The following is a 142,795-nucleotide window of genomic DNA, read 5'->3' on the forward strand; positions in this document are numbered from 1 at the left end:
GTTTTCCGCTGGGAGCGGAAAACCTTACTATTATTCTGAAAAATTTTCAAATTTCTTATTATTTTTTTTTTCTTCTAGACGCCAACTTTGATCCTTAATATCTCGCTCGTTTGTTCACCGATTGTTTTGAAATTTTCAGGACTGATAACATGCCGCGTGATGTTGTCGTTGCATATTTTAGTTGAGGAAAATCCCTCTCCGGTTTTGAGTTATTCCCCTTTTAGTAAAATTTAACGACTTCTTTTGTCCAGGGGGTTTAGCTTTAACGATGACTTGTAGAGTCTCAAAGATGGGCTGGTTTGGAAGCTAATACATTGAATTTGTGCGAAATATATTTTATCTATTATTTAAATGCAAATAAAAGGGGTGGTATAGATGTTGAAACAAAGGTAAGAAAAAAAATCAAAAAAATTCGCGTATTTTCCGTGTTAGTTTTCTACCTGATAAAAATTTGTTATAACATGTATTTTAAAAGTTCTTGGTCTTACTCAGACCTTTCATTCGGTATGCCGAAAAAAGGGCTGGCCCCTATAATTAGGGAGTTAGAGGCGTCCAAAGTTTCTTGTCAATAACTTAAAAAGGAATAAAAATTTCTAATGCATTATTGAAGCAAAGTTGTAAAGAAACTAATTTTGAATCCTTCTATAGTATTCAAATTAATGTTTTCGTAATTTATAGTCAGTATTTGAAGAAACAATTGTTGTCAGTTCGGTCCATTTTTGTGGGGGTGCGCACGTTTATGAGGTTATGAAAGGGCTTCTTGTAATGAACTAACTGATACATGTAGTGCGCAAAAATAATTCCACATAAAATTCCCAAATGTTTTTATTCATATGTACATTTTCATTTCATATAGATGAGCCTCTTTGACCTTATTTTTGTTGTTTGTTTCATAACTATGCCCCTGTCTATATTTAGATGCATTACGAGACTCAGGTAACCGATCGATAGGAGAGTCGCTAGCTGTATTCAGGCCGTCGCATAGACGACAGTGCATTTGCTTGTAGAGCTGGACGCACACATGTTTAACGCCCCACTGTTTTACTGTAGCGGAGACATTATGAATTGTTTCAGTACTGGGAGATGTGTTAATAAAATGGTTCCAATGCATGGTAATTAAACTCAACTTTTCTACATTACGTATACACGGCCGTCTTACAAAGCACAATGTGTATTACTGACATGACAAATGTACGCTGGCAATTTAAACGAATGCGGGATTGCTCTCGATAGAACAATTCTTTTAAAGCAAAAAAAAAAATACTGATTTGCGATGGATATAATATAATTATCATCGTGGAGATGATTTTAAAAAGTGAACTTAATATTCGTATACGATAATATTTGAATCCAAAGCCACTCGTTTGAAGTTACGGTTATTAGGGATATTAATTATGACTTGCCCCGCGTTTCAGGTTTTTTACTTGCAAAACATCTACAAACGAAAATACCAAACAACCTTCAGCAGCAACTTATAAATTATTTATTCCATACACAATTCTAAAGAGGTAATTAAATAAATTTTATAAATGCTTTATACTTGTATACATTCGCTATCTTCCATGGAAAAAAGTGGCATGGAAAAAATGTTGTTCAATGTTCATCAAATACGCTGTAGCCTTAGCAATCGAAAATAATTAACAAACTGTATATTGATAGATTGACATATCAACAAACATTCAGACCCGCAATGTGTTTTTTTTTTACAAGTTCTATAAAATGTAGACTCAATGACTTAATTCTTAACCGTTTTCCGTGTTGGTTATTTTGAATCACGTGTGTACGTTATGTGTAGCCATATAGATGAACACTTTAAGTGTTTAATTTTTAAAAGAAATTGTGTACATGCAGAGCAATGCAATGCTAGGACAATTAAATTCCAACAATGTATATGGCGAGGCCGGTCAGACTGATACTGGTTCTGCTTGTTCTACAAATAGCGAATGTAAGACGAAGTATTTGGGTGTTATATTTTAAACAAATATAAGTATTGCTTTCTACACATTCATCCTTCATCCACAATATTGCCTTTTCGATATTTGTCATCGTTGTAGACCCGTGTAACAATCTGTTACATTATATATGTAAGTAGGTGCTTGCACGACAAAGAACCCCTTGCTGATCTACATTTTTATTAACGCATACAAAGAAAAAATATATTTTGATTTATTTTTGAATTTCTTTTGATGTAAAAAAAAAAAGAGAGAAGAAATTGGTTCTCAGTCTCTCTTTATGCCTGTTTGTAAGCGGTTAATCCAAGTTCATTTTGAATATCCTTTTGTAATTTAAAAAATGCGATGTAATTTTTTTTTCATGCAATATTTCGGATAAAGCAATGAAGAGTTGTTTCTTGAAATTTTATTAGACCATAAAATTGTAAAATGCTAACATTGAAAATTGTGCCCGATTTCTTTCTTTTTTTTAAGGTAAAACTTTATTGATTTAAAAAATGATTCTTTGAGACAAACAAATTGACATAATCAATAAGAGTTTGACAATCTCTAACTGCAGGTTTGTAGCTTTTGGTCAGAAAAAGAATCGGATGGACGACCTAGGACACAGATCGTCCATCCGAATTTCTTGAAAATTGCCATTATTTTCGTACGCGGACGCAATACTCACCGAGACTAAATGATTCGTATCTTAAGTTTTAACTGCTTTGAAAGGTAAAATTGGTTTTTATGATAATTATGAACATGAATAATTAAAAATGGTTAAAATTATAGTAAAATTACCGGCATCGGTCTTCTCCGTGCGCGGATCTAGAAGAGGGAAGGGTTCCAGACCCCCCCCCCCCCCCCCCAGCGAAATTTCTTTCAATTACGTGTACATTACAAACTTACCAAATATGCCTCGGACATCCCTTGGCAAACTCAAATAACCGTCTGACTTTTCAACCCCCACCCGGAAAAATTTTCTGATCCGCGCATGTTCCCCCTCCTCGAAATACAAAATTATTCTTCAAAACCCCTTTTAAAATTTCCAAAATCTCCGCATATATACTAAGAGATTCATTGGCGCTTGCGTTAGATAAAAATGCGTGTAAAACGTTTGCCAATGGTCTTTTTACCTTTGTACCGGGCATAACCACAGTCCCACTCTGTGAATAAAATGCGGCGAGTCAAACTAGAGACAACGTGTTAAGATCTGTATTTGCTTATAAACATGTAGTATCATCGTGCAAAATGCAGTGTTCAATTATAAATTTTTTTTTGACTTTACTTGTAAAATTCGTAATTTTCTCTCACAGTTTATTTCTTACAAAGTTACTTTTTTATTTAGTGATTGACACTTTTCAGACTTTATATGTGATTTCAAAGAGACAGAGTGTCATGTCTCAAGGACTGTTAATCTCTTAAAACAACATTGTGCAATTATCAGATTTTCATTTCTTGGACATCAAAGACTCATTGAGTTTATTTAATTATTTTATATCTGTGAACCTTTCACTCAGCTTACTTATATCATTACCTGTCAATTTATACTCATTGTTAAGATTCTTATAAATAGATATGTACAATTGTCAATGCGCAGTCTGGAATACGGCGGCCAGCCCCGGCCACGTCCGACTCTCCCAGAGTCTTGAGTCCGGAGGCCACTACTGGCCATATCCGAATTGTTTGTAACATGTCTGTCTGTTAAATTGTTATAATGTTGCCATCGTTGAGTCTCGTCCAATAATGTGGAATCCTGCATCAATTGCCTGTTTATTTCTCTGGAACTGTATACTGGTGGACCTTCGGGAATACGGCAAACCTACCCTTCGTTTTAGCTTACGGCCCACAGCGCGCCACAACCTTATACCTTATACACTTTACGCCAACATTCCCTCACCCCGTTCGTACTGCACACGACCGATGCAGATCCAGACGAATTCTCTATCACCGTAAAATCTACGCGGTCACAGAAATATAATACTTTGTTTCTCAGTGTTTACACATCTAATATTGTACTATGGTCAGCTATAATTTTTTTGGGAAGAATATGACAAGTATGACGCAGCTACGACGGAAAACCTAATCGTTGCTTGCAACGAGCTCGTCTCTAGTGTTAACCTTACTTTTCTGTTTAAGGTCACATTAAACGATACCTAGAGTATGTTGACAAGTAAAAAATAAACCAAAAAAAAAAAACCCAACAAAAAAGCAAAAATGGAGGTAGGTGGTTTGGGGTGCAGGGGGAGAGGGGGGGGGGGGGGGCAGAGCATATCTTTAACTTTATATAACAACAATGTTTTTTGCGTGCTTGTTTCGGTTTATTTCCGTCTTTTAAATGTTGTAATATAAAAAAATTGCTCTCGTTGAATACACTGATTCAATATATGTACTGTTATTAACTCCCTTGTAAAATACGTGTAAGAAGATGGAACCAAATCGCCAAATATCATAATAATAGAATTTTTAACTGCTTATTAAATATAAAGATATATATAAAATATATGCTGTGCCCCCCCCCCTTCCACCACCCCCAACCCCCCCCCCCCCCCCCCCGGATGATTTTATTACCAAGCCAAAAAAACCCCACTTAAACGGATTTGATTAAATGTCTTACTTAAAGAATCTTGGCAAATAATTGAAACTGTGTTTATATAGTGATTAAAAGAGGAAAATACGCACTGCTGTTAGTAATTAACGGTGAAATAATGTAACTTTTAATTTGTGTTATGACAGTATGAACTATGTTTTGATGCATTTTGTTTGTTCTAAATGACAACATTCGTAGAACAGTAAAATGCTTTTTATTTACATGTAATAGACGTTTGAAATATAAATTTTTAAACAGTTCTGTCACAAATTGTTATTTCGTATATTTTCTAGTTATGACTGAAGCAGATTCTCTCTCTCTCTCTCTCTCTCTCTCTCTCTCTCTCTCCTCTCTCTCTCTCTCTCTCTCTATTAAAACAACTAACAGTTATTATGAATTAATGATTGAAAAATTAGCGAAGACATTTATTCAGCACAATTATTGAACGTTAGATTTTTATCGATATCTAAGTGCGGGTACGTTAATGAACAATATGCACAAATCATAATTAACTAGACAAGATATGAATTTCATTATTTCTATTTAATTGATAATAACATTCTTTTGATTCCTACTACGCTTAGTAATTTGAAAACCTACGTGTAAATGTATCAGGAGTCATTTCAAGTGCAAATTTATTAAACTTCATAAAACAGAATACTAAGGACGTGTTATTACATGTTTATCTACATCGAACAGACGGAAACAATTGTATGAGAAGAAATTTATTTCCGCTAAAACCTGCATTGTTCATCGTTTACTTCCGAGGGTTCACTTGAAAATACTATCTACTCTCGACGCTTTTCTGTGTTTGTTAGTAAATTGAATTTGATTCTTTAAAAAAAAATGCACTTAAAAGGAATATCTTTCATAAGTGTTTGAAAGAAAGAATGCTTGACAAATAATTGGGACGTTGTGTATTAGGTACATGTATACTAGTTATGTGTTTAAAAGAAAGAATGCTTGACAACTTATTGGGACGGTGTCAGACGCGTAGGATCGTTTTTGAAAGTGGGGGGGGGGGGGGGAACTCATCCAAAAACATCTTGACAAGCAAAACAAAAAAAACAAAGAATCTGAATCGAGGGGGGGGGGGGGTGTTAGTATACCTTCAACTTCAATTTTACTGATTATTTTCAATTCAATTTTTTACATTGTCCTATAAAAGTGTTTTTTTTTGGGAGGGGGGGGGGCAACTCCATATACAAATTTCAGAAAAATCTTTGCTGCGCAATAAAGTGGGGTGGGGGGGGGGGGGCAGGCCCCCCTGCCCATCCCTCTCAGCCCCGCTGATGCTACGTGCCTGGTTGTGTATAAGGTACATGTGTACTAATTACTGTTCTCAGTAAAGTCAATTCCACGGAGGTACTTGTAACTTGTTTCTCTCTTAAGATATGTATAACAATTTTATCCAGTGGTTTTTATTTTTAAAATAAATTTCAAGTCCTAAGATAATAAAATAAAATTTTAGATACAGGATGAATGGCAATTTTGTTCCTACTTCGCCCACTCTCATGTATTCAACGTAGAAGTCAACATATGTTTGTAATTATCAAACTCCACACGAAAAATTGGTTTGAAAAACAACATTTGAAAGACGTGAGGAAAATTTTTTTTCGCTAAAAATGATGAAAACACAAATAAAACGGACATTTACTATCATCATTTGTTCTTTCCAAGATAACATCACTGTCCGGTGTTTACTCCCGAGGCTTCATTAAAAATATTTCCTCTTTCAACACCTTTCATTTTTTATAAGTATAATATATTGATTTAAAAACACTAACAAAGATACATTTAAACGATAGTTTTATATAGATAACATGAGGAAGGGATCGTGAGAAATGATTGAGAACGTGAATGTTAAAGCTGCATAGTCCGATTTCTATTTGGTATGACAGTATCAAATAATTTTCCATACAAACCAATTATCTCCGAAAGTTTGACACGTTCGCCTGTTTACTGTAGCAGAAACGAAATTCTTTACGTTATTCATCTTCTTGATGATCACGAAATGTTAGTAAAGATGAATAACCCTCTCTAGGTTCTCCTAAAAGAAAGCTTAAAGGTAGCTTAAAGACTATCTTTAAGCCACCTTTATGCCACCTTTAATGACATCTTATGTCGTGCTACGCACTCGTTAACCACAATATTTGTATTAAACATAAGAACCTGTCTCGCTCTCAAAAAATACATAACAAGTTATCAAAAATACGTAAATTATCATTTTTGTAGACCAAAACTTAACACGAAAGGACCTGCTCATAAACCCAGATATTTGACGATTGCTATAATACATGTACATGTATCTGGAACTACTTGGAAATCTGGTCGTAGGGTCAGTCCGTTTAAGTCGGGCGCCTGTAAAGTGCGAAACAAAATCGAAACAAAACGAAACGAAACGAAATTGAACGAAACGAAACGAAAAAAAAACAATCGAAACTAAACGAAACCAATCGACTTTGACTACATAAAAATGGAAATAAATTCATTGAAATAAAGTTTTGAACTATAAAATATAACTACCTGTATGTTTCAGATTGCTGTTGTAAATTTGTAAGCCGATTATTCGAAATTTGCAAAAGTTATATTTATATGCAAATAAGTGATGTACATTCCTATACCTTTCCATGTTTCTAATGTGTTTCATTAAATGATATTCAGACGTTTAGAGAGAGAGAGAGAGGGGGGGGGGGCTTAAAACTTATCAGCGACATCACATAGCAAAATATACATGTATACGCAAGATTGGGAGAGAGAGAGAAAAAGAAAGAGAGAGAGATAGAGATATGATGATGATGATGATACTGAAGAGGACATTCTAACAACAATTTTCTTTCTATCGATTTGAATTATTGTAAAAATGAAACGATCGAATACAATGTGATTTAGAGCATACTAGTTGGTTACCAGTTCTAACATATAATAAGAATTGTTTTAATATGTATAGCATGAATTTGGACGTCGTTATTTGATAAAATGAACTTGCAATATAAAGAGGTCTTTACCTGTGTATGACCTTAAATCAAACATAATCCCCTCTTTTTTTCTCTTTCCAAAATTTGCGTATATACTTTGCTATGTGATGTCGATGATAAGTTGTTTTAAGATCTCTCTCTCTCTCTCTCTCTCTCTCAACTTCTGAATATCATTTAATGAAACAAATTAGAAAGTTATTAAAGGTATTGGTATTGGTATTAAATAAATATTGGTATTTATTATAAAAGGTATTGTTGCGGGCTGGCCGACAGGCTTCAAAACATCTCCAGAATTGATAAAGAAAAACACTAAAAGTAACGTTTTCACAATTTATATAACACGAAATTTGAAAACAATTTCATGAGCTGATATTCGTCGTCAGGAGACTGGTGTTATATAGTGCCTTTTCCCCCTAGCCATCTTTCCCCCCCCCCCCCCCCCGGAAAAATGGATATATAGCAGTTCTTCCCCCCGGAAAAATGGCTATATAGCAGTTTTTCCCCCACGGAAAGCTGACTATATAGTGGGTTTTCCCCCTTTTTATAGCCAGATTACCCCCACGGAAAACCTACTATATAGTGGATTTTCCCCCATTTTTACCTTCCGGCCATGTTTATTGCGGACAATTCCTGACAATAATTTGCAATAACTTATATGATATTAATTTCTCACAATAAAGGATAATTATGGCATTTATTAATACATAAAATAAAATACATGGTTTTTCAACCCCAAATATGAACTTAGGCATGCGCCTTCATAACATGCATGTGTCATCATCGTTTATTTCACCTGTTCTCACCCCTTTTTGAAACACCTTTTACACGGATTTCGGAATACCTCGAATCTTTTTCATCTAATCGATGCTTATCTACAGTTTTGACTTCGACGTTATGAACACTTGAGAACACGATTGAGTGAAAATACGCCGGTGTGGAAATTTAATTTTCCAATGTATTACCATCAATGTATAAGCTTCTCCAAGGGAACTAACTGACCAATCTTGACTTAATTTTGTAGAGGAAGGGAATAATCAATTTTAAATTAATCACGTTAGAATTGACGATCTTAAAAACCATTGTATATTTCTTCTTCTAAATATCAAACGGGAGACAGGATGCAATGATATGATGAGAAACTGAAATGTTTTAGTTGGGGTACTAAATCGTGGGTAAGGGGTATTTTGATTATGTATTAAAAGCATGTGTAAAGTTAGTGTTTACCATTTCGTTTTCAAGTTACGCATATTCATAATTTTAAGAATATTTCTACGAAACGCGAGATATTATGATGTAAACATTTTAAAAAACAATGAAATTTCTTCATAACCAGAACAATGTCGGTATCTTTACTGGTTACTTTGGAAAATGTGAAATGGAGCCTGAACTAATTTTATGTTTATATTGTCACTCACTATTTGCTAATTGATTCACTTATAAGTTTGCAACGTGATTTATAAATATACAATTTTGAAAACGATGCCATATAAATCAAGATATACGATTCAGTTACCTAAAATAAGTTATACTATTTGTTTCATATTTTTGCAATAAAGACTTACTTGTGTACCATATTATTTCTTCGAACAATTGAACAAGGGTAATTAAAAAAACAAAACAACCCCCCCCCCAAAAAAAAAAAACGATACGAGGATTGTTCGGAAATTATAACAACTTATAATATAAGCTTGTTCTTCTAATCAACTAACTAGTAAAAAAAGTCGTATATGAGCTTAGGTTGGTTATTAGTTTTGATTTTCGGCTTCTCCTTTTATGAATAAAAGTTCATTGATTTATTTATCTAATTATTTATTATATCATTAGTCATCTTATGAATTGAGTGAATGTTTTTAAGAATAATGAATTTTGCCCGCGTACCTTTTAAAAAAATTTTGTTCGTAAATTAAAAAAAAAAGCAGAATAAAACGTAATTTTCAATCATTTTGATAAAGAAATATATGAGTGATTGTGTATTTTTAAATGATGTTTTTACTTTAAAAAAATACATATTCTTTATAATTTGATTTCAAACATCGGGCTCGAAAACAACAAAGGCTCCTATCCTGCATGGGGGCTTAAATTTTCGGTGTCATCTACTAGTGGTATACCACTATCCCTGTGAAAATATGGTTAATTGGTCATCTCTAGAATTTGAGATTCGAGTTCCCACCTCGGGCCCTGAAACATCAAGTGCCCCTGCACTGAGTGCTGAACTTTTCAGAGTCATCTTCAAGTGGTAAACCACTGCCACTATAAAAATATGGTGATATGGTCATCTTTAGTTTATGAGACATTGGACCCTAAAAAATATGCACTATAATTATTATAATAGGATTTTAAAAATCGGGCTCTGAAATATCTGAGCCAAATTTCTCTAAAACAGAGGTTTAGCCTGGATGAAATTTTCACAAACAGACAAACAGTCTGATAGATTTATCAAGAAATTCGTAAAACATTCTCGTTTAATACAATTTTAGAACACAGAATTATGCATATAAGTGTATATCTTGTAAAACTTTTTTCCAATAAATTACCTAAATTAAGTTCTATGTGTAATTCAATTACACACATGTTCAACTTTCAGCATTGTCTATAAAAAAAATAAATCGGCAAATCGAAACTTAACTTGTACAGATGAATGCAGATATACATGTATGCAACCTGGAAGTGTAGAAACATTGATTTTAATCCTTACTGGATTTCCATAAATATTTTTTAATAAAAACTGAACCAAAAACGTTAGGGAGAAATCCTACTATGGGAGAAAAGCTACTATATAGTAGCTCCCCCCCCCGGGGGGAAAGGCTACTATATAGTAGGTTTTCCGGGGGGAAAAGCTACTATGGGGGAAAAACTGCTATACAGGTCACTCCACTCCTGTACACTAACACTACTCAGTATTCGATATTCGGGACCTGCGTACACAGAACATACACATTAAGTTACATATAAACATAAAGTTCCATACAAGTAATGACCCACATGACCCACCATACATAACAGTGAGACAACGTGGTACACGTGGCAGCGCTGCATTACATTCACTTGCATTTCACGATACATAATAATAAACCAAATTACTTTACTCGTAACTTAAAATACTGTAACGACATTTACTTGCCAATTACACTGTTAGAGTCATTTAACACGACATACACATTACTACTCATATTACGGCAGCCCTATGGATATACTCTACTCAGGACAATGGATAACTAAAGAAATACTAGTATTGAACTATATAACGAACATAACAAACGAATAACTTACGAAAGGGACATTCAAACAATACAAATTAAAAAATAAAACACATTGAAACAACAACGTTATCCCAGGACCATTTAATAAACAAATAGAATGATAATGAATAAGTAAATTGGTTTACTCACCTCAGAAGCCGTGTCTGTATTATAAAATTAGACTATTGAACTACAGAAACTGATAATATCAGGTGATTTTACCCGGTCCAAAGAGAGCCAAAACCCTAAACTCAGGTGGATATATACACGTATCTAGGGGTACCAGAAAGGGTAATAGAATAAGAGGTCCAGTACAGGATAACTAAAAAAAGAAGACAAATTAAAACAGCATTGTAAATATAACAGGTATAGGAATGAATCACTTACTTACATAATTATATAACTTTTGCAAATTTCGGATAATCGGCTTTAAATTTACAGCGGCAATCTGAAACATACAGTTAGTTATTTTTTATGGTTCAAAAATTCATTTCAATGAATTCATTTTCAGCTTATTAATTTCTCTAAAAGAAGATTTTGAAAGTAAAAACGAATGCGTGTACTCATATGCGATTTTTCGGTCACGTATATTTCTAGGTTGTCAGTTCGAAATTGAATGAACTACCATCAATTTTCTTAAGAAATAAAGAAGGGGATACTTTAAAAAATGGGTTATTAGCGAAACTACTTTAAGAACATTTTAATTGTCCGCATGTTTACTCTCAAAAATAAATACTGAATGCTGAAGGAGATCAATATTCTACAACCAAATCTAGATAGGGTTCCCACCCTCGCCCCCCCCTCCCAAATTTCTGGAACAGCTAATGTTAAAGTGACAATATCTATGAATCTACACAGAACTAATAATAAAATCTTCAAGATTTTGGAAAATACACTTTCGTTTTCAAAACTTCTTTTTTTAGACTCGCAAAAAAGCCTTTAATTTCAAAGGAGAGGGGGTATTTCATTTCATAAAATATTATCATTTTTAAACTTTTAGGAAGAAGTCGGAGTCTTGGATGTATTTTTGCTCAAATTGTAAGAACTGTACGATAGGTGTTAAATATTCTTGTCTCTTTCTATGAGCTGCACATGTAATTCTATTAAATCAACCCCTTTCTCAGTCCTGTACTTATTTCCGTCCCTATGAGCTAGGCGCTCCTCTCTATCACGAGCTTAGCTTACTATCGTAAGTTTCTGTTCATCTTTTTTCTCTGTTTTCACTGCCTTTACTTAAGTCTTAGCAGCATATCTCTCAGTCATTACTATGAGCCTAGTTAACTATTGTAAGTTTTGTTTATCTTTTTTCTCTGTTCTCACTGCCTTTCTTTAAGTCATAGTAGCGTCTCTAAAACAAGCATGTTGAGCACGCAGGTTTTCTTTTATATTGTACAAAAGCTTAAAAAGTGGACATTCACGGACAAATACTTTGTTGGCAAGTTACAGAGACCCTAGGAGATATTATTGCTGAATATCAGTATAGAACAGCGGTGTAATGGACACTGCTTATGAAAAAACTTTAAAACAACTGCCAAAAAAGCTATGATGTGGTTTGTTTTCGTGTTTTACTTCCGCAAAAAATAATTTCAATAAAAATTAATATAAGAAAATAATTAATGATCTAAACGATTCTCCGGGTAGAAAATATTAGTAAAGGATGTTCCATTTTTAATCATATAGGTAAGTGAAAAACTTACTCGTCATATTTGACAAAGTCATATTAATATATATTAATTTGATTTTACTACAGGATATTTGTTCATACAACGAATTCAGAAACTGCTTTCAAATAATTAACAAAAAAAGTAAAACTGTTCAATTTCTACAGAAAGCTGTCTTGATAGGATACGTTTATTGTACAGTAAACTGTTTGCACTTTTTTTTAAAAATTGACAATGATTTTTAACACTGTGTGTTAACATCAAATCACCAAAACATGTATTATTTGATACTGTTCTTATCAAAATAAAAAAAAATTTCTCTTTTGTTTTTCATTAGAGGTATTTTATTCTTTTGACAACTGTGATTACTTATAGCAGATAGTCCGTCAATCTATTTCATTTACACCATAAAGGTATGTTAATAAATATTTTACTTCAATATTTCCATTTATTACATATAATAATCTTAATGACATATTACAATATCTAAAGTGTATTAAAATGATGAAATATCGTAAACTATTCATTTATTGCTTAGTTGATGTTGTCAAATGTACCCACGTATTTGGCATTGTGTGTGTTGTTTTCTAGGACTGTTAAAATAACCCCTTATACGTATTATTGTGTAAATATAAACAATCGTGCCGCTTATTTTGATAAATGTTCCATTTTTTAAAGATTCTTTGTTTCTGTCTAGAATTACATTTTCACACAAAGAATCTAGCTATGCTTTATCACTTATTGATGGTATGTTTAAGTCAAATGTACTACCGTTTCTACATAACTTTTAAGCGTACATAAATCTAATTCTAAAACAAATCCTTCTGAAAATGCAGTTTTTTATTGACTGTGATTACTTATAGCAGAACGTCCGTCAATCTATTTCATTTACACCATAAAGGTATGTTAATAAATATGTAAAATATTTTATTTTACATGTTCACACAAAGAATCTAGCTATGTTTTATCACTTGGTGATGGTATGCTTAAATCAAATGTACTACCGTTTCTACATAGCTTTTAAGCGTACATAAATTTAATTCTAAATCAAATCCTTCTTAAAATGCAGTTTTTTATTGAGCCCAATGTTTGTATTTGCTATACATATTACCCTGTCCACACCTATACACGTAAGGAATTACAACGTATAAAACTGTATAAAATTCAACCGAAATGCTTAAAAGGTTTTAAGTGGTTTACAAACGTACTTTTTTTTCTCAAATAGCATTTTCAACAACTAATGAATTTTTAAGGTATCCGGCCCATAATAGCAAAAATTTTAATGAAATCAGGTGCAAAAAAGATATGTATGGACTTAATACATAGTATACTGGGGCATAACGTCTATGTTAAGTATCATTATGTATCACTATGTAAAAGCCGAACGTGTCTTAATCAGTTAACTTGTTCTGTTCTTGAAGAGTTGTCCCCGACCCCTTTTGCTTTTAATCTATAAAACCATTTATAAAAACAAGTATTCCATTTAAAGGAATAATCGTCATATGATATTAGTTGTGAGCACGAACTGTTTCTACAGTCAGTTAGAGCTGCTATTTTATAACATAAAAAATAGCATATTAAAGCAATGGAATCTCATGGCATAGCATTGAAATCTCATTACATCGCATACAATGTCATAGATTCTCATTCCTCATATCATTCCATAACATAACATATAATAGCATACAGCATGATTTTCACTCGGTGTAAAATGCTTTTATTTAAAAGAATAAATGTAGTGGAAAACTTTGGCTTCTTATCAGTTTACTTCGAAATGTTTGAAACTGTGTAAGGAGACGTTTTTGTTTAAATCTCATAGCATATCATAACAAAGCATACCATATCATTAAGCGCTTTATTTCAATTTCTCATAGCACAGCATACAAATCTCATAGCATGGTATTGAAATCTCTAAGCATATGATAAAAATTGCATGCCATTGCATAGCATAAAATTGTAACAGATATGCATCAAATGACTGTATGTTATGCCAAAAGTACAACATGCATTAAAAAGGATAAATCGCGCTTTTTTTATTGCTTTTCGAAATAGTAAGGGACGAATTACTTTTACGTTTAGAAGTGTACACCAAACAAAATTTTGTACGCATGTGAAGATAAACAAAACATAATTTAAATCATCATGTAACTGTATAAATGTTTAAGTCTTAAATACATCAAAATAATGTTCCTTAGTTATAATACTATTAATTGAAGATTTACATAGTAGTAGTGCGAAGCGTTATATGTGCGCAAATAGTAAAATCTGCCGGATGCCTCATACGGACACAACTGAGATCGCCCAAAACCAAAATATATATACGGTATAGAGTTTATTTTCATTGATTTTTGTATTCATGATGATTAAATACTTCTTTCCATTTTTACTGATATTTGTAGTATTCACTTTTTTATTTTATAAATGTGTTCGTTCCTTTAGACCTTTATGCAATCTTCATTATTAAATAACTGCTAATAAATACTTTTTTAAATAAAATATCTCGGAAAATCCTTTTTCACTCTGATTCCCCCCCCCCCCCCCCCCCAATTTATATCTATTTAGTACATGATAGATAAATGTATTAAAGTTAGAGAATTTGGTTCTGATATGGATCGAATGCCATAATCAAAAAGGTAAATCTTCAAAGGCGAGATAAAACAAGCTGTCTCGATAAAAGAGCATTCATTGTGAAAAAAAGACTTTTGTTAGTAGTTTTTTTAAAAAATGACAATGATCCCGTATGAAGTTATTTCATTTTCACTTTCTTTTCTCATGAAATGCTTTTAATTTAATTGAATACATGTAACCGGAATACTAATCAGAGATTAAACAAATAAGTATAATAACGTGTTTCTATCTAAGTGACATTTACTTTCACTTTAGTTTCTTATGAAAACACATTTTTTAAATTAGATAGATGTAACTGGGGTAATTGACAACATATAGTCCGTATACGTTTTCATTTCATCTAAATCAAAAAGGTATGTTGATGATTTTTTTTATTTCAAGATTTACATTTATTGTTTTAATGACATATTTGGGTAATTAAGGTATATGGAATTCATGAAATATTATAAAGTATCGATTGATTTCAAGGTTTTAAAATGTAAGGCAATGTTGATCATTTATAACGAGAATCACAAAATTCGAAAATGTTTTACTGTAATTATGATTTAAAACAATCTGTTGTTTTGTGTACATATTGATTTGTTTAATGACAATGTTGGATATAAATAAGATATTGCTGCAGTGGTTTTCAGAAAATGCGCTCTTTAAATAGCTGTGATTGCACAACTACGTATATAAATGGAAACTTTCTTCCTGATATCATTTCTTGGCTGGTGATATTCAATACTGGGTAACATGAATTGTTGATTCTAGAGATTAGCACACAAACGCTGAAAACATTTTAGGATCAAGTGTTATATTGTATGTTCTTGTACCACCATAAACATCAGCTAAACTTTATTATCGGATTTTATGTAATGCTCTTTAGGAATGTGGAATTACCTTTAATTCGGTAAATAATTTACTGTGCATACATTCAATTTCCGTGGCTCTGATGTATTTTCTATATTTTAAAGGTTATTCGGTATGTTATTTTTCATACTTACATTTTCACATTAAGAATAAAGGTTAAGTTAAGTAGTTTCATGTTTATGTATCATTTTCGGTTTTTAAGCCGGTGAAACGTTTTAGGTTAATGTTAGATGTATGTTTTATGGAATATTAAGATGTAAACTTTAAATAAATACAATTCAAGACAGAGATAAATGATCTGTAATCTTTTATGAGATTGTACTAAAATAAGATTAAAACAGTTGCATTTATTTTTAATTTATAATCTTTCTACATATGTAAAACAAGCCCAAATAATAAATATGCTACAGTTTTTACTACAAATTATTTCATATTTGTTTTTTTTTTTCAAAATGCGGGTTTTTAAAATATAAACTGCATTTAGTTTATAGTACAAGAGTGTTATTGATTTAAAAAAAAAAGCTGTGTTGCGGAATAGCTTTATTCTTTGTATCGATTAAACTTATGCCTTGTATTTGGTTAATCTGTTCTATAAATAACTGGGTTTTTAAACTTCCCGATGGTTTTCAGAAAATGCGCCCGTTAAACCTATACTATGCCCTTTTTTTTTCACGTGCAAAATGAAACCTATTTATTTGTTATAAAGATACGGTTATCATTTGATATTTATTAGTTTGATAAAATATTGGCACTTCTGATTGGTCGAAAATTTGTTTAGATACCTGCATCAATAAATTTTAGGCCAGATCTACTTTTCTCAGCTGATATTGTTTAATACTATTTATAAAACGGGAATTTCCAAAAATAAATTTGTCGACAAAATGTTACGTTGTGTCTGTTTAATTGTCTGCAAACAAAATACAACTTTATAAATATAACACAAATTAAAAGTTTAACCTTTAAATATAATCAATACACATTATTTAATTCACTCAATAGAAAATAAATCGTCTTCTCACGATTTCTTTTCCTTGTGATCAATCAACATTTACTGCTATGCTGGCTGTTTCAATTCCATGAATGATTATAACGGACATATAGGCCTATACACTTTCACGGTGACACTGCTTTTCAAATATGGTAACGATGAGTTTTAAATTACACACGTACATGATCGGTCATCAGAATAATCATCGTAAAGCAAAGCTATGAGTAGTGCATCAACTCCTTCGGCGCATTCCAAGCGGCAGATATACCATTTAAATATACCTCACTGGTTATCTAGTTACTACAACGTTTACAATAGACGCTTATACATACTACATGTATTTTTGTCGACATATCAACTTGTAGTTTGGTCCACGATCGCGTCTTCTTGCATGGTTATTTAACACATGTATATACATTTTTGATCAATGCCACTTTGAATTTTATGATTTGAAATGATAAGAAATGAATATAATAATTTTCTTTTGATCGACGTATCAATGAAAAAATTGACCTTAAAACTTTTTCATCAGTGTGCTACGCATTGTACTTTGGTTTAAAAATTTGTATAACCTTTGGATTTCCTACTAGTTGTCAACAGTTGACTTGTTTAAAAATCTATAAACGTGTCCTTTAATTTACTTAAACGCGAAGAAAAGAATTGTTCCCACCTGAAATGCGCTGGTTTTAAATGAATGTACAAATTCATTTTAAATTTCAGGATTTAAGGCATTTCGACAACGATGGAGCAGGAGGATGGAACTAAGTGTGTTGACTTTGAAAGACTATCTAGCAGAAAGCGGAGAGGTAAGTTTAGTAATTAATTTTCAAATTACAAAACCTTTTTCCAGCATATTTATGCTATATGTTTTTTTTATAAAAATGGTATGTCATTAAAAAAAAAATTGCGGCAAATTTTATAGTTTAAAAAAAGAATTAAAAAAAAGATAGAACTTATACCGGAAATCATAAATAATGTCGTTAATTCAACAGTTCTACAAAATATCGTAACAGCTATCAAAAGATTAATGAATTAAAAAGAATTATCAAAACATTTATACCGAAACAGTTCTTAATAACATAAATGTATATCTACAGGACACATGCATAACACTTTCTGTAATTGGATGGTGTCTTTATTATTAATAAAATATTGAGCTTTAATACATATGTTATAGGATCTGATGATGAAGTTGATGAACCTAACAGTAAACATAAGAAGCTGCGATCAAGTTCTCCAAATGCAGATGACAGTGGAAAAGAGAAGAAACCAGAGACAAATGAAACAGAATTAAGCTCTGAAATTAGAGAAGAGGAATCTTCATGCGAATTAACTTCTCTTAAAGAAGAAAGCAATGAAGTGGAAAACTATATTCGACTTAGTACAGGTAATGGTTTTCTACTAAAATTGTTCATCAGACAGATTGCAATGAAAACGAAGATTTTTGTTTTTCAAAAACAAATGAAGAAAGGAAATCGTTGATATAAAATAACTTTAATTGAACAGTGTAGCGGAATGACGCAACCAAATACAAAAAAAGACATCTAAAAGGCAAAGATGTATAAACTTTAAGATCAATTCTATGTAAGAATCAAAGATTTATAAAAGGGTCTGGCCACGCATAGTCACCAATTTTTCTTATATTTCATACATGGACACATCTAGGTGTAAAACGCAAAAAACCACTTAAAGTTGGTTGCTAGGGGTAACCGTTGTCATAGTAATTGAGGCTTAAGATGGAAAAGTAGCAAAACTTGCCTACTTTGAAGCTATATTAGAAGGTTTTGCGCACTAATTTAAACTATCAAAGACATAAAGCCTTTGTCCTATTTTCAATTATTTAATTCTTTCAGAAAATTGATGGAGAAACAATTACTTTTAAAATGTTACCATGGAAACCGTTACAAATTTTTGAAATCAGTTTTTTGCGGTTTTTATATCAATGTACATATGTCTATGTTACTGGAACAAAATAAGGATATCGAAGCGGTTAGTTTTCATCCAATCATACATCAATAAGATTGAACCAATAAGGATCATTGAATAATGCTATTAAAAAGTAGTAAATAAATTATAACAGTTACAGTTGTACATTATCTATTAATGCTATCAGAAAATCGCACAATATTCAAACATATGCTATGAAATATAATATGTCCGACATACGCGAAGTACTTTATTGAAGGCATACAATGTACATACGTGTATACTCATAAAATTTTTATCTGAAACAAAGCCTGTTACATGGTGTGTCTGCAAGATTTAAGGAATAAGGAATCATTCTTTGAGTATTATGAGGTGATAATTGGGTCGGGGCGTGATCAAATATATCATAAAGCCTTCGCGCTATATGATAAACTTGATCACGCCTCGACCGAAATTGTCGGGCTTTATGATAGATTTGATCACGCCCCGACCGAAATTATCACCTCATAATATTCAAAGAAGATTCCTTATTACTTATATATATATAAATTTAAGCCATCGTACCATTAAATATTTATATATAAATAAGAAAACTCCACTGGCGCCTCAATTTGGTGTCATTTGTAGTTATGAGTTTTATAGTACAAAACCGATACGTAGTGTTATCACAGGCAAAGACACTGGAAAATCTAAATATACTTTCATAAAACGTGTGTGTCTATTGATAACATTATTAGTGATATAAGCAAGTTTAAATACACTTTTTAAGGTTCAGATGATGAACCTGAGGGAAAACATAAGAAGATGGTATCTAGTTCTCCAGACGTAGATAACAGTCAAAACGACAACAAAAAAGATGCAAATGAGATAGAAGCCGTCTCTCAAGTTACAGAGGAAGAATCTACTTTTGATTTAACTTCTGTCACAGAAGAAAGCAATGACGCGGAAGTGTCTAATCAAATCAGCACCTTTGAAAAGGAAATTGGTGTGTCTGCAAATTTTAAAAGTACATCTCTTCATGATGACAATGAAGATGAATATTTTTCCAACAACGAAGAGGAAGATGGTATCGTATTATATGAGAGGTCTACTGAATATAACTTTGAAAGAACGGAATCAGAATCAGGCGCAAGCACAAGATCCGAAAATGATGAAATGCTGAGAAATGAATACGTTTATAGGTTGCTACGCTTCAATGAACCGCACAATGAAGGTCTTCGTCCAAAACTTATTTCTTCAAGAATAACCCTAGAAGAACACGTTAAAAACGGAAGCAAGGGCACTTGCTCTCGGTTCATTTCCTGCTGTGAAACCATGAATGGTTTGAATCGATTGATTGGTCTCACAAATGAATCTTCGCGCGTGCGTGAAGTGGTGCGCATCAATATTACGAAACTAAAAGATTTTGAAGATGTCACAATCATAAAATTGACTGACGAAAATGTAAGGAAGGAGCACATTGAGCGAAACTCCAAACCGTGGGAATATGCCGAGAAATTTGAGGAAGTCGTGTTGGCCCCAAGATCGCATGTCCCTGCAGACTGTGTCGAAAGAATTGGATTTGTTCAACACAGAACATTTACTAAAGATGAACACATTACTCTTTAACTGTTTTTTTTGTCACTTTATCATTTTATATATTTTTACATTTTTTTTTATTTGAGATTGTGTATTAAAAAGTGTTACACATTAGATATCAAATCTAATTTTTAATTTGATTGGTTTTTTTATTTGATCTTCGATTTCCTAAGCATTAGGGCATATAGGTTATGACTGATATAGAATAATCTAACTAGCACATAATATGATCAGAATAGATGAAAATTAGCATGGCAGATATTAAATAAAACACTTGAGTTGTTGTAATCATATACAGGTGTGATTCTGAAAGATAATCCATAACAGTTAAATAATTTGAATGATATGTAGAAACAAAGAGCTTGTGATAGATTTTTTTTTATTCAAACGAGCCTACTTTCACTTTCCTTTCTTAAAAAGATGATGTGTAATTTTGCAGTTTCATTTTGAATTCCCAGAACGTCTTGCAGTTTCATTTTGAATTCCCAGAACTTGAGATGAAATAGTTTTTTCACTGTTATTGTGTCTTTTAACGAGGAACTTTATCAGTAAGTGTGTGGATATAGTCTATTCCGTTTTCTCTGCAAGTCGTGAGTATATGTTTAATTCAAATGTGTAAAATCTATTTATAATAAACGTTTTGTTTTGCTTGCTTTCACTTGTCAACGTTTTGTACTTTCTTCTTTATTTATCAATATCATATCATATTTAATGTTTAAATTTCAACGGTTCCTTCTTTTAAAATGATGATTGACAGAAGTAATATTGTAAGCATAGTATAGGTACGTAAGAATAGAAAAAATATCATAGCTTACTACAAAATATTCTATCTCAACTCGCGTGCGACTTAGTATTCATTAGTTAAAACTTTAGCATATTTGTTCATCATTGATATTTTGAACATTCTTTTGTTCGATTTGTATTGCCACATTTAGCATTCTTCAACCCCCCCCCCCCCCCTTAGCTCGCTATGTTCATTCCTCGGCACCGTATTTTAATCAAAGTACTGAAGAACTGGCGGGAGTTGATTTTGTCGATGTTTATTTATTTTAAAATCAATGATATGTTATTTTGCATGACAAGTACATGTATACGTAGTTTCTAATTTGAATTACGCATATTTTTTATAAAATGAATTTTTGAACTTTTTCGATTAGAATGTCGAGAAACCTCCATGTGAATCATGTTAAATAATATTTAAAGATAAAATTAATTCAATCAAACTATGTATCAGTGGTAGAAATATTTCTCGAAAATTGTATGGATCCAAGCAATATTGAACTCTAGTCTCGTTCAACCAAACGCTCGGCTGACACCGTAAATCTCCGACAAGGGTTTACGGAGACAGCCGAGCGTCGAGTTGGACGACACTATATTGAACTCTGGCGTAGGAATATATACGACTACAAAAAATATTTAAATTGTTCGTAACATTTAAAATCTGACTATTTTTAAGGTATTTGTAAATAAGTTTCCTTGAAAAACAATGCTTTAGCATACATTACATCGAATTAATCAATTATTTTCAAGAACTAAGTCTTGTCAGGAGCAATGATTTGTGCTGAGGTCCAAACACTGTTTCACTCTCGGTTTGTCCGAGTGACTGCATAGGAGAGTTGATTAAAAATCAACTCCCAAAAATGATTTTTCAGAACGGCTTTCAGAAAATGCACACTTAATCATATATTCGATAAATAAGAAAGGCCGTTTACATCGTGTCTGCTTTGCCTTTATTAAAATATTTAGAATTAAGCGATGTTATGCTGGATACTCGTCTATTTTTAAGATCATGTTTACATTACAACTAAAGTCTGTAAAGGCAAGAAATTTCGTATTTTCTATCCTTTAACAATATATTCTGATCATGTAACGCATAAAAATTAAAAGACATTTGCATCGTCTGTGTTTCAAAAAATGAAAAAGCAAAAGATAAGGATGTATGCATTTATTTAAAAACATCTTAAAAATATAGATTTCGGTAAAAAGTATGAGATCTTTAGGTGAACATAAAACATTGACCGTTTTGCATAAATCGCGATTTGATAAGTTGCCATTATATTAAAATATCAATTGATTAAAAAAACCGATATTGTATATTCAGCTATTTTTCAATTGAACTTCTAAAATTTCGACTAAATAACCATGCTACCTGTCACCTATCATTGAAACAAATCTATTGGAGTATTTAACGAGTGGCATATTTCCAGTACCGACTTCCAACACATCTTTGAGGGGAAAAAAGAAAGTGTGCAAAAAATAAAGGTTATAATGGATGACATTTTTCAGCTATCTTAATTCATATATTTCTTTCTTCAGTTAGTTACAGTTTAAAATGTCCCACGTGCCCAAGTGGATCGCCGAGTTTACCATAAAAGATTGCAATGAATGTGCAGATAAAAAGCAAGAACAGAAAGCAAAGAGGGCTGAGAGATATAAGGCTAGAACTGATCGGGCCACCGCTATTGCGAAAAACCAAGAAAAAAGGTAAGAGAGAGAGAGAGAGAAAGAGAGAGAGAGAGAAAGAAAGAGAGAGAGACAGAGAGAAAGAGAGAGAGAGAGAAAGACAGAGAGAAGAGTTAGTTACTTAGTTTGTTAGTTAGTTAATTAGTTACCTTTGTTGGGAGCTTGAGATAGAAAGAGTTAGAGAAAGAGAGAGAAAGAGAGAGAAAAAGAGAGAGAGAGAAGCGAGATTAGTGTGGTTAGTTTTATTTCAAAAAATCATCTAAACGATATTTTTCCGACCAACCTTATTATCAGCTATTGTCACACTTGTACTATTCCTGGATTTATGATAATTTTAGATTGCTTGGACTTTTTTCTACGACAGCACAGAACGACAAACATAATTCTATTCCACTAACGAGAAAGCGGAAAGGTCTGTATCACAAATATCAGGATAAAAAAAGACCAAAAGAGTAACACATCAGGATATAAATTTTGTTCCGAATAAACTAAACTGATCAATAGTTGTTTACAATATATGTTAAAACTATATTTAGATGATGTCATAGCAGGTTCAATCAGTTATTGCATTCCTTCCAGAGTTTTATATATATATATATATATATATATATATATATATATATATATATATATATATATATATATATATATATATATATATATATAAAATGTTATTCTAGTAGCATTCTCATCAAATTTAAGCTAAAAGATTGTCAGTTATTTGTTTTAGGCCCTCAACATGATGATGAACAACTTCATCAACGTAAGAAGCTAAGATCCAGTTCTCGAAAGACGAATAAAAGAGGAATTGATATCACAACAGGTTCCGCCGATTCAAGTAGTACATCTTTTTTTATTAACAAGAAGAAGGTTGGTTTATCTAGAAATCAAATTAAAGAAGATATTGTTGTACATGGAAGCGAAATTGAAAAAGCGCAAGAGATATCACAACTAGACAAAAGCCGGGAAAATGCAACAGGTTCCGCTGATTCAAGTGGTACGACGTCTTATTGTTTGAACGAGGAGGTTGTTTTATCCAGCAACCAAGTTGAAGAAGAATTTGGTTTAAATAAAAACGAAATTGGAACACCAGTAGAGGCACCACAACCAGACGAAAGTTGCGATAATGCAGATGTCGAAAAAGACGAATATGTATATAGGTTACAACGTTTTCACGAAACCCACCGGCAAGGGCTTTATCCCAAAGATATCTGGTCAAGAACAAGTCTGAGGAAGCACGTTGAAAGAGGGAGTAAGGGAGTTACATCACGGTTCATATCCTGCTGCAAAACACTTGTTGATTTACAATGCCTTGGAGGCATTACTAATGAATCTACTCGCGTTCGGGAGGTAGTGCGTATCAACATTACGAAGCTGAAAAACTATCATGACGTTACTGTGATAGATCTTACTGACGAGACTGTACGAGGGAAACACATAAATCGTTCATCAGAGGCATGGAGATTTGCATCAAGATTTAACGAAGTCATCCTAGAACCAAGAACACACGTACCAGCTGACTGCGTCGAAAAGATTGGAATTGTTCTGCACAGAAAGTTTATTAAAGACGAACACATTATTCTCTGACTTTTGAATATTATTTTTTTTATCTCGATTGAGTGTGTACATTGATTTAAGATTATTTTGATTTTTTTTAGTAAAAGAACTTTAGCTCAAAGAATGCGATGGTTAAAAACTTAACTGTTGTTCTTCTAAAAATCTGCTGCAAACAGCCAGACTGAAGTCAACATGCCTCGTTTATCGATTGGTCAAAATCTGCAGCGGCTGAAACTGACAAGAAACGGACAAAACTGAAATCTAGATGCCCTGTTTATCGATTGATTGAAACCTACAGCCATCTATGAAAAATCTCGGACTGCAAGAAATAATCATGAAAAAAACATTTTATTGTTTAAATGATCGTTTATAATTAAACCAAAGATGCATTCAATGAAAGAAAATGAGTCGTTTACTTAAATCATGACATCCTTTCTTTGGTGATTCATACGGAATATGAAGGTGGCGACATTGCAGATAAAATACATAACCCACGTTATGGTTTTTTTCTGTATTGATCACTACCTTCATAACCCGCATTGATCATCATAAAAAAACATTTTATTGTTTATATTTACATTTTTCATTTAACAAACACATAAATTCATTTCAAACAGTAAGTAACTTTCACTAGATCACTGTTAATGTATAACAGCAAGTTATACAAAAGAAAGAACCAAATGGTGTCCTACTGGAATTTGAGTCTGACATCATCTGACCAATCAATAAACGGGGGTGTACATTTTAGTCCTGTCTGTTTTAGTCGCTGTAGGTTTCGACCAATCAATAAACGGGTTGTGTAGATTTCCGTCTGACTGTTCTAAGGGAGTATGAATTAACTATAAGTTTCCATAAGAAATAGAGATTTTCACACTCGATAGCTGTAGATATAGTCTAATATTGTGCTGCTGTTGTTGCCAAAACAATTACCGCGTTCATTTTTCTTAAATATACATTTAACGAGAAATGTCAGCAAATAATAAAGGAGGATGGATTGTGAACTTATTAACCATCAGATCAACCTAATATTTTATCGTCAAGTTTTTATTGTAGATATGTTGCGTTATTTTTATGTAAGCTTTTCTTATAAAGTAAAATTAAAATGTCTCATTCTAATGTCTAATAATCGACCATAGAGCTCTTTTAACGAGAGCAGAAACATATATTAACCTCATACTAATAATGAGTCAGAGTGTATAACCTTACCAGGCACTGCGTGTTCACAGTAATAAGGGAACGTAAAAACCTATTAGTATCTTTATATTGCTAAATGTTTATGAGCCGTTTTTATCACTCTTAACCTATGCCTAAAAGTGCTTAGTAGTCAATATGTCCTTAAGGAATAACTGCACGTATACTTTGAGACGAAAAATACAAGACCCCTAATTATCATCATTTTAAAAGATGCACTATTGCTACATGTAAACAAATTAGCCTTGTAAGTGTAAGGGACAATATATATTTCTCATTCCCAGGTACAAATCTAGGTAAAATGGGAAAACATGAGTATAATCATTGTATCATTATTCATTTGACTATGAACCACTTTTTTCAGTGTAACAAAACATAAATAGACAGATATATATCTTGGAATCATTTTTCTTGCCCTTTCAAGTTTAAAGATTATTTTGCTTCACGAGTTATTCTGTGTGAAATGAGTGGTTTTTTTTTAAATGTTTTCAGAAAACGACACATGTATGCACAACTGACACATTTTGAAAGGAACTTTTTCACACGGCTTATATTGATGTTTTTACCTACTCGAGTTACCAGGGTTTGAATGAGTATCACTTTATCTGCACTTCAACCTGCTTTGTCATGGTGTAATGTATCACTCGAGTTTCAGGTTGGCATCAAAAACAACCAACGAGAAATGGTTTTCATAAGTCAATCTGAGTAATTCTTCCCATGCTCTTATGCAGGCGGGTGTAATTGAATTATCCAAGCTTGATATTTTACAAAGGAATTTGTTCTTTCACTTTAATTTCTTGCTAAGCCATACTCTTCCTTGTGCAGGATTTCGTCAACAAGGAAAACTTTTTATCCCAACATTTTAATAGCGGTAAGGTAAGTAGTAATGCATTATAATCATTTCTGATTAAAATAAAGAAATTATAAGAAATAATTTTTATACTTTTAGCCAATTCGTCATCAATGTTAAATTTACGTGAAACAGTCTAATTTTCGTAAAAAAAAAAAGCGTCGACGATATTTGTTATTTGTTTTGGTCTACTTTTTGATGTTTAAATGTTGGAATACATATTTAACAACAAAGATTTATTTTTTCACGGAATTACATGTATCTTTGATTCCATATATGTTTCTTTATCACCCTTGCTCAAGACCTGTTAGTGAAAATTTTTGGCCTAAATGATACAGATTCACTAAATGCACAGAAAAAGAAAAGCATGAAATCTTATACTAAAATAGAACAAATCTGCATGAACGTGGATGTACTAGCATTATGATTAACTGATGACAATTTTAATGTACTATGTTAGAGTTTAAGATACATTGCTGGTGATAATTGAAATTTGTGACAATACTTTGTAATCGATTTCAATGACGTTTTTAATTTATGCGACTTTGTTTCAACAGAATCAGTTGATGATTGTCAAGATTACCCGCTACGGAAATATCAGAAAAATGAAATTATACTTCATAACTTCAGTTATGTTGCGAGATCAATCAGTCAACCAAAATATTAACTAAAAGTTATGATATATCATTACGTGTTATTTCATTTATTCTCAACCCAACCAATGGCCGTTTCAATTAATGTCCAGAATTTACAACAAAACCTACTAGTAATATAAATTCAATTTTTTATTCAAAGTTCATTTGGTACTGAGAAAAATATGTATATTTCTCTATATTGAATTGCTTTTAATTATCTTAAATTACAGGCGCATGTGTATTAAAAAAAACAAACTAAATATGATAACTGTCATTGGTCAGTCTCTTTATAATATTATTTCTCGGTAAAGTTAAAGATTGATTAAACAGTCAGGCTAGTGAGTTGTATACAATTGGCCTTTCGTCATTTTTATTCATTTAGTTAATATGGCATTCAAAATTATACTTCGTCCTTGGGTATACTCTCGTCAGGTCTATAAATCATGTATTGACCGATGTTAAAACGCTATAACTCTTTTATGATAATTAACCAAAAAACTAATTCTCTTCATTCACTTTAAGCGTAAAAAAGTAAAATATTTTGTTAATAATGTATATGTATTGATTTTGCTATAATGACGTAAAAATATCGCCCGTGCCGAAACCAGTATTTTGTCGTAAAAATTTATTTTTAGTATAGTGAGGCCTTTATATCTATCTATTTTCAGTAAAGTTAGGTCTATAAAATAATTCATAGCACGATCAATGGACATCAATCCACCAATCATATGCTTATAAAAATTGGATATTTTAAAAAGAGGAATATAAATTTCGAAACACCCTAGTCACATAACTTCCTTATTGAAAAGGTAAAACGAGTTGGGGTGGTTTTCAGGTCATTTCAGGTCATTAAAGTAAGATTCTTGGTTTTCTTGCAACATTAGACGAAAGCCTTAATACTGGGAATAAATGTATCTTTCAATCATTTTAATAATAATAAAACTTCCTTTTCTACATACAATACACCTTATACATGTAACTGTTTTTCAATGTATAAAAGAAAATTATTTCAAAACAAGATTTCCTAAAGATAGTATTGGTTGTGCATTTAATTCTCTTCACAAATATCCAACATTAGGTTGTAATAAGTTTGTAAGACCATATTTTTAAATTATCATTAAAAGTAATAGAAAACGACTCTAACCTATATTGTTGGTTGCTTGGTAATTTTAATTCTATTAAAATTGTCAGGGTTCTTTTTGTATTTTGGAGGCCATGAACCCTATAGAGAAAGATATCTCTGTTACATTTAATACCGATAAAGTCAGAAGTGGGAAGCGCAAAGGTAAGACTGAAAGTCAGATGAATAAAGATACACTGATTCTAATATGTTGTAAAAAATGTGTCAGACTTCTGAAGTAAATTTTATTCTTTCATATGTGTTACTTTATCAAGATTTTATCAAACCTTCACAGATTTTTCAAATTTTTAATATATATTTAATTTAAGTCTAATTATAAAAGATATTACCTTCATTCAATTGATGAATACTATTTTAGCTTTCCAAACAAAATATTTGTTATACAATATATTGTGTGAAGTGTCCAATTAGTGTACAACGTAAAATATTGACTAACGTGTTTCATATTCAAGCCTCTTTTTGTAGCAGAAACCACTGCGGATAACAGAAGAGATGAGCATATCGACTCCCTTTTTCATCCAGCTGTTGAGGGAAAAAATGCATCCCAAATTGTTTCCACTGTTAACAAGGCTAAGAAGTCATTGAGGAAACAGACAAATACTTCGTCTGTACTCGATCTTGGTACGAAACAATATTTTTTTTTTAAACAAGCTATTATAATACAAAGTAAAAAGAATTTAATGATGACAGGGAATTTTAAGATTAGACTCGTATCTATACATTTTTAGAACTCATAAATTTGTAGTATAACTTGTAATTTAATAATGATAATAATGTATTCTAATAAAAAATATCTTATCCAGGTAAAATAAGTCATATTGGTGGAGTTTGTTCTTATTGTCTTGTATATATTCACTCTCAATTCTTAAAAATATCATTCGTTTTTTCGCCTGATTATCTCTCAACATTCCCATTTCAGGGGCATGCCCACGGTTCTTAATAGGCAACCAAAATCTTTCAAATTCGAATTTAGTTGTGAAATGTACCTGCCTTCACATTTTGCGTTTATATGATGATTTTAAAGTTGATATGTTTCATTAATTACACACCTTTAAAAAATTATAAATAAGTCATATTTGTGGAGTTTTTATTGTCTTGTAGATATTTACTTCTAAATTCTTAAAAATATCATTCGTTATTTCGCCTGATTATCTCTTAATATTTCCATTTCAGGGGCAAGGCCACGGTTTTTAATAGGCAACCAAAATCTTTCAAATTCGATAAAATTGAAAATAAGTAAATTATATTTAATTTGAAGATTAGTTATGCAATATAATATCATTATTCAATTGACGTATAATATTTTAACTTTCCAAACAAAATATTTGTTATACAATATATTTTGTGAAGTGTCCAATTAGTGTACAACATAAAATATTGACTAACTTATTTCATATTCAACCTTCTGTTTGTAGCAAAACCCACTGCGGATAACATAAGTGATGAGCATATCGATTCCTTTTGTCATCCAGCTGTTGAGGGGAAAAATGCACCCCAAATTGTTCCCACTGTTAAAAAGACTAAGAAGTCATTGAGGAAACAGACAAATACTTCGCCTGTACTAGATCTTGGTAAAACACAATATTTATTTTTTAAACAAGCTATTACAATACAAAGTAAAAAGAATTTAATGATGACAGGGAAGTTTAAGATTAGACTCGTATTTATACATTTTTAGAACTAATAAATTTGTAATAGTACTTGAAATTTAATACTCATACTGTATTAAAAATAGTATCTTATCCAGGTGAAAACACCACTGAGTTGTAAAATAGATTTCCACTAAATGATACCTCGTGCAAGCGCGTGAATTAACACTTTACACATCATTATGATATAATGCTTCATATGTTGAACTATATATTTTTTTTTCATTCTGTATATCTTATAACAAATATCATACTTTGACATTCGATCTTGACACTTTGTAATAACATCCGGTGAAAACAATATTGATAATTCTTGGTGCAAGTCTGGTGATTTTTTATTAATCGGTCATTGGTATTCAAAATGTTCAAATTTTTCAATATCTTAATCCTTTAAAATTGAAATTAAAAAAAATGCATTATTGGATATTTAGAGGAGCGGGCAGGAATGAAAAAGCTTAACTGAAATGGATAATGTACAAATGTACATGTACTTGGCCTAAATCCGGTTTGGTGTAGATTTTTAATACTTTTAATTCTACGTGTATTTATTTCAAACCAAGGAATAGGTAGTTAGTGTATCTCTCTCTTAATTTGGTTCTTTGGGTCAATTCTCAATATAATTAATATAAGTGTTGCAAATAAGAATTTCGGATAAAAGAAAAATAATTTGAAGGGGGAGGGGCATCCCTAGTAAACATTCCCGTTTTATGCATACATTATTTATCAAAACAGTTCATGTAGCAATAGCAACTTCCCGAGAAGTTGCGATTGGCAGTAAATAGACATAGAATTAAGGTGAACAACCAATCTCTCGTGGTATGAAAATGTATGAATTCAAATTAAAACGCACTAGGTTATGCATTATTATCCATTTGCATGCATATTTTAATCCGAAATTGTAAGATTCAAAGAAGCTGGTCAAAACCGATGGTTAACTCGCCCTACACTTTCAGCCATTATGTCAATTAATCAACCCGTTTCTATGCACCCCGTGCTGGAAAGTTCTTAAATCGTAGTTTTGTTGTTCCATTTTATTCATTAACTTTTTGTATTAATTCAAGTCCGATCCAAGGCATCTGTCCGCGATGCATGATGATCTCGTCCTAAACTGTTCGATAATTAGTCAATCCGCGTTCTTTGTTACACCGTTCTGGAAAGTTCTATTCCATTCTCTCACCAGAGGTCGTGCTTCGCAAGTGTATGAGTATTAAAACTAAAATCGCCCACTATACAAACGAATTGACTTATTTTATTTATTTACGATTCGTCAAATCTTAACTTTTATATACATGTATTCTCTAAATACTCACAGTAAATATATTCACTCTATACATAATCAACCAATATTATTACATTGCAAGTATCTATTTTCATCAAGACTATCCCTGACTTATATTCGCCGAAGCGTGTCCACCATATTACTCTTATTTTTGCTATTTCGGGCTTGTGTATCGAAAATGAAAGTAGGGTTTTGATTAATTTCACAATAATAACTTATCAAATAAAATTCAATTGTACCTTACGGACATCACCTCACACGTGTTAAAATACCAATATTGTAAGCGAGTGTTCTGGCGCAAGAATTTAGTAGTTTATTTGCAAATGCCTCAATTTATAAGTATACAGCATAGTGACAAAAGTGAGTAAATTTGCCGCCATTTTGAATTCTGATTGTTTTTATCGGGTTTGTAAAAAAAAGTTTTCGATACATACACAGCGTCAAAAATTGTTGTTGTCATGCATAAGAATGATTTTGGGTACGACTGTACCAGCTCTTCAGTTTTTAGAGGTACAAGCGTCTGCTTCTGCTTTCGACCGCCATTAGTTTACAATGGATACCAAACGACAGGAAATGACAGATGAAACGAAAACAATTATATTGGAGTTATTTGACAGCGGTTTCAAACAAAGTGAAATATCTAAAGTGTTGAAAATAAGTCCAGTTACTATCTGTAGATTTTTGAAGCGGTATCATGAAAGCGGCTCCATTGAAAATCGCCCCCGATCAGGACGACCTAAAAAGATGGACGATCGAAGCTGCCGGACTCTGAATCGAATCATTCGAGGGAATCGTACATCAACGCTGGTAGATATTACTAATGAATTTAACACTTTTAATCATGTATCTGTGTCAAAAAGGACAATCACGCGATCCATTCATAAATATGACCTGAGAAAGCGAGCTATCGCCAAGAAATTAGGCGTTCGACAAATAAATAGAGTCTGTCGTGTTTCGTGGGCCAGGAGTAAGTTAACATGGACAGTAGCTGAAAACTGGAGTAAAATCATATTAAGTGATGAAATGGCAGTAACTGTTAGTGGTTGTGGGGCTGTTAAAGTCTGGAGAACAGAACGAGAGAAGTGCCTTTCCGAATGCATCGGTCATTTGAAATGTCACACTGGCAGGAATTTGAAAGTAATGGTGTGGGGTTGTATTACCTATCATGGTCAGGGGTTATTGACTTTCATAGATGGAACTATGGACAGTAAGAAATACATCAACGCATTAGATGAGAACCTGTGGCCAGTCATAGCCAAATATTTTTCAAATAAGCCATACATGTTTCAGGATGACAATGCACCACCTCATGCCTCAAGGATGACTAAAGCCTGGAAAGAAAATAACAACATTCCAACTCTTACATGGCCAGCTCAGTCTCCTGATGTTAATATAATCGAAAATATCTGGTTACTTTTAAAAAATCAAGTAAAAAGACATATGATGAACATTGACACAGTTGATGATCTGAAAGCAGTACTTCAGCATGCCTGGCTCTCAATCCCTTTGATGTACATACAGAACTTGTATTCCTCAATTCCCCGTCGACTACAGTTAGTTATCAGATCAAAGGGCCATATTACAAAATATTAGGTCAAAACACAACTCAGCAGAAAGGTAAGTAGGTTTTTTATTACCCTGATTTGTTTACAATCAGAATTCAAAATGGCCGCCAATTTATTCACTTTTGTCACCACCCTGTAGATGTTTAATATAAAAATGTATCATAAGTTTAATATTATGTTTTAATTTCATCCCTTTAAATTATGTTTTACTGAATTTGTATTCAAATTTTGAGGAATTGTATTCGTTAATCAGACTTTTCTTTCTAATATTTGTCAAAATATATTTGATAGTTAAAGCATTGGAAACAAAACAAAAGATAAACAATCTTTGTTAACCTAATGCTTTTACATTGTATTTGTTCAGAATTAAATGGGTAAGATTTTCTAGTCTCACTTTAGTAATGTTCAAGTTGTTTTGTTGTGACAGATATGGATGTTAATAACTCCAGCCTTGAGCAAAAACATACGTCTTGTAGTCCAAAGGCTGCCAACAATCTACAAAACAGCTCTAAAAATCCTACCACTGCTAAGAAAGCTAAGAAACCACTGAAAAAGCAAACGAAGACGACTTTGCCGTTGAACAATGAAGGTAGAAATAAAATTGTTTTACTTCAACTAGTACATACGCTGTTAAACAAATTGTTAATAAAAATTGTATTAAAGTTCAGAAATGTACTATACATAAATACAAATGCAACATACAGGGGTCCTCGAGGTAGATGTATGGTCAAGTAATAAAATAAGATTTATATATTTAGTGAGAAGATATCTTATTGTAGCCAAAAAAGTTGTCTTGCTTGATTTGAAACAGTATGCTTAACTCGTATTGTATTGGAAAAATGTGCTATTACATGTATATAAAATTGGCAATTTCTTATTAAAATATTGTTTTTATAGATTTATATAAAATGATGTTAATATTTTTCTCTGAAGTAATGTTTAATATTGTGTTCAGTTCTGAATCATTCCTTCAACCAATCTCTTTATAGCAATGATAGATTGTGTTATACATTGAAGGGGATGCTTGTGATGAGCTTAAACAGAAACAAAACGGGCAGTCACCTTGTTCCAAAGCTGTTAACAGAGTTAGACAGGTTGATTCGACTGTTGGTCAAAAAGATTTAACGACTAGAAAAAGGAGGGCAGTAGGGTCACCGCGTGCCTCTGATCAAGGTAATACAATTATTATGTTAACGGTGTGACCGTTGGACCGAGCGCAGATTTAACACGTACAGTGCAGTTTGATTTTGTAGAACAAAATAATTTGAAACGCACACAGTAGGATCCGCTTGGTTGCCTACTCAAATCATTAGCCAAAGTTTAACTAAACGTTGCGTGCTCAGTATATATTATTAAGTCATGTTTCAGACGGAAAATGTGCATGTTTTGTCCTCGGAATAAAGCCGAAGAGAGTCTGTCATTGTTTATCACTTAAATTCATATAAACGCCGCGTTAAAAAAATTGAATACTTTATTCAGTATCTAAAATATAATTTACTTGAAGTTAATGTTTTTTTTATTGTCCATCTGATAATTTGATAAGGCATACATAAAACTAGTCGTGTTTCTTCATTGAAGCAGTATTGAAACTTACCTGGTGTCCTCTTTTACTTCTTTTAATTTAAATTACCTTCTATTAATGCACTGGAACCTTCTAATTGAGTTAAGGGACAAGAAACATCGATAAGTACTAGTCAATCAATGACAGAACTATTTTTTTAAAAGCAAAATGGCTGCCAATATGGCGGCGGCCCGGGCTGGAAGTAATTTTTTTTGGTCTTAGTACCCCTGACTCAACTTTTATTTTTCACTGATTTTCTTAGATATACGTGTTACCATTAATCATCGCTTCGCTAGGCGGGCTTCGTCCGCCTCTCGCTGCGCTCGGTATCATATAGGTTATGTCTTCTAATCCCGTTTAAACATTTTAAAAGCATAAAAGAAAGACTGACGTAAAGCCTTTGAATTTACCTGAAAATGGCGAGAAAGCTAAATTATTTTTCAACGTTACAAACGCTAAACAACATTTTATACTTTTGTTAATACAATTTAGTTGTGAAATGTACCTGCCTTCACATTTTGCACTTATTATGATTTTAAAGTTGATATGTTTCATTAATTATATACCTTTAAAAAATTATTAATAAGTCATATTTGTGGAGTTTTTTCTTATTGTCTTGTATATATTCACTCTCAATTCTTAAAAATATCATTCGTTTTTTCGCCTGATTATCTCTCAACATTCCCATTTCAGGGGCATTGCCACGGTTTTTAATAGGCAACCAAAATCTTTCAAATTCGATAAAATTGAAAATAAGTAAATTATATTTAACGAGGCCGGGTCTAATTTTCTCTGCCCTAGATTTTTGAATGAAAATTTTTACAAGAATTTCTAGTGATATAATTATTATTTTAAGATAAAAAAAATAAGACATTTACCACACCGTTTGTTTAAGGGGTCATCTCAAAGTTTGTTAATTTTTAACATAGGACCCTATGGGATTTTGCTTAAAATGTACCAAATTTGCACATTTTTTAAACTTCTGCCCTAGGGATTTCTTTTTTTCTTCTTCATATTAAAGTTATTGCTAAAAGGCATCAAATTGTCAAATAAAAAAAACCTTTTACCTCCTGGTTTGTTCCAGGGGTCTTATCAAAGTTATTTTTTGTACGCCCAATTTCCAAGTTTGTCAGATAATGGCTATTTTTTATTTGACAAAGACGGAAATGGTGACCTTTATTATGTTATTAAAACATTACGACATATTTAAGTAATAAATAAATATATAACATCACATAATAAGGGTAATTAATATAAAATACACTGTTAATATCTTGAAATAAATGAATTAAGCTATATTTAGGCGGGTTAAGAAAACGTGACAGAGGGTTAGGCTTGCTGAACCCTCTTCACGTTTTCGACCCGAGCCCAAATATAGCTTATACTTCGAGACATTTATGTTTATTCCACAATATAATATCAATTTTACACATCAAACGAGCTATTTTCAACAAATTTCGCTGAATATCTGCAGTTGAAACTATCACGCCATGGCGTCAACAAAGCAAAAAGATGACGTCACAATACAAATGAAACGCTGCGCGAAAGCGTGCGTACTCGTTCTGTATTCGGCCTCGTTAATTTGAAGATTAGTTATGCAATATAATATCATTATTCAATTGACGTATAATATTTTAACTTTCCAAACAAAATATTTGTTAAACAATATATTGTGTGAAGTGTCCAATTAGTGTACAACGTAAAATATTGACTAACTTATTTCATATTCAACCTTCTGTTTGTAGCAAAACCCACTGCGGATAACATAAGTGATGAGCATATCGATTCCCTTTGTCATCTAGCTGTTGAGGGAAAAAATGCACCCCAAATTGTTCCCACTGTTAAAAAGGCTAAGAAGTCATTGAGGAAACAGACAAATACTTCGCCTGTACTCGATCTTGGTACGACACAATATTTATTTTTTAAACAAGCTATTATAATACAAAGTAAAAAGAATTTAATGATGACAGGGAAGTTTAAGATTAGACTCGTATTTATACATTTTTAGAACTCATAAATTTGTAGTAGTACTTGTAATTTAATTATAATGATAATGTATTCTAATAAAATATTATCTTATCCAGGTAAAAAACCATTGAGTTAAAAAATAGATTTCCATGTTTAATATCAAACTGTATGATGAGTTCAATATTATGTTTTAATTTCATCCCTTTCAAACATATTTTGCTGAATTTATATTCAAGTTTTGCCAGAATTGTTTTCATCAATTGGACTTTTCTTTCTAATGTTTATCAAGATATATCTGATAGTTAAAGCATTGGAAACAAAATAAAGGATAAACAATATTTGTTAACCTAATGCTTTTACATTGTATTTGTTCAGAATTAAATGAGTAAGATTTTCTAGTCTCACTTTAGTAATGTTCAAGTTGTTTTGTTGTTGCAGATTTGGATGTTAATAACTCCAGCCGTGAGCCAAAACATACGTCTTGTAGTCCAAAGGCTGACAAAAACCTACAGAACATCTCTAAAATTTCTACCACTGTTGAAAAAGCTAAAAAAGTATTGAAAAAGGATATGGAGACGACTTTGCCTTTAGGCGATGAAGGTAGAAATAAGATTGTTTTATTTAAAACAGTATTTACGCTGTAAAACAAATTGTTAATGCAAATTGTATTAAGGTTCAGAAATATACTATACATAGTTATAAATGCAACATACAGGAATCTTTTGAGGTAGATGTATGGTCAAGTAATAAGATTTATGTATTTAGTGAGAAGATATCTAATTATAACCAAAAAAAAGTTGTCTTGCTTGATTTGAAACTGTACGCTTAATTGGTATTGTTTTGGAAAAATGTGTTATTATCTAATATTGGTAAATTCTAATTAAAAATTGTTTTTGTGGTTTTATATAAAATGATATCAATAGTTTGCTTTTTATAGATTTATATAAACTGATGTCAATATTTTTCTCTTTCGTAATGTTTTATATTTTTTCAGTTCTGAGTCATTCCGTCAACCAATCTCTCTTAAGCAATGATTGATTCTTTTATACATTGAAGGATATGGTTATGATGGGCTTAATCAGAAAAAAAACGGGCGCCATTCGATGAGTTATAAGCGAGTTACAAAGCTTATAATTCTTTGCTAAGTAAACAAATATTTTGTTTACATTTTGATTTACAAATTCAAGCTTTAAATTTAAAATGAATGTGTTAAAAGTGTTTATGTATGCTTAAAATGAATAAGTAGATAGAGAAATCAACTTGAAACTTTTTTTTCACTGGTAAATTGAACTTATGTAAACAAAAATAGGACACGAGCCCTCATTACATGTCAAAGAATTGCAAGCCCTGTATCTTACTTGAAACACTAGGACTGATTTTCAGATTTTATTTGTTTATAAGAAACGCATTTCTAAAGCGTTTTAAAAAAATATCAACACCGTGACCATTTCCCTTTAAGACATAAAGTCTCTCTTTTTTTAATTTGTAACCAAACTTTATAAAATAAGCTTTTTGTAGAATTCAGATTACGACAAATGAAATAGATTTTCCAAAGAAACGGGTTTTTTAAAAAATCGATATGCTTTTAGTTCATTGATTGAATTGATATGTGGTATTTTCAGATTCAAGCACTGCATGAAAAATCTGGTGTCAACGCTGTGGTTACCCTTAAGAAACTGTGGAAACCTGAGGTTACTTAAGGTTTCTTACAGGTTTCAGCACGAAGCAAGTTTCATTAAGTTTCCGCAGTGCTGCAAACTAGGCTGTCTACGAATATAAATGGTTTCCGCAAATGAAACTTTACGTTTCAGTAAGTTTCAGTTGCGGAAAACATTTAGATTCGTAGGTTTCCGCAGCTGAAAATTAATGAAACTTGAAGTTTTTGCAGTTTTAACCTCCATAAACCGATGAGATACATGTTGCTTACAAATGGTTTCCGCAACTGAAATTTACTGAAACACTTTTTTGGCTTAGACAAAAGCTCAGTAAGGTTTCTAATGCATGTAAAAACAACGCAATTTCAAACAGTTCCAATTTTATTTTATTAAAAAAAAAAATAAAAATAAAAAATAAATGTTTCCAATAATAAAAAAAGACAGCTAAGAAATAAAGAAGAACCATTTAAATGGCAATTCCCTCATAAATGACTTTTATATAAAAAAGTTATAAAATTGCACGACAAAAATTCTTTCAATAAGAATTTGTACTTTTATATTCATACTTGTTTTCTTCTTGCATATAAAACAACTCTAAAAATGCAGAAGATTTTATTTTTTTGGAAAAACAAAATGCAATTAACAAAATAACTTCATGTTCAAGATAAACAAAAAAAGAACCCTTTCACTCTTTTGGTATAAGAACATAATACAAATCAAGTGAAATTGTTTCAAGTTTGTCTGGAACTATAATTAATTTGTCCACCATAAGATATTTTCTTTATATGGCTATAAGTGTCCATCTTTTGTGAAAAGAGCATTCCCTACAAGATACTGACTATAGAGGGATGACTCAGATATGAATAAAATATGTATGTCTATAATTTCCAAAATAAGGCCACAATGACCTACTTACATGTATATGTTAGAACAAACTTTTTTCTCTTTGAGCTACATAATCTAATGTCATCCATAAAGAGAGGATTTGACTGCTCATTATTATATTCAGAGTGACCTCATTTTTCTCCATGATGTACCAACTAATCAACTGAAAAGTTTGAATGTACACAAATGAAAAGCTAAACAATAAGGCAGTCTTTCAAATCATGTGCAAACATAATTATCATAATGATAAACATATTAATATAATCATGCAACACACTTTATTCCTAATTAGTATTGTTATTTATACAAGGTCCAACTTCCTACCATTTACTAATTTATCTACATTGATATCTAGATTGAGATATCTGGCTCAGGACTTATACAATGATTTTTCAGAAAACAATTTTTAAGTATAAGTAAATATGACTTTTAGGTTCTCTTTCATTAAAGAGCCATCATAAAAATAACAATTTATGGGGTTGTGTTTGTATAGTTATCATCATGTACATGAATCATCTACTAGGTTACTACAACATCAATGACAATGCATGTATACTATCAAGAAGGAAGTAGTAGGGTATATGCTACATTGTACCTGATGCGTGTTTAATGGAGGGGGCACTCGCAAGCGATTGCCAAAATTCCCTATACCCGTTACATATGAATTTAGGTGATCACTCATGAGCACACGCTCTGCTGAACACGCCTTCATTTATGCATTAAACTCAAATATAAAAAAAACTTCAGAAAATGAAAGTTAATATCTAGGTACAATCAATCATTTAAAAAGTCAAAATTTAATGGTTTTCTAAGATTTTTGCAGACAGACATTGCACATTATTGGTATTGGAGATTATATAAAATGACTACTCCACAGGTTCTTTGAAAAGGGATTACTTTACAACTACCAGGGTTTTTTTTTCTGGTCACAGTGGCGTGCCCATAAGACCGAATAAGAAGTGTCATGGCTGTTGTTGATGTAACCCGAGTCGTAGTTTATGAAAATAGGCCTTACTGTGATTTTCGAGTATTCTCTAGGCTTACGGAATACTCACGAAACACTCACGTTAGATCACATCATGGTACGAAGCACTGCTAAGGCTTACTATGAATATATCCGCGGATTTAAACGTTGATAACACGATGCATCTATTATTACAAAATATTTATGTAAAATTATTTTCTCATGATATATATGTGATATTAAATAAAACAGTACAGTAATGCTACTTTGTATGACACTAAGTGTGGTACCCAGAATTGATAGCCACGTGATATGTGTTGATGATTCTCCCTTATTGAGGTCATATACAAATTTCAATATTACAAGGGCATACCCTTATTTGAATTAAGATTTTAAATGATAATTCAATTTTACTTTGACGGTAGATCCTGGAAAGTGCTGCTGCTTTGTATGGAGTTCATCTTTTATTAGAATAAATATCAAAGAAATGAGCTCCGGTTGGAATTGATTTGTCCTTCGCTTAAAATTTTACATATTTATTCATTCCAATTCATTGAAGCAGCAGCACTTACAAATAAATGTAACATGCCCTTAATTTATATCCAAAGTATCATATGATCTGTTAAGTGTATGCCCTTATAAAAAGCGTATTTAGATAGGCTTCCCATTGTCAAACACATCGAACTTGTACATTAAACACACTAGAAAAGAAATAATACACGCTACAAAAAATAATAATCAAAACAAGCATGGTAGATAGAATTTAATGGTATAAAAATTCTTTTTTGATTATGGTCTGTTCATTTATTAAATGCATTTTCTCATGATAAAAAACTGATTGATCCCCCTCTCTTTATACATAATATGCGTCAGAATTTACAATATGACGTCACATCGACAATAGCATGGCGATCACTCTGTTGTTTTTATTTATCGTTGTTGGACTTATTTGACTACAAAGTTGCACGCATGGGTAATTCTTAACGTAGTTTAATGTTTTCGTACCTATAACAATCGGAAATAATTTTATTTATTAGCATTTTTACCGACTTGTTTTATATGATGTCAAAGACATTTCCCGTACTTTCTGATTGGCCACAAAGTAAGCCTTTATTAAACATGCTGCGTACCAGACTTATATAGACGGACATCATCTAACACGTGTTGAAATACCAAAGGTGTAAGCAAGTAGTCCGGTGCAGGCATTTTGTAGCTTATTTGCAAATTGCCTTAACTTATAAGTGTAGATGATAATTATAGTTATATGCAGATAGGTTAAAGTAGTCCTAGTATCGCACTACGTCATAATACGGATTTTACCATATTGGTTCGACTTTTACACAGCGTTTTTGATACCCGGTATTGATTTCGCTGTACATCGCTGTTGTAAACAATGGCAATAATAAGCAATTAGAACGGTAATATTTGTATTCTATGAGAGATAGAAATGATTAATGTTGAAAAACTCTATTCTGTGAAAGTAAAATGAAAAACGAAGTTTCTGATTAACCAGAATCTCAGGTATACTTATATCTTCTTTGTTTTGACCCCCCCCCCCCGAATTTTTCTTTTTCTTTTACTAAAACCGGTTTAAATTTAGAGACAGAAGCTATTTCGAATTTAATCAATCGTCAATTAATTAATGTTTAAATGATATCTAACATTGTTGACAGATCTAGGCAGAAAACTGTAGCAAAATGTGATTTTTACGGATTTTTTCGTCAGGATCTACTTGGTTTAGAGCTTATAGCGTGAAAAGTAATCCGTCAACATATAATTTATTTTACCATATCTTTTTTCTAAGATGTCAATCTATAGAATAAACACCATAAATTTAAGTTTGAGTCCATAAAATAGTAAAAAAATTACCAAACGTGATACTAGCATTGCATTTTTTGTATTCTATTTTGATACATCAAGCCTATAAAGCGTACTTACTTACAAAAATTTGCGCAAAATTATTGATGAGATATAGCTTAAATAAATATTTATACTCTATTTTGTATGTTCAGTTCTAATTTTCCCAAAATTTGTAATTATTTTTATGAAAAACGGACGTCTGGCAAATTTCATAATTGTCAATAATTTTCGCAAGGGGGTACACCCGTCTGAGAGGTGATAACATACAAACTAGCATGTAAACATACATATTTTCTTTTGTATATGTATTGCTAGAATGTATATTTATCATTTAAAGCTAAGCTTTTAATGATTGAGCCCATTAAGTGCCGAGTATAGGACTACCTTAATTAAGGCAACTAAATTTTCGCGATTGTTGAAATTGTGGCGATTTGAATATTGTTAATATTAATGTGTAATGAAGTTCTTTTTGGATTTTGTGGTGGTGATAGCGAAAACGACAAACAGTAAAATAAACAAAACAAAATGAATTCATTTAACGAAAACAGAAATTGAAATAATAGAATATGAAGGTACTCACACTCACAAACATACTCTCATTAAGAGAGAAATATAACTCTAAATTGTAAATCAAATCACGCTGGCAACGAAACAACAGTGAATTAAATTTTAACAAATTCAATTGTCAGTAGCTATATGAAACAAATAAATGCCTTAAACACTGTCTAAACATAGCTATAACAGTATGCATATGAATAAACCAACAAATCAAAATTACAAATACTGTTATATGTAATTTGACAGGAAAAGTAAATTGAAATGTTATCTGTAATTGAACAATCAACTTTTATTACTAGGTTATCTTATATTTTATTTTGTCATTAGATAGAATTGAAAGTTTGGCTTCCAAAACTTGCAAAAGTCACCCTAAAATAGTCACCACTGGGCCTCTATAGCACACAAAACACGTAAACAAAATAAATCGGTTATGCTAAAAATAGCCCTAATACCGAACACTCCCGATTGGAAATATGGAACACAACTTAGTCCAAAATTATAACTATTTACACAAGCAAATACAAAACTGAAATAAACTGAATTCAACTTCATCACATAATGTAATGCTGGATATTGCTGAATATAAATGTAAGATGGCATCTTTTGATTGGTAATGTTTTTTTGGCATTGCTGCTAAAATCCTATTGTTGACCGCATAAAATGAATATTGTCATTATTTACCTCAACCCTCTCAACTCAACATAGCATAATCTTGGGTATCTGTGTTAGTTACGTCGTATTTTGATATGTCTACTCTGAATTTCGATGATATATCTCACGACACTGATATTGTCTAATAAACATACTAGTGACGTGATCCTTGACTTTGATTATTAGCACAGTATAGTTGATAACATATTCATTGAGAAGAGTCCGATTAACATTAAATTATAGAAGCTTTTATAATTTCGGCTACTTAAAATACAGTACAAAAATAAATGTTCACTTTGGTAAAATATGACGTTATGCTGCTTATAGTGACGTTATATTGATCAAATAACTTTTATTGTCAATTGATTGCCGAGAGTTGCCTTATCATTCCTGTATAAGAATAAAAAAAGAACATTGTGTCAAAAACAAACACTAAAAACAATTGAAGTAATTATCTCTTTTTTTAAGATGACAAAACAGCTTTTAATGGATTATCAACGACAAAACAAGGCAAAGAAAAAGTCGTAAATAGAAACACAGTACAGGAAAAAAATGCTGGATATCCTAATGAATCACAACAATTAATTGATGAAACAAAAGAGGATGAGTATGTGTATAGGGTTCTGCGTGATGATGAATCATATACTGATGGACTTTATCCAAAAGATATATATTCGCAAGTGAGTTTAATCGATCACGTTGAGAATGGTAGCAGAAAAGGACATGAATCAAAGTTCATCTCATGCTGCAAAACGAAAAATGGGGTCAAACGAATGGCAGGCTATATCAATTCGACAAAACCTGTTGTTCGTATCAATGTTACAAAGCTAGATTCTAAAAATGTAACAGTGATAGACCTTACCAAATGGAGAATTCGACAACAGAATTTAAAAGCTTCACAACGGGCCTGTAGGTATGCCAAAATGTATGAGGAAGTCATTCTACAACCTGTTAATCACATTCCAGCTGAATATGTTGAAAGAATAGGAAACGTTGAGGACAACAAATTCATGGAATTTTACTATAATTATGTTGGGTGTTTTAAATTACCTTGTTACAGAGAGTACAAGTAATCAGTGTCATGGTCATTAATAGCCTAAACAATAGTTTGCATCGCTTATTTTTTGGCGTAGCATAGTATACTATAGCTAATTTTTACTCGAATTTTTTTGTCTTTTTATTACATAATTAAATTCAAAAAGACAATGAACTACTGGAAAGAAACATCAAATGTGTCTCCTTATACTATGATAACTTTTTAAAAAAATATTCAACTGGTTGTATTACAAGCTTGAAATTGCATCATGTTCCAATAACGAAAACCTTACTACTCAGGATGAGGTTGTTTTATATGTATCATTAATCATGCCAAAAAGTTTCGGCAAACATATTTCAACCCGTCGTTTACATTCTAGCTAAATGAGTTAAAAAATAGAAATGATAATGAACAAACAATTCATGGATTGTTATTCGTATTGGCTTTTCAACCATTTACAAAGTTAAAGAGGTTACAATTAATTAGTGTCATTGTCATTAATAGCCAAAAAATAATTTTGATGGCTTGCATATTTTTATTGTGTAGTATTTTGCACAGCATAGTATACAGGTACTTTAGCTTTTTTGAACTTTTAACATTTTGTTTTATTACGTTTCATATTCAAAGAATCAACGAGGTATAGGAAAACTCAGTGTGTTTCCATTTGAGTTAATGTTTTATCTAATCAGATGTTACAACAGTCAATCACTGAAGATCACGTCAAAACATGGCTGAGGCAATATAATTCCCGAATTTGTATTTGATTTCGGGGCGTGTCCGCCCGGGTCAGGAGCTGGTTTTTATGAGATGAGTGCAAGGTTATTTGAATTTCTGATGCGTGTTGTTTTAGGATGGGTTAAAAGGCCCGAGCTTGATTTTCAAGCACATGTGTAACTTCGATCGGCGTAAATAAAGTCGTGCCTTGCTTAATGCATGTGTATTTTCCCTAGTAGGTTGTAAATAGAGTGTTGTTTAAAAACATGTCAAGAGGATTTCCCCCGGAAGTTTGTTTTGAATATCTAATATGTATCTAAGGTTGCGCAATTTTTGTTAGAATATATAGCAAAAATTAATACTGTAGTGACACCTGCAAATAATACTGTAATTTACCTTAAAACTACGCTTTTTTTATTTGTCATTTTAAGATGAATATTTACATTTCAATTTCTCGCCTTCTTTACAATATATTTCATCTATAGCATTTGTTATGCCTTTTTTGCTGAAGAAGGACTTTTTTACTGTGTAAAGAAATATTTAGTACATACAAATAACAGATGATGATGAAAACTACAAATTGCAATGCTGCAGATGTTTGTGCAGTGTAACAAAAGAGTCATTGTCATACATGTACCAATAAAAAAACCAAACAACCAACATTTGCTTTGCTTTCATTATTATACCTCGGATGTCATGCTCATTCTTTCTATGCATTTGTATTGTATGTGTTTGTATAAAAAAAATACGATAGATTTACTTTAATCATCACTTTTCAACTCATTACTGAATATAGATACATGTATAGACAAATTATATGGCATGTATTTTCTTAAGAGAATGATATGGGTTTTTTTTTTAATCTGTTTTATCTTTTTATAAAAAGATGCATGTAATGTTTACATTATTATCACTACATTGGACAATTCGTAAAACGTTAACAGAAATTACTTAACCACTACATTTCATATTTTTTTTAGCTCACCTGAGCTGAAAGCTCAAGTGAGCTATTCTGATCACATTTTGTCTGTCGTCCGTCTGTCCGTAAACTTTTCATATTTTCAACATCTTCTCAACTACTGGGCCAATTTCAACCAAACTTGGCACAAATCATCCTCAGGCACAGAGGATTCAAAGTTGTGAAAATTAAGAGTCACACCCGTTTTCAAGGGGAGATGATTAGAAATTAATGAAAAATTTCGAGAAATTTTCAAAAATCTTCTTCTCAAGAACCATAAAGCCAGAAACTTGTGTGGAAGCATCCTCAGGTAGTGTAGATTCAAAGTTGTGAAATTCGTGACCCCTGTGGGTAGGTGGGGGCCACAGGGGGGGGGGGGGTCGAAGTTTCACATAGGAATATATAGAATAAATCTTCAAAAATTTTCTTCTCAGAAACTAATCAGCCAAGAAAGCTAAAACTTGTGTGGAAGCATCCTCAAGAAGAGTACATTCAAAGTTTTGAAAATCGTGACCCCCAGGGGTAGGGTGGGGCCACAATGGGGGCTCGAAGTTTGACATAGGAATATATAGAGTAAATCTTTAAAAATCTTCTTCTCAAAAACTAATCAGCCAGGAAAGCTTAAACTTGTGTGGAAGCATCCTCAGGTAGTGTAGATTCAAAGTTGTGAAAATCATGATCCCTTGGGGTAGGCAGGGCCCACATTGGGGGGGGGGGGAGTGTTAAAGTTTTACATAGGAATATATAGAGTAAATCTTTAAAAATCTTCTTCTCAGAAACTAATCAGCCAGATGATTCTTTATAATTGTTAAGACTTTGTCTCCAGGACAATTCTTCGGCCTCACAAAAAGGTTCAGAGTTTGATGTAGCTTTATATCCCATATATAAACAATTGTTAAGGATCTTTTTGAAAACTGCAATACTCAACATGTGATATGACTATAAAATCATCCTGTTAGAAAAAGGGACTAATGATTATAAACATAAGAATATCCAGGGGGAAATAGATTTTATTTATACAGGATCTACATGTATTATTGTACATTGTCCAGATAGTTTGTATTATGACTCCATTAAGCTGATTTTATCATACCTATTGTTCCTCAGGTGAGCGATGTGGCCCATGGGCCTCTTGTTCAATAATATTTTGTACATTTCCATTTGTTTTTGTTTTAATTTTTTACTAACTTGTATATTTTGTTTAAACTTAAATATGGATGCTAGTTGACATATCGACTAAAGATAAAGAACAAATCTAATAAAAGTTCATTCTTTTTTTTTCTTAGATCGATTTGAGTTAATCATATTTCAATAAAAAAGAATTGCTGTCTTTATTAGAGAAAAGCAAGATTTAAAGTTTTCAGCAAATAAAATCTAAAATGTGTGCTTGTTATTTGTAATTTGAAGGAAAATGAATTCTGAAAAGACACGGACGAAACATTCGAAATAGAAATGTGTAAATTTAGCTACCTATTGTTTTTATTCCATAAAAATATTTACTATCCAATGTCATTTATCTATTGCAACTAAAAACTCTGCGTTCAATACTGTGGAGTCTTTCGATTTCTTTTTGCATTGGACTGAACTGAACCGCGGTATTATGAGTGAGTAGAGAAAAAAAAGGATACAAGAAGACCTTCCACATCATAAATCGAGGTGTCTCGTTCAACAAAGATATCAAGGAAACACAACAAAACTCCTATAAACTCTTGCAAGCTATTAGTCTAATAGCAGATCTCCATCATCAGATTTACACATACATTTTGTATGTGCATTTAAAATAATCGCAAGTTACAGAAAAAAATAAATATTGCTGTTGAATAAGATTTGAATTTTAAAGATTATTTATTTATATATAAACGTTTTGTACAAGGATAATGGTTTAACTTACATTAACCTATTTTAAGGGGTGTTTGGTTTGTTCTTTGTTTAATTACATCTATCTCATTCCAGATATTTCAGATGCATGCATTGGGCCAACGTTGGGTAAACAACGTTGGCCTTGCGTTAGACTAACGTCGGGTAATGGCTGGTCCGTTGGTGTTGGGTGCACAAGACTGGGCCAATGATCACCTGACACATTCCCATTCGATTGCCGATGTTAGTCGGGAACACAACGTTGGGCCAACGTTGAGTCAATGTTGTAATTTTTTTACCATATTTTACTTGAAATCATGACATTTGTCCAACATAGATCAACGTGTGTCAATTACTGTTTTTAAATAATCATTTAAAAGAATCTTTGGTCGATACCATATATTGCAGGTTATTCATTTATATACACAGTACATGCATTGTAAATATACTGCTGACACAACGCAAATTCCATTACATAAGACTAACGGGGTTATCGTCCTTTCGAGTGAAGTCACAATGGATTTCTTACACATTGATCCGACAGAATTGTTCGGCGTCAGTAAATTTCGACCCACAATGCAGTTCCTCAATGTCGGTCGATCTCACTAGACTGGATACCATCTCGCGAGAATAAAAGTAAAACTTTTGAGAAACAGATAAATTACATAATGTATGTAATTTCAAGAACATAATGCTTTTAAGTAAACAAAACAGTATATTTCGCGTAGTTTTTTTTTTTTCAGGGTGTTTTCAAAGAGACAGACGACACTTGACCGACGTGAACTTTGACGTCACAATAAGGGGAAATTACTCTAAGTAGTTATTGTAAATCTGCTGAAATATAAATACCAAAATCTTCTCAAAATCTTGCAGAGCTACCGAATGGGGACATTTCTTCACAGATAGGAAACAGCTGTAACTTGCTCTCATTTGGATGAATGCTCACATTTATTTTATTCACTATATTTACGGTAATTTCCAGGAATGTTTTTTAAAGGGGGCGTGGCAACACCATTCAAAAAATCTTCGCAAGCAAAAAGAAAAAGAAATTCTCAAAATCAGGAAAATTCTAATCTGGGTGAAGAATTGGGAGTTCGTAGTATGCCTTTAGCTCTTTAGCTGCTCAATAGTGTCTTTATTTTCACTTCCATTTATTACATGCTCCCAGGGGATCTATTTTCCTTATATGATCAGCAAATTTTTTTTTATAGGCTAGGTAATTTTTTTTTTTTTATACGAGGGATAAGTCAATTTTTTATGTAAGTTTAAGAAAAATGTCTCCTGCAAGAAAAGAGGAAATAAACTGTAATGTACATTATGTTAAAATCTTTATTATTCAACAATTAACATTTTATCCGAGATAAATTCTATATATAAACAGATAACAAAATCTTATGAATTATGAATAATGAAAATTTACTGGAAAAAATAGGCGTGTTTACTTTATTATGCATTCAAATTCATTTACTTTACCTCGCTACTTTTATTTTTATTGTTTTATCATAATTCATTATTTTATCACATGCTGCGCTCGCCCCAACGGTAGCACCGTAATACATATTTTTTTTTAGAGAGATTTGATATTCCATTATGAAGATTGTGCATGGGTTCAAACGGTCTAAGGGCGATACGACTATAGAAAATATTAGATCGGGTTCGACCTTCAGAAAAACTAACTCGTCTCGAGTTTCCTCGGTGAAAGAAGAAGCAGTTGTGACTTGTGGGGGAAAATTACACATACGAAGATTTGTCCATGGTGTGCAGTAAGAAGTCTGTGGGGGACACCATCAGCGTCAAACTCAGATCGCCATGTCGCTGTTATGTGACGAGAACTCTGTTGTATTATTAAGGCAGTATGTTAAGAAGTTAACGGAATTCTTATCCTTGTATACCTGGATCATAGACGCTTATGTGTCTGTAAGTAGCATATTAACAGGTGTTTGTAAAGTTGTAAGCGAGTTTTGCTTTCGAGTTTATATTCATATCTATAGTGCGTTGTGAGACCGAGAGTTGAGTTGCCGTGTTTTTAGCCACCGGGACTTCTTCATTTCTACAGTATACATGTTCATCTCTTTGGAATACTTGTGTGTTATTCCTGTGTTGAGACTTGAATGATGAGCTTCAGAGCACTTGTACCATAGTCTAACTTTATGTCATACATATAGTGCACATGTGGACCAGCATATCCTAATATTTTTGAAAGAAACTTAAAGCTGAACACCATTTGTAAATAGGCACAGTCACACAGGTACCTGGTATGTAAACCCTTCGATTTCATTACACCCAATTGTACACCTGAAACTCGAGGTCGATGTGTGGTATTCCTTTTGTTGTCTTTGTAAAACTTGATAACTTCATCGCAACCGAGTAACAAGGCGAGGTAGGATATAAGCCCACACAGGTGAGACCTCTACAGCAAAATACTTTAAACTTATAAGAGGTCTCCAGCTTATATACGGTCTCACTAAAAAGCACCTGGGAGCGCCCGAGAGCGCCGGGGATTACAAAATAGCGCCCGAGAAGCAAATATAGTCGCCCGGGATCTTAGATTCTTCTCAGATTGGTCTTAAAAACTTTTATTGTTAACATGTATGTATACACTAGAATAAAAATCTGTGGAGTTTTAATAATGCAGCAAACAAGAAAGACAACTCCAAAATAAATACTTGTCTGTGAAAGTCATTATATTACACAGTAGATACTAGTAATAAGGAAATGAAGTCAATTGATATCTATATGATTTTTTCCACTTAAAGCATCATAATATGTAAGTTTATGTTTAAGTTGTTTATAAATTCAATGTGCGTAAAATCGCGTGTCATAATCCAATTATTCACCTGACAGGTAGCGGTATCACAGCTGAGTCTGTTAGTTACCTGTGGTGCGGACTAGCAGGGTACAGGATAAAGAAATACACGAACTGTCATATAACTTCCCCTCTGCACTGTCTCATATAGCATGTCACTATATTTCAAATATTAACTGTCAACCTTGTTAGCTATAAAATTGTCAAATTTATCCCCATTGTTAATGTACGAGGATGTGTTGTCAGTTTGTTAATTTTCCAAATTTTTTCATATTAAATAATCAAGTTCACAGAAACAAAAACATTTCCTAATTGCAAATCATTCGATCAATTACGTTATCAAATTATTGACAGCAGAATGCCTGCTCTTAAGAGGCGTAAAATGAACTTAAGGCTTCTTCGAAAGCCACTTTATGTTGCCCGTGCGGAATATGCAGAAAAGATTGCCAATTGTAATGATTATATCTTTGTGTAAATGACAAAGATAACTAAACAATGAAAATCAAGGGTTTTATAACAAAGTAACAAGTTTCAATTGGGTACAAAACATGGCGTCATAATGCTCAAAGGGGTTGATATTAAGTACTGACTGTGTATGGAATATACATGGTCTCCACATGACTGCTGTTAGCCACTGATTTCCTTACAAATTAGGAGGAGGTAAGATAAATGATTCTATTGTGCATTGTTGTAGGACTTCTTTACTAAGGATCACTGGAGTGGCCTGCCTTTGTCATGGAAGGATTGTCTAACAGACACCAAACCCCCAGAGTTGGTGTGGTTACTGACCCAAGACAGGTAAGTGATGATAGAGAGAAATAAGTGACAACTAAGGGAATATAACATTAGGGGAATTAGACTGTAGAGGAGTTGACATATATTGTTTAGCGGTCATTTTAAAGCACTACTGGCACGTGACCAATTCTTTTCAAGAACCATTTCTCACCAGTGCATTGTTGTGTCATTTTTGTATATAATTTGATATGTTAATCAAATGATAACCATGCACTGGCCAGATATGCGCCTTGGCGAGAATTGGTCGCATGCCGGTATAGGTATTTAAGCAGACACTGAGGCCATGACTCAAGACTCGGTGTTAAACATTCACTATTTGGTCTTGCAATTTGGGAAAAATATGTATACAAAGGGTTTCTTGACTTTGGTGGTTAAAACAACAAAAATAGTAACTGGATGTTGCATCAGGACAATTCCAGAGATAGAAAAGTATTCTGAACCATGGGTGTTGGGGTAGAAAGTTATTGCTAATAATAATCAATTTAATTGGCCAGTGTATAATTATTATATTAATTGTCAAAGGAACTCTAACTCCCAGTAAACTACTCATTATTAAACTCGTTTTGTCGGCCCACCTCTCATGACCATGACATAAATTATTTTGCTTTCCTGAGAACTGTGAAGTCGTGTGATTTTTAAATTGTCACTTAAAGGTCCTTCAGGTTCATGTTTAGAGTACAGTGATGTACTCAATTATTGACCAAGGACAAAGTTTTCTGTTACAAATATCATGGTCAAACTTGTCTAATCAGTATATTATGAATCAGCTTTCCTGAAAAGTCTAGCCAAAGCTGCATAGACAATGGAAAATTTTGAGAGTGCCAAAACTGGATTTCTACAGGAGAACATAAAATTGAAGATTTGTATGAACAATCAATTTTTGAAATAACCTTTAAAATGCTAAACACTTATATTTGAGTACATCAAACAAACCATTTTTTCATATGGGCCTTCAAGATTTATTGTTATATCTTTGTTATTATGAACAATTATATTGTAAGGTTGTAATTAGAAATTGCAAACTGTTAGTGTTAAATGTGAATTAATGATCGTATCCTTGGTATTTTTTTGTAATTTTTGTTAGCCTGCCATCCAAGGTGTACCCCCTCTCTCTGCTGGCTTTCAAGCAATGCACTCAGACTTTTTCATTGCCAAGGTCACAAGAAGAGGTAAAAGTTCATGACCTGTTACAGTTATCTTCAGCCAGGGGGAAAAGTAAGAAATGTATAGAATTGTACAATATTACTATAATTGCACTGTAACTGTACACCAACTTTTATTCACTTTGAGAAATTAAAATTTTTGCAAGGTTCTTGACAGCCTTGTCATTGCAAATATTTCCTCAAGTCCTCAGTTGTCTCTAATACATATATTTTCCTAATAGCTTACAACTTTGATCTTTAAAATTATTCATAGCGAACCAGTTTATCTCAGTTTATCACAAAATACTGTAAACATACGACATTTGGCTGTGTATTCTATTTAGCACTTTTGGCGAAATGCAGCTTCATCAAATCAAGTACGTCGCTAAATGCCATACGTATATGTATAAACATTGTCACAATTAGGAATATGCTAATTCAAATCCATGCCAACTTGCTCAAAAACTTAATTCCCCCAAGTATCGTACACGCCAAAAATACTATGTTTACAGTAGTTGGTTTGAAAAAAGTGGGTTTAAAGTATTCAGCCATATCGAGAAGTAGCAAATCTGTTTTTTATTTAAAATCAATCTTGTTTACAGAATCAGGAAATGACCATATTCCAAGCTCTCATAAAGCCTCGGAGTCAAACCAAGGTTATACAGAATATTTAAGGAAGCACGTGAAGCCCAAAAAACTTCATGAAATCAATCATCTTGGAAAGGTGGGACATTTTTTAAAACTGTAACCATACTCATTCATGTTTACACAAACACATAATGAAGTCTTCCTTTTTTCAAGAATTAACTTTATTTTCACATAGTTTAAAGCATTCATATTGTAAATTTCGATCAATTGGTGATTGTGATATGCCCTAAATTAGTAGAACACTAATAAAGCAATTATATTCACATTCTTCATATTTTTTGCTTGTGAAGTGTGTTGAAGCTACAGCAGTTATAACTCTTTAACACACACAGGGTACTCAAAGGTTAAAGTGATGAGAATAATTGTGACGTCACAAGCGTTGGATGCTGTAGACTGCAACATTACTCAATTTGTATTCACACGCCGCTGCAGTTATGAGACTGTATATTTAAAGAAAAATAATGATTCATTGCTTAAATATTCACAGAGTAATGTACATTATAGACATTTTAATATAACTTCAGACGTTGAGAGCCCTGAGAGATGTGTGTGATTGTCAGAACATTGTGGATGTTGGAGCAGGTCAAGGTCATTTGTCGAGGTATTTGACCTTTCAGCATGGGTTCAAGGTCACCACCGTTGAAGCTGAGGGATGCCATGCCCCCAAAGCCCAGAAATATGACAGGTCAGTTAAAGATTACAAGAGCAGATACAGAGGTTTATTATATTTTTCCTTGGGATTAATAGAATCATTCATTATTACGAGTGTGGGATAGTTACATTCCACCGAGGGGACAAGATTCATGGTATAGGACGAGGCTTTGCCGAGTCCTAGACCGTGAATCTTGGCCCCGAGGTGGAATTTCACTATCCCACACGAGTATATAATGAATGATTATTTTTCTCATCGGCCCTACGTTGGTCCAACATGTTGGGCCTACGTTGGTCCAACATGTTGGGCCTACGTTGGTCCAACATGTTGGACCAACGTAGGGCCGATGAGCAAAATTACATTGGCCCAACGTAGCCTGCCAACATTGGTCCAACTTAATGAACAACTGAGGGTCAACGTTGGGCCAACGTAAAGATTACGAGGAAAATTACATCGGCCCAACGTCCTCTGTCAGCGTTGGTCCATTAAACAGGTGAGGGCTAACGTAGTGACAACGATCAAACTTTCAATAGCTAAACGTAGCATGTCGGCACTTATTCAATGTAATCCCAATTTAAATTCAACACTCTTGTTCAATTAATTCCTGTTTGCTGTTTGGCTATTAAGATGCAGGAGTTCAAATATTCTATGCAACGAAAACATAGTATACAGATTTTATTTTTTCTTAGTAAAAATTTACAATACATTTAAACACTTTTTAGAATAGAGCCTCCGTCTAAAAAGAATCTCTAGCATATTTCTTTGTCTATGTAAATTCCTTAGTAACAATCGAACTGTAGGGTCTGATCACTGTCCGGGTCACTGGCTTCAGCATGTTCAGTGGCTTGGGTTACCTCCTTGCTTTTTTTCTTTCTTCCTTTTTTTCCCTTCATCTTCACGGTCTTTGAAAAACGGAACCCGTCCTTCCCTATCTCTACATTTGTTGCAGAGGCACACAGTCTTTTTTTTCTTACTGCGGCTGAAAATGTAAATTTTAGTTGTTATTTTTATTGTGCAATATGAATTAACGTTATCTGTTATACTGTAAAGGAATGCATAATATGATTATGAATGCTTCTATATTTTTTTAATTTAACTCATTGACAATTCAAACATTATATAATATAAAGAAACATTGCACAAGCATTCGATTTCTTGAAAGAAAACTATTACTTACATAAGTTAATATTATAAATTATCATGTACTTACTTTTTGTAGCATATATATCCCCAATCTTCTAATGTATAATTCGTAGAGTAGAAAAAAACACTATTTTCTATAGGTGTACACGCACAACGGTTGCAATATATTCGAAATAAAACGTGGCAGTTTTGACCATCCTGGTTATATCAGATGACCGATATCCAAAGAAACTGGCCAGTCCCATACTGTGAGTAGCACTGACCTAGATACTTGGGCAGTAAAGGAGCTCCGTCTGCCTCTTAATTTCGACACTTTAAGATTCGTTATGCAATAGGCGCTCAAGCTACACGTGTACATACAGCTCATCAGAATTATTTAAACAATAAATATCCCTCAACAGAGCAACAATGGCCAACATCTATGACCCAACAGTTTTAAATAGTTAAGCCCAATACAATTTACAATGCTCCACTAAATTTCTCAAAAAATAAAAAATTCATTGTCGGGTTAAAAAACTAACAACGAACCAACGTTGGGCCAACGTTTGACAGTTTAAAACTTTATATATTAATAACATATATTAACTATTTTTCAACCCAAATTACTGAGATCTATATGCATACAATGTATCATGATGATGTTTTGTATTCCAAAGTAAGAGATATAGATTAAACTCAACTAGTTATACATACAAACTTTTTAATTAACATTTTCATGTGTTAAAACATAATTAAGACACTATATATTCCTTATAATTGCAATCAAAATTAACAGAGCAAATCACATTATTTACTCACCTATACCTTGTGTTTATGTTATCTGTTTGTTTGTTTTAACTCTGTCATAATTCGTAGCATGTAAAAATAATGACCCAAAGTTGGCCCAACTCCGCATTACCATCAATTAAATGAGATCAGATGTTTTACCTACGTTGGCCCACCCATGGCCCAACAATGTTACGCCAACAAACACTTAGTTAGAATTCATGGCATGTTAAGATATTGGCCCAACGTCGGGCCAACTGCGCATCACCAACAAATATAGATCATATGTTTTACTTTTGTTGGCCCAACGTTGGCTCAACATTGTTACACCAACAAACACTTAGTCGAAATTCATGGCATGTTATTATGTTGGCCCAACGTTGGGCCAACTGCGCATTACCAACAAATATAGATCATATGTTTTATTTATGTTGGCCCAACGTTGGCTCAACATTGTTACACCAACAAACACTTAGTCGAAATTCATGGCATGGTAAGATGTTGGCCCAACGTTGGGCCAACTGTGCATTACCAACAAATAGAGATCACATGTTTTACTTATGTTGGCCCAACGTTGGCCCGACGTTGTCATGCCAACAAAGCAATCAATGTGCTATGAAAGATGTGTTATAATGTTGGCCCAACGTTGGGCCAACATTGTGTGCCCAACGCCAACCATCGACCAACGGTACAACCAATTACCAACGTTGGCCCAACGTAGTCATGCTATCTGGGCAACAGTTTTTTAATCAAAAATATGATAAATTGTAATTAATTAAGAAACACAATTATTTAATGGATAATCTCAATGCACCATTTTGCATTTCCCTACAGCAGACAACGTTTGTTTACGTTTTAAAACGGCGTAGTAATACACAGTGTAAGACAGAAAAATCTCACACTGCTGTCTCACACCGGACAAACCGATCTCACACCGGTGATAATGCAAAAAAGCTTTGTTTTCAGGGGAAGAGGAGTGAGAGATGTTAATGTTAATTTTCTGAACATGTTATACGTATAAAAAGTTTAAATTTTGAAATGTTTGGAACAGCCTGACTCCCTCTCCTTGAATCGCTCTCTAGATCAAGAATGGATTATACCATTATTACCAACTGGTCAGTAGAGGTCAGTTTTAATGCATACACTGAACTTTCAACAGTCATTCTATGCATGTACAAAATAGTTAATTATAGATATAATGATAAAGGTATGTTTCAATTTTCAAAATTTTGCTAGATAATATATATTCTACATTTATGCATACAGTGCTAAATGATAATTCTATTATTTTCAATTTTAGGGATGCTCAAAGACAAATAAGAAAGGTGAATATATACTCCCATTTAGAAATCTATTTTTATTAAATTTAATTGGAAAAGAGATAGTTAATCAAACATTTGTTATCATTAGGTAAAAGAGCAGAGAGGATCTGAAAATCAAAGTGAGGCTGACCTCCCGAATCATGTGACATGTTACATCACAGCAGACACAACAGAAGGAAAATTCCTTGACATCATCCAGAGGTCATTTGACCGAACTGCGTGTTCTACATGCAGTAACCGTGACTCAGATCCAAGGGATAGTAAATCAACAACACCACAGTCAAAGTCAAAGATAAGTGATGCATCTTCAGACTTGAAACAGAAGGATGATGGGACAACATGTCATTTCAATTGTATAGACTCGGGTAAGAAAGCCAGATTAATGTGTGATACATCGTGTATAGAGACCTCCTGTAGTAAATGCTCAGTGAATCCATGTGATAAGTGTCCAAGTATTGTCTGTGATAAGTGCAAACAGAACTTGTGTTCTTCATTTTGTCAAAAGTGCCAAAGCTCATCTTTGAACATATCCACTGCACAAGACCACCAAATACTGAAAGAAAACTGTTGTGAAACCTTGATTCTAGACCAACATACTGAGAAAGCTGAGAACTGTTTACTAGGAATTGACCAAAAAGATGAATTAAGGGTAGAAAATTGTGAAAAATATAATGTAAGTGATAAAACTGGTAAAACAAATGAAGGAAAGGAAAGTAGTATTGCAGACCGAGAGTTGTCTTTCCTTGGCTTTAGTAAGAGCACCAGACTACACTTCCTGTTGACCGGTCTCCATGCTTGTGGTGACCTGACTCCCACAATGCTCAGAGTGTTCACTTCCTGTCCAGACATACAGGGTTTAGCATCTGTTGGCTGTTGCTATATGAAGTTGTCTACAGCAAAGTAAGGACTCTTTTTAAAATTGTTTTACTTGTACACTACTTTGCACAGAAAATGAATATCCTTAAAAATTTAATGTAACTCTCAGACTCTGATACATTCCTTTGCTAAATAACTTTTTACATGTACTGTGAAAATGTTTCATGCATTAAATGTATATATTTTACATGTATGAAACATTAAGTAAATCTACAACAATGCTATTGTTTACAGGCATCTGGGGACGGAGCCTGCGGGATATCCAATGAGTGAGTTTGTACAACAGCTGCCACATTCTGCTCTCAGCTATGAAGCTAGAGAAATGGCCTGTCATTTTGCTGACTCTTACATTCAAAGATTAAAAGGTACATGTAATATACTATAAAAAAACCCACCCTATTCATTTAATTTTCGTACACAAAATTTTTCAATTTAGCAAAGGCAAAAAAGTAGTATAAATGCTTTCGACAAGTTACGAATGTGTAAAATAACTGTATATTACTGATAAGCTGTCTTTTCATTTAAGACATCGTGCAATGCATATGAAATATACTTCCTATACATGCACACTACAATGTGTTGTAACTGTGTCTATTTTTATCACACAGATAATCCCCCTGCCCTGAAACTTCACTGTTACAGGGCAGCCCTACAGTGGGTTGTTCTCCAGCTACAGTCCGACTTTGTGACTGGAGCCCAGAAATTGTCCATCAGGAAGGCTGAGAATCTCTCTTTCCCTCAGTGAGTTGTTTTTTAATTTTTACATTTGTAATTCTGTTTTATTTGAATCTATAGAATAGTGAAAACGCTCATTTCTTTGTGAACTTTTTAATGATGTCACAATAATTACTGCATCGGCTTATCGTTTGGAGGTTGCGTAGTAAAATTGTTTCTCCCCCCCCCCCCACTACAAAAAACTATTAAATATGAGGAGTACCATGTATACATGTATAGCAATTTTGATTTCACCAGAATATTGAATTGGTCGGTACGTGATCAAATCTATTTTTAGCATGTGGCAACCAACTTATATTTGTATATAGCAATTCATCCATCAAACAATAAGCTCACTCAGTTATCATTGTTATGTCAAAAATATGACTTCTTGTCAAAATGTCTTTACAGAAATGATTGATTTTGCTTTTTTAGCTCACCTGAGCCGAAGGCTCAAGTGAGCTTTTCTGATCACAATTTGTCCGTTGTCTGTCGTCGTTGTCGTCGTCGTTGTTGTCGTTGTTGTCGTTGTTGTAAACTTTTCACATTTTTATCTTCTTCTCAAGAACCACTGGGCAGATTTCAACCAAAGGCACAAAGCACCACTAGGTGAAGGGGATTCAAGTTTGTTCAAATGAAGTGCCACACCCTTTTTAAAGGGGAGATAATTGAGAATTATTGAAAATTTGTTGGTATTTTTCAAAAATCTTCTTCTCAAAAACTGTTCAGCCGGAAATACTTAAACTTGTGTGGAGGCATCATTAGGTAGTGTAGATTCAAGTTTGTTCAAATCATGGTCCCCGGGGGTAGGGAGGGGCCACAAGAGGGGGATCAAGTTTTACATAGGAATATATAGAGAAATATCTTTAAGAATCTTCTTCTCAAAAACTATCAGGCCAGAAAAGCTCAAATTAAAATGGGAGCATCCTCAGGTAGTGTAGATTCAAGTTTGTACAAATCATGGTTCCCGGGGGTAGGGTGGGGCCACAATTGGGGGATCAAGTTTTACATAGGAATATATAGAGAAATTTTTTAAAAATCTTCTTCTCAAAAACTATTAGGCCAGGAAAGCTCAACTTTGAGTGGAAGCATCCTCAGATAGTGTAGATTCAAGTTTGTTCAAATCATGGTCCCTGGGGGTAGGTCGGGGCCACAATGGGGGATACATTTTTATATATAGAGAAAATCTTTAAAAGTCTTCTTCTCAAAACTATTAGGCCAGGAAAGCCCTAATTTGAGTGGAGGCATCCCCAGATCATATAGATTCAAGTTTGTTTAAATAATAGTCCAGGGGTAGGGTGAGGCCACAATGGGGGATGAATTTTTATCCTCGAGTAGTGTAAATTCAAGTTTGCAAAATCACAGTCCCTAGTGGTAGGGCGAGACCGTGATGGCGGTTTGAATTTTACTTAGGAATATATAGAGAAAATCTTTAAAAATATTCTGGGAGTGTTTTCGGTCCAAAACTCAGTACTTAGTGTGAAAGCACTGGTTATGAGATTAAAGGTAGATTTAAGTTTGATTAAACCATGATTCCCTAGAGAATAGTGGGGCCACGAAATGGGGGGGGGGGGGGTATATAAGAATAGAGAAAAATCTTCTTACAGGTACAACAACAAAAGGGGCTTGGTATTTACCAAAAAATAAGAGGTGGATAAAAATTGGCAGATTTTCATTTTTTTAGCAAGATCTACTGTACTCAGTTGTCAAGATATTTTGATACTGTAATGCTAATTTGATCAGAATTAAGGCAATTGTTGCTCAGGTGAGCGATGTGGCCCCTGGGCCTCTTGTTTTTTTTTTAAAGAAAAGACTTTTTTGCTTTTCTATTGATTCATATAACTTTGCGAATGTAAATATAACTAAATCATTACTAACAGATTTTTCTATTCCCAGATATGCAAGTCAAGGACTAAAACGATTGGGATTTAGTAGTGAGATACCAGACGACATTTTGGAGGGAGCTTCCTGTTTCCTTGAGCAATGGAGGCAGGTGGTGATCTTCTACAGCCTCCGACTCTCCGTGAGTCCTGTTGTGGAATCACTGATTTTGTTGGACAGGCAACTTTATCTTTATGAACAAGGTCTGTTTTTAAGTAATTATATTGTTGATTAAAATGCTGACTTGTCACTTATATTGACACATTTTTGTGTAGTATTTTCAGAGTTACACTTTAGTGTTGTTTTATAAATAATAATAATATTTAATAATAAATAAAATAATATTTAATAATAAATTTCTATGTTGATTTTATTGCAAATGCATACTAGTCAAAGTGTTAATTGTTACAATAACGATACTTCCATTGCAATGTATTGCTAAACAATGTTGGAAATAAGTATTTTGATATAACAGAGACATATGAAGTACATTTGTGTATTTTCTGAATTAAGATTATATTTGATGAAGTGAAAGAGTGTATATGTATATCTTACAATATTATTGAACAGACATGCACAATTTGATACTATGTTTAAATATGATGTAAAGTGTTTTGTTTTTATATTGCAGATGTTTCCTCTTATCTCGTGCCGATTTTCGATCCAATGACATCTCCTAGGAATTTTGTATTATTGGCAAGGAAATAAAGTTTTGTTTATATGCACACTTGCTATGTTTATATAATTTATTTCAGAAATATTAGGAAGCATGCACACACAGTAAATGGAAAGAAATGACTTATTTACATTTATAGTACATTTATAGTTTGCCATCAGACTGCACAAATAGAATACATAAACACATCTTTAAAAAAATGTTGTAATATCAATATACTCCCTAATATAAAAGAAAATGTTTGATGCTTTCTAACTAAGATTCTGGAGGTCATTTGCCGTGTGCCCACCTTTGTCTCTTTACACTGGTTTCATATATCAATACTAGTTGTGTAACGTATTTAATGTAATTACTTCATTTACAGATATTAATAATACATTGTACGTACTGTTGTTTCATTAATTTTTGTGGGTATCAATTTTCGTGGATTTTCTGAAGATCACAGTTTCAAGGATATGTAATTTGGTGGCCTATGATCCTATCATTACAAAATTTTAGTTGAAATTGAACTTCAATGAACATTTAATTTCGTGGATCAACTTAACAACGAAATCCACAAAAATTGGTATTCAACGAATATTGATGAAAGCACAGTATTTCCGTCAGTTCGATTTTCAAGCCATGGAATTGACAGATGCATATGCTTGTTGCTCTTCAAGTACAATTAAAAAATGCTCAAACTCTTTTTACATGAATTCTAAATATAGTATAGCTTATTCAGAGACAAGAGCATAAAACTGTTTAAACATAACAAATATCATTTTTCAATTTCAATCAACCCTTCTTAGTTAAAAAAAGAATGATTTTAACAAAATTGTGCATTGTATGACTTTTAATCTGGGTTTAGTAAATGGGAGTGGGACATTATACTAAAGCAGTATTCAAGATTACCGATCTCATTATTAATTCATCTATCTTAAATAAAAGTGACAGTGAAATATCAGTATTTATCATTCTCAAGTTATAATATGGAGTCAAAATTATTGAACACTTCAAAATACCTTATTGGTTCCTTGGCACGCCATTGATCTTGTTTATGAACGTAATATATTTATCTATTCCTGGTTTGATTTGGCCTATTAATATTGACAAATTTACTGATTTTGGTTGTAACGCATCATTTGATTCGCTGAACAAAATCATTTATATCGCATAATATAACTTGCCTACTCCACAATACGACGCGCGTCCGATAGTATTGATCCGTTGCATTAAAATTTTGGACAAATTGATAAACGTTATTTTTTTTCTCAAGTAATGCTCTTTTTCTGGCTTTAGATAAAACATAAAATTGTACGGAATATATTTAATTTCTAATATCGTTACATCAGTAAAACAAAAAGAAGTCGGTTAACCTATTTAAAACCGCTTTATTGTTTATAATAAATAAATTGCTCCTAATTGTTATATCGTATAACATTGTAAGAATTAAATTCATTCTGTTTAAAAAGAAATTGGGTTTTGCAGATATTCGACTGGGTTATATTATACTCAAGTAACCGTAAAGGCCATGAAGGCTTTCATTTTGTTAAAAATCTAATAAAAGTAAAATTACCAATATGTCAACAACTTATGTCCAATTCTTACAGATACATGTATGAGTATATTTGTTACTCGTTTTAAGCGACACAGAATATATCGTCTATTACAAGATATAATTTGCAACGAAGATTGGATTCAAGTTGATAATATCTAATTATCCTTATAAAGCAAGTTCCCCACCTGTACATTTCCTCTTCCTTTAGTACATCTAATGCGCTAATTTCCCTTTTGAAAAACCAAAGAGAGCGTTTACTGTAACATGTTTATTAACGATAAACAACATATGAAAGACTTTATACAGTTTTATAAGAAAGGTGAATACACTATTTGTATAATATTATTATCCATTATAATATATGTTATAGTAATGATCATTGTTAAATACAGTACATGTACAAGTTTATCAGCAAGCAGCAGAAATATCTTATGTACATGAGGATATCTTAGAGACAGTAAGTGATCAGACTACTTCAAATAACAAAGAAGTCCAGGAATTTGTCCTATTCCAACATCTGTTCCATTGTTGGAGTACTTACTCTTATAAAATTTGAATTTATGGTCTTTATACTCAACACATTCAGAATAATTTCCTCGGTATGATTTAGATCCGTTCATCTTTACCCATACTGTATATCTCTCGTTTGGATTTACTTTACATGGTTTGTCGAAATTAACTTGAAACATTTTGCAAGATTCCGTAATCTTCTTTGGTAGCATGTGTACCAGAACAATATCAGATAAAGAAATGATTTTTATCTCCACATCATAACTGTATTGATTATTTGAATTTCCATATAGCAGAATACCACATAAGGAAACAGGTTTGTTTACTTCGAATTCTATAGCATCCACGCTGCCAGCATATCCCCAACTGCATACAGTGGGATCGGATTGAGATCTCAAAATGTGTACATCTCTTTTACGTACAGTCGATTTGAAAACGGTATTTTGATTAGTTTTTCCAACTATAACTTGAGAAATATGAACTTTTTCATCGGGAGTCAATATTTCATCTGATGCCATATCCTTCCAAAAGGTTTCTAGAGACATGGTTGGAAATCGTACCTCGAAAATAGTATTTGCTAGCATTTTTCGAATATCTGTCAAATTTGGATTCTCTTTCCCTTCCTTAACACATTTATGTTTGGCCCAGCGTATTAATGACTGGTATATGAAATTTTCCTCAAGAGGTAATTCATCTGATTCAACGAGTGATAGCAAGATTTCTCTTTTAAGATCAAGGAAACTATCAGACTCGAATACTCTGCTAGCAACATACCCAGTGACAAAAATGAAGTCTTTGCATTTCGTTAACAAATCAGCCATGTTAAACATCCTGGCATTTTCCATGATAACACAGACGTTGTCCGCTGCAATTTTTGACTCTAGAAAAGATTGGCAAATTCCAACTAGTTCAGTAACGGCGTATTTCTCAGCAGCATAAAGTGTTGTTATAACAGTTGTATCATCGATTCCGTGGTCTTCAAAATACAAAAACCTAGAAAGTAAATCTTAAAGTAATATGATATAGTTTACAAAAAAATTAAAAAAAAAACCAAAGTATTCATTTTAATTAATTAAAAACTAGGATCCTTTTTGTTTTGATATATACCTTTTTGATTAATTTAAATGCAAAAAATTCCCAGTCAACAGTATTGCTTCAAGCCTCAGTCACAACTAGTCGTACGTAAGGATTTGTCCAACCGAATAAGCTGTTCGTTTAGACAGATAAGTAATTTGTTCAGACGAATTAGGGTTTATTTGGTAAAAGATAATTTTGTTTGCCAGGGCTCCCACGTTTTATTGACATGCAAAATTGTAATCGATTATGAAAATTAAGCTTGTATTGTCGCAGCAAAATATGTCAAATAATGTATAAATATCAGTGATAAATACGTGTATTAAATTAATGTGTATATAGCAATTTTTATTTGAACAAAAAGACGAAATTCCAGAAAAGGGGTGCTTGATAAAGAACCCCACGTTCATCTACATCATTGTCAGATCAAATAGTCTAAATTAACCGCCAACGAACTATTTTTATAAACAAATAACATATCCGTCAAAATAATTAGCTATTTTGTCATGATTCGTTCGTACAAATAACTTATCCATCCGAACTAATAGCTGATTCCCCCAACAAATAACTTACCCGTTTGAACATATTGCTAATTTGTTGAAACAACTCCTACTTCGTCTAATCAAATTATTTATCCGTCCTCACAAATTGCTTATTCGTCCAAACAGATCCTAATTCGTCCAAACAAATAACTTGTTCGTCCGAAGAAAAAACCTTATTTGTCCAAGAAAATAACTTATCCGATCGAAATATTTGCTAGTTTGTTCCAACAAATAACTTATCCATCTGAACATATAGCTAATTCGTTTAAATAATCAAAATTGGTTTGAACAAATAACTGATTCGTCCGAACAAATAACGAATTTGACCGAACAAATCCTTATTCGTCCAAACAAATCATTTATTCGCCGGAAGAAATCCGTATTTGTCTTAACAACAAATAAACTTTTATGATCGAAAAATGGCTTATTTTACTGAACAAATCCCAATTCGTCTGGAAAAATCATAATTTGTCCATACATAATCTATTTGTCTGAAGAATCCTTATTTGTTAAAAAAAACTTATCCGTCCGAAATGAAATAGCTTATTTGTCTGAAATTATCCCATTTAGTCTAATCATATTATTCGTCTGAACAAATAACGTATTCATCCGAACAAAAACTTATTCATGCAAACAAAATGGCTAATTCGTCGAGGAAATAAGATTTATTAATTTTTTTAGATGGCCCTTCCACGCTGCAGTAAAACATAGTTTATTTATAATTTTTCTTACTATTTTTTATACATCTTTTTTTGAAGAGGTGGGCTTTACGAATAATACGTGTCTGTATACCGTACGTTTACTGTGCGTGTACTGTGCGTTCAATTTATATGTTGATGGTGAGCAAAAGCGGCATTGAGGTCAAGATGTAACGTAAGGGACTAGTGAGATCTCCTTACGTCATTAGTTCATGTTATTATATACCGTTATCTAACGGGTTCCTTGAAATTTGGTTAGGCGCAAATGCCGTGTACTTTTTCAGATCTTGTAATGAAATCTTAGTGATTATTGGGCGTTTCCAACATCAACCATGCGTGCTTACAGAAGCATATATCCTTCCAAAATCGTAGTAAGCACTTGCATGTCTCACAAGGTTTTTATCAAAATCTACTTGCAGACCACCCGTAGGGGCATGTACGATTAATTGTAACTGGAGCTTCAAATGTGCTACATAAGACTATGAAAAATTGTTACATTTTTATCAGGGGGAAAAATTGCTGTCCTGTAAAAAAAAATATAGGAAATTCATTTAAAACAGATCGATAATAATGTAATTTATGATGATTTTCATTGTGTACCTCCTATTAGCTTTACCAACAAAATATATGGCTAAAAAAATGTAAAGACCTGTAGTTTTGAAATTTCTGACATTAGAAATGAAGCTCATATTTAATTAAAAACCATCGTAGCGCAATATCTTTAAAAAACTATTACACAGGTGACATCAAATGCATTATGGTGCCAACTTACTTTAAAAGAATATTAAATATTTCAGCTTCTATGTCTGGTACGGCTATGACGTCATTAGCTTCTGATAAACTTCCATAAAGCATTGCAGCAAACACTGAGCTTCTACTGGCTAGGACATACTTGTGTGCCTTCACCTCTTTTCCCGCTGTTCCGACTTTAAAAGTGACGTCACAGTATATTTGGTTGTTCAACATATATTCATTGCATCCAAGTACATTTTTTCCAGCCTGCCAATTTCCGTTGCTATTTTCACGTATCGCCATTTTGCTTTTAGAAAAAAAAATGTAAGTAGTGTGATTTTTCTTGACTGTTTTAATGTTTGCAAATGCAAGGTGAAAAGGAGATTAAAGCATTTACGAATATCAATAGATTTAAAAAAATGTCTATTCATCGACCTATCAAAGAAAAAATTGACCGGAAACCTTCATTAATGCGCGTAGCGCAATAAGGAAAAAGTTTTCCGGTCAATTTTTTCTTAGATACGTCGAATCAATAAAAAAATTATTATCTTCATTTCTTATCATTTAATAAAACATTTTCAAATCAAAAAATTGAAGTGTCATTGATTAAAAATGTGAATACTGTAAATGAAGCGGCACGCATGAATACAAAACAACAACAGCAACAATATTCAAAATGGATGCGCCTTCAGCTGATGCAGAGCTATTGAGCTGAATGTAACACACATGTAGATTTAACGAAAGGAAAATACATGCCATAGCTTGTGATATGACTCACTGTGCAGAAAAACTCGTATTAAATTTACTTTTCATGTGAGATCGCTGAAATATGCAACTGGACATAACCATCCAAGGAGAGGCGATCGACGACGAAAATAGTTGATATGTCGACAAAGAATAGTATGTATAAGCAACTTTTGTAAACGTTGTGGTGACTAGTGATGTACTTAAATCAGTAAATGGTATATCTGCCGCTTGGAATGCGCCATAGGAGTTAATGCATTACTCATAGCTTTGCTTTACGATGCTTATTCTGATGACCGATCATGTACGTGTGTAAATTTTACAAGTATTCCTTTTAAAGGAATGATCGGCATGAAATACCATTGGTCAGCTCTGTTTATATAATATACGCAACATGCAGTAAACTATATATAGCACCGTTTTATTGATTTTCAAAATGACAGGGCATGAAAACAATCGCAACTTCTCGGGCCTTTCCTGCCGGAAAAACACCTCGAATGTATTACCTAGACAATCCCCCTTTTTAAAAAAACTTGATATAAATACAACACATTTTACGATCTGTTGAGATGTAAGCTAGACTTTATTAAAGTAAATGATATACCCTAAAATATACCACAGAAGCGACTTATAAGGCTGTCTAGCCGATACTTATTTTAATGGGAAGCGACTCCATTTTGTATAAAATTCTAGCATCCGGTAATGTTAATACATTCGAAGTGTTTTTCCGAGCCTGCCGGAAAGGCCCGAGAAGTTGCGATTGGGGATGAATGAGCTTTACTTTTAGTAGGCGAATTATACTTCTGACTAATATTCCTACGCATATGTAAAATAAAAACGTGACTTAAATCATTACGAATGTTACTCTATAAATGTTTTATTTTCATGGTAAACAAATAAGATTACCGTTTTAGTAATCTACGTCTTATTCAAGATTTAAATAAGGTTGTCATTGCAAATTAAATAAAATAGTGCAAGGCGCAATGCGTGTGCAAATAGTTAAATTTGCCGGATGCCTCATATGGACACAATTGAAGCCGATCACAAAAATCAGCGTTATTAAATTTGAACAGCAGTGTTACTGTGAAAGTGCATAGACCTCTATGTTCGTTATAACTACTAGACTTTGACCCGTGCGTGCACGGGTTGACATTGCATATGATATCAGGCATTTACAAAATAGATACACCGAAACACCGTATATTGTTGACATTTGTATATGACCAAACTTCAAGCCTACAATAATGCTATAAATTTCAATGCACTCTGCCGTGTTGGATATAATCTAACTGTGTCTCAGGAAAGGCCTTCATCACAGTAAAATGCCTCCCATATACCCGTAATGTAGCAGAAAATTGCAGAATCGCTCCTAAACGATTTTGGAGAAAATTAATAAAGTTGCATTGAAAATAACAGTCAAATTGTTCACAACAAACCATTTTTAAGCTGTAAATACCTTTCTTCGAAAAGTTTAATTCTATAATCGCAGAAATGAACATATTTCAACAACGTTTTTTACACACCATGTTGACATTCGAAACTCTCGGGATTTTTTTTTTTTTTGTAAATGAGCTGTGTTAGAGTTATCTCCCGTATTTTCCTTGATGAACAGAAAAAAATTTCCAATGAAAATTAACACGCATTTGTTTTATCGTTTCCAAGTTTATCCATGCGAATGTGATATTGTGAAATCATAAATAATAAAGAGCCTCCCGCTAAAAGAGCCTCCAGTGATTTAGCGCGAATTTAATGCACATGCGCAAGATTGTAAAATCCAAAAAATTCAGATGATATCCGGAATTTTTTGAGGAATTTTAGTTGATTATTAATTAACGAAGCTTGATTGAGAAAAAATAAAAACAAATTGGTAATCTTCAAGTACCAATAATGTTTAAAATATATAAAACAAAAGACAGTACTCTTCCGATTTATCGGCATTAAAGCTAAAAAATTCGAGTCTATTATTTTAATATAGTAGTATAGATTCTGGAAAAGGAACAGCCAGCCTAGCAGTAATGTTGACTGATCTCAAGCAGACGAAGTCGTGAGAAGACGCTTAATTTTCTATTTCGTGAATCAAATAATATGTTTTGTATATCTTTGAAGGTTAAACTTTCAAGTTTTTATGTTTATAAAGTTATATTTTGTTTGCTGACAATAAAACAGACACAACTTTACATTTTGTTGACAGTGTTTATTTTGGAAATTGCCGTTCAATAAATAATGTTAGATCAGAACAGTTGAGAAAAGTAGATCCGGCAAAAAATTTATTGATGCAGGTATCAAAGAAATTTTTGGACCAATCAGAAGCACCAATATTTCATCAAACGAATAAATATTAAATGATTAATCTATTAAACTTACAAATTGCCGATGTAAAGTTAAGAAGGTAAAAAAAAAAGCTTAATCAATGCTTGTTTAGGTATAACCTTCTGGAATAGTTCGAACTTTAATCAGGTTTGAAAAAAAAGCTATCCTACTTACATTTATTGAACAAGTCTATTATCTATATTTAAAAAAAAAAAAAAAAAAAAAAAAAAAAACAGAACAAAGACAAAACGTATTAGAAATACAAACAAAAAAACCAACAATTAGGTTTAATACACGCACCGAGCGATGAAATATTTGTTTATCAGAATTATTACCCGTACAAGTATCCATATCTAAAGGACCATTCATAATTTAATACTTTCTTTAATTTGTTGAAATATGTGTTTTCGTTACATATTTTATCAGCATGAAATGTTATTTAAGCTGATGTTGTATACACACATGTATAAAGGGGTAAGACAAGATTTTAGTCACACTATATATATTTCACATTTGAAATCGAAAGTAAAACTGATTTCGCTCTGGCCAAAACACCTATTTTCAGAAAAGTCAAGATATGTTTAAGTTATAAAACATCAATTTGTATGTAACAAATAAATTCAAAGCGTACATATTAAAGACAAAAAATATATATTAAGATAGGCAAAATTGAAGTCCAATCACATACCTTTACCTTTGTGATCACGAACTTTCCTATCACGAATAAAAAATTGCTTGGTTTGTATGGTGGGTTACAGGCGTAATCATTTATAAAATGTTACGACATGCAAAGAATTAAAAAAGGACGGATGAAAGAACTATGTGACATTTTACTCCTGTGTTTCCATGGTTAATGTGTTGGTAAATGTTTAACAGAGAGAGAGAGAGAGAGAGAGAGAGAGAGAGAGAGAGAGAGAGAGAGAGAGAGAGAGATGAATTCAAGATCAAGAAAATTTCACCCAAAAAGAGGGGTCTGAAAAATAGTTTTGTTTGCGGGGGGATTTGGGGGTCCGACCACCTCCCGCTAGATCTACAAATATAGCTGCCCACTCTAGGTACAATGGGTTTTTGACATACGCTCTGAAGGAGAGTTAAAGATAGGTTATTACGTAATGACCTATATCACAATGCTACGTTCATGGCTTTTGTTTAAAAGAGACTTTGACAAACTGATCGCACATTAAACAATCCAATATACTTATCCATCGATTACAAAAGGAGTAATTATAGTTCCTTTACGAAAAAAAAATTAATATGGTACTAAATAACGAAATTCTACCAGAACGCTAAAGATCTAGAAATGACGTCGCTAGCGTGCGGCGACTATTCTTACCTCACGCTCTACAAAAAATATTATCTTTAGAAAAATTTATCACAATGCATTAAAATTTCAATTCTCCATTGAAATAGGTTGATATCACACAGCAAGAATTTTTGTCACTTTACGCCGATTTTTCATGATTTCATCGCATTTGTGACTTTTGGATGAACCGTCGTATCAGTTTATAAATGTTTTTGCTTTATTATCTCAATGTTAGAAAATACACTTTCCAGCTGATCTTTTGTTTTCTATCAATATTGTAACAATACTTTACACAACAACTTCAGTTGAGGATCCAAACATTTTCAAATCACATAGTTTCCGCATGGCTACAGTAATCAATGAAGCTGCACAGGGATTCTCCCAATTGCAAATTCAGTGTTTCATTTGTATTGTGACGTCATCTTTTTGCTTTGTTAATGCCATGGCTTGTTAGTTTCAACTGCCGATATTCAGCGAAATTTGTTGAGAATAGCTCGTTTGATGCGTAAAATTGATATTAGATTGTGGAATAAACATAAATGTCTCAAAGTATAAGCTATATGTGGGCTCTGGTCGAAAACGTGAAGAGGGTTAAGGAAGCCTAGCCCTCTGTCACGTTTACTTAACCCGCCTATATATCTTAATTCATATATTTCAAGACAGTAACTATGTTTTTATATTAATGACCCTTAATATGTGTTGTTATATATAATTATATATTTATTACTTAGATATGTCTGAATGTTTTAATAATACTATAAAGATCACCATTTCCACCTTTGTCAAATAAAAAATCGCCATTATCTGACAAATCTGAGAAATATGGCATACAAAAACAATTTTGATAAGACCCCTGAAATGAACCAGAAGGTAAAAGTTGTTTTTTTTTACCATTTGATGCCTTATAGCAACAGCTTTAATATGTAGTACAGAAAAAGAAACCCCTAGGGCAGAAGTTTTAAAAAATGTAAAAAAAAAAAAATGTGCAAAATTCATACATTTCAAGCAAAATCTCATTGAGTCCTTTGTTAAAAAAATATCAAACTCTGAGATGACCACTTAAAGCTGCTTGGTCCGATTTTATATCAAATTTTGTGCACGCTTTTAAATGATGGCTATGCTTAGTAAATGTATAATCATAGACATTGCAGTAGTTTTACCCATCAATTATGCCAAATTTCAATGAAGAGAAATACGTACAAAATCTGCTAACAAAACAAACGACATTAAAAGGTACCGCGTTATTTCGCCTTATGTTGAATTTCACCCCTGACGACGAGACGGTTAATGTTGTATTACGACATTGACATCGCTTTAAATAAAGGTCGAAATGATCAGACAAATTACAAATAAACATGTGTACGTTTTGTTCGCTAATATTTCCAAAGTCTGCTTTCTTTACAATCGATGCATAGCATGCGGGTTGAATAACCCCAATCATTCGGGGGACGAAACCAAGCGGTTTCCTTTTCTAAACATTCCCGTGATGCATTTTGGTTTGTTTTTTCGTTTGCCCAAAGAGAAATTATTTTTATTTACTTTTAATATTTCTAACTTTGAAAGGAGACTGATTCTGCTGGTGTAAATAGGAGAAAGTCCATAACTTTCTAAGATAAATGATTTGTATGGAAAAAATTTTGATACTGTAATTACAAAAAAATCGGACCAAGCAGCTTTAAACAAACGGTGTGGTAAATGCCTTTTTCTTCTTCCTTAAATGATAATTTATCAGTAGAAATTCTTGTAAAAAATTTCATTCAAAAATCTTGCGCAGAGCAAATTAGACCCGGCCTCGTTAATATGTATTTATGTATAAAGGTTTCTCTGTTTCTATTCTGTTTTTGGTACGATGCTTATACATGAAGCATATTTAATCGATTGGTCGGAATTAAAGCCAGCCGGAAACTAATGAGTCCAATTATAGTCAGGCTCATTGTCTAGGATATGGCTTTGCTTTAGTTCCGTTGCACAGTTTACTGGATGTTAACTAAACAATCGTGGAAATGGTTCATCGCCCATAATGTAGTTTGAAGTTTGTCACCGAGCCTCTGATCAGAAACAACAACAATACTATATTCAATAAAATATTTATATACAAAAATTACAAATACACAAAAAAGTCGGCAGTGTACGACGCGAGACGGTCCTTAGGTTCTAATCCTCCTGTCTCCACCCATCACCATGCTACCCTGAATCATCGTCCATTGTCTCCACTGTGTCCACCAGTTCACCACGTCACCTGCTCAAAGTAATCAACTTCCGGAAACTCTTCCGGTCGTCCACCATAGGCCGTCAGTCACCATCACCTCTCAGGCCAATACACAGAGCCTCTTCTATGCATAGAATGTGACAAACCCCGGGAACCTTTAATCATAATGCTTACATAAGTACAATGCATTAATGACCCTAACCAGTCTCCGTATAATACATTTAAACAGTGAACTCTCGACACTTAGATATATGTTTTAACACTGTAGCAAACGGCACAGGTAGTTAAACTACACTATTATTATACTAAATATCTAAACAAAACATGAAACTATTAGACTATAATGCACAAATATTGCGATATATACGTGGCATACACGTGGCACTGTTAAACATACAACGCTAAGGTAACATTCACGTGGCAACTCTTGTCCGCTATTTATAACAATATAATGTAGCACTTATAAGCTTTAAGAGTTACAAAAATGAAAATGAAATGCATAAAAGCAAACTTACCCCGTCTGGAGATTTACTTACCAGGCAATTACAATACTAAATATACGTGGTCAGATCCTTGTGGGGAAATCGTGCACTCTGTCCAGAACTGCAAAATTCAAACCTTAGAAAGCCCTAACCATGCGGGTAGAATGACACATGTTGTGTCTATTTTGCTGACCAATGCCAAACTGAAAAACATGAGGCTCCATACGAGATAAACAAAACACTGTGGTTCAGTACTGGATAAATCCACTACATACAAAAAACAACTTACACTAAAGCAATTACAAGGGTTTGATTGTGGCAAACTTAAAAGAGAAAAAAAGCAATGCACAGTATGTCAGTCGACCAGTTTATAATAAAAAAATAATAATAGAAATGAATTCTAACTGGTAATTAAGGTAATGTCCGATGTAATCTTATGTAAACTCATGTTAAAAGAGTACTTGTAAATCATTTCTTAAGGACAAAAATTGATGAAGCACTTAACGGTCTCTAAAATGACATTTTATATTTCAAACCTGAATAAAATTTAGCGGTATGATTGTCATTACTCCGAAATTATAATGTATAAAAATAATTGGGTTTTAGATTAATTAGGGTTTAAGTATATTTGACGGATATGAAAACTGATAAAGATCCTAAAGTACGTAAGCATATTTGGCTTATGACCTTTAGGCTTCCAAGAGACATGTATCGACACCAGTTTCCTTGGTCGACATTTGATTCATGAATACATTTGTGTGATGGAATTTTTTTTTCAATATTGAATAGTGTTTGACAACCGAAGCACCTAAGGAATTTTGAATTACAGATATAATTTAGGTATCATAATTGACCTTAATTCATCGCTTTTTAAACTATATAAATGTGGACGTACGTTTGAAAGATCTACACGGATAATAATTAAGCCGCATAGCATTTTTTTTGAATTCAGATACACTCTATACAGTCTATTTAGGTTTTTTGTTTATTAGAATAATAAATTTGGGTTCAATGTTATCGATAGCAAACAAGAAGATACACTTTCATTTATAATTTGGCCTGGGTATTTGTGAGCTTAAATTTGATGTCAATTAATGTGTAATATAATTATGAACAAATACATATCAAAGATTAATTAGTATAGTATTTGATTTTAAATTTAAAAAAAACTGATAAACAAAATTGTAATTCTTTTTTAACACAAAAACCCCCTAAATTAAGTTTTTATTTAAATATCTACCTAGATAAGACTTTCAGCAGGATTACTGTGACTTCAATAAAAGTGTATTTTCCCGTATTTTTCTTAAAACTTGGCAGAAGACACCAACGGACTTTGTGCGGTTTTATGCATTTTTTGCCCCCCCCCCCCCCAAATCAAAGTTTTAGAAAGAGCTTTAAAAATAAAGTGAAAGATAGTTAAAATCATATTGGAAGTAAAGGTGTAAATGGTTATTTTTTGCCCCCCAAATCAAAGTTTTAGAAAGAGCTTTAAAAATAAAGTGAAAGATAGTTAAAATCATATTGGAAGTAAAGGTGTAAATGATTATTTTTTGCCCCCCAAATCAAAGTTTTAGAAAGAGCTTTAAAAATAAAGTGAAAGATAGTTAAAATCATATTGGAAGTAAAGGTGTAAATCGTTATCACCACAGTGACGTCATATTGTAGGAATGACGTCATGAAGATTGCATTATTTTGATAAACTGGTGTTTTATAGCAAAATATGGGTGTTTTCAGATGTTTTTTCGACTGGGAAAAACCGAGCGCAGGCTTGCTCAAGTACCATTTTTTAGTATAACGTGTATAACTATCTGAAGAAAAACATATGTTAAGGTAGTCCATCTATAACTAAGGTGAATTTAACAATTTTTATTGATCTATACTACATTTAATACAAATTTTAAAGCTATTATGAGGTTGACATAAACCAAACTTGGGTGTATGTATGTAGTCAATTAAATGAATTTTTTGCACTTAAAACTTTTTTAAAGAGTTGCCTGCCCTTTAGGAAAATTTTAAAAAATAATTTTCTGACAAAATGTATGGTAAACTACATGTATGAATTATTTTAGCATATTCGAAGACGGAGAAAGCTTTTGCAACTTTTACCAAGAGAAATGTGAGAAAATTACTTGTACTAAAGAAATATATTTAAAAATGCATTTTTTCCATAGACTTCAATGTTAACTTCAACATATGATTAATTTATTGAATTTTTTTTTTTTAAGATTTCGAAGGTGAAACTTAATTATTTAATAAACTCCTTAAAATCACACTAAGATTTTAGTGATCAAACTTGCAATCTATTAGATATGAAATATGATAGTTATGGATGGACTACCTTAAATTCGCATTTGAGCAGACCTGCGCTCTATACTTCCGAATGCAAAATAAAGTGCAAAAATGAGAATATTTTCATTTGTTTGCAAATTTGCGGGAATTAGGCCATTTAGTTGACGTCATAGATAAACAGCGAATGAGCAATGACGACTAATATCGATATCAAAGTTATAGGCATCCTCTATACAATGATTTGTGAAGATTTTATTTTTATACGATACTAGCTAAAAATTGGTTGAAATCGGGGGCAGATATTTCACCATACTGCACATAGTCCTTTATAATAGTTTATTAATTAGGAAACAATGTCCACAGCCGTCGCCGCCCAGTATGAAATTCACATTTTATATTAATCCTGTGATTCAAATTACATACAATATATTCATTTTGTTGTTTTCGACAGATGTGGACACATTACACTTTTCATCCAAATAAGTATGAGAAAATGTGACAATTTTCAAAACTTTGACTGCATTTTAGGAATGTGACACATTGTTGAAGTCATCATTCCCTTTTGAAAGCAGCATATGAGTGCATTAATTGCTATTTTATACACACACGTGTTTAAGATCGTAAAAGAGTATTTTCATGAGATTTAAAAAAGAAACTTTAGAATTTTATTGCATCATTTGAAAGAAGTTGTACCATTTTCTTTGAATGTGGTAAATGCTGTAGCTTTTACAACGTGAAACACAATTTCCTAAAAGGAGTTTTATCGAATTTGGTGAACATTCAGCCGGTATGTGTTTGAGCAAAAACAAGAAAACAAAACAAAAACAAAACAAAACAACCCCCCCCCCCCCTTTCCAAAAAAAAGAACAAAGAAAAAAAAACACAAAACAAACAAACATAAAAAACACACACAGAAAAAAAAAACCAACAAAAGAAAACAAAAAAAAAACACCAAAAAAAAAAATCAAAAAAAAAATCAACTAAAACAACCCCCCCCCCCCCCCAATAAAAAAAAAACAACCCCCCCCCCCCAAAAAAAAAACCCCCAAAAATACAGCTGCTTGTAATATATCAACTTCTTAAACAATCACGTTTCAAGTGTTCACTCCGAACGACAGAAGTAGATGTAGAAACCAATGAATAGCAGGAGAACAGACATAGATGACGGATATATTGCGTATTGGTCATTTTATTTCTTTCTTTTCTAAAAATGTCCAAAGCTAAAACAAAAACAACCAAATGTAAAAGCAAAAAAGCATATATATGATTTATTGTCAAAGTCAATGTGTCCCACAGTAAAAATGGTTAGATGAATGTGGTGTTGACTTCCACTTGCAATTTGGAGGTTTACATTCCGCATGGCTTTTCGGAGTGCATTCAAAACAGTCCTGGCTGTTAAAGATACCTAGGCAGAAAGTTTCAGCCATATCAGCATATCCTGTAGTAAGAAAATAAAGTCAATGTACAAATCTATGATTCAGATGACGCAAGACCACAAAAATAAATAAAAGAAAAAAAAAGATTATTTATGCATTAACAAACAAGCAATTAAGTACTATGGGGCATCACATCGACTACGAAAACTATTACAGACATATTAATAAGATACATTTAATTACTTATATCTGCATTTACATTTACAGATATGTTTCCTTATATGAACCTATAGAATAGCGAAAACTTTCAATTCTGTATGATTTTTTTTTTCATGATGTCACAATGATCATAGCACGCGCTAATCGCTTCTCGCTTTGATTATTGTAAACTTAAAATCTCGGTAATTTTAACAGTTTTCAAACGTAAATATAAGTAGTAAACAGCAATGTTAAAAAGTTCACCGGGCTTCACAGGATTTGATCACGTGACCAACCAACTTCATATCCCGGTTAACTTTTAAAATTGCTGTTAATTTCTTAAATATTCGTACAAATCAATAAACTTTGTATCCTAATCTCATTTATAAGCATAGCTTATTTAATGAAATATATACCAAGTAATCTTGTGTAAATTTGTATTTTTAAACAATATATTATTCTTCTAAACATAAGTATATTGTTTTAGCGTTTTGATATATCTTTTTTTGCATACATAACGTTTCTTTCAATTGTTGACGTTTATTGAAAAAAACTTGTCTGTTTTTAGACTTATTAGTGGTTAATTAATGTATGAATGTGTATTTACAATGTATATACATGTTTTTACCCTTTTTATAACCAGAGAGTTGAATTTCCTTTTCGTCTATAATCGGGCTCTTTTCTGTAAAATTAAAATACTGATACATGTAGACGTTAATTTGGTACCAATACATTTAAGACAAAAATCGATTTAATAAGTAGCTGATTATTATCACGGGTTTTCATTTCGTTTCTGATAGCATATCTCGTGACTTGTTACTGGTTCATATTTGATAATGAAAAATAATGATTTCATAGAACTTTTCTTCAGTTTAAGAATAAAATTTTAAGTCTAAGTTTCTTTACCTATGTGTACCAATTGATCAAAGTGACGAACTTTTGAGCAGGTAATTTTTTTACGGAACTAATTTTGTTTAAATGAATTCAAGCAAATTACAAATATATTGATAAACCCTTATTCATTAAAATATATGTTTAATTGTATTATTATTTTTGAAAACATTAACAAACACACATTTACCAAATCAAATTTTAAAAATATTTTGTGTTATAAAGGCTATTCTATTTAATGCAAGTAAAGTTCGTCTGCATCGTGCAATAAATGTGTTTTTAAATTGTAAAACATTCACTTTACGACTGTTAATAGTATAAAACTTTATGATTTTTTAAACAATTTTGATACACAATGAAAACATAAATTTGGTGAATTTTTTAATGTAATGATGGGTATATTAGTCAAATTGATAATTTGATAAATATATATTTCATTAGAATTGATATTTTGATAAAGTGCACACCATCTCCTTTCTACACGAGTATCACAGCAATAGAAATACTAAAATGCATTTATATTTTTTATGAAGATCTTGAGAAGATGGATGCAAAGTTATACATTTGTGGTAGTATTGGTTTAGATGTAAATTAACTTTATATGCTACCGATTCAACATTTGAGAAGGACTTGTACCCTGGATCAAGAGAACCAATGCATGTACTTGGAATAAGTGTCCTTTAATAGAAGTCATTCTGGGTACGAGTTCTTTTAGAGAATACCTCTGAAAAATTGTTCCAAATGTTTTATTAACCTTGACCAAGAAGAAAAAATCTAGCATACAGTAATGCCATATATATAATTATGTTTTAACTATTATAAAACTATTATTCCATATGCAATATGGTGCACACACTAGCATCTATAGTTCATAAATTAGAGATAACTTTTATGTTTGATGCAAATTATCAATCTGTTCCTGTTTCAAAAGATTTTGAAATAAAACATGGTCTCATAAGTTCCATTTCTATTAGTGTGCAAGTAACATGCAATGAAAGCTAAAAAAAAATATTCACAGATGGATGTTTATATAAATTTAAGCCAAAAGCTCATATTAGTTAAATCATAAAGAACATGGAGTTTTTTTTATTATTTCAAGCTCATATTTTTAATGTTCATAATATATCAGATGGACTTGTAAAGTCAAATAACCAATAGTTTTCACTTATAACCGTTTTAATAGGCTTGCCTTTTTGATGGTCAGTTTTAACGTATGTTTCCTTCTTCCCAACTTCAAGTGTCTTTAAAAAAATCGTGTCAACCAATTATCTTGGTTTTTAGTCCATTATCAACGAAAAATAGCGGATTTTTGTTGTATTTAAGCGATCGGCAATAATGTATACTCGGCAATAATGGGTACTCAAACGTTAACATTTTCAGATTCCATCAAATAAAAATATTCCACCAATGGAAGTTTCAAAAGATTAATTATGGGCTATCGGTAATTAGGTGTACCTTGGGTTTTATTTCGAAGTTATAGAAATGCACGTCTTAATTTGATTTTGTTAAAAAGAGATTTAATATCAAAACAAATCACTAGTGAATACATGCATACATTAATAGATGAAGTAAAATGAATCCTAAATTTAATAAACTTTGACAACATTAACACTGGCTTCTTTTTATCTAGAGAAGATGGCCCTTAAAAAGGTTGAAGGTGTAAAATGACTGCTATTTTTATTGTATCAGTCATGTGAACTTTAAAACTATCCCTTTCATCTTTAAATAGAAATACATATTGAACTAGTTTGTAAAGATTTAAGAAATGAACTCAATGTCTACCCAAGTTATACTCGTATAACCTGGGTTGGGGCAATTTACGCTTTATAATCTGCGAAGCAGATTATAAAAAGGCGTAAATTGCTCCAACCCAGGTTATACGAGTATAACTTGGGTAGATATTGAGTTCATTCCTTATAATTTAATTTTCTGTAATTTGCTGTACAAATTGAGTCCGTTTTACTTTTAAAAATGATATTAATCTGTTCAAAATTCAAACGTAACGTCCAGCGGATTAGTACGTTTTTGACGTTGGTGCATTGTGACGTGTCTTGTGACATGCAAACCAGGTTATACAAATTTAACTTAATTTTTCTATCCAATCAAATGCCGCGTTACAACCAGAATTAAATTATTTTTCAATAACCCTTCATTATTCATAAAATACATGATATACTGAGTTCTTACCACTACAGTCGTCTCCTTCCCATCCCTTTTGACATTTACAAATGTAACCTCCACGAGTGTATCCACAAATGCCGCCGTTTTCACAGGGATTGTTCTTTTCACAAATATTTCCTTGAAATTCAAAGATGGAAAATGCATAAAGATGATCATACTATTTTCTTCTTTTTGTTATAGAAAAGAAAATCCAGAAAGAGTTAAAAACTTTCTAACTATCTTTAGAAGAAAAAAGTATAAAATACATTATTTTTTTAAAGAAAATTATGTACAATCTGAATATGCTTCTATGCAGAGAGCGGAGGGAGCGGAGTGACCAAGCTTCTTCTATATTAGTAGTGTAGCGGATAATGGATGAAATATTTCACTTAAGGAGACAAGCACCAAATTTTGCATAAAGGTTCTGGTAACATTACTTGATAATAAATATCGTTGACCATTCAAGTTTTGGTCATTTTCAAGATGGCCGCCTCTTATTATTTAAAATGGCATTTTTTTCATTAATGTTTTAATGATATTTTAAATATTTCTGTGTAATATTTTTATTTTCTGTGAAATTATGAAGAAGAATTTGTTGTATGATATAATTTGATCTTCATTTCATATATGAACACTCTGTGCATGCGTTTAAAACATGCTGCAGTTCATTTTGAATGTACATGATCTAATCGTCTGAGCACTTGCAGCTGCAAAGAACAGTGCAAAGTAATTCGGACTTGAATCATTTTCAATTCCCAGAACAACTAATATTACATCAACATTTCAGTCGTTATTGACATGAAGCCGCGATTGGTGTTAAGGATGTCTAGTGTGAAATCCGAAAACCGCAATTTTGACCCAACCCCATCTGGAAGGGGATGGTGAGGTTTGTCACTTACATAGTGACCGACCCAATGTATTTTTAGCTTGCGATACAGACCTTTTAATACACTATACAAGAGCAGCTCTTGAGGGATCGTTGGATGCCATTGTATGGACGCTGCGTACGAGCAAAGAGGTCAAGGTGCGTGTCATTTACTCTCTTTGCATTGCTGGACCGAACGTACATGATGTGTGCAAATTGATTTTATGTTCTGTCACAAGGAGAACTTAAGAATCCGAATACCTCTGTAACGCTCTCAAACACATTTCAGCATGCCATGCTGTCATTTTACCTGTCCCAACAAATGCGGACTCTGTATCCCAAATCCGTGAATGTATGACAGAATGACAGTCCTTCTGATCTTTGGCCCAGAAATCAAACATTATCATGAATTGGTATCCATCGCAAATTCCAGCCATTTCCAAATGTCACCCATAACTCATCAACTTTTAAATCATCAACAACCACACCAATAACAACAACAATCTGTACCAGAACTTACTGTTATAATTGAATTGATACTACCCAAGGCTGCATTGTTTTGCATTTGTACTGATTTGCAATTTTTTCCCCTTTACAATGTATAAAATTGGCGCTTTAAAAAGCTTATTCAATTCAATTAGCTAATATTCCGCCAAAAATATAGTCCTTGTTAGATTCTAAACACTGATTACTTATTTTATGCCAATTTTTATGTTAGCAAAAAAGAAAGAAAATTGTACTATTTAAATTTACGTTCGTCTTGATTTAATGAACTTTTGAAACCGTCGAAAACCATAAAAGACTCCTTCCTTAACATGATCCTCCTTTATTAGAATTTAAAACATTTTCACTGACTGATCAAAAGTTCTGCGCAAATCAAATATAATCTTTATTTGTTTACGACACTCTTAGCTCGCAATCGAAATTAGACGTCGTTCTGAACTTAGAGAAGTTCTAAACAATAAAAAAATCACTTTATGAAATATTTAGCGACTGCTAATTAGATTAAAAAGTGGGTGACATGTATGTTCTAAAATATATTACTGTTTATATATCAGTGAGTATAGCTGTGTTATATGAATAATAATGAACCGACATTTGGTCATACATGAATGATAAATTTTTCATCATGGAAAATGCACGGTTACGTTATAATATAAGCTCTTCGTACCGAAACGTAATCTTTTATGTCTGTATCAAATCAGAAACATCACACGCTTTGTTTATTATATGACTCGATATTTCAGAGGAATTTTATGGCTTCGGGTTTAAGAGATAGTACAGCTGAAAACATATGCATAAATGACTTCAGATTTCCTTATTGTATCATTAGGAAATAAGAAATAACGTTGTTTGTAATTGTTGAAATACATAATAATTCCTTTCAGATACTTAATTAACATAAATATGAGCTTCCGGAAATTTTCGGGTCGTACTAAATGGAATAATCTTATATCGTTATTTGTACCACATGGACTTTGATTGACAGTAATTGACACGTGCTGTAAACTACAAGATCTTCGTCCGATTACGGTCATACAGTTATACGAGGTTAAAGGGACTCTCTAACCGGAACACATCCTCACTTACTCGATAATTTATAAATGGTTTACCAATTTCGGTTCCTTTTAAAATGAACAGACATAAATATGTTACATAATCACTCAAGGGACCTCATTTACAAAAATGAATTAAAGTTGTAGCAACTCCTATGATAAACACGAAGAATACATGCCTACAAAATAATAATTGTGGTTATCTTAAAAACGTTGAACAATTATTAACTGGTAGAAGTAGAAAAGACATATTTTTATCAACAAACATGTCCAGGAGAATCTTAGCGAGCCCTGGTTGTGTTTTGTTTACAGAAAATAAGCATGTTTTATAGTATAAAAGGCTGAACCCCGTAACACGTTGCAATATAAATATGTGATAGGTTATACGTTATTATTAATTTTAATGAAATAATTAGATTTATTTTATGGAGAACTTTGTATTTTTTTTAAAGTTGATATATATATTCATGAGTAGTACAAAAATCCCGAACCCGATCAGAACATTTTTTCGAGTCGGTTTTTTGATAAGATGCGCTGTAATGTCTCTTTAAGTAAATGTTCTTTTTTATGTCATACAAGAATAGTTTTATTTTAAGCAAAATAAGATTAATGTTTGTAAACAAAACACAGTAAGAAGAATAAATTAAATTGTTATTTCAATAATTTGGGCGTACTATGTATGTAAAAAAAAAACCATATTGAAGACAATCATTTAACAATACTTTGAACATTTAAAGTTTCATCCCATGCTACAATTTTACCCAAAAGAAATTCTGAAAGGAAATGTCATAAGAAATGATAACGAACATGTTTTTGAGATTCTTACCAAAGCCATTATTCCCTTTTTCTTGATTGCTGGCTTCTGCAGTCAGTGTCAATATCAACAAAAGTATCTGCCAGTAAAAAAAAAGTCACCTACCATAAAGCCGAAATTACAGTTAAAGTCTTTTTTATGTGTTTTTAGAAATGTAAATGTCTTCCATACTAGCATAAAATGCTATTCATCCTTAAATACAATATTGCGGAACATATCATATTGTAATATATTTAAAAAAAAATTCAAAACAATGAGTCTAAAACCTTCATGATGAATAGAAGGCAAGGTACATGTAATTCTGATTTTGTTTTAATATTGTCAAACTATTTCCCAAGAGGTAATTTGAACATAAGTTATTTTACTAAATAAAAAAATATATAGAATAATAGGTAAACGTCCTTCTGTAAAGAAAGCTATCGTTTATAAAAGAAGAACAGAGACCTACTACAGATATTGTATGACAGACATTATTCGTTTTGATTGAACGCAGTGCAAATTTAATGAATACATGCCTAAACGTTTTGTTTAACTAAACATGCCGATTTGTACTTAGAAATGATCTTATCTTAAATATATGGATACCAAAATACAAAATGATTCAATTTGTTTTCAATTTCAACTTATTAGATAGTGCCAATTCAAAAAAAGATGAAGCACAACAATTGTAAAACTCCTTCATGATCAATACATTTATCACGTGTTACATACCACAAACTGCATTTCTTGTCAGATATTATACGGTCGTTGGTGCTAAACACAATTTCAGTCTTTTTCAAACAGCAATAAATACAAACTGAGGATTAATATTGGTAAAGAAAAAACCCCACTTAAATTAAAAAGCACATTCAGGAACTATATGTATATAAAGTTTCCAATTATACTCTGAATGTTATGCAGTGAACTTACCATTATCAAGGAATTCATCTTCATTGTTTTCTTTTCTCGAGAAATATGATGAAAATAATTTAATATAACGCCACTTTTATAGGGAAAAATTTACTTTTTTTAAAATGCCACATGACTCTCGCCTCTTGTTAGGAAACAGGTGTCTACTACTTGATTGTTCAAAATGAAAAAAAAATATTGATCACATGATTCGAGTTTCTCCGAAAAGAAAAAAAGTCGTTCAGGCAATGCCACTTGCCAATACCTGGTTGGTTTAAACAAGATGTTGTATTAGATAGGCTAGAACTACATTAAATCTTATTATACAAAAACACTCGATCCTTTTTAATACAATTTAACCATTAAAAAGTTAATTTTATTTTGGAAGAAGCACACAATTATGCACCTAACATTGCACCTAATATTGTTTGAAGTTTTTTGGTTTTAGGGATTTTTTTGCCTCATGTCGATCTACAATGTGTTCAATTATATAGCAGGAGTAAAATATAACGAACATTTAATTCTCAATAAGCCTTTATTATTAATAATGTTGTTTGTTGCTGTGTTTAGATCATATAATTTAAGATCTATGTATACTACACGTATAAAATATATATAGTCTGTCGGTATTTATTTGTCCAGTCATATGACCAAACAAAGACAAATTACGGTGTTATAGTTATCCGAAAAGTGGAGAATGCGCGACGTATAACTACATTTAATCTAGTTTTGCCCATAATCGACTAACACGTTAATAGAGCAGAATAATTTTAAAAGATCTAGAGCTATTACATGCATGTAATATATATCACTGGTTATCATTTTGCTATTCTGTAACCACATAAAACAACTGATACAGATATTATGCATCTGGGTATGCATAGGGGGAAGTCTGATCTATATTTTCCTAAAAAATTACACCCCAACAAAACGCCATCAAAACAAAACTATAGAAGAAAAATGAACGTTAAATAAAATGAAATGAAATACATTTAAATTGAATTGCCAAAAAACTGTGTCGGTAAAACATCTTCGCAAAAAAACGTGTTGAACCCATTAAGCAATGGTTGACTTTCTTTAATCTCACAGTTTTGACAATGCAGAGGCGGTTCAGAATAGTTCTTATCATAATGATTCTTTTATTCAAATTGTTGATGCATGCAAATCGAAGCATAAATGATCAAATGTTTGGTATTCGAAGAAATATCATCAAATTTAAAATAAAACGCTACAATACATTTTAAATGTGATGAAACGTGTCTATTTTTGGACATTTCAGATATTAAGTTATGCATTATAAAGCTGCTAATGTAAAAGTAGAAAACTTGCCAAAGAGCAAATAATTGATACGTTCATGTAGCATATATGTTTTATCTAATTTGCACAACTTATGTTCTTAGCATCATACAAGTATTTATGACTTAATCTTTCACAAACTTAACAAAGGATTTGAAAACTTATTAGAGTGAAAATTATCAAATGATTACAGCTTGCTGCATAATAGATAAATGATTTCTAGGTAGAGCAATACAAGAGTAAAAAGAAACATTATGTGCTTTATTCAGGTTTAATTTTGCTAACCTCATTTTGTTGACCCAGAGCCCGTGTTAGCTTTTATTGATCTGCATGTACAGGAAAAGCCTAAGTATATTTCTCGTATTATTTCAAAATTCTATTTTTGTTTGTGTTGTACGGTGTAATTATATACGGTTTGACTGAGATTAACAATACGAAAGCAATGTGGTTAAAAATGTTCTTAACGTGTTATTTTTGTAAATTGGTTTATTGACATTGCATAAACTATGCTTTAGAAATCTTTGGTCACTTTCATCCATCCTATCATGAAAGACGATGATAGATAGGGTAGATGTACAAGGATGCGACATTGTTTAAAAATGTTGACATTTTAAACACATGTTTTATTGAGCATTGTTGGATTGCTAACATCTCTGCTTTACAAAACCATAATTTTTACATCAATAATATACTTTTAAACCTGCAGAAGCCTGGTTAAGTTAAGCTTAATATTGGTACAACTTACTTGATGACTTTGATACGCATTCATATGACCGGTATGAACGCACTTTGAAAAATGTAAAGAACAGGGTCAAGTCAAAATTATTACGACCCTTAGATATGATAAATAATTGTTTTACACTAATTTAGCTCAAAGGGACATTGAATGAAGAACCAATGATACTTTTAGCTCTCAAAATAAAACCACTTAGGATTAACGTTCATCTTTGATTTTTCATTGATTTTTCTTCTGAATTTAAAGGCTATGTGTGTCTGGGAGAGGAAGGTTGCGCCAATGTAAATCTAGTTTAGAGTTTATAACAATAGACAAACAGGTTTTATTTACATTGATACAATTTTTTGAAAACTTTACAGGTGGGTTGTTTTCTTTTTTTCACATTTTAACAATAAGATATAATGTAAATTTTATATAGCCTGGCTTTTGTGCAATTAAACGTAGTGAAATCATGGTGCTTATCACAGTTCCGTTAACTTTCTTTAGTATGTTCAATAAACAATATTTTTTGTCTATTATGTAAAACATCCAAAATATAAAAAGTAGCAAATTTTAGTTAGTGAGAAATGTTTGCTACGATAAAGTCAATTATTTCGACAAGTGATCGGGAATTATTGAGATCAGGTCTGGGTAACATGAAAAGGTTTGTGGATTATGTATTGATTTTTTGTATAGTCACTACTGATTATGATATTCCGTAATAAAGAAAACACCATACGTATATGTTTTTTTTTAAATGTGTGATTTATTCTCATTGACTTCCTATGCATAATGGCGGGATCTTAACAAATCTTACAATTTTGACAATGCAGAGGCGGTTCACATTTGTTCCTATCATATATGATTCTTTTGTTCAAACTTTTGGTACTGGCAAATCTAAAAATAAGTAATGAAAGGTCATGTATTCGAAGAAAATATCGTCATTGCGTTACAAATTTGGCTTTAAAGCGTAACACAGCTTCTTTTTTTGATGGTTTCAAATTTAAAATGAAATTGAAAAATTCAAATTTCGAATGATTTTGAATTTTACAAAAACAAATATAGGGCCCCATTCATAGACAAATTACAGGTAAGACACGGCAATATATCTTGTGGTGAAACAGGTCTATTTAAGGACATTTCAAGCAAAAAAAAAACCTTACTAAAGCACAAATATTTGATATGTCCATGTAGCGTATATATTTTATCTAATCTGCGTTATTCATGTTTTTAGCAAGAGGCTGGTGTTAGTTACTAAATCTTTCACATTGAGAATTAAAACCTAAAACCTATAGGTCCAGTAATTTAAGTTTCACGAATATGAAATAAGTAATCAAAGTTCCTGTGATGTACTTAAAATGTGTTAACTTCTAAATTACAAACCCTCAAGAATCATTTGTCATTAATGTGATATGTGTTTCTTTATTTATTTTCAATTATTTAAGATCCGGAGGTTTAATTTATAAAGTAACTGTCGATCTGTAATAATTGTTCAGCTAGAATAAAGAAATTTGTACAAAAAAAACAAAACGATGCACATATACAACTTGAATGAGAATGAGAATTTAGAAAGAGCAAAGACATACTTTTTCCTTTATAATAAACAACCCATAACGAACGAATTGAAAACTCAGTTGAGTGAAAATTATTTAATGATAACAGCTTGCTCCATAAAGGAACGTTAATATATGGTTTCTAGGTAGAGCAGTCAAAGGTTAAAAAGAAACATTAAGTGTTTTCTTTAGGTTTAGTTTTTTTTAAACCCTTTTAGTTAATTCAGTCCGTGTCAGCTTTTATTGATCTCCATGTATAGGAAAAGCTTAATTGTAATTTGTGTATTCTTCTAACCTTTCATTCTTTAACTGTCATTTAGCAGTCAAACGGTTGGCAGTTGGTATATTGGCGTTGCATAAACCATGCTTTTCAAACTTTTGGGCATTTTGACCCATCCTATGATAAACGATGGTGATAGATAGTGTTTATGTACAGAGTTGATAAAGGTTACGAAGAAAAAATAAGCCTTGGCGTGAAGTAAATTTTGTGTACTGTCATGAGAATACAAGGAATTGGTACATTTCTATAAATGAACCTCAGATAACTATATATGATTTGTGCAAACAATGAATAGATAAATTGATTTGTGAAATAAGAGACCATCGCATTCCAGATGTTTATACGGATATGTGGCAGTCAGTATTTACATAAATAAATGCTGTTTGTAGATTTCAATTTAAATTAATATAAAAATGTAATTTCATTTTCCATGTGGGGCTTTTTTCTGATTTGTCTTTAACTTTTTTGATAGATAACATTTTGATGATATGTAGGCCGGTTCTGTTTATGCTGTCAGAAAAATAACAGGACTAAGACACTTTTTAAAAGTCAGGATCCTAAGCAATGCACCTTGTGTGCTCATTTATGTAGCACGCATAATGTTCAAACTCATAAACAAGAAATTACCGAGTGCAAGAAAAAATAGGTCACAATAACACTGATCCACGGACACTCCATTCTAGTTACATGTCACATTAACTGCTGGTGGGAGTGCATCATTCTGAGATCTAAAATCTTCCTTCATAAACACTGTTTAAGAATTACGACTCTTTACATCCATTCCAAGTTTCAATTTACATTCTAATGATGGCATCTTATCTCTGTTACTAAACCTGAGTAAAAATGCAATGTGTCTCACTGACGGCAGCATCAGTGCTGCCCTCTCTTAGATGTTAAGAGATAACCCAGCAGGAAGGTAATGATTTTAACATTATGGTAGTGCTCATGGATTGCAACAATTAGTTATTCTAAGTGGTATATCCTTTTACTGAGGAAAGCTCTGTCTAAACGGTTTTCAGATATCATTATACACATCAAACAGACAAAGGACTAAGTGCGGTTTTGGCCTTTTTCTGCCCCCTGGTTACCGCGAAAAATAAAGTGGAAGATTCAAGCTATTTTTTTATATCAAGGAAAAAAAGAGAACACATTCCTAATATTTCTAATGATTTTTTACATTTTGAACAACTATATATTGAAATTCAGAGTCCCTAAAGTATCGATGTTTTGGAAAATCTACAAATTTAATGGCTTTTTGCGTTACATTTTCACTTAATTTAATATGAGCGCAGGCTTGCTCAAGTACCAAACTTTTATAGAAGAAAGATAATTTATAAAGAAATAAACAGTGAAAAGATCTTACTTGAGCAAGACTGCGCTCACTGTTAATTTCGAATAAAACGGTCGCATTGATTCGTTGCGCCGTACCAAATTGTGACGTCGATAAAATTCGGTCGCGCTTGTATTTCTTTTATTGTTTGGCAAATAAAAAAGAAGTATGTTTAAATTATATTGAATGCATATTTTGAATAATTAAATATAAAGATAATGCAAAACTTTGTTGTTGATGTGCGTGAATAAAACTTGGCTGAGTTAACAAAAACCGAACGAAAGGAAAGTAAACAATTTCTACGATGTAGATACAGTCACTTATCATGGGTTGGATGGCTTGAAAGAGGGGCCTTTTTTAAAGTTATCCGCGCTTTATTTGATCGTCAACATGGCAGAATTACTTAGGTAAGTAAAATAAAACATAATGAAAGAAACCACACACCTATAAACATATACACATGTGCATGATTAACGTCTATCTCGGCCACTGTTCATTTGCTTTACACTTGTAAATACATTTAAAAAATAGCATTATTATTCAAGAATTAGAATGAAACAATGTGCATGTACACGATTTATTTCATTCATATAGAATTCATAAAGCGTTTAGTCTAAAATCTCGACCGTCTGCTTATACACACAATCTCGTCTGTCTGACGAAAGATTCATACATTATTCCTACATGTAACGTTATACAGTACCGCTGCAACAATCTGAAACTAACGCGTTTGTGTTCTTGAAGGAATTTAATAAGTAATGCATAATGCAAATATAATACCCTAGCTATATTATTAACTTTACTTTTGACAGCTGGATATTGTTTATTGTATCTTAGCGACATTAAAGGGAAATAATCATTGTTTGGGGCACCATGCGGGATAACTCTCTTCCTATATAAATATATCAAAACAAAAACAAAATAAAAGTTGTTCCTTTGTTATTGTAACATTTACATCACAGCTATTACTTTTATTTTTTTGGATATATTATTAAGCATAACCTCTCTCTCTCTCTCTCTCTCTCTCTCTCTCTCTCTCTCTCTCTCTCTCTCTCTCTCTCTCTCTCTCTCTCTCTCTCTCTCTCTCTCTCAACTTAATTGTTTCTGTGATAAAGTTTATTCCATAGTATAATATTAACACATGTTATTAGTATACTATAGAATGAATTTTATTACAGAAACAAGCCCATTTGTTTGTTTAAGAGAGAGAACAAGAGAGAGAGAGAGAGAGAGAGAGAGAGAGAGAGAGAGAGAGAGAGAGAGAGAGAGAGAGATATTTAATTAAAATTCAGCTGCAAACTTAAATATAGTTAAAAATATTTATCCTTTTGTTGAAAAAATATGTTTTGGATGTTAAAGCATGCAAAGATTTTTTATGAATATATTAGATATATCAAATCTTAACTGGTATATGTAAATTTGTTTAATTATTTGTTTCAGAAGCTATCTGCTTGATTATGCCTAAAGCATACTACTGCTGTTGGTGTTATACTAGAAGTTGTGGTGGATATCAGTCTAGGAGACCTATTAAAACCCCAGCATTGATACGTGCAACCGTGAAGCGAACAGGACGAAATGTCTCCGAAGAAGATGTTATTTGTCAGAGATGTTTTAGATCTTTTTCTCGATCACAGACCAAGGTTCCAAGTGTTCCATTGTGCAATGAGGTGTCCAAAGACCCAGACTTTTTACCACCTGAGGCAAGATGTGATTCCAATTCAAAAGAACTTAGTCCAAAGTCTATTAACCTACCAATAGCTTCCACACCAAAAGGTCACAGAAAATGTGTTATCTGTAGGAAGCCTCATAATGAAAGGAATCGTCTTGTAGTCGTTCCCAATGCAGGTATTACACAAGCTTTTTTAGAAACCGGCATTTTCATCAATGATGACAGCAAATGCTGTAAGACACATCTAGAGGATGGCTACCTCAGCAAAGCGGCTCTGTCATTACTTACAACAACCAAAAATGAAGAGCAGTTGTCACGATCTGATATATGCAAGCTTTTATCTGACCTAAGAGATACTATCAAATCTTCAACATACCTGAACTTTGATGTACCATCGCTTTTAAGTGAAGAGGACTATTCAAACCTCACTGGATTAAAGAAGGAACAATTTTCTGAACTGGTTAATGAATTAAAGAACTTGAATAACAACTTCAGCCGCTCAAAAAGAACATGTCTCGCTGTATTCCTCACAAAGCTTCGGACTGGCCTTCCAAATACAATTCTCTCCAGCATCTTCAATCTTTCACTTAATCAGATTCAAAGAATAACTCCATCTGTAAGAGAGGCTCTTATGGAAAACTTTGTCCCCAGACATCTTGGTTTCCAACACATTAGCCACCAGGAACTATGCTTGCACCATATTACTCCAATTGCCAGAAAGCTGTTCACCAGTGAGGATAACCAAGACCAAGCTGTACTCATCCTTGATGGTACCTACATCTACATACAAAAGAGCCATGACTATGAATTTCAGCGGCTTTCCTACAGTCTCCATAAAAACCGTCCATTAGTGAAACCAATGATGGTTGTAGCTCCTGATGGGTATATCATAAGTGTTCTGGGACCATACCTGTCAGACTACCATAACAATGATGCTAGCATAACAAAACATATGATCTCACAGAATGCTGAAGACATCAAAGGTAGGTAATTACAGTTACACAATTTTAAAAAAATTCAGAGACACTTAATCATAAGGACATGAATGCATATTTGTATATGTATAAATGCTATAAAAATTACTTAACGCTAAAATGAAAAAAAAATAAACACATGATGCATGATATGAGGTACTGATATTGAAATTCTTTTTCTTCTAGAATGGTTGAAAGAGGATGATGTGGTGATTGTCGATAGAGGATTTTGAGATGCAGTCACATTCATGGAAGAAAATGGTCTTCAGGTACATATGCCATTTTATCTACCAAGGGGAAAGAAACAACACTCCACAACTGAAGCCAACATATCTCGGATGGTTACAAAAGTAAGATGGGTTGTGGAAAGTGCCAATGGTAGGCTTAAACAGTGGAGACTCCTTGATAAAGTAGTTCCAAACAAACTTCTTCCACAAATAGGAGACTTTGTCCGCATTGTATGCGCTCTGTGCAATAAATTCAGACCCTGTCTTGGGAGCATGGATCCAGAGTCATCTGAAATTGCAACTAAAATGTTGGAAAAAGCAGATATGCCAAATACAGTCCAAACTCTGGTAGAAGAAAACAACCTTTTGACTCGTCGTGCTGTATACTCAGCCATTGAAGCCTCCTCAGACCAGCTGGATAATTTCCCTGTTCTCTCCCTTGATGATATGCGTACCATCACACTTGGAATTTATCAAATAAAGCATGCAGAAAACTACTCGAGGGAACATTTAAAAGATGGAGGCAGTTACGAAATCATGGTATGTCATGACTTTCCTTTTCTCTTAAGAGTTAAAATTCAGTCTCGACACTCAAGGAATATTCTACATACTCTGTGGATTAAGTATGACTCTGAAAAAGAAGGTGTTGATTCTATTTGTGGTTGGTACTGTACTTGCAAATGTGGAGCAATAATAGTTGGTTGCTGTGCTCATGTGTCAAGTGTGTTGTGGTTTCTTGGTTGGAAACGACATCAGAGTGATGAACCCTTTGCATCTGGATCTGGGCCCAAACGCCATTTTCTGAATGCAGCTCATCTGGAGGACTCTGACAGTGACACAGTTGAAGAGTAGTACTGCTTAATTGAATGTAAGTGTAAGATATTGTGACTTAATTCTGTGATGGCTTTCTCCTATTTATTTCATTTGAAGAAATTATGTTAGTTTTTATGATATTTGCAAAAAAGATGTCATGCAGAATTAGTTTTAATCTTTATTCAGTGATTTGAAAATGTTTCCATATTGCTAATTTAATTGCATTTGTTGGATATATATGTATACATCTGATGTATTTAGCTCAAGAAATCATTATGATTGTACAAAATGTTAAAAATAAGTTGTTACTGTCATGATAATTTTAATGAATATAGTGAATTATTTCCTTGTAACAGAATTCCAAATGTTCTTTTAAAGTGTTAGTGTTTAGAATTTGAATGAATGAACAAGTATTTATGTATAAATTATATATTTTGTTCTATCAATTCTTTAATGTCGATGAATTAAAGTATTTTTTAAAGTTCAATTATTATATGAATTTAGTTGCAATGTATGAATTGGCTGATAGGAGATTTTGGATTATTAAGTAATTTTGGGTTTTAATGTTGTCTTGAATTGTTGCTATAGAACTGTAAGGGGGTTTGAGTATTTCTTGTTTTTTGTAGATTGCTCCTAGGAGTATAGGAGTACGTACTTAAATGCATGTGTAGATGGTATGTTAATTCATAGACATGTACATGTATAATGTTATTTTACATCAATTGTTGTTTGTTCTTTAACTAACTGTTTGTCTAATATAGACATCATATGAAATTAGTTGGCATAAAGATATGCTTTTATTGCTACATTACTTTATTTTGAAGAAAAAAAATGACAATGGAAATCTGACTTTTCAATTCTTGAATTTAAAGCACACCACTGTAATAACATAATGTTTAAAAGAAGCTTTGCTTTATTTAAGTATTGTGTTTGATGCATTGTAATTAATTTGTAATGGTTCCCATGGTAACAAGTTAGCTGTTGCTAGGGAGAATTTTGATGCATATGCAGGTGATATATCAAATATATAAAAAAAACTATTGTACAATATACTTTGCTGTAGTAAGATTGATAAATTTGTTAAGATACATGTTATGAACTTGTTGCTATGGTAATATTGGTTGCTTGGATACTTTTGTTTTGTTGCTATGGTTAATTTTTCTCATTACACAAACATGTCAATTACTATTAAAACTGCAATGGAAATATTTGCCTGGATTTGTAACTTAAAAAAACAAATTTAATAAATTAGAGGATAAAAACATATGCTGAAAAGGGGTGAGTTTTCATGGACCGTTGCTAGGCAACATGACGTCAAAACAGTACAATTAAGTCATAAATTAAAAGGTTGACCCATATCCACCTTTCAGTATAAAAATTGTTGGATTCTGAGAGGGGGCATAAAATGACCCAAACCGCACTTAGTTCTTTGAGCCCTTGATAATTTTTTTCATGTTCACTTCCTTTATTTTTTTTTATTTTTTTTTTCACTTGACCATTTCTTCTTATACCTCTTAGATTAAAAATTCGTACTTTAGTTGCTTTAATTAAACCCAATCGCTAGACGGCGCTGTGCTGTTTCTGTAAACATCGGCTAGTCTACCAAGAGTTGTAGAGGAGCAGAGTGGAAAGTAAACTATTGGCTAGCGAAGATGCAATTTCATTTACTTGTATTAAAGTACAACACATCGAGGACATGATTTTTGTAGAAAAATTACAGATATATTTTCCTTGGCCAAATTGCTTTCGAATTATCCTGTTTTGCTCATCGCTCCATGCACTTCTTCCACAACACTGATGACGTTAAGATTTCGAAACGTAGTATGAAATGTACACATATGTACACACTCAACAGAACCGCAATCGAATGACACTCAAAACAAATGTCCAAAACAACTAGGTTTAATTAATTTGTCAACATGTGCAATTCCGATTGAGATTTATTTTACTTCCGTTTTCATAATCAAAAAATATTTTTTTAGTAACATACAAAAAAGAAGGTGTCAATGTTAATTCATTCTTTTTCGCCACACAGTTGCCACTTGATTTGTTTTTAATAAATTTTATTTACTGTGGAATCATATAAATTTTGACGAGGGAACAATTTTCGTAGATTTTGCGTTTTTCGCTAATTTATGGCTATGTTTTTTCACCGATGTGCTGTTTAAGTAATAGAGATAACTCTCTCTAAAGTTGTTTTGCTACACGATTTATCTTTCTCTTCACTAGTTAGGTTCATACTACAAAAATTGTCTTAATAAAATTTAGCAATTAAAACAACAGAAGACAAAATAAGCTATTTTAAGTGAGATTCTTTCTGGGACTCGTCATTTCAGTCATAGATATAATCGCTAGACAGCAAGCATATACAGAGAAACCTATAACCACACCAGCAACAGGGAAGGTCTTCTGTTAAATCGCATCAAAGAAAAGGTTATTGATTTTTTTAGTACAAGATGATTTTCCTCGCAAGCGGGAGAAATAACACATTACACATTAATATGATACAATGTTAACATGTTGAACCATACATATTGTGTCCGATTGTAAAAAAAGTAAAAAAGTAACTGCATGGCTTGATATTAAGAGGAGCGAAGAGGGGTAAAAAACTGATATGATATATGTGTATGTCGCCTTAATTCTTTTTTGTTACAGGGTTGTTTTTTTTTTAATTTAAAACCAGTGAGTACGTATTAAGTGCGCCGTATCTCTAAATTCTGTTATTTAAGATCAAATTATATTATGATTTTTATCACTGTTTCAAATAAGAATTACGAATTTCAGATAAAATATTTTTTTTTCTTCAAAAATTAGGGAGTCCCCCCCCCCTCCAACCCCGCCCCCTCTATAATTCAACTTCCCCGTTCTATGCATAACAAATTTGTTCGTTGTTTGCAAATTAATGTCTTAGGTTTCCTACCAAACTAAAAAATATATTTGTTTTAACGTATAACGTCACATGGACCTCGCGCTTTATTTCCCGCGGTAAATTTAGAGTTGGATCAAACATTTGTATGCGTGTTCTTGCAATTTTAGTATAAACTGTGATAACTGCCTCAGATTGTTTTTTGTGAGGGTTTGATGAAGAGATTTTAGGTATACAGTTAAGAACCATACTTTACTGTCATATCGATCCAGTTTTAAGCAAATTTTGCATGCATATACAGTTATATAAGTAGGGAGGAAAGAAAAGGTCATTTTGAACTAAACTAAAATAAATAAAGCGAATCAGCAGTTAAAAATTTAGGTAGATTTTGCATATTGTCAAACCATTGAATTGGAAAATGGGGAATTACACACCTACAAACAGGGACACGGATACAGCTTATGCAATTATAATGCAAAAATAAACAAACTCTTAAAAAATTCGGAACCAGGGAAAAAAGAACAGATAACGACAAGTTACAAAAGAAAAAATAATACTGAATTTACAGTATCGTTTACACTTTTGACTAATTTAAACACAAATTACGTTTCACACAGTGATCAATTTTCTCCAAAAGTAAAGAACGGTTTAAGGGGGAAGCATTTAAGTCTGTCTATTTTTTGTAAGTTGGAAATCCGTTCTTTTACCCTCGGCGTTACCAACACACTTGGCAACGGATAACACAACGTATTTTTACATGTGCGTAAATTATGCGCGTACGGTTCGCCGTTGAATTCACTTCATTTCTATGTAAAAGCAGTAAAACTTTCTTTCAAAATAAGGCATTCAGTATAATAAAATGCATAACGCCTGTTTGGGAGGGTAACTGTTGAAAATGACACCCCTCGGAAACCATTGTCAATCTCCGCTTCGTGTCGGTTGACAATGCTCCCAAACAGGCACTATTTATTTTATTATATTGAATGTCTTCATATAAGAGAAATTGTAACTGCTTTTATATAGAGATGAAGTGAATTCTAATGCGAACCGTACGCGCATAATTTACGCACATGTAACAATTCGTTGTGTTACCCGTTGCCAAGTGTGTTTCTAACGCTGAGGGTAATAGAACGGATTATCAAATGCGTCTAAGCCAATCATATATCAGTATTTAACATGAACGTATAATAATGATTAAATGTGTATTACTTTTTGCTGTTCATTATAGATATATTGAATACCTATAGTAAATACATGTACATCTGCAAAATTGGCATACATGAAGAATGAAATATATTGAGTAATTAAACAATAAAACAAATCATGAATCACTTTTCTTAGTCTGCTTAATTCAAACAACATGACTAAATGCCTCTATTAAATAAACGTTGCACCAGCTACAATGATTTTTTAAAATTTGTATTCATACAAACTAAAGAGGTAAATAACAAATGCACCCAAAACACCCTTTAGAGTCGAAAGTATTGAATGTAGATCTATCAACAAACAAAAGAATGTTTAAAATTAATTTAACAAAAGTTTCCTTTAAAGGACACAAGTTAAAAACAATATTCAAGATAACTTAAAAGTGTGCTTAGAACTTACTCAAGTTGTACATTTCAATTTTGTTTAGCTCCGGAAGTCTACAAAGGGTAAATTCCCATATCGATTTTTTACATGTCAATAAATTATGGATACACTACGGCCAACGCGGATCCCGTATTTTCCAGCGACACCGTGATGGTGTTTTTATCCTTTCCGCGACACACCGTCGCGATATTGTCATCGCGGTGATGGCGGGGCCTCGATTTTACCGTGGTGGTGTAAGACGCCGTAAAAAGTGTGTGTTCTGTCACAGTGATTAAACCGAGAAGAAGAAAAAAGCGCTGTTTTAATTATTGTTAGAATTTAGATATAGATACTATTTAAAGAAAAAATCAATATTTTCTTTGAAATTTAGAATTGAAAATTTTTATTGTTTTTAAATAAATAAGATTTTATGTACATTTATGCAAATTATCTTAAGACCGTCAGTGTTAATTGTAGTTGAGGCAACTTTATGGTCAATCATAGAACAATTATCACCTTGCAGGACAAGTGTGACCTGAATGAAAATACCGTTACACGGCTCCCGCGTCTACATGTAATGCCTTGAGCCATTTATATGACCAAGTAGGTGTTAAAATTAGGTAACGCTTTCATATACACAGCCACTTCGAGGTATCGAGAGTAAAAAACAATAGATTATGAATAACGGGACTGCAGTTTGACTTCGAGGGATCAAGGCTTTTGAGAGATGAAGAAAGTAAATTTGCTTAGTAACATGCAGGCACGTAGCATCGGGGGGGGGGGGGGGGGGGGAGGGGGGGCTGTCCCCCCTCCCCCCCCCCCCCACTTTTTCCCGCAGCAACAATTTTTTTAATGATTTATAATGGAGTTGCCCTCCCCCCCCCCACTTTTTTGGAAGTATGTAAAAAATTGATATGAAAATAAGTCAAATTGAAGTTACCTACCCCCCCCCCCCCACGGATTAGGATTTTGAAGTTTTTTGGAAACTTTCCTTTTTTTTTTTTTTGCTTGTCAAGATTTTTGGATGGGTCTGGCCACTTTCAAAAACGATGCTACGTGCCTGTACATGTATATTGGGAAAAAATTTGGACCGGAGATTCAATTCGAGCGATCAAAGTTCGAGCCATAAGAGTTGCCTGTTAAGTATTAATGCAAGTTGCCGTTTTCAGAAAGAAATAAAACATAAAAGGAGTTTGATATATGCAATAACGCATTATCATATGAAGGCGAATGTCGTCCACGCTTTAGGTAGACCGTCTTTGTTCGAACACAAAATAATGCATAATTCAGAGAGGAACACAAAATAATGCATAATTCAGACAGGTACGTTGAATATCAGTCATCCCTGTGTTTACGGATGTGTAACTTTTACAAAACACTTCCTGTTCGTGACAGCACCCGGGCTCTGACCACCTGCCGTGAGAAATCTTATCAAATATTGAGACCTCTCTCTCTCTCATTTCAAATAGTTAATATTTTATGTGAACTGGTAAAGTGGTACATGTAGCCGTAACGGCATTCTTGATTGAAACGCAGATCTCTACATCAGCGCACATGATATCAAAACGGGCGTTTCCAGAAATATTTTATATATATCATACCATAGACGTATATATTTAAGTCCCTGATCATAAGCTTCTATCTTTACCGCATGAAGATAAAATAATACATGATTCAGACAGGTATATAGAAAATCACAAGAACAGCACAATTTATAGAAAAGCTAACCCTGAGTTTACGGTTGTGTATAACTATTACATAACACTTCCAGTCTGTGACTGCATCCGTGCTCTGGCCATGTGCTGTGAGAAATATTGTCGAATGTTGAAACCTCTCTCTCTCTCTCTCTCTCTCTCTCTCTCTCTCTCTTAAACATGGCTAGAGTAATAAATAATGTATCACATATCGTGTAAAGAAGATTTTCATTTATGCACATAAAGCGATTGTTTATATGATTCCTATAATGATTCATAGTTTACATTCATTCAAACAATCGCAGTTTTACCATTCTGAAAAGTACAAATACTAGATTTTATATAAAATTTACTGTAGCTGTGTTCTCGATTACTCCTTCCTGATTAACCCTGGTTATAGTCTGTTTGTTAATTGTATTTTAATCGAGTGTAAAGTATATCATTAAGAGGTAATTTCATCGATGCATATTGTAAACATTGTGTTATTAATACGCAGAAGAAATTGCTTTAAACTTACATTGAAAAACAAATTGTCATTTGTTTGAAATTAAATTATTCTATCAAGAAAATTTCACTGTTTGTAAAAACAGACTATAAACTTCTATTTAGCGGGCCCTAAGTCACACACTAATTCCTGCAAGGCATCCACCCCGACGGCAACCACCCAAATTCTTTATACACATACTCTATACGAAATGTTACGCAATTTTCCTTCCTCGCTTGGTCAACTGACACTGCGAAATTTTAACACGAATTTCCCAGAAATATATGATATCAATCATATTTTTAAATCCCCGGTTTTGAACGACCAACATAAATATTGGGCTACCCACTGAACATCATACTTTTGCCAAATGGGATAGGAAAGTCAGCTCTTAAATACACACGATTTTAACATAAATACATTTTCTTATACTGACTGAACCTTATTGATTTTACAACGATTGATAAAACAAGTTCTACAACTCATATTTATATCTTTCGTTGGCTTAGATGCTAGTCCGAGGTGGCCATTGATGTGGGAGGAAGCCATAGTGCCCGAAAAAAAACCCGCCTGTCCAAGCTGGCGCCACCATACCCATTTACATACATGTACAGCCACTGTCGATGACGGGGATCGAACTCAGGTTGTAGTGGTGATAAACGAATGCATTTTGAAACATTTTACATCTATCTTCATGTACTTTGTAATTCATTAAACGAGTTCTTCAAACGTATTAAAGAGAAATGACAAAGTGTAAAGTACGTTTTGAACGTAGAAAATAATTATGAACAATTGTAAATGAAATGCCATCTAGTATCCCCTTTCCTGAGGCGTAATAAGATATTTTGGTGAAAAGTCTATTAATTAATCAAATTAATTGATAACCGATCATTGTTAGCGTTGAACGAGTATACAAAATAGTATACAAAATTCTGTATTAGCATAATTACACGTTCCTTTATTTCCCTCACTTTTTAAATAATATTAAATTGTAACAATTAACTCCATTATTAAATAAAGGAATATGAATTTATATGCATCAATTTCCTCAATCATATTTCCCATATGAGAAGAAATTGGGGGAGGTAACTCGCGTTAAAAAACAAGAACACTTTTCACCTGAGACTTGTTTCACGGTACCGCAACGGTGTGGATAAGGTGAGAAGCTGTACCGCGAGGATGCGCGGTTTTACCTGAGTTACCTGTGCTAAACCGCTATCAATTTCAAAACACGAGGACTCGCAGTGAATAAGCAAACCGCGTTGGCCGTAGTGTATATATTTTCATCTTTTCTTTAGAGGTCTGAGGTAACAAACAGCTTGCTTATTCAATGTATTGCCCCTTTTTCTGCTTCCCATGCGAATAAAGCTTCCTCTCTCAATCAGAGATGAGTGCCTCTTATCTTTTAATGATTGTTGAAACATCATCGTCACTGTTATAACTAGACACGTCATAAATGGTCTATTGAACCTATATAATACTAAAAATATTTGATAAAATTTAATGATTTAAACTTCCAAAGAACAAAGAATGAATATAAGATAAATTTACCATAACCCGAATATATCAAGAATGTAAAATACGTTAACAAGAGTAAATGTATGTACAAGAGGATGCATTTTTCGTTCCGTTTGAATATATTATGCACTATAGCAACGGTGCGGCCTACATGTACAAACATTTATACTCAGACTCACACACCAACACGATTGCATATTTGGATTTGCAAGTTTACAGGTTTGGATTTTTTGAACACGATTAATCTCCATATATAATATCCACAACGTGCATTCCGTGTATATGAATCAAAATTGGTGCAGCGAATTGCAACGAAAGATATCTCTAAATTTTAAGTAAAACACAATATGTTTTTCTGGATAAAATATTCATTTCGTAATGTGTCATTCCGTGTAAGTCAATCAAGGGATTGCATATTACTCCAATTATTCCTTTACTTCTTTATTAGAATATTGCGTTTTTTGGTAAAAAAAAAAATTGAATTCAAATACACTGTTTGGTAGTCAAAGTTCTCGCGTTTTGATATCGACAAAAAACCAAGTTATCAGTATTAAAAATGAACAATCATCCAAAATATAAAATAAGTATACAATGACCTTCTTTCGTCAATAGTAACAATTTTGATTTCTTTTGATTAAAACATATCTGGTGATTTAAAAGAATGTTTACTCGTATTATACTGAGAAATCATTCATAAAAATGTGAATTTATTGAAAAGTAGAGGATGCATGCTTTGTACCCTGTTGATAAGATCTAAACTTGAAAACTAACCATGCAATGCATTATTTTACAAGTACAAGTAGGAAAGCGAATTAAAATCTTGATAAGGATATGCATTAATTAGACTTATCAAGTGCAAAATGGTTCAATGCAAGTATTGATTATTTTCAATCTTTAAAAACGATCGTTGATACAATAGTTAGGTTACATTCCTGTGACGTTTGCTCGATCAGTCACATTTCCTGAAAAACTAACTGACTACACAGTGAAATGTCCACTTTCAAACCTGTTTCCGTATTTTGCATACTCTGCATTAACGTGAACATATGCCATTCAGTAATACGAACATTCGAAGTAGAACAAATCTTTTACAATAAGGTCGTGTTGGATAATATTCTAGCAGAATACCGCCATTCAACGTCTGCTCTATGTTCTGTTGTTTGTCAGCAAGAAAACTGTGAGTGTTTTGGTTTCAACTCAATATATCAAATGTGCCGAGTCCATGTCTTTTGTAGACCAGATAATACATTGGTTGAAGAATCGGGATGGAAATATTACAGATCTAAAACAAGTGCGTAATGTATATTTTGTATTCCTTTTTAACTTAAAAGAAAACATTGTTCTTGAATATCTATTGAACTGTTTGCTCTTTTAGATAATTGTTTGTTTTAAATGTTCTAATCAGTTCATCTCATTCGATACAAACAAAAGGGGATTCTCATTTTAAAAAATGTTGAAAAATCAAAGCAGTATTGACGCCATTAGATACATTTTGCTTGACACATATACTGATATATAGCTTTGCTGCTCAAAAAGTAAATTCTCTATAGAGACTAATGTGTTTCTAATACATAGCTTGCGTTGTTTGCGTTGTTGTGACATAATTATTCATAAGAAAGTAACTAAGAATTATATCACATTGATAAACATTGTTATTAAACTCAAAATAAACTTAAAAAATAAATAATGCTTCAATTTTTTTAAGTGTTCAAATGTCATTAATATATATATATATATATATATATATATATATATATATATATATATATATATATATATATATATATATATATGATACAACGTCCACTAATGGTATAATGATGTTGACCACTAATGATATAATTTTATCGTTAACGAACAACCTTACCGTCCGCTAATGATATAATTTCAAATTTATATCAGTAGCGGTCAAAAACTGAAACCTCTAATGATATGGAAAAAACTGAGAAATAAGTACTACCTTGACCACTTATGATACACATTTGCACACATTTTCAATTGCATTAGTGGATGGATTTGAAACCTTTAATGATATAACATGATAAAAGATCTCTATATATATATATATATATATATATATATATATATATATATATATATATATATATATATATATATGTGTGTGTGTGTGTGTGTGTGTGTGTGTGTGTGTGGGTTTTGTTAATTATAAATTAGAACAACGAAGAATATCAATTAAAGTTGGTTGAAATAAAACTATTTAAACAATAGGGATCATGTAGTTGTAACAAAGAATATTAGCCCGAGTTAAAAATTGACCCGCGTTTCATATTTCAACATTGAGTATTGATTGGGGAGGGGAGGGGAGGGTGGGGGGGGGGGCTTTTCTAACGTTGAAAACTGAGACCAAAAGTCGTGAAATGTGTACCCGGATTTCATTTTTCAACGTTGATTATTGATTTTGGATAGGGGGGGGGGGGGCTTTTCTAACGTTTAAACTGAGACCAAACGTCGTGAAGTTTATACCCGGGGTAATTTTTCAACAGCTTAAAAAAGTTTTTTATCTTATCTCTGATGACCTCACACGTTAAAAATTGACCAACTACAGGTTATGAACTGTCTCTGAAATGGAACTTGCTCTACGCAGTTAGTATGTATCTGATAAAAAATTTCAGCACCATATTTTAATTCCTAATATTTTCCGATATGCATGCCGATATGGATTTTTGTTTCAGTTTTTTGTTGTTTTTTTTATTTTCCTGATAGCAACAGTTTGTTATTAAGACTAAGAACTCTGTCTCTTGTTGTTAAACTGTGTAGATAGAGCTAAAAGGAATACATGTCAAACAACATCGTCTCAAGCCATGTTCCGGAGTCCGTTTATATATACCTTTCTCAATCATGATCGTTCATGTGGGCCGTGGTTTGCTAAGATTGTCAAACCAATACCGGCCGTTTATGTAATATTTCCGGTAAATCGCTTCAACTTTAATTTACTTTGAGAAGTCATGGTAATTAACTGACAGCACAATAATGAACAGTTGTCATATTTTTATCAGACAAGTCGCGATCAGTGATTATTTAATTAATATTTTTCTTAAACTTGCAAGATTAACAATATTAATTGATGAATAATAAGCTACTGATCTTGACTTGACAGGAAAAAATATTATGTTCAATACAGATACAAACTTTTTCGTGGGTGTGTTTAGGGAGTATTGGACATTTCTAACGCATTCGCTGGCTTAACGAAGAATCTTGACCCGGGTTGAAATTTGACCAGGCTGAAGCTAGCAGCCACTAATAGCAGCCATCAAGGTTGCACTATAGTATTAAATTTTACAATATATTCTTACCAATATTGCACAACTTAAAATACAGATTAAAAATTCAAAACGATTTTCTGGAAAAAATCCTCTTGACATCTTTTTAAACAACGCTTCATTTACAATTTTCTAGCAAAATACACACGTGCATCCAGCAAGGCGTGAGACTTTGTTTACCTCAAAGTTACACATGTGCTTGAAAATCAAGCCCCGGAAACAACACGCATCAAAAATTCAAATGACCTCGCATTATTACAAAACTGGGATAGTTGGACCTCTTACACATTGTTTTTCATCTCATACAAAAATCAGCTCCTGTCTCGAGCGGAAACGCACCAAATTTAAAGGAAAATTCGGGAATGATTTTGCCTCAGCCATGTTTTGAATCTTCAGTGAAATACTGTAGCGACACCTGCAGCCCGTAGAAGCTAGCAGCCAATAAGGAAATTCATCAAAGTACTGAGGGTACTTGAACAGAAAATTATTTTCTTAATTATCGACATATTTTAATAAATATCAAAATGATCAATGCTCAATAATTTGTACCAACATTGACGACTTCCGAAGCAGTAAAGCTCGCCTGGATAAGAGTTATAAAATGCGTCATTGTTGGATAGAAATGAAATACGTCTATTCGGGTAATAAGTTATGAAAATAATGTTATCCTAAGTGCAGTCTTATTGATAAAAATAGAAAAAAACTATATGCATCGTATAAAGTAATATTATGATAAAAGAGATTGATTATGATATTATGATATAAAAGACATAATAAATTAAAGTACATTTAAAGGCATAAAGCGGTACAAATACAATAAAAATCCCAAGCCAATCCAGTATGGAAAGATAATTTGTTTACATCGAAGTTGAAAATGTTTTTACTCCCCTGGAAACAACATTAATCGAAAACTAAAAAGACACCCTATTATTACTAATATGAGATAATAGCACACCCAGCATTGTGACCTTATTCTCATAAAAAAATTATCATATGTCGCAGTCAAAAAAGGCAAATCATCGGGTGAAATTGGGATTATTTTGTCTCAGCCATGTTTTTACGTGAATTTGACCCGGAAATCATTTTTCAACGTTGAAAAACTGATACCAAAAGTCGTGAAATTATACCTTGGGTCAGTTTTCAACAGCTTGAAAAATATTTATCAAACTTCTGATGACATCGAAACTTCTAATGACATGGACATTGAAAACTGACCCTGTTGAAAATTGACTATGACTTCAGAGTTTTGAACTGTCTTTGAACAGAAGTGTAACTTGCTCTTCACAGTTTAATTGTACATGTGTGTACTTTTAAAACGTTTCAGTTTCAAAACTTTAACTCTTTCAGTCTATCCGCTATATTTGCCGTCTTAGGTAATTTGACATTTCAAAGGTTGATTTTTCCGACTTCAATCATTTAATATATCATTGGACTGAAAACGTGGTATGTAGCAACCTCTAATAATACATCGTCCACTAATGATATAATGTTGCATTAGTGGTCGGGATGTTGACCACTAATGATTTAATTTTATCAAACCCGGGTCAATTTTCAACCCGGGTTAATTTTCTTTGGTACACCGACATAATCACCATTGTTGAAGTAGTTTTAATTCAGCCATCTTTAATTAATATTCTTTGTTGTTCTCATATATAATTCACAAACCAACATATTCAACTTTACAATAGATTAGTGATTCAATTGTGCTACAGACCACAATAGCAAATAGTCTAATGAATTGGACCTTTTTTATGCTAACAAAATCCCGCTAAAAGTTTAACAATAATTTTTTTAATATCGTAAAATTGCTTTTCTTCAAACTTTCTTCAACAAAAAATATTTAGCACAACTCCTCTTTGATTATTGATAATCAATTTGGATCTTTAAGTAAGCAGATGAAGTCATAAATTGTATGTATTTTGTCGGTATGCGACTATTTCAGTTCAGGTAAAAAGGCAAAATATCAGGGGCAATGTCAGAATGGTGTATTTTACAATAAAGGACTATATATATGATAAAAAAACTGCCCCCCCCCCTAAAATTTTAACCAATTCTTATCTATTATCGTATCAAAATCAAATCTTTATCCAACGTTATACAGAGGTTGTCTAATATATAAGACTCAACATTAGTCACCATTGTCCCTGTCCATCTATGACGCCACTTAAGCATTTTTTTTCCAAATGTAAATATCGTCATTTTTGCGATCGGCTTTGGCCGATCACTGTTGTGTCCATATGAGGCATCCGGCAAATGCTTCCACGTGCGCACACATTCCGCTTGCATAAGTAGTTTTTATAAAAACTTGAATTTTGTTTTAGTATTTATATAACATTGTACTCAGTTTTATTTCAATTCATTTATCTTAAGAGATGCAAACATACATAAAATGCAGTTCGACCTGTTAATTCAAGAATGCACATTTTGTCTCACGCGTAAAAATTTCGATCGAAAGATTCATTCAGTAATGCAGTTGACCTCGATGAACTGACCTCAATCATAAGAAGATGCTCCATGAACTGACCTCGATCTATTGATGTTGCATAATAGAAGCTAGGAAGACGGCTTGATTTATAAACAAGGTTACGTAATAATGCAACCTCAATAGCAAGGTATGATGGCATTCAATGTTTTTCAGTCGCATTAAATTATTTTAATACTGTAACAATTCTTTCTTTGTATATGTGTTAATGCTCTTTGGAGAGCCCTACTCAGTATTCTGAAGAAGAAGCAGAAGAATATACATTAACATTTAATAATTACGTTTAAAATATAAAACTAGACAAGGAGTTTACGAACGGTTTTCTCCAAATTTATTTCAAAATTAAATTTGTTGACGGTTTATACATGTTATAATGATGAAATTGTGGTGTACAGATTCAAAATATTCTACAGTTTGTAAAAATACATTACTTATTTAATTCGATCATGTTAATTGCTTCTAGCTATTAATATATCATTGCCGATCATTCCTTTAAAAGGAATACTGGTTCATTGATACTTTGCCTTTGTAAGTATAGAGCGCAGGTATACTCAAATACGATTTAATATTATATTAAATTATATCATATTATATCATTAAAGGTTGCAAATCCATCCACTAATGCAACTGAAAATGTATGCAGATATGTATCATTAGTGGTCAAGATAGTACTTATTTCTCGTTTTTTTTCCCATATCATATGAGGTTACAGTTTTTGACCGCTACTGATATAAATCTGAAATTATATCATTAGCGGACGGTTAGGTTGCTCGTTAATGATAAAATTATATCATTAGTGGTCAGCATCTTGACCACGAATGCAACATTAAATCATCAGTGGACGTTGTATCATTAGATGTTGCTACAATGCAATCTGCGTATTTAAAAAATATAAATTTAATTTAAAGAAACTAAACAAGTATTCCTTTGAAAGGAATGATCTGCATCAACTATCATTGGTCAGCTCTGTTTATATAATATACGCTACATGCAGTAAACTATATATATATATATATATATATATATATATATATATATATATATATATATATATATATATATATATATATATATATATATATATATATATATATATATATAAAGCACTAAAAATGGCTAACGACACGAACAATAGAAATTGTGAAGAATGTGAACAAATTGTGAAGAAAATAAACAAATGTTTATAATGTAGCTGTTCTTTTTTATAGTTTATCAAGTAGTTTAGTAGTAGCTTTAGATTTTGTTTTCTTTGTCTTGTACTCATGTAATTTATTTTTTTGGTCCTGAAGAAGGGACTGGTTGTCCCGAAAATTTGACAATTTCTATTGTTCGTGTCGTTAGCCATTTTTAGTGCTTTTTATATTCAGTTTACTGGCTTAGTATCTATATATTAGATCCGACACTTTAAAGATGCCTAGTGTTGTTGATTCTATTCAGTGCTTTATATATATATATATATATATATATATATATATATATATATATATATATATATATATATATATATATATATATATATATATATCACCGTTCTACTGATTTCCGAAATGGAAAGGCATGAATGAGCCTTACGTTTAGTAGGCGAATTATACTTCCGACTAATATTCTTACGCATTTGTGAAAAAAAAACGTGATTTGAATCACTATGTATGTAACTCTATAAATGTTTTTTTTTTAAGGGTAAACGGATAAGATTACCGTTTTTGCAATCTACGTCTAATTAAAGATTTGAATAAGGTTGCCATTGCATAGTAAATAAAATAGTGCAAGGCGGAATGCGTGCGCAAATCGTTAAATTTGCCGGATGTTTCATATGGACACAACTGTGATCGGCCGAAGCCAATCACAATAACAGGGAACATTTTAAAATCAGAAGCTAAACACAAAACATTTTGCAATTTATATTACAAGTATGTTACAGTATGTTACACGTAAATATTAAATGGCTATATTCAAACCATGTATCAAAGATGGAGCGGCCATAAAAGGTAAACATGCATACATATGTCAAGATATATAACTGAACGCGATATAGAGGTTAGGAGGGTGGTGTTTGTATAAAACTGTAAATACACGTTTTAGTTAGCAATGAATAGATGAGACTGAAGCTATCAAGTTTGAGATAAGTGCTACACAGCCATACGTAAGAGCTATACATGGCATTACCAATGCAAGCAAATTATTTAAATGACTATCACCCTTTAGGTCATTATTTCACTAACCCACGTCTTTGTAAATTCTGATTAGTCTTTCTGATCACAAATATACAAATATATTCAAGATCTTGTGTATTTTAAGCATTTTATGACAATTTTAGTACAATATGTTTACACTTTGTTTTTAATGTGTAAATGTTTTACACATTTAAACAGAGCTTTTGACGAAAATCGCCGAAAACGTCACGACGTCACAAACGGCAGATTTTGTTTTGCATTAACTTGTTCTTCATTCTTTGTTATGTCGTTTTTAATTGCTTAAAGAAAAACAAGTTAATAACTATGTACAATTGTGTGCATGTCTAACAATATCAACGAAAGTGAACAAAGCAATTCAATCCAGATATAGCGGGACTATCGGGTTGACGCGCCGTGGTCAACCCGAACTTTCCGTGGAGCTACCTTTCTGTGCCGAATCAAGGTACACTTTTGATGAATCTAAATATGAACCCAAAAGTTTGATAGATAAATAAGGATATTTAAAGCAAACAAATATCAAAATTCTCCCAAACTAAAATACATCAAAATTATTAAAGCTGCCGGGCAGCCAAAAACAAACATGTACAACAAAAAGCAAAATTGATAAAGATGCTCAAAATCGATGTCTAATTTTATACAATATAAGGTAATATTAAAATACCATACAAGTAAACCATATATATGTACAATTATACATCAATTGGTGAAGCATAAACAAATGCTGCTAACTGATCTACGTTTGTATAAATAGATGATGTATGCATAAAATGAGGAATTTGATTTGGGTCGGATAAGGCTACAGACTATCATCTAAAAATTCCCCAACATGTGACAATGCTGTTAAAATATCTCAATAGGAGTTTAAAAAAGATGTAAATCCATGTTTACATGTATCTTTCATGTATATCCGTGTTGTGTTTGTTTGTCAAATCTCTGGAATTATAAGTCTAAAAAAAGTAAGAAATGTTATTTTATTTAAATTTAACAGTGATAAAATGATAAAATAGATGTTGAAGTGGGAGGGACAATGATAGCTTCTAGTTAAGCATAAATGGTCCATTCTATTTTCATTTTATTCCTTTTTGAATTAATATTCCTTTTTTCATTTTCTTTAAAGCAAGAAAAACAGTAATTACGTGTGAGGACAATATTATGACGATAACGTGCCCAAATGGAATCATTTTTATCGAAAAGGCAATATTTGGGAGAACACAAGACGGTAGTGAATGTCCACATTCACGGATTATTGATACGTATTGTACATCTACGACGTCGGACGCAATAGTTAAAACAAGGTGTGACGGGAACTCAGAATGTAGTTTCAATGTAACAATAATGGACCTTGGCGGAGATCCTTGTCCTGGTTCCTATAAGTATCTTAAAGTGAACTTTAAATGTTATTAGATAGCAAAAAATGCATCAAAACAAGTAAAATATACGGACTCCTTTTGTGTTATCTGTGCAACTTTTTAATGTAGAATCATGGTAACATTTTTAGAACATTCATTATAGTCTGTCCCAAGATACTTATGCAGCACATTTGGACGATTTTTAATAAAAAATGCACATACATGTGAAAGAAGTGCAATTGAAATAGTTGAAAAGGATAATTTCCAAGATAATTTCATTGACACATTATCATCATTCACTCGGAAAAATTCACAAGAACGAAAAAAGTTTCCTTACGGAGATTTATAATATGAAATGTTTACATCTTTTCTCCATTCGGAATGCACTCGGAATACATCGCTCAATTTTACAACATTATCATCCGGGCTTACTGCAATAAAAAATCCCCGTAGACATCACAATTTTAGCATCGTATTGAAACATGATCAGCTAACAGGGGTGTTTCGACTGAGAAATCTTGGAAATGTTTCATACTTTTGAATGAACATCGTTTGAACCCTGAGGTATTTATAAATATCATGCAATTAAGCAGAATGTAAATCCAGGATATCTTGGGACAGAGTATAGCCGTTGTTTCCTACATGTAACACAGTTGTTACAAATTTCAAAACAAACATTTTATCTTATAAGATAAGATTTATTTGTATGTTTAAATGTATATTTTAAATATTTATGCTTCGGAAATATTTCTTTTTTCTTAAGGGGGGGGGGGGGGGTGTTGTTGTTGTTGTTTTGGAATTTAAAGCTTGAGAGTTTACTAAAGTATATATCAGACATATCACAGCGCTGCAACTTTATAGATTATCGATTGTCTCATATGCGGTCACAACATATCATCAATTACAAAACGTAAAGCATGAAAAAAAAAACATCAGTTATACCTAGCAAATATGTGAAAATAGAAAAGTAACAAAATGAGCTTAAGTAATTCTGTGTAAAATTGATGTACCTATATTTACTGTGGAATCAAAATTATGCATACTTGCTCAATTTTCGCTGTATTCGTGGGTAGGCCTATCCCCAAAAATTTACATCCTCAACGATTTTTTTTTGAAAAAGTTAGTATTCTTACTGAAACTGAAAACCAACGAAACTCCATCCCCATATGCAAGAGAAAAAAGCCTACATCCGTATTCATGTTAAGTTGATACGTTAGTATGATTTACAACAGCTTTCTCATGTTTAAGGCTTATCTGCTATATCAGTTTGTTTAAAAATGATATTTATAAGACAATTGAGACCACATCTTTTCAATGTTGTCTTTTAAAATACCCAAATAACTCAATATCATTCCCTCTCTGCAACATTTAAATATTAAACGTTTATCATTAGTGCAAATTAATAAAAAAAACGTAAATAACTTATTGTATCATCAACGCTGAATTCAATATTCATTATTCTTGAACACCCATTTCATTTCTTAGTCAATCTATGTAACCAAATGTTTGAAAAAGCAAAAGCAAAAATGATAAATTGTGGATCCTCTCAATTTACTATAATCTATGTGACACGGTTTTGGCGATTACAAAGTCCAAATTCATAACAGTTCGGATTTTAAGGACTTTTTTTTTTACTCATAATTGACATCGCCTACATATATTAGCATATATTACTCATAATTGAGTTTTAATGACTTGTAAACTAATATATGTAGGCGATGACTTACTAGCTGTGAAACCCCCCCCCCCCTTCTATGAATATATATCAGGGTTTTTTTCCTTTCATTTTCACAATAAAAAAATTAAGATCTTTTTTAGTCACATACAAAAAAGAAAGTGTCAATGTTAGTTCATTCTTTTTCGTCTCGCAGTTGCCACCAAAGACCTATTTGCAATGAGCTTTGCTCTAGATTTGCTTTTAATAAATTTTATTTACTGTGTAATCATACAGATTTGGGGTAGGGGCCATTTTTGAAGATTTTGCGTTTTTCGCTTATTTATGGCTATGTTGTTTCACCGATGTGCGGTTGAAGTAGGACAGACAACTCTTTCTAAAGTTGTTTTCTTACACGATTTATCTTTCTCTTCACTAGTACAGATTCATACCACAAAAAAAGTGACTTGTGTAAAATTAAGCAATTAAAAAAAACCCAGAAGATAAAATAAGCTATTTTAAATGAAAGTTTTTCTGGGACTGGTCATTTCAGTCACAGATAAAGTCGATAGACAGCATGCAAATACAGGGGAACCTAAAAGTACACCAGCAACAGGGACGGTCGTCTGTTAAATCGGATCAAGGAGAAGGTTATTGATTTATTTAGTACTATATTGAATCCCTCGCGAGTGGGAGAATTAACACATTACACATTAATATGATTCAATGTTAATATGTTGAACCATTTTTTGTACATTGCTGTATATACTGTGTCCGATTTTAAAATCAAAATCAAAAAGTAACTGCATGGCTATTAGGAAGAGCGGACAGGGGTAAAGTAAAAAAACATAAAAAAAGTTACTGCATGGCTGGATATTTAGAGGAGCGGACTGGGGTAAAGAAATCGATGTGATGTATGTGTGTTGCAGGATTGATTTTTTTTTTTATTTCAAACCAGTGAGTAGGTATAATATGCGTCGTATCTCTAAATTTTGTTCTTTGGATTAAATTACATTAAAATTTTTATCACCGTTCCAAAAGAGTTTTAAGATTTCTTTACATATTTTGTGTATTTTTAAAATTTCTGTTAAGTGCGCGAGAGTTATCTTTCCTGCGGTATTGTCAAAGCTTTACAGCATTTTCAAACATGGACACAAAATCAATGTCGCCGGAGGTAACCAATGAATTTATTTCCCGGTGAAATTGTGAGAGCTTCACTTCAATAGCGTTGGTTCTCACTTTCTCTCAGGACGCTGATAGCTAAGTATTGACATAATTTAAACGATCTTTAAACCACCTCCACCCCTCCACCTTCCTTTTTCATAAACATGTAAATAAAAAAGAAACACTGTTTCAAATTTTTAGTTTTCATTATAGCGCTTTTAGACCACAATGATTATGTTTGTCATAAATTGTCTAATCAATCACATCATTGATTACATGAGTAATGGGAGTTATGCATTATTTTAGTTGTAAAATATTATAGCATATAGAATCAAATATTCATAATTGTTTTATTCATTCTATAAACTTATTAATTCTTGTTTTATAATCATTATAGTAATTTTCCTGATTATTTCAAACCAAATTTGGTAAGATAATAAAGTCATAAAAGTGGCGGAGTGCAACATACCTATTAGTTTTGTATTGTTTTACTTTACGCAGATGAAGGACTCAGTTGGTTCAATGTCGAGCAGATAGAGGTTAATTACTTCATGGAAAGATGCGTGGAATAATGCTATATGCAGGATCGGTCTATGTTGAACATTATCAATTGTGGATAAAAAACAATTTTAGATTGAATTCTTTTTTTTTTTTTCAAAAATGAGAAAGCCCCCCCCCCCCCCACTACAAATCAACTTCACCGTTTTATGAATAAAAAATTTGTTCATTGTTTAAAAATTAATGTCTAAGGTTTACTAGCAATCTGTCATGGTATAAATATGTACGAAATTTAAAATAAAACGCTAGTGTATGAATATTTATTTCCATATTTTGTACCAAGGTTGTGAAATCCCAAATATTTACCCGATGGCTAACTCGCCCTACACTTTCCTCCGGGGCGTTAATCAGTCAATCCACATTCCTGGGACAACACGTTCTGAAAAGTTTTTTTTCCATTAAAACTAAAATCGCCTTAAAGTATTTCTTCTTTTTATCAACCTTTTGTATTCAAAATAAATGTCTGATCCAAGGTATATGTATCTGCCCGCGATGCATGATAACTTGTCATACACTTTTAGCCATGACGTTAATTAGTCAACCTGCTTTCTTGGTTATCCCTTTCTGGAACGTTTTATCTCATTTCATCACCAGAGGTTGTGCGTCGCCAGCGTTCTATCCCTCAAAACTAAACTCGAGCATTCAAGTAAAGAATAGGCTCATTTTATTTGTTCATTATTCGACAAATCTTAACCTATATGTATACTCTAAATAAGTGTCCAATAAATATATTCGTTCTTTACGTAATATTTTTAATATTATTTCATTGCATGCATACATGTTGATGCAAACTACCGCTGACTTTGATCCGCCACTTACTCTCATTTTTTGCAATGTTGGGCTTGTTTATAAAAAAAAAGTAGGTTTTTTGTTTTAATAATTACTTATCAGTTAAAATTCAGTTATAGCCTACAGACATCATATCACACGTGTTGAAATACCATAGGTGTAAGTAGATACTCATTTGCATGCATTTTGTAGGCAATTTGCAAAATGTCTAAAAATATAATTATAGATTTTTTTGCCATCGCATGTAATCATTTATTATGAAATTTAAAATCAATACCATAGAGCTGTATGCACCGCTGAGTTAAAACACTTAAACATAGCCGTAAATAAATACTACGAGAAATATTTAAAAAAAACAAACAGAGTTTAACTAATAGTACCCCCCCTTCCGCCAAAATTTTGAATTCGCTCGGCCATTACAACAGCCATATGAATGCTAGTATTGATTTGAGAACCAGTGCGCGCAGAAAAATAACGAAATAAGCCTAGAGGCCCATTGTTTACGTGCCATAATGCTTTCTAATGTTTTCTACTGTGGTGCTCTGCCAAAAATTGCTAACATTTAACTCGTAATTTACGATGCCTTGATGTCTGAAGATCATTTTGAGTACCACACAAGTTTAGGTGAGACCCAACAGAACTTTTACATACCTCCATTCCTTGGTAATGAGTTGAGATACGTAAACAAATGAAAATATATTTTAACGCATGACGTCACAGTGATCTGTAGCTATATTTAAATAAAATTGTTAAATTAAGAAGTGAATCAAACATTTGTATGCCTGTAGAAGCTATTTTAGTATAAACTGTGATACCTGCCTCAGATAATTTTTTTTTATTTGGTTTTGATCAAGATATATTATGTATACAAGCAAGCGCCATACTTTACTGTCATATTGATCAAATTTTAAGCTAAGTTTGCATATATGTTCAGTAAGTTTAAGTAGAAAGGAAATAGAAAAGAGAACATTTTGAACGAAATAAAAATGAATAAATAGAAAAAATTCAACATTTAAAAATGTTATGCCGATTTTTCCTATTGTTAACCCATTCACTTGAAAAATTGGGAATTAAAAACGTACAAACAGCGACTGTGGATATGGGTACAATATATGCAATTAGAATGCAAAAAAAAAAAAAACAAACAAACAAATCTAAAAAAAAAACTCTGAACCCGGGAAAAAAAAAATAAAAGTCAGATAAAAAAAGGGTACAAAAAAAATGATATGAAATTCATCGTTTACACTTTAAATTTAGACAAAATTAAATATAAATTTCTTTTTACAGACTGAACAATTTTCTCTAAAAGTAAAGAACGGTTTTAGGGGGAAGCATTGAAGTCTATGTATTTTATTTTCTTAAAAGACACAGTTTATAACCAAACCTCACATATAAAACAGAATATTAAATACCATTTATCTAACTTATATTTGATTTATCAAATAACAAACATCAATTTATTAAAATCAATAATTACGCATACAGTGTTTGTCTCCAAGCATTTTAAGAAGAAAACAAAATTGAAAAGAAAATTAAAGAAAAGGAATATTCTTCTAATGACATTGCTGTTAGATGCGCAGATTTAAAATACATTATTGTCAAGCTTGTGTAAAAAAATGATTTCATTGAATAGATAATGCAAAAATGCTACTAATGACAATAATTGAATTCAATCTGGACAATTCAGGCAATATATACACGTTGATCTTCTTGAGGAGTGAAAGAGCTTCTTTTACATTTAAGTTTACACATTTTAAATCCAAATGATCTATAGCTTGATCAAGTTCAAAATGGCATGACTCTTTGTTCCGAAAAAAAAAGAAGAGAAAAAGTATCAGCTTACAGACACGGCTGGAAATATTTCCAATCTAGGTAATAAACGCGTTTACAATATACCAATTATAAACTGATCTGATTAATATGTGGAAATATACTGCTTAAAAAGTTTAAGAATTATTTTTTATTTATGATAGTAATGAAGAAAATTAATACATACATTTTAAGGAGTCAACAATTCATTTTTTGATAAAACTTTAAGTTTTAATAAGTACTGAATACATTTACCCTTTATACCAAAAGTTAAATTCAGCATGATAAACTTAAAATAATGTCAATTTTATGAGTCTGTAAAAAGCTCCCTTTCGCAGAAATATTGATACCGTATCCAACATTCCCTGTCACTCCAGGCAAAGCCGAGACTTCGGTCAAGACAGAGACAGTCCTGGTTGTTTAAGTTATTCGGTTGTCCAGATATCTTCTCCCAAGCGCTGTATGAGAGCTCAGAGTTGGTCGACTGCCACACCCATTTTCCCTCTACCTGATGGTCGGTTCCTCCCAGCCAAACGCTTTCTTAATGAAATGGAAATCAATACCTTGAATTCCACATTGTTTGTGAAATAACAAAACAATGATGTAGTTTTAATGTTGTAAAATTTCAATTTTGAACACTTCGAATGACATTTAATTTAAAAATTTAAATCAAAACTTTAAAATCAACAGTAATTGTGGTCGTTATTATTTGTGAAATAAGTTTGAATCATATAGTTTCAGGTTGTACAATTTTGTTATCAATTGATGTTTTATAACTAGTTTTTGCACTTAGTGAGTAATGATTAACCAACTTGTAGTTTGTTTCGATGCTTCCCAATAAAATTGTTTACTCATTGTTCACGATTTATCTGTTTTTCACATACACAAAGTAAACTGAACTTTTTTTTATACCTTTAATATAACAAAAGGTATATTTCGTCCGATTTTGTCTGTCACTGTTTTCATAATATGTTTTGCAACCTCTCCCATTCGATGGAAGAGATAAAAAATAGTATATGCAAAACCACGGTTGTCATTAATTTTAAAAAGAGTGGAAATGTATAAAATTTTTACAAAACAAAAATAAACTAACTTGTCATTTTTACAGCCATAGTTAAAATAAAAGTGTTTTCTTCAGAAGATTCAACTTCAACTAATTTTGTCCCCTTTATCGTACAGTTCCCCTGAAAAGAGAGAAAACAATGCGTTTTAAAACAGTGACATATTGTAATTGAACAAAAAGAAAAGATAAAACAGATAACGTAAAGAAATTCTACTTATACGTGTATGAACTAAGTATATAATTGATTAATGCAACAATTTACAAATCAACGTTGCCCAAAAACTCAGTCAACATTTGTTATATGAAGGAACAAACCAAAACTCAAGAGAGGATTCAAAAACCGATCGCCATAATTTCCTTGGCTCAACATAGAATTTACAAATTTGATTTTACGCAAAGTTAATTTATCGCCGACATCAAAAGGTCACTGGTGATATTCCACCGTCCGTAGGAAATAAGCTAATGATATTTTACCTGATTTTATCTCACAATAATTTGCTATTGCATACCCCCGTTATGATGGCGATCCGTCGCATTGCGCGCCTGTTGTTTACTTGCCTTGACTGATTGCTTTTCATGACGTCACTTTGTTTTGGAGTCTCGAAGATTTATTCGTGAATAAATTGACCGATCAATATTTTAAAAATATTGACCGGTCAATATTTTCCGGACGAGCTAATATTTCAATTATTGATTATTTGTCTATATAGAGTGATATAGTGAGAATATACTACTGAATCTAACAATATAAATTGATTGTTCAAACATTTAAAATAAATGTTCTAAGGTTTCAAACTTACCTTGGCCTCATTCCACGTAACAGCATCTAAGCCCACAAAGTATTCAGAGTTTATAAATGTTTCCCATCCTGAAGTAAGAAATCATACATTTTCTGGATTATACATGCCACTCCAACTCTGATATTACACTTCAGTATCAAAGTCAAATCTTCATTATTATTGTTTGTGTTTGTGAAATCTAACAATAAATTTTCAACGAAAAGTGTCATCTAATATCTATACTGCGATGAAATTTTGTTGAATAAAGCTCGTACCCTATTTTCTCCTAGACTTTCTCTTACATGAACGTTATTTTTGGCAAAAAGTTAATGCATTGATAATATAAAAAAGAGAACATTTAAAAAACTGTACATCAACTACTATGAACGCTAGTCTTTCCAAGAGCCATGTAAAACACTGTTTTAAAGAGGTGCGTTCCTCTCTTTTTGGGTAACTATTTTATGTCACCACTAGTCTGAAAATTCTGCATTATATCTTAATTAGTTTTGTATATCTATATTTTACATACCGAAAATACCATATCTAATAAAATTGTTAAAAGAAATTAAAATATTTACAGAGTTTAGTAAGAGACTATATTTTATGGCGGAAGTTTTTCAAGAAGAAAATGAACGATTTTCATAACTCAATAGTTTTAGAGCACTGTTATTTCCACTTCCTAATTTTCAGCGTAGACAAACTTCAAGATTGTCTGTGTATTACAAAATATTAATGTTGTTCTGAAAAATATATTTAAAAAATATTTTGATATTTATATAGATATACATGAATTCTGGCATATTTAGCTTATATTTCATAGAAGTCAAGAAAAAAAAATAATGTCTATTTTTGCCTAAAATTTGCTTATTTCATGCAATATCTCAATTTTTTGAGATGTGATCTTTACTTGTGTTACTTTTACATGTGACATTAATATATCTTTATTTGTACGCAAAGTTTTGGGAAGGTGGCATCACTATTATATATATTAATATAATTTTTTTTTTTTTTGCGTAATCAATTGATGAATCCTTAATTTTGTAAAACTCTTAACATCTGAAGTCACCAGTAAAGCAAATTTTTTTAAACTTTGAATTATATATTACTTTTATAGTTTTCGACTTCATACTGTATTTGGCTCCAATAAAGTTCTACATATATATATATATATTTGCGTTGATTCCTTCCAATATTGAATTTCCATGCCAAATTTTAGCAATATTTTTAGACAAATAATCGTTTTGTTTTGGGCTGCATTGGTCAAAAATAAAATAAATGAAGATTTTAGGTCCGCACCTGGATATCTAAGTGGTTTTCAGAGGATTGACATTACTAGTATTTCAGGTGCCTACCTCCTTAAAAGTATCATTTGAGTGGAAAAGAAATAAAATATACATTACGAACCTGTTCTAGATCTGTAATATTTCCATCCTGATTCATTTAACAATATATTATCTGGTCTACAAAAGTAGTGAATTCGACATGTTTCTGTGACTGAGTTGAAACCGAAACACTCACAGTTTTCTTGAGAACAAACAGTGGAACATAGCGTACGCGAGAAGTCGCTGTATTCTGCTAGTAGATTATCCAACACGATTTTATTGTTAAAGATATGTTCTACCTGTAATGTTCGCATTGCCGAACGGCATATTTTTACATTCATGCAGAGTATGCAACATATGAATACAGGTTTGAAAGTAATCATTTGAACGTGTTGTCAGTTTTGCATAAAATGTAAGTCTGATCCAACAAACGTCGCAAGAATGATATCTTACTGTTGTATCCACGATCATTTCAAAAGATTAAAAATAATCAATGGAAGACTCTTTTGTTATTCTATTGGTTTTTTTTACTATTACCATAAAGTTCTTCCGGTTTCAACGGAGGACCTTATTCTTATTCCTTGGATTCTTTGTTTCAAACCATACCAATTTTATGCACGCAATTTTTCAAAAACGGCTCCATCAATTTGCAAGAATTTTTCAAATTTCACTGACTGTGTCCTAAACCTTATCAACAATTTTTGGTTGATGTTTTTATTTCCGTTTTTGAGCTATTGGAATTTGTTTTTGATTTTTAGGGTTTTGGTTTATCCAAGTGTGTTCTCATAAACTACGTAAGATACTGACTTCGAAATTTCACGGATTGTATACAACAGATTGCTAATTTGTACCAACTCATTCATATTTGCATAGCAAAACATAGCCAGAGCGCGGTAGGGCTCAAAAATGGAGTTTCAAAAGGCGTTGTGATTTTTCATGGTTCATAGACATGTAAAAAAAAAAAGATTAATATTTACAAGCTCTTTTGTTTGATATAAAGAAAAGGCGCTGGTCCCTAGAATTAAGGACATAGAGCACTTGAAAGTTTTTACTTTTTAACTTAAAAGTGGTTAAGATTTTGATGTGGTTGTCGGTAGAGAAGTTGTTCATTTTGATCTTATTTATGTCGTTACAACACGGGCATGTTAATGCTTCCCGATGGATTTTGCAGCGATATGTAGAAAGGCATTTGCCTGTACTTCATTCGATATGACGTCATAATTAAATTTGCCGTCACGATCTGCATTCCTGTCGATAGTTCGCAGGAATTTTTCTTAACGATGAAGTGAAATATATCAAACCAGTATAATACCGCATACTGCCGTTAATGCTTGACAGAATTCATTCATATTAAAAACCCGTATCAAATAATTGGCAGTTTAAAGCTTCGTTTTAAGTAAAAGACTGTTGATAAACTAGTGGTTTAGAGACTCTCCCTGCTACATGTACTTGTAATCAACTGAATGAAGACATTTTCATGCATGTAAAACAAGCTTTGCGCAGATGAAAGATCAACACAATTTTAGATTTTTTTTCGAAAAACTGGTAGAGAATATAAGTACCAATGTGAATCGTGCTTGGAAAACCTAAGGATTTACCCCAATGTTTTGTAAATCGCTTTCGATTAGTGTGCATTATTTTGATGATTTTTTGGGAATGTTTCAACAAAATCTTTTAAAACGAAATATTTATTTTACATTCCTACCGGAAATGCCTATTGCTAGAGACGCACAGTAAATGGTGGAACAGCTTGTCTTACCTAAAAACTAAATAACACTAAGTAATTCTTGTAATTGATTTATTACTCTATCATCACTGGTAATCAGAAACAAAGAAAAAGAACACTCGCGTGTGTAGAGATGGAGAGTCAGTCCTGCAGCTTCACACTGATAGTATCAAGTTTCCATATCTGTTGATGCATGGGGCCTCCCAGGCCACAGGTTATAGCAGTTTTAAATAATATATATATAGGTCATCACATTAATTGAGAAATTTTAGAAGAAATCCTATGCACTGATGCCAATGATCATGCTGATATCATTATTCTAGTGAAGAATCCAACTTTTCCACAGATGTTTTTTGGGTCTAGAATACAGCTCTGTAAAACCGTATTGTCAAAATTTTATCCCTTCAATAAAGTCTTATTTCTTTCCAAAATTTGATTTCCACCATATCGGACAGCTTCTAATGGGTCTGCATAAACATTGGCGACATTCTTAAGTTATTGCTGTTCTGACAGAATCGCACAGAAGATCAATTATTCAACAAACTCCCCTGTAATCATCAGTCTTCATCTGTCTCACCAACATTTTGCGCTATCTTAGATCACTAGTTGATAATTCTTCTACATCCAAATTTATGAATTGAAAAACTTTACAATTTCTCTTCCTTCCAATTCACCCTGTTTGATCTTTTCCGCCATAATTTGGATTACAAGAATGTTTTGAAGGGAATTTTATTAGGGTATAGGTAAACCAAAAGGAAACTTGAGCTTGTAATGTTCTACAGTGAATTACAGTTTGTAACCTTAACATCTGATTTAATAAATTGTATGGGAATATTTTTTTCAAATATTTCTGATAATCAAAGTTCAGGCCCACATGCAAAATCATCAGGTAAATATAGGTTTTCCTCCCTGGTACCTCTTTCCCATTTGCAGATTTGGAGGCTGATTTATTGACATTTGGCGGGAGGGATTCTTCACTGAGTCAGGACTAGTTGTGCATTAGCCTCTTGAACTTAAACCACACTGTTGTTGATAAGAGTTATTCTGACCAGTGAATTTCTTAGGTTTTTTAAAGTTTAAAGTATTTTCTAAATAATTACATGTATGTGAAGAAATGATGCTTACTATGATAGATGTTTTAACAAAGCTCTAGATACAAAACACAAAACAACAAAAGGGATGCTTGTATTGGCAGTGATCAATTTAGAAGTACATGCATGTTTAGATGCTTATTACATAAAGATGAAAATCAGTGAAAGGCACTATGCACACCGTTTTATTATTAAATGAACATTAAAATTATGTAGTTCTCTGATCAGCACGTGCTTCTGGTATGCAGCTATCTATTAATAGATTCACTCTGCAGTGTTATCAGTTTGGAGGAGGGGCCTGCTTCCTTACATGCTTAATTGCCGATCGTGTGGATATTCAACTAGGTCAACCCCGGTCTTTAACAAAGGATTTTTCTTAAAAATATGTATGATTTAATGACATTAATCACCTGCCCCGATGCGATTTAAATAAATCATTTGCAATATTAGGATTCGCCCGGCACGTGATTACAAAGTACATATGACGTCACAAAAATGCATCAGATATAATGTTTAACATCGGTGTCAGTAAATGTAATATAGATTTTAAGAAATACTCCTGGTCAAAGTATTTTTGATATGATTCAAATAATATCGTTTTCCAGACGTATTTTAGCATCGGGACGCCTTAACATTGCTGCGAATAATATTTGGTGCAGGTATCGCGCAATATGGGTAAAAAGTATTACTTGTTACCATGTATCTGTGTTCATTTAGCAACTAAACGAGGTTTTTATGCGTATAACTGACATAAAGCTACCGTTGACAGTGTTCCAGCTTAGGTACGGAACACTGGCGGATTTAAGGGGGGTCGTGGAGGGTGCACGCCCCCCCCCCTCCCTAAAAATTTCAAAGTATGCATGACTGTTGATGAATTGATAAATTTTACATAGAAAAGTTAGCATTTTGTGTTTCACTTTATTTATAATTATGCCTGACTCAATGTTACACCTCATTAATACACCAGCTGTGCTATGCTGACTGTAATTCTGCTGCTCTATAAACATCTTAAACATCTGATCCATATGCATGTTGACATGATCTGATAACAAACCCATTAAACTGTGTTTAAAACAAGCAGTGTTGGTCATTTCATTATGGTGGCTGCATCAAATTCCCCCAAGGCCCTGAACTTGGGGCTTCGACCAAGAATCGACTGGAAATCCCAGCAGTTTTGTTTTAAGTGTAGACTGCGCTGTCATTTCCTTATTGCGATGCAAGCAAACAATTTCTGAATATTTAAAAGCTTGTCGAAGGTAAATATATAATTGCATTTAAAACCAGATGCTCTATGTGCAATCATTAATTAATTACTGTATATTTTATGAATTTTTTTCTTGGTAAATAGAATATTTTAATATAAGAATATTGAAGATTTGATGCATCAGATATTTCTAACAGCTAATAGGGGGTCGGATACCGTAACGTCATTAGTATGTTGTAACTTTTGTTAATTTTGGGAGTTCATAAATGCCTAAAATATTTTGTTTTTAATCCAATACATGTATTAGGTATAAGTACATGTAACAATAAGGGCCAATTCATCTTTACGATTTATCAAGAGTTATCTGCGTTCTACGATGGGAGGAGAGCGATTTAATGCTCTTATGCTTTTGTTTATACATAAAGACATCAAGGTAGATGTCAGTAAAATCATTGACATATTTGTTTCCAGAAATCCAAGACGGATATTGCTTTAAAATCCAACTGGTGATTAAAAGAAATGAAAACTTTATCTTGTTTGTTTATTTTTATTGCTTATTTCATCTTTTAAAAGTGTACATAACTAAAAAAATACCACTATTTTGAGCTTGGTTTTACCTTCAAAATACACGAAAACCCAGGAGCTTCCGGGGGCTTTGCCCCCTGGACCCACGGCGGCCCCCAGACCCCCTGCCTCAATAATTTTATCCACGCCCCCCCTAACTACAAATCCTGTATCCGCCCCTGCGGAAAGTGTATATAATTCCCATTCAAGTGAAACACATTATGGATAGAATAACTGCTTCTTTGCACTGTATTTGAGTCGCATTTAAAATTTAGCTGGATACCGAGCTGTGTATGAGAACAATTACATATCCGATTCCTTACATGCGACCGAGGAAATGGGACGCGGCTAGACTACCGAGCGGTCTGCTGGTATCCAATACACAATATTTGCTTCTTGCTGTAATGCATACATGGAATTATTCATTTAGCTACAAACAGAAATAACTCCTATTTTAACGATATTAAAGAGTAAATAAAGAAGATTATACGTTAACTTACGTGCTGTTTTAGTGTTCTAATTTAAAAACAATAGACAGTGTGACTCTCCTTGAAAAAATGTGTTCTTTGTATTCTTGTCTTTGTCAAATATAAACTGCATCTTACAGGAACTTCCAACTTTACTTTCGAGATAAAAGGAAGATTCACTTGTTGCTTTGCAACGAGCTTTGCTGTAGTTATTCAAACAGGAACGTTTCGTTTGTTTTTCATCCGATTTTATTCAGATTTTAGGGTACATTGGAAATAAAAAAAGCGTACTAGAGCACAAAAAAATTGAGAAATTGCTGCTTCCAGTTTTGAGTTTTTTTTCTTTAAATATTAGCATTCATTTTCTTCCATAGAAAATAGGTGCCTTTATTTCATGAGAAAATATTTGAATTACTGTATATTGTATGCAAAACAAAAATTAAGTCGGGATGGCGTTTGCGCGCACCAAATCAACTGATGCCTATGTATTGATATGCTGACTTATTGAAAAATATTGTGACAATTGATTTGTGCATGTGAAATTGCTGAACTGTTTAACCAGTGAATTGTGTATAGTTGTACTTGTCTTATAATATAATTTTCATTCAACAACAATTCAACATATTATTCAATAAGTTTTAAAGTACTTAAATATGTGACCATCCGCGGTAAACCCGGGGTTGTCAATTTCAAACTATAATATTGATGATGTGTTGATTGTTGATGAATATTTGTTGTGACATTTGTTTGAGTGGGTTTGCCCAGATGTTGTCAATGGCATCAGAAAAAAACATTTCATTTATGTCACGGCCAATACTCGCCAAATAAAACTTTTAACATAATATTTTTTGGGATAATTTTTCTCTGTATAAATAATTTTTTTACTTCTCGTGTACTGTGATTTCATCAATATTTGTTGAATACTAATTTTCGTAGATTTCGTTATTAAGTTGATCCACGAAATTAAGAATTCATTGAAGTGCAATTTCTTTTAATACTTGTATTGATAGGGTCATTGGCCACGAATTTACATATCCTAAAAACTGTGATTTTCACTTTATCCACGAATATTGATACCCTTGAATATAAATGAAACCACAGTATCTGCAAAAGGCTTCGAGTTGATCCGTAGCAAGTATTTCAAATCTTTCATATAGACACCTTGAACGTTGTCCTCCCAGTTTTATTTGTTTGATTTACCCACGTATACTACTTTAAAAAATCAAATCAAATTTTGTATTCCTAAAAATGCTGAATTTTGTTCATATTTTTGCTCCATAACGTTTTGAGTTTTAAATATTTTCTAAACATATATATCACAAAAGTTTTGCAAAATATTAAGGGCTTTCATTTGATACCATACTAAAAAGGGGCTGCTCCTTAAATTAGATATCTAGATCCCATAAAAATGTTTGCTTTATAACTCTATAGCGGCAAATTTTACGATATGGACGCCCAGCTAAAAATTTTGTTCGAGGTCTTATTAATCTCATAAAATTGTTTTTGTTATCTTATATTGAATATATGAGGGTGAAAAGTAATATGTGTAGACCAGTTTTAGCTTCAATTTTGCAAAGTTAACGAAAGTCTTTGTGCGTACAAATGTCATTAAGTTACCATTGAAGGTGTACCGGCTTATACGGAATGCTTCAATTCATAAGAAAATTGGATTTTTTTAAAAGTATCTTTTATCTAGGGACTTTAAGCCATTTTTTCTAAGATCATAACATGCTGTAGTGAACAATTCTTTAAAAACGAAAAATAGAAAATATAAGCATTCTTTTTCTTTTTTCGAGCAAAACACTAATTACGGATTAAAAAAAAAAATTAGCTATTATACTGCATGCATTTGAAATCTAAAATCTGAGCTGCTTGTGTGTACCATTACGGAAACTATTATCACTTGTCTGCGGCCAAGGTGATCGATAGCGGCTGAACTCCTTAGCGATCGGCGGTTATCTAAAACACTACATTTATGTATATTTATTTCGGTTGTACTCGGTGAATTAGAATAAAATTATTTTCTTTTGTGGAAACGCCAATAAGAGTAAGGGGCGGGGCTTAAGGTTTTACAGGTAAGTCTTGTTCGATATGTAGTCATTCTGGCGTTCAAACTTTGCACAGGAAAGTTTAAAGTGTATGGTTGTGGTAATCAGTACTTGATTAGTTTTTTATTGAGTATACCGGAATTATGGTAATGTGCTATTGAACATATATGGCAAGCTGCTTGTCGAATGAAAACTTCCGAAGTTTTCAGATATGGTTGATGTTGAATATTGCAGAATATTGATGTTGAATATTACTGATTGTGTGGGAGTGACTTTCTGTAATGCAAGAACGCAAATGCAAAAAATAAATATTGTATTATATATTAATATATGTATGGTGTTTATTGTTCTTGTTAAGTGCAAATACAAAAGAATTGCGTCTCACACAAATGGCCCATAATTTTCAGACTGTGTTACTATACACTCTGCAGTTTTGGATGTCCCATGTGATATTTTAGACCTAATAACAGAATTCCGAATCATTTGGGTAGAGCAAGACATCTGACGAAGAGTTTGTTGAATAAGAAAAGCGATAAGCAGTATCCAGCAAGTTCTGAAATAAAAATTAATCAATCGTAAATAAATATACCTTTGAATGTTAGTAACTGTAAAAATTTAATACCGGTATATTATCAGATTTACAAATCATGTTACATGGAACCACGGTATTGAAATATATAACTACTTAGTTTTTGCTGGCTTTGATTTCAGAGTTTAAAAAAAAATGAGTGTAAATATTTCCCCATTAAATGGAATATATTTATATTGTTTTTTAATCAATAACATATATTAACGTTTACAACAATCGATCAGAAAAAAATCATGCATGTGTGTTAATTTTTTTTAAACTTTCATATCGCATAATGTATTATGTTTGGTGTATCTATGTATGTGCTCGTAAGCGCGGATGTTTACTAAAGAAGTATATGTATTAGTTTGAAGAGGAGTTAATATCGATTTCATTAAATGCTGTAACAGATATGCAACCTGTCCGAGAATATGGGGGATTTTTTGATAAAAAATTACTTACTTTATGTAGTCTTTTATCATGGCAGTATAAACATTGTTCGTGCGTTGTTTGGTATCATTTTGTTCTGCAAGATCTCCAGCGTCTGTTTGTAACAAAGAACAGTCTCATGCACCGTTATTGTCCTGGAAACGGCCGAATAAAACAACGCGACTTTTACTACCTGTTATATTTCAGGGGAAGCTTTCGCAAGCAAACGCGATACTCTATTTATTTTAATTTAATTTTATATGAAGTTTTATGAAATTTAATACATACACTAAGGTTTTTAAGGTAAATCATTTCACATATATTTTTGTTCTATGATTATTGAGTTAATACAAGCTTATGAATTTGCTGTTTAAAAATACATACTTTTGTATAGAGTCACATAGCGTTACGTTCTGACGTGACTGTGTTTGTGGATGCTAATATGGGTTTATTTAACCACAAAAACATCGACTATATTAAAGTGTATTTTTCTTTGTTTAATTCTTTCAAACTATAACGTGTTAGTTAATAAAATGGCCTGTTAAATTATTTTAAGTAATATCATTCCAAATCTAGTTGAAATTAGAACTTTCATCCGCTCCTTGGTTTCTATAATGTCGCGACATTAAATCAACCTTGCTACCAATTACTAAAAGGAGGGTCATTTTATATTTATTTTAATTTTGTGATGATGTGCATTTCCAATAATAATAAATTGATTTGATTTTAGTTATCAAAAAGCAAAGATTTTGATAACCCAATTGTGTGTTGGCATTTAAATATTTGTCAGATGTAGTACCTTGGCTTTAAGGTTTAGCTATGCTGTAGGATATAAGTAATCTAAGTGAACTAGTTTTATGGTATTAGTTTTATTAGAAATCCTTTAGTGAAGTACTATTTGTACTTTTTGCAAAATACAACTTCTTCAGGACATGACTTTTAGATACCATTTGCTAAGTTGCATTTGTACAAATTGAAAATGACCGTATTCTGCTAGAACTCTGATTATCAACCATGACTTCATTCTCGTTTTATCCGAAAACACCCGGAATGTAGAAACGCACAATTTCACATTTATGCAGAGAGTGCAAAATATAATTATTCCAAACATTTTTAAAATCATACTTTTTGGTCAAATATTGCAAAGGTGAAAATTGTAGATCAATAAGAGAATTCTTATCATAATGTACTTTAATCTACATTAATATCGACATGCATCGCTAACGATAACAACAGAGTCTAACTCAATGACAAGTTATTAATTTTTCAAGTGATTATTATGGAGTAGATGTATCTAAAGGAGAGGAAAATTGAAGAACACTCTAAGTCGGGCTATTAATTTTGGTAATTACTACAAACAATTTACCAAACAATGCATTATTTATTTGAAGTGCGATTTAAGAATTGATTTTGAATGCTAAATATGATGCAAAGTTAAATCAATTATATACGAAAGCCGAGAAGGGTCATTCGAGATTCAAAATACGAGATTCGAAATACGAGATTCGAGATTCGAAATTCGAGATTCAATATCTAAATTAACCAATCAAATCATGGATCTGAAACCTGTATCCTAGCAACAACAAACTGTTCTAAATAAAGATCATTCGTACATGCTTTTTCCTACAAATAAATGTCTTAATAGCTCTTAATAAATGCTATGTTGACTTCTCCCTACCTAACTAAATAATTACGTGTATTTACTTTTACACAGAATATCTAAGTAGACTAGTAATAATGCAGTGTGCTTCGCGGATCTAAGTGATTTTGTTTGCCCTGGTGCATTTCCACCTGATGCGTTTGAACCCTGGGGTATTTCACCACCAGTAATAGTTTAAAACATGGGTTTATTCACCCCTTTTGTGTAAACATGCGGTTATGGTAGAGAACTTCTTGAGCGTAGATAATTTTTTCTGTATGGTGTCCTAGGCCAATTTTAGATAATTTTACTATGTAAATTTAATAAGCTCCAATTTTGCCGAGGAGGGGGTCCAGATCCCCTGACCCCCTCCCTTCTAGATCCGCGCATGAAGATTAGTACATGTATCTAAATAATCTAAATATAAATAACCAGTTCGGTTTCACCAATAAATATAAGCATTACTTATCGTTTTTATGTATGCATACAGTCATACACTAGTACTATGATTATAAACAAATCATTGAGATATTATCACATTATACGGAATTATTTATAAATACAATTTTTTTTCCTTTTCCTCAGTAAACAACTTATTATGAGTCTTACTTTCGGAATTGTTTTCAATATAGAAGGATACCTACTCTTTACAATTAAAGGTAGGGATGATAGGGTGCCAATTTGTTCACATTGCCGATTTCTTGTGCAGAGAACAGTAACACTTTTTAAAAAATTGATTGTGCATGAATTTTTCAAAATTAATTGTTGTACATGTATTTTGTTATAATTCATTCATTGATATATCAACAAGAAAGAATCACAGGATGAATGACAATCTTTAAGTTCTCCTTAAAGATAGCTTAAAGATGCTTAAAGGTAGCTTAAAGACGATCTTTAAGCCACCTTTAAGCTACCTTTAAGGACAACTAATAGGTCCTTAATGTCCAAACTTCTTTAAGCTACCTTTAAGCTACCTTTAAGCCATCTTTAAGCCATCTTTAAGCCATTAAAAAATCTTTTAATTCAATATTGTGCTTAATTTACCAACAAAATATATTAACTATATGATAATGATAGAAAAGTTATTAAAAACGGTTTTTGTTCTAGAAAATGAAATGAAAAAAAAAAATAATAAAAACGCCCAAGACGAGGATTGAACCCGGGACCCTTTGTTTACCAGCATCACCTCGCTTCCTCTGCGCCATGGCTCCTTACATATTAAGGGAGGTTTTTATATTCTATATATCAGTGGATATTGAATCAATGTATTCAATGGGTATTTCTTACTTGAAAAGATTTTGACTTCCATTCAAATTGTAACAATCAATCATATCTAATTTATAAATTACATGCATGCATATATTTAGAATGAAATACGGAACTTGGTCTTCAGTGAAAAAAAATGTATTATAATACCATAATGGAAACCGTTAGGTTTATTTAGTAATTAAATTTAAACCGAGTAGATAATTCACAGCTAAATGAAATGCAAGGAAGAAGATGAAATCATTTCTTTTATTAAATGCGTTGGAACTATTAGGGTATTAGTTCTACGCAATTTTCCCGGTTTTCATGATCACGGCGCCGTTCCAGTATGTTTAAACATGATTTTTAGACTATCAATTCTATAACAAACAATATTACCAATAACGGGTGACGTATTTACTGCATGTGGCAATTGCAAATGATGTATACATATACTTGTACGTACAATTGTATGATGTACCAGGCCGGGTATGTGACATATTTACTCTTATACATATATTTAAACAATTATACCCTATTTATGATCACCGGTACAGGAATTAATTAGCCTCTAGATTTTACTCTTACATACATGTATCTTTCATTTGAAGACGTGACATTTTTAAAACACAGAGTTGGGAAATAATTCTTTGAAAATGAATTACAAATGTAAATTAACTTTTATTCACTAGACTTATCGTATACTCGTACATACTAAGATTTAACGCCTTTAGAAACACTGACTTGCACCTGGGCACACGACACACCTGTTGTGTATATCTTGTATATTCTGTGTTAGTTCCAGGGGTTTTCTTAAGTTGGACAAACAATAGACTCTAATTAGATATACATAAAAATGCACCTGGGCAAAAGACACAGCTGTTGTGTATATCTTGTATATTCTGTGTTAGTTCCGGGGGTTTTCTTTAGTTGGACAAACAATAGACTCTAATTAGATATACACAAACGAACAAAACTATGTCTAGACAAACAAAGCAGTAATATCCTGCCCGATATAACAACGGCAGTTGAGAGTATTTTCATCTTTAACATGTATCTAGCAGATCTAGAATTAGACCTAGAAATAATTACAATTTAAAAAAATACATACCTTCAACCGATTATTAAATTAAATCATGCAGTTTTGGTTCATTATCTTTATTTTGTTTAATAACCGGATGAACTAAGAGAGAGAGAGAGAGAGAGAGAGAGAGAGAGAGAGAGAGAGAGAGAGAGAGAGAGAGAGAGAGAGAGAAATATAATTTCATACACAAATTTAGATACTGAGACTGCGCTCACCCCTACAATAATTTTGAAAAAAAAAATTATAAAGAATTTTATAACGGCAATCTGTGTCCATCGGAGCGGTGTTGATGATAGCGATATGTGTTTAATGGCACGAGAAATAAAATCGCCTGGAACATCCCCTCCCCTTCCTTGGAAATTATATCATCACTCGGATCACCCCCTCCCCTCCCTATAAAAGAGCTTTTGCATTTAATACATGTTTTTATTGTTCAGTTTGATCAAACCTCACTTAAAGAGAACTTAAAGATGGTTTAAAGACAACTTAAAGGGAGCGTAAATGCCACTTAAAGATGCTTAAAGGTAGCTTAAAGATGGCTTAAAGGTGACTTAAAGAAGTTTAGACATTAAGGACCTATAAGCTCAGCTTAAAGGTGACTTAAAGGTGGCTTAAAGATTGTATCGCCTTTAAGCCACCTTTACGCCACCTTTAAGCCACCTTTAAGGACTTGCTTATAGATTGTGTTTCGCCCTGTGAATAAAAGCATATGTTTCACAGCAAAGTTAAGTTTCTCTGTAGTTTCCTTCCCCCCCACCCCCCGCACCAAAATTGACAATAATTACATATAAGTCATACAAATGTTTACTTTTTTTGTAAGTAAATCTCTAAAGACGTAAATAAGCACTGTAAACAAAGATGTGTGTATTTAATATACTACTACATTACACTTAGCCAGATAAAATGTAATCAGGATGAAGCTACAAGGGGTGAGTGGTGCAAATTTACCAATTTGTCGCCATACACACAGAACACCAAATAAAGAAACTGTGAGTGGTGTGTGGAATGCATAAAAGATGGCGGCAAATTATCTCAAATAATCAGTGCAAAAACCAACAAATAGTCTGTTATTTGTTACATATCCTGCAAAAACATTGATAAAAAATGTTATCGTCCCATAACATAGCCGATTATGTTAATGTGTACATATGGTCAACGTACATGTAATTCTAATATACAAGATGGCTAACGTATCAGGCGGGGATCCAGAAAATTAAATTTCAAAAATGATCGGTTGAATTACATTAAATGCTTTGAAAATTGTTTTAAACTATCGCACGGGTCAAAATGCATGATAGAAGCTATGTACAGTGTAATTTGAAACTTTCATTTTATATCAATATGTAGTATTACCTATTATAACAAATGAGAGTATAGCACAACTGCCACAAGCAATACATGTCCTTTACCGGCACCACCTCCCTCCCCATAAAAAAAAATGAAAACAATTGTCGTTTTATTTGCTAAAATGTGTGTGGCTCAAGATTTTTCTAAAGGACATACCCGATTAGAATTGAAAAAGAGTCGTAAGTTCAAAACTAATTTTGTCAAATTTTTTAGATTCATTTGGTTATATTTTGGTCCATTTGGGTAAATAGATGCACGAGCGCAGCTCTTATCTATATATAATCAGGCCATACATTCAAAATATTTTCAAAAACTAATAGCTTTAAATCCAGTGGATGAAAAAAAGGAAAGCAAGTCGAACTCGATGAGTGCTAATGAATGAATGGTACAGTAGAATATGCGCAAAAAAGTCCCGTCTACTGTTTCCTACCCTATATTTATTGGAATATTAAATCCGATTATAAGAGTCAAATTAAAAATCAAGTACGGATATGTACCAGTTTATCAAAAGTAAAACTACTCATAATTTATCTACAGTGCATCGTTATGGAGCTACACAGAAAGTTTTATATTAATAAACCTGGAAAACGAAGAGAAAACAAAGTGGGGACAGAATAACTGGCAAACTAATTATGACTTTATAGCCCCCCCCCCCCCCCTCTTGAAATGTATATACTGAAAACAGATTATTGGAGTACAACATCCGCACACAATTTAAAGAAAATGTCATGTTTTTTTTATCATTTTCGCTAGCTAATGTAAGACATCACAAATACCCCAAACCCCCTCACGGAAAAGGAAATGCTAGGTGATGAGAGAGAGAGAGAGAGAGAGAGAGAGAGAGAGAGAGAGAGAGAGTCGATGTAAATCACAGGTGCGCTAACACCGTTAAAATTAAAGCTTGCTAGTTGGTCTGCCCTACCCTAGCTACCTACTCTTTTTTCTCCTTTTAGAGGCTTAATTATTGTCTATATATGCTTGTTACAAATCAAATCAATTTCAAATTCTAAATCAAAACTGAATTTGACACTACAAAACTCTCTGTCTGTCTGTCTGTCTGTCTGTCTGTCTGTCTGTCTGTCTGTCTGTCTGTCTGTCTGTCTCTCTCTCTCTCTCTCTCTCTCTCTCTCTCTCTCTCTCTCTCTCTCTCTCTATCTCTCTCATATCGACAATGGCATTGCCATACCCTACGATACACTATTCTTATCTGGATTTTTGTCTTTGAGGTTGTAAATCATTACATCTTCTATGATTTAAAACTTTATCATAACCTATATTTTGACATGTCGATTATTTCATTGAGTTTCGTTTCATAGCTAAAACATTTAGATTAAACAGATCTTTCTTCGCGAGCCGATTTTTACACAGTTGGGGCGAATACACTTCGGGTTAAAATTGTTCGGGGGGAAATACATACAGAGCAAACAAAACCACTTAGATTTGCAAAGCCAACAGTGTTATTTCTAATTTAATTGTTTATACAGTGTGGGGTTAATTCATCAATGTTAATTTAACCATTCTATAACCACTATATAAGAGCTATTAAGACATTTATTTGTAGGAAAGAGCATGTACGAATGATCTTTATTTAGAACAGTTTGATGTTGCTAGGATACAGGTTTCAGATCCATGATTTGATTGGTTAATTTAGATATTGAATCTCGAATTTCGAATCTCGAAACTCGTATTTCGAATCTCGTATTTTGAATCTCGAATCTCGAATGATCCTTCTCGGCTTTCGTAATTATATACTTCATTGCATCCATTGATTTTCTTTTACACTATTGATGATGAACCACATGGATAGCATAATTGTGGAGTTCGTCCAATTTGTCACAAGATTCTTATACGTTGATTGACCAGGTCCAATGTGCAATGTCTACCTTTACAACCACTTTCTTTGTTATCATTATCTGCATAAAAGTAAAATTATGCACTCCAGAATTCCGGGTTTTACAGGTAGAACAAATCTTGAACAATAGAGTCGTGGTGGATAATCTTCTAGCAGATTACGGTCATTCGTCATCTTCTTTGTGCACTGTTCTTTGTCAACAAGAGAATTGCGAGTGTTTTGGATTCAACTCGGTCACTTAAACATGTAGAGTTCATGCTTTTTGTAGACCAGATAACACAATTATTAACGAATCAGGTTGGAACTATTACCGAACAAGTAAGTTTTGCTAATTAACACATTTATGTATGTTAACGTTTTCCACGCAGATAATATTTTTCTGATTAGTTATTTTATTGACAGCTCATTGCTTTATTTCTTTAAGTATGATATTAAAAACAAATCATAAAATTATTAGAAGTAATTATTGGAGAAAGTCAATTTGGCATTGCTAGTTTATGGAATGTGCCTTAGCAAGATCGATACAATATATGTGATACCAATTCATTTCATTGCTTCATTATTTCAGGACGACGAACCTTATTCGATTTTCGCATATATATCGCACACCTTTAAGGAGTGATTGTTAGTAATATATCTAATTCTCAGAATGTCAAAATCAGTGAACAAAATGCTTTTGACGATATATTTAGCTGTTCCCAGTCATGAATACAAGTAGTGTTATATATGGTGCTCTACAACACACTGTATAGGTATATCTTAAGATCCGCCCATTTTACTATATATTCTTACCAATTATTCTAATGAGATAAAAGGCTTTCTCTATATATCGATACCAAAGGCTTACAATAGACTCCACCCACTTAAAGGCTTTCTCTATATATTTATACTAAAGGCTTATAGGAGACTCCATCCTCTCGAAAGGTTTATTCTACGCTTACTCTATATAGTTATACTAAAGGCTCATGGTAGTCTCCACCCACATTGTAGATTTCTTTATATATACCTATTCAAAGACTTTTAATTCTACATATTTTTATACGAAAGGCTCACAGTAGTCTCCGCTCAAGTAGGGAATATAATACGGATATACAAAGGCTTGCAATAGTATATTTTATTCATAAAACGTTTGTATCTATAAGAGACTCATGGAGCCATACAGTGACGACATTCGTAGTCAATACTCTATATATATATACCAAAGGCTTATAGGAGACTCCACCCTCTCGGAAGGCTTATCCTGGTCTTACTCTATATAGTTATACCAAAGGCTCATGGTAGTATCCACCCACTAATACATACGTATATCAAAGTCTTATCAATTATTCTAATGAGATGAAAGGCTTTCTCTATACATATATATATACCAAAGGCTTACAATACTCTCCACCCACTCAAAGGCTTTCTCTATATGTATTTATACCAAAGGCTTATAGGAGACTCCAGCCTCTCTGAACTAGTAGTTATACGAAAGGCTCATGGTAGCTCTATATTATACCAAAGGCTTATAGGAGACTTTCAATTTATTTTATATATATGAATGAAGATTACACATTACTTACAAAGATAATCTTAGCAAATTTCCAAGATCAGATAACTCCAGCGCAAAGAATAAATCAAAAATTTATTGCATTTGACAGCGTATTTTACGTATTTTTTTTTAAACTATGGATTACTATGCAAAGAATGATAACTCTGAGAAATATTCAAGAGCAGACAACTCTATTCACCTTAAAAAAAATCAAACAAAATAATAAATGGTATATATTTTATATATAATTTGCATATTGCTATATATTTACCGAGATGGAAAATATATCCAAATTCAACATATTCATTATTTTTTTAATTCTGAAAGTGATTGACCACTTTACTTTCTCACACAAAATAAAAAATCAAAGTCAGAACATTAACTCCTCATCCCAGTTTTCCCCGGAGGATATTTCAACTTCATTATAAGTTGGGAGAGAAGTGTTCCCCTTTTTCATACAAACGTTATCACAGTTTTTTTTAATATCTGAAACTAGTCCCAGAAAGTTTTTACTGTAAAAGGGTTCCAGTTCCTCATCCCAATTTTCTCCATCACTAATATTGACATCCTCATATTTAGGAAGGGAGGTGTTGCCTTTTTTAGAACAGGTTAAATCCCTCTCCAACCAAGCATCAAACCGCCGTTTGTCCTCACAGTATTTGTAATGGTCACTACCATCACCCCTTTTAATTTTGTGACTATGGTTAAACTCGCAGGAGGAAAAGTTTCTGGTCACAGTTTTATTATTTCTAGCACATTTAATTAAGTGCCTGGACAGCCTTTCTTTCCTTATGACATGTGTTTTGTCATACGGACAAATAACCATTTCATTAGTAGAATTTCTGCAATAATCCATCCTTTTTAAGCTATGTACCAATGTAAGACCTCTAAATTCTGATGCTTTTCATCAGAAATTTTAGAAATTTTGTGAAAAATAAAATTTAAAATGTTTTCATATATATTTTTAATAATGGCAATGTCCTATAATTCAATGACCATTCAAGGACAGAAAGATTCCAATACTTATTTTTTGAAATTTTAGAAAAATAGAATCATAATGTTGACATAAATTTTAATAATGAAAATATCCTATCAGTCAATGACCATTCAAGGACAGAAAGACTCAACTGCTTAAATTTTTTGAAATTTGGAAAATAACATTAAAATGTTTTCCGATTTTTAAAGGACAGAAAGCATCATGTCAAGAACCGCACCGGTTGTTGTTCAAGATATCCCAATACCTTGATACCTTAATACCCTATCTGATAGTCAATATCCGGTCAAAATTTTTTAAAACAAATACCTCTCAGGTAATATTTACACAAGTTTACTTTTCACAAAACAACTTCTTTATTCCCGAAGTTCAGGGTACATCAAAACAGGCGATTGTCTTTCTACCAAAAGGTCTATGACCCTCATGACTGTATGTATTAACTCCTTTCCCCCTCTTTAGTAAGTAAATGTCCTATTAATATATTGATGATTCAAAATACAGAATGTATCATTTAAACATTTATTCAAAAATGATCTTGTTAACATACCATGTCAACTAAAATAATAAAATCAATAAAAAAATCACAATATATACACAATTCTTTAAAAATGATTGGATTAATTTGGCACATTTCTTTGTAAAGAGTAAATAAAAAAAATAAATCACAGTATATTTAAAATATATGCAATACAAAACTGTAAAAGATGTAAAAAAGTAATCACTTATAAATCAAAAATGTACATCAAAGGATTCTATATTGGATAAAAATTAAGTTTGAAACAACCATAGAGAAGTATAAAAAAATATTTAAAAAATCACATACAAATCAAAAATGTACATAAAAGGATTATACATTGGATAAGAGTTAAGCCTGAAACAATCATAAAAAGTACAATAGTTATTATTAACATAGCAAAAGAAAATACATTTAGGAATGACTCTAAACCACATTTGAATATTTCCATACTTTTAAGAGAGTGATCACTTATTATTATGGAAAAGTATTAAGCATGAAAAGCATATTCCTAAATTAATTCAACTAAACATTACAATGAAATATATAGGTTTATTTTCTATTTAAACAATAATGCTGAAACCACGTTTAAATTCTATGCATTTAAAAAATAAATGTAAATTTGCTTTTGTTAATAAAAGGAATAATAATATTCAATATTTCACTTGATATGACACAAGTTCAAAATTCTAAACATTGTAAAAATGATAACTTACTATTAGGAAATGCATGAAGGAAGCAGAGAATTTAGATGTAAAAAAGTAATCAGTAATAAATCAAAAATGTACATCAAAGGATTCTATATTGGATAAAAATTAAGTTTGAAACAACCATAGAGAAGTATAAAAAAATATTTAAAAAATCACATACAAATCAAAAATGTACATAAAAGGATTATACATTGGATAAGAGTTAAGCCTGAAACAATCATAAAAAGTACAATAGTAATCATTAACATAGCAAAAGAAAATACATTTAGAAATGACTCTAAACCACATTTGAATATTTCCATACTTTTAAGAGAGTGATCACTTATTATTATGGAAAAGTATTAAGCATGAAAAGCATATTCCTAAATTAATTCAACTAAACATTACAATGAAATATATAGGTTTATTTTCTATTTAAACAATAATGCTGAAACCACGTTTAAATTCTATGCATTTAAAAATAAATGTAAATTTGCTTTTGTTAATAAAAAGGAATAATAATATTCAATATTTCACTTGATATGACACAAGTTCAAAATTCTAAACATTGTAAAAATGATAACTTACTATTAGGAAATGCATGAAGGAAGCAGAGAATTTTCTCAAAATAAGCAAAGCTGTACTAGCACACTAAAATATATTTAACAAGAAAAGCAAATGCTTAAATAAAACAATATTACACATAGAAAGGCATGAGGCAAGAAGAGCAAATGCTTAGTAAATAAAGCAAAGCTGAATATTACACACTGACATGAAGCTTTTTATTTATGGATCTGATATGTTTTATAAACTAGATGTATCGATTTCTTCTCCGAATCCTAAATTATTTCTTTCTCTGTATTGAAGTAGCACTATTGGATCCTCAATATAGTTATACAAGTAATCATATTGCATATTCATTATCTGTTTATATTTTTGATGACGGCAATACAGGAAAATGATGATGATCAAAACGCCAAATGATAAAGTGGCTACTAAAATTTAAAAAAAATGTCACATATTATATTTTACTGAAATGAGAAGTTTGGTTTTGTTTTCACTCTGAAACAATCAGTTGATTCCATAAAAATGGGTCTTTTTCCTATTTCTAACGGGGTATCGACGACCATCGTTCATATTTTGATCTTGCATAGGCTCATTGTTAACATTTTGTAAAGGCATCTGATTATGATTATTTTTTTCTTGCTCTAAAATGCGCTTAACTAAGTGTTTAATACTGATAAAGATAGTTTGTAAAGTTCTAAAAATCTCAGTCAGAGATCTTCTAATTGCTATGAGATGATCTCCAACAACTCCCAGGAGTCCAATTAAACCTACAAAAATAAAATTTTACATATCTCCAATTTCTATGTTGTTGTGAAAACATCATATATCCTAAATGGTACAATGTTTGACAAATTTTGATATTAATCTAGAGTTCACTTTCATCATCGTCTTCGATTGAATGGGTAGATAGCATGTTATTAATGTTTTCAATATGTTCTCTTTGTACTCTTTTTCTAATGATATGTTGCATAAGCCTCAAACACAAGCAGCTGCAGATCATAATAGGCAACAAGCACAGAGAAAAAACTGAAAGTAAATTTATAATGCATAGTTGTACTTCATTGCAAGAGATGTAATAAAACATTGTTATTAAATATTCATCACAAGTCAAAGACACTCTGGATATAACAAATTAAATTGTTTTTTTTTTGCATTTATCATTATTAACGATGCTATATCAATGCTGTGCAGACAACTAAAAAAAAAAAATTAAAAAACCTTGTCAAAAATATCATCAATCTGGTTTTTAAATAACCTTCAGCTTTAAAGGAATAAATGAGATGTGTGAGTTGGATCCAGAATATATTGGTCTTCTTAGTGATTCATTTTGTTTTTATTTTGAGATATAAGAATTTTTAAAAAGTCAACATTAAAAATATTGTAAATGTATGTGCTAAGTGTGAATTATAACTGATCATCTCTTATTTCTAATTGGTGTTGTTCATGATATTTTGGATACAACAAATTATGATATCTTTTCTTTTTTAACCAAAATATAGTTATGATAATTAAAGTAGTTGTCAAAACTGCACAGACAGCTGAAAAAAATTAAAGAACATCCTCATATAATTCATCAGTGTGTGGTCTTAAATAACCTTCTGAATCAAATTGAAAAGAGTCAAGTGAAAAACTTGATCCAGTATATATTGGACTTCTTAAAGATTGGTTTTGTTTTATTTTAACATGCAATAATTTCAAAAAAGTTATTGTTATAATTATTGTAATAAGTGACAAACAAAAAGAAGATATGGATAAGTATTTACTTATAATAATGGTCACTGTTGAACTTGAGGATGTTGTTTTCGCAGGCGGTGTATCGTCTGTAGTCTCCCTAGCCGTTGTTCCTCTGGAGGTGATCACGGATGTATGTACCTATAACAACAATAAAAATATTCTGCAGAGTCACATTTACATGGAATTATAAATTCGATCCTGGATGAGCTATTACTTTCAATTTAGTTTCTTTATTTGTATAAAACCAATTTTATTGTATATGAAATTGTGCATTAATTGAAGCTTATTTTGCACTCTTTTGAAGTAACACAACCAAGCATAAATATTTGGAAAGAAACACCTTATACACTAACTTTTACATCCTGGGTGGTCGTGGGGGATTCTCTTGTGGTGATACCATTTGGAAGGCTAGGGGGGAACTCCTACAGAAATAACAGTTACAAAATGATTACATGTAGAATATCATACGATTAATATTATACACAGATAAAAAAAAGAAGCACCTTCTACACTAACCTTTACATCCTGGGTGGGGGATTCTATTGTGGTGGTGGTCATCTTTGAAGAGAACCTAGTGGGAATGCTAGGGGAGAACTCCTACAGAAATAACAGTTACAAAATGATTACACGCAGAATATCATACGATTAATATTATACACAGATAAAAAAAAACAAAAAAAAAAAACAAAAAAAAAATAAAAGCACCTTCTACACTAACCTTTACATCCTGGGTGGGGGATTCTATTGTGGTGGTGGTCATCTTTGAAGAGAACCTAGTGGGAATGCTAGGGGGGAACTCCTAAAGAAATAACAGTTACAAAATGATTACATGTAGAATGTCATACGATTAATAAATATACACAGACATAAAAGAAAAAAATTACATACACATTTCAAATCCGCACAAAACACCTCGAAAACATGACTCGATCTTAGAATTCTTCCAAGATTTGTGCAGACATTATCACATTCCGCAATGAAAATCCTGTCGACAGAATTACTGCAGCTTAAATCAATGGCTGATGATGCATCAAAAAATTGAAACGCGATTTCTCTGATAGTAGGGGCGACGCACCCACTATATAACGCACCAGAGCTCCAGTCGCATTCCATCCTGTAGTCATTGTCTGAACACTGATAAAAATTCAATGTATTTACGGAATAAAATCCGAAACTTAAAGCAAGAAGTGTAGCGAAGAATTTTGTACCGGTACTCATATTCCTTGATCTCCCTACATCGCGCCAAAATCAGCAATCATAAGATATCGAGCCCGATGTATATATAACTGATTTATTGTTAAGTTGTTCTTAATATTTTCGGATTTTCAAATATTGATCTAATATTATTGACAAAAACCTCTTTTGGTAATAAATAAGTAATTAAGGAAAGGATGACATAATATGCTTTAATTGATATGCATTATTCATTTTAATTTAGTATAAAGTAATTTTAAAAAAGTGCAGTACTGTAGTACATATTTAAAAAGTGCAGTACTGTAGTACATATAACAATTGTTTTGAATTCTTTATTTTTCAGAATGTACTTAACTCATAGGTAAGGTCACCCTCGGTGGATGAATAAAGATATTGTTGTCAAGGTTGAAAAACACATTCTTTAAAATTTATATTTTTTAAACAAAATTTTTGTTGTTGATGTGATCGAGCGGACGTTACCCCATAGTCAATGTAAGAAAAGTAGCTTCATGATGAGATTTTCCCAACTTGTTATCGATGTATAATTATATTGTTTAATTTAAAAAAATGACCAAGTAAGCATCTTTTAGAGGTTCATGCAAAGGTTTCTCTACTGTTTTCCAAAATTTTTTAGTAAACACACAAAAATAAGTTCAGGGACAGTTCATGTTCATATACTTATATAAAGAGGGTACATTTTCACAATTTTCATCTTGCGGTGTTATTGCGATTAATTTACTCACACTAAGATGCAGTCATTTGAAAAAGAAGAAAAGAGCAACGGGAATGTACAGTTTGTGCTGAAAGAGTCTACAAGATATGTCAGAGGACAGTATGCCATCCAACTGTCCTACTACAAAGGGAAGGTGTATTTACATTTGCAGGGTAAGTGATATTTTGAATTAA

At 32.2% G+C, this 142,795-nt stretch overlaps 10 protein-coding genes across 17 annotated transcripts in view; 6 read left to right on the forward strand and 4 right to left on the reverse strand.

Moving 5' to 3' along the window:
* Nucleotides 1-15,251: 15,251 nt before the first annotated feature.
* LOC128173275 (uncharacterized) lies at nt 15,252-24,518 on the forward strand. 7 transcript variants are annotated; one of them, XR_008242463.1, is made up of 7 exons: nt 15,252-15,383; nt 17,591-17,676; nt 18,048-18,257; nt 19,566-20,964; nt 22,691-22,858; nt 23,176-23,249; nt 23,568-24,518. XR_008242463.1 is itself a non-coding variant. In XM_052838992.1 (4 exons), the coding sequence occupies exons 2-4, from the start codon at nt 17,613-17,615 to the stop codon at nt 20,402-20,404; spliced, it is 1,113 nt and encodes a 370-aa protein (XP_052694952.1). In that variant the 5' UTR covers nt 15,767-15,922; nt 17,591-17,612; the 3' UTR covers nt 20,405-21,027. The 7 variants fall into 7 exon arrangements, 1 of the variants encoding a protein (XP_052694952.1); XR_008242464.1 differs by lacking the exon at nt 15,252-15,383 and adding an exon at nt 15,647-15,760; XR_008242465.1 differs by lacking the exon at nt 15,252-15,383 and adding an exon at nt 15,767-15,994.
* A 3,375-nt stretch (nt 24,519-27,893) lies between these two features.
* Nucleotides 27,894-45,250, forward strand: LOC128170693 (uncharacterized). Its single transcript, XM_052836451.1, has 8 exons — nt 27,894-28,355; nt 28,677-28,832; nt 29,627-29,782; nt 33,132-33,293; nt 33,722-33,877; nt 36,011-36,166; nt 36,672-36,833; nt 43,275-45,250. Exons 1-8 carry the CDS (start codon nt 28,286-28,288, stop codon nt 43,877-43,879), a joined length of 1,623 nt encoding a protein of 540 aa, XP_052692411.1. The 5' UTR covers nt 27,894-28,285; the 3' UTR covers nt 43,880-45,250.
* Nucleotides 45,251-49,033: 3,783 nt separating this feature from the next.
* Nucleotides 49,034-60,845, forward strand: LOC128173804 (methyltransferase-like protein 25B). Its single transcript, XM_052839466.1, has 11 exons — nt 49,034-49,288; nt 50,872-50,975; nt 52,057-52,187; nt 52,717-52,838; nt 53,287-53,447; nt 56,623-56,647; nt 56,733-57,544; nt 57,755-57,885; nt 58,129-58,261; nt 60,131-60,318; nt 60,747-60,845. Exons 1-11 carry the CDS (start codon nt 49,181-49,183, stop codon nt 60,821-60,823), a joined length of 1,992 nt encoding a protein of 663 aa, XP_052695426.1. The 5' UTR covers nt 49,034-49,180; the 3' UTR covers nt 60,824-60,845.
* Nucleotides 60,846-62,286: 1,441 nt separating this feature from the next.
* Nucleotides 62,287-69,696, reverse strand: LOC128172294 (BTB/POZ domain-containing protein 6-like). 2 transcript variants are annotated; one of them, XM_052838089.1, is made up of 3 exons: nt 69,633-69,696; nt 65,925-66,191; nt 62,287-63,831 (listed from the first exon to the last, which is right to left on the reverse strand). In XM_052838089.1, the coding sequence occupies exons 2-3, from the start codon at nt 66,185-66,187 to the stop codon at nt 62,799-62,801; spliced, it is 1,296 nt and encodes a 431-aa protein (XP_052694049.1). In that variant the 5' UTR covers nt 66,188-66,191; nt 69,633-69,696; the 3' UTR covers nt 62,287-62,798. The 2 variants fall into 2 exon arrangements, with proteins under 2 accessions (XP_052694049.1, XP_052694048.1); XM_052838088.1 differs by having other exon boundaries at nt 62,289-63,831; nt 69,627-69,691.
* Nucleotides 69,697-76,426: 6,730 nt separating this feature from the next.
* Nucleotides 76,427-84,099, reverse strand: LOC128174943 (neurogenic locus notch homolog protein 1-like). Its single transcript, XM_052840365.1, has 5 exons — nt 83,991-84,099; nt 83,094-83,160; nt 79,874-79,984; nt 77,424-77,477; nt 76,427-76,659 (listed from the first exon to the last, which is right to left on the reverse strand). The coding sequence occupies exons 1-5, from the start codon at nt 84,012-84,014 to the stop codon at nt 76,502-76,504; spliced, it is 414 nt and encodes a 137-aa protein (XP_052696325.1). The 5' UTR covers nt 84,015-84,099; the 3' UTR covers nt 76,427-76,501.
* Nucleotides 84,100-89,421: 5,322 nt separating this feature from the next.
* Nucleotides 89,422-93,834, forward strand: LOC128172961 (uncharacterized). The gene is made up of 3 exons (XM_052838698.1): nt 89,422-89,550; nt 90,584-91,795; nt 91,973-93,834. Exon 3 carries the CDS (start codon nt 92,035-92,037, stop codon nt 92,863-92,865), a length of 831 nt encoding a protein of 276 aa, XP_052694658.1. The 5' UTR covers nt 89,422-89,550; nt 90,584-91,795; nt 91,973-92,034; the 3' UTR covers nt 92,866-93,834.
* Nucleotides 93,835-101,928: 8,094 nt separating this feature from the next.
* The window catches only part of LOC128174104 (perlucin-like protein), a 56,219-nt gene continuing 15,352 nt past the window's right edge, over nt 101,929-142,795 (forward strand). The window contains exon 1 of the mRNA XM_052839738.1: nt 101,929-102,248. Coding sequence (XP_052695698.1) covers nt 101,948-102,248 — 301 coding nt within the window. The 5' untranslated portion in view covers nt 101,929-101,947. The remainder of the gene's footprint in view (nt 102,249-142,795) is intronic.
* Nucleotides 116,444-119,824, reverse strand: LOC128174103 (type-2 ice-structuring protein-like). The gene is made up of 4 exons (XM_052839737.1): nt 119,485-119,824; nt 118,102-118,169; nt 117,332-117,422; nt 116,444-116,778 (listed from the first exon to the last, which is right to left on the reverse strand). Exons 1-4 carry the CDS (start codon nt 119,783-119,785, stop codon nt 116,546-116,548), a joined length of 693 nt encoding a protein of 230 aa, XP_052695697.1. The 5' UTR covers nt 119,786-119,824; the 3' UTR covers nt 116,444-116,545.
* LOC128174100 (uncharacterized) lies at nt 139,993-141,923 on the reverse strand. The gene is made up of 5 exons (XM_052839735.1): nt 141,584-141,923; nt 141,414-141,494; nt 141,212-141,292; nt 141,049-141,117; nt 139,993-140,833 (listed from the first exon to the last, which is right to left on the reverse strand). The coding sequence occupies exons 1-5, from the start codon at nt 141,911-141,913 to the stop codon at nt 140,510-140,512; spliced, it is 885 nt and encodes a 294-aa protein (XP_052695695.1). The 5' UTR covers nt 141,914-141,923; the 3' UTR covers nt 139,993-140,509.
* LOC128174105 (uncharacterized) overlaps nt 142,636-142,795 on the forward strand; it is a 1,362-nt gene continuing 1,202 nt past the window's right edge. Inside the window, exon 1 of the mRNA XM_052839739.1 lies at nt 142,636-142,774. Coding sequence (XP_052695699.1) covers nt 142,639-142,774 — 136 coding nt within the window. The 5' untranslated portion in view covers nt 142,636-142,638. The remainder of the gene's footprint in view (nt 142,775-142,795) is intronic.

This window comes from Crassostrea angulata, chromosome 2, assembly GCF_025612915.1.
Source record: "Crassostrea angulata isolate pt1a10 chromosome 2, ASM2561291v2, whole genome shotgun sequence".
Lineage (NCBI taxonomy): Eukaryota > Metazoa > Mollusca > Bivalvia > Ostreida > Ostreidae > Magallana > Magallana angulata.

What these genes read in the sequence shown, in the direction of transcription:
- LOC128173275 (XM_052838992.1), top strand. Translation starts at nt 17,613, where the DNA reads ATGGAGCAGGAGGATGGAACTAAGTGTGTTGACTTTGAAAGACTATCT. An exon ending in ATCTAGCAGAAAGCGGAGAG is followed by an intron (nt 17,677 to 18,047) that starts GTAAGTTTAGTA and finishes CATATGTTATAG; the next exon opens with GATCTGATGATGAAGTTGAT. An exon ending in CTATATTCGACTTAGTACAG is followed by an intron (nt 18,258 to 19,565) that starts GTAATGGTTTTC and finishes ACACTTTTTAAG; the next exon opens with GTTCAGATGATGAACCTGAG.
- LOC128170693 (XM_052836451.1), top strand. Translation starts at nt 28,286, where the DNA reads ATGAACCCTATAGAGAAAGATATCTCTGTTACATTTAATACCGATAAA. An exon ending in TTTGCCGTTGAACAATGAAG is followed by an intron (nt 33,294 to 33,721) that starts GTAGAAATAAAA and finishes TATACATTGAAG; the next exon opens with GGGATGCTTGTGATGAGCTT. An exon ending in TTTGCCTTTAGGCGATGAAG is followed by an intron (nt 36,834 to 43,274) that starts GTAGAAATAAGA and finishes TCTTTTTTTAAG; the next exon opens with ATGACAAAACAGCTTTTAAT.
- LOC128173804 (XM_052839466.1), top strand. Translation starts at nt 49,181, where the DNA reads ATGTCGCTGTTATGTGACGAGAACTCTGTTGTATTATTAAGGCAGTAT. An exon ending in TCATAGACGCTTATGTGTCT is followed by an intron (nt 49,289 to 50,871) that starts GTAAGTAGCATA and finishes GCATTGTTGTAG; the next exon opens with GACTTCTTTACTAAGGATCA. An exon ending in CTCAAAGACAAATAAGAAAG is followed by an intron (nt 56,648 to 56,732) that starts GTGAATATATAC and finishes TGTTATCATTAG; the next exon opens with GTAAAAGAGCAGAGAGGATC.
- LOC128172294 (XM_052838089.1), bottom strand. Translation starts at nt 66,187, where the DNA reads ATGGCGATACGTGAAAATAGCAACGGAAATTGGCAGGCTGGAAAAAAT. An exon ending in ATATTTAATATTCTTTTAAA is followed by an intron (nt 63,832 to 65,924) that starts GTAAGTTGGCAC and finishes TTTACTTTCTAG; the next exon opens with GTTTTTGTATTTTGAAGACC.
- LOC128174943 (XM_052840365.1), bottom strand. Translation starts at nt 84,014, where the DNA reads ATGAAGATGAATTCCTTGATAATG. An exon ending in AAAAGGGAATAATGGCTTTG is followed by an intron (nt 79,985 to 83,093) that starts GTAAGAATCTCA and finishes TTGAATTTCAAG; the next exon opens with GAAATATTTGTGAAAAGAAC. An exon ending in ACTCTCTGGTTATAAAAAGG is followed by an intron (nt 76,660 to 77,423) that starts GTAAAAACATGT and finishes TTCTTACTACAG; the next exon opens with GATATGCTGATATGGCTGAA.
- LOC128172961 (XM_052838698.1), top strand. Translation starts at nt 92,035, where the DNA reads ATGGAAGAAAATGGTCTTCAGGTACATATGCCATTTTATCTACCAAGG.
- LOC128174103 (XM_052839737.1), bottom strand. Translation starts at nt 119,785, where the DNA reads ATGATTACTTTCAAACCTGTATTCATATGTTGCATACTCTGCATGAAT. An exon ending in ATATTACAGATCTAGAACAG is followed by an intron (nt 118,170 to 119,484) that starts GTTCGTAATGTA and finishes TTCTTACTTCAG; the next exon opens with GATGGGAAACATTTATAAAC. An exon ending in TTACGTGGAATGAGGCCAAG is followed by an intron (nt 117,423 to 118,101) that starts GTAAGTTTGAAA and finishes CTCTCTTTTCAG; the next exon opens with GGGAACTGTACGATAAAGGG.
- LOC128174100 (XM_052839735.1), bottom strand. Translation starts at nt 141,913, where the DNA reads ATGAGTACCGGTACAAAATTCTTCGCTACACTTCTTGCTTTAAGTTTC. An exon ending in TTTGTGCGGATTTGAAATGT is followed by an intron (nt 141,495 to 141,583) that starts GTATGTAATTTT and finishes TTATTTCTTTAG; the next exon opens with GAGTTCCCCCCTAGCATTCC. An exon ending in CCCCCACCCAGGATGTAAAG is followed by an intron (nt 141,293 to 141,413) that starts GTTAGTGTAGAA and finishes TTATTTCTGTAG; the next exon opens with GAGTTCTCCCCTAGCATTCC.